The sequence below is a fragment of the Polypterus senegalus genome, chromosome 17, assembly GCF_016835505.1.
Source record: "Polypterus senegalus isolate Bchr_013 chromosome 17, ASM1683550v1, whole genome shotgun sequence".
Classification (NCBI taxonomy): domain Eukaryota; kingdom Metazoa; phylum Chordata; class Cladistia; order Polypteriformes; family Polypteridae; genus Polypterus; species Polypterus senegalus.
Window position 1 is genome coordinate 91,180,907 of NC_053170.1, and position 123,369 is coordinate 91,304,275.

Below are 123,369 nucleotides of genomic sequence, written 5' to 3' on the forward strand. Positions count from 1 at the left end.
CTTGAATCTGTGCAGGGTACAATGAAATCTCAAGACTATCAAGGGATTCTAGAGAGAAATGTGCTGGCCAGTGTCAGAAAGCTTGGTCTCAGTCGCAGGTCATGGGTCTTGCAACAGGACAATGACCCAAAACACACAGCTAAAACACCCAAGAATGGCTAAGAGGAAAACATTGGACTATTCTAAAGTGGCCTTCTATGAGCCCTGACCTCAATCCTATTGAGCATCTTTGGAAAGAGCTGAAACATGCCGTCTGGAAAAGGCACCCTTCAAACCTGAGACAACTGGAGCAGTTTGCTCATGAGGAGTGGGCCAAAATACCTGCTGAGAAGTGCAGAAGTCTCATTGACAGTTACAGGAATCGTTTGATTGCAGTGATTGCCTCAAAAGGTTGTGCAACAAAATATTAAGTTAGGGGTACCATCATTTTTGTCCAGGCCTGTTTCATGAGTTTATTTTTTTAAATAATTCTGTTGAAGCATGGTTGAAAATCAATGTCTGACTTTCATTGGTTAAATTTCATAGAATTTTTATTTATTATTACTTTTGTCAGATTAAAGTTATTTCTGTGACCATTTTGAGTTTTTCTTTCATTGACTGAAGGGTACCAACAATTTTGTCCACGTGTGTATATAATAGATAGGAAAGACACTACATATTAGATATATAGATAAAATATCTTTCTGTCTGTCTTGTCCTGCCTACTATGCTAAAATACATAGGTTTTAATTTTAGAATTGTAGGCAGGATAAAATAGATAGGAAAGACACTACATACTAGATAGATATTTATTTTATCTATCTATCTATCTATCTATCTATCATAGTGTCTGTCTGTCTGTCTTGTCCTGTCTACAATGCTAAAATTAAAACCTATCTATGCATATTAGGCAGGTCAAGACAGACAGACAGAAAGATATTTTATCTATATATCTAATATGTAGTGTCTTTCCTATCTATTGTATCCTGCCTACAATGCTAAAACAAAAACCAATGTATTTTAGCATAGTAGGCAGGACAAGACAGACAGACATTATGATGAAAGACACTATAAACTGTAATAGATAGTTAACCTCCATAAATCAGGCACCATGCTTGTATTCCTCCAGTCTTGGAAGGAGCGGGTCTTTCGATGGCATCCTCTGGCAATGGACCGATGCTGTGCTAGAAACCAGAGATATGGGTGGTGTCAGCGCCTCCCTCTGTTTGGTGTCGATATTGTTCAGCCTGCCCGAGTCCTCTGGAGGGTCTCAAAGTATACATTCCCGACGATGAATCAATCGATCGAGAGAACTTTATTTGTGCCATGAGGAAAACTCGGCTTTAAGTGATGGATTTTAGACCACAAAAAAGTTAAGAACCTCAGAGCCAGAGGTTGGCAAACAAAACAGTGCCACCTGTCAATGCTAAGGGTCTGTGCAGCACGGAGAAGAAAACGATGGCGTCCCACAGCACATTGCGAACACAAGGACGGTCATCATAAGTAAGTTATGTGCTGCAAAGTGACAGCCTAGCAAGAGTAAGAGGCAACCCAGTGACAAGTCCCAGAATGGCAGCTGGTAATACCCCCAAAGGAACAAGCACGGCTCCAGGCACATCATCTAGAAAAAGGGCCCAAATAGAGCACAACATTTTCAGATGCCAGAAGCAGTAAGCGTCCGCGTCTAGGACAGAGCTCAGGTCCGGTGCCTCTTTGATACTGCGACAATAGGAATTAAGAGCTTTGGCTAGTTAGAGTTTGCCAGTCACTATCGTGGCATTAAAAAGGTGCAAAGCTGGAAACTGGCCAACAGGATCTAAAAAGGAACAGCAAATTAGCCTCTCTCTACGGAGGAAACTTTTTATGGGGCACTAAATCAAATGCCACCTGTAAGCTTGAGGGCAAACAGTACTTCCAGGTGCCAGTGACTCAGGTTGTGAGAAATGGCTGCCCAGATGCTTATCCCGGGCACATGCCTAGAGTCCAACCCCACTCAGTAGAGGTAGGTAATTAAAGGTAGGAAAGCGCAATTTTAAAGCGTCTTTCACAGACAACACCATTACAAGGCACTAAAGTACAGAGTAAGAAATAAAAAGGTGATGTACTCACAAAAACGCAACGCTAGGGGCAGATGGTATAATCTGAGCAAAATGTCGGAGATCTGGAAGGCGAGGTTTTTATTTCTTTTTTTTTTTTTTTAAAGAAAGTTCCAGAACGGTCTAAAACTGCAACGCCCTGAAAAACAGCTTACGCTGTCCTAGATGGTCCGATGCAGTGGGGTCACATCATATTTTGGAATGTCCACCTTCCTTCAGAGTACTTTGATCAGATGAAAGAACCATTTATAAGAACACATTTCATCTTATTCTCACCACAACTGAAAAGGATCCATGTCAATGGCTTCCATTTTTACAGTTAACCGAGTTGAAAGATTAACAGAATTGTTCAAAAAGTCAGACGAGGAAGGACTGAGCGAAGGATGGGGACGGTAAAGAGGATGGGGGAGTTTATGACAGCTGCCATTTAAAAAAAGTTTCCCTCCTGCTACAGAGACTGCCAACCTGACATATTCCCAGAACTCCAGAGAATGGCGTGCATGCTGAACGTACAAATGAACTGGCTGCTCTGCTATCTGTGACGCTTCAGGTCATTTGAGCAATGCCAGCAGCAGTTTCGTCCTTACTTATTTAGTAGCCAGAAAAACATCAGGGTTTGCAAAAATGATCAAATATTTGGCAGTATGTGGCCATCATGGCCGAGGGCCTAATGTGCACAAACCTCATGCAAATCTCCAGCTTGTCAAAAGTGAGCTGCAGTGAAGTGGAAATTAGCCACTGGACGATTACGCAAGACAACACAAGAGGACAACGTGGGGGCTTCCCCTAAGAGCAGCCGGAAAATGTTAACATGCACTCTCCCAAGAATCACAGCAGAAGGAATGTTCCGTGTCACACTAAATCATCCAAGTGACAAAAAGTTAGCAGAACGAGTCTCCCTGCCACAAATTCACTGTACTGTAATGGGACTCACTGCTATTTAATTTATCAAATTAGGAAGGCCATGTGGTCTTCAGTTTAAGAAGTTCTACTGTAAGGTAGGAGGTCTTTGGTTCAATCCCCACCTCATTGTACGATCTCGAGTGCAATACAGAGCAATGAGAATCCCGACAGCATTAACAAATTAATGAAAGGACGACGGTTGTTTCATAGCTCTCGTTAAAATGAGTCGAGACGACCGTTAAAATGAGTCGAGACGACCTAGGAGACTATTTTTAAATTAGAAGCTGTAGTGGCGACTGTGAGGGCCACCAGAAGCAGAAAAAGTGCTTTGTGGCTGACAGCACTGTGGACTGGCGAGAGAGACACAGACAGACAGAGATCAGCCGACGTCACCAGGAAGCCCACCCACAGCTCACAGAGTTCATAAACAGTCTGTGCATGGCTGACAAATGGAGCTCCATCAATTCACTCAAGCTGTGAGGAGAACGCTTCCGAGCCGGACATCACAGGTTTCCTGAGGGCCACCAGAAGCTACCATAGCACCAATCTTCAAACTGAAATGCTTTGTGATGCGAGTCCACGGCAATTCACATGGTGATGAGGATGGGTTTTACACTGTGGACTGGCGATTCTGCACAGAAAAAGGTGGGGGCTGACATAGAAAGAGATCAGCTGATATCACCAGGAAGCTTACGGCTTACATGGTCCTGAAATGGTCTCTGGGCAGCTGACAGAGAGTTTCTCTTATTAGCCCACACTGCGAGGAGACCACTTTCAAGCCAGAGGTCATGGGTTCGCAGAAACTGCTTCATGGAACAAGTCCATGGCAATTCACACTGCAACATATCTGGGGTTTACACTGTGGACGGGTGGAGTGTAGTGGCAATATGGGGAAGAAAAGCCGGGAGGGGGCCGACACAGAAAAATCAGCCGACATCACCAGGAAGCCCACCCACAGCTCACAGAGTTCATAAACAGTCTGTGCATGGCTGACAAATGGAGTTCCATCTATTCACTCGCGCTGTGAGGAGAACGCTTCTGAGCCGGACATCACAGGTTTCCTAAGGGCCACCAGAAGCTACCACAGCGCCAATCTTCAAACTGAAATGCTTTGTGATGCGAGTCCACGGCAGATCACATGGTGATGAGGATGGGTTTTACACTGTGGACTGGCGATTCTGCACAGAAAAACGTGGGGGCTGACATAGAAAGAGAACGGATATCACCAGGAAGCTTATGGCTTGCATGGTCTCTGAGAAGATGACTGACAGATCAGATCGGATTGGCTGGCCCAGCGCCATTTAATCTGTGGAATGGCCAAATGGGGGAGGCAGCTTGATGGCTGAGGTCTCCAGCACTCTAAACAAATCCAAATTATGTTAACTCTCTCAGGGCAGATGTCAACTTTTGTCGAAATTCACGGGTAGAGGGCGGTAATCACCTGTCAACGGTGACAAAACTCGCCGTTCTGTTTTAGTTTGACTCTCTTTAAAGTTAGCTTTGTTGATTTGACCGAGACTTCCAGCACATGAATGAGTAGAGAACAGCAAACGACCCCTCAAATGGCATCGACATCTGGCGAAAGCCCCAAGCGAATGCACAAAACGAAATGCTCTGCGGACAACGTTTAGCGTATCGTGTCGCCGAGTCGGACTCTGGAGCTGTCGGATTTTGATGTAAGTGATCTGGAGATCGAAAACTGAAGTGAGGGGCCAGCGTCAGCCGATCGTGGTGCTCAACATGTCCGTGTAGCTAATGCACCTATGCCAACGTTCACCTGGGAGGACTGCCTCTTACAATGACAAGAGGTACAAACCAGATTGCGTCACACTGCGACTGCTGTCCATATTCCTGCTGATCGTCGAGCTGCCCCTGCGCTGCCACTGTCACCAGAGACACCAAACGGAGGCCGACAGCAGCCATTGCATGTGGCAAAAGACCTTTTATGCTGATTTATGTGTAAAACCATTGCTGTGCCAATCAGAAAACTGGAAAAAAATATTCAGCCCTCAAAGAGTTAAGTGATATCATCTACTGTTAAATTCTGCTCCATACTCGTACATTTTTTATTTTTATACTGTATTGAGGATTTGTTCTGTGTGTTGTATTGTATTGACCCCCACTGCATGCCCATCCTACCTGGACAGGGGTCTCTCTTTCCCAAGGTTTCTTCCATTTCAAGGGTTTTTCGAGAGTTGTTCCTTGTCTTCTTAGAGAGAGCGTCAAGGCTGGGGGGCTGTCAACAGGCAGGGCCTGTTAAAGCCCATTGCAGCACTTCCCGGTGATTTTGGGCTACACAAAAATAAATTGTATTGAGTTTCTCTTATTGGCTCACACTGTGAGTAGACCGCTTCCGAGCCGGATCTCACAGGTGGCCACCCCACAGTGCAGAAACTGCTTCATGGCGCAAGTCCACAGCAATTCCCGCTGCAACGACTATGGGATTAACACGGTGGGCGGGTGGAGTGTAGTGGTGATTCGGGGAAGAAAAAGGCTGGGGGGGGCTGTTACAAAGAAAAATCAGCCGAGGTCACCAGGAAGCACTCTGCTCGCAGCGCTCAGAAACGGTCTCAGCATGGCCGACTAAAGGAGCTCTCCAGTTCGCTCACGCTGCTAGGAGATGGCAGATTCATAGGTGGCCACTTACCACACTTTGAAGTGAGAAGCTTCATGATGCAATTCAGAAACTAATTTTTGTTGTTCACACGAGTTATTTAATTCTTTGGCTTTGATTTACCCACTTTGGACGATTCTTTAATGGTAGATTTTTGGGTAACACGGTAGTTGAGGAATCCATTATAAGCAGTTATTCCCAGTCTGTGTGGCATCAACCTTTTTGACAATTTCACAAACTTTTACACATACACAGTCATCGGCCTAATGTAAAAGATCAGCTATAATATGTATACGGGGAAAGGGGGCTGTGATAAACAAAGGCAACCCAAAAAGCATGGCTGGTAGTCAATTGTGATGTTTGCAAGTTCCACCCCGTGTCCCCTTGTGGATTTTCACCCATCTAGGCCAGTTCACCATCTTTTGGCCCTGTATGAGCGAGGGTGGGTATGGCTGTGGGAATGCGCTCTGCGATGGATTTGTGCCCCTGCCCGATGGAGTTAAGTTACCAGATCCATGTGATCCTGTAAACTTGGGAATTGGAAAATGGATCTGAAGAAAAAGAAAAAAAAATGGGATGGACAGATATGGCGATGCTGTTCGCTTGTTCCGATTTTCACAGTCCACCCTCAAAACGAACTTTGACATAAATTAAAAGACAAGCAAGTCTAAATAAGTACAGAGTTTGGAAACAACCAAATGAACGCTCAAAAGACAATGAACCTCAACAATAGCAGCCAAGCCTTGTGCTTCTCACACATATTCTGGCTCACCAGATTAACTGGTTTTTCGAGCTGCTTCACATCCCGGGCAGATCAGAGTTAACTGACCCTACGATAGCTAATAACAACAGCCACAAGACTTGTTTATATTGCACATTGTCTTTCAAAAGGGCTTTACAAAGAGTTTTAAAAGTGAAGCTCAAAAGGGCTTTACAAAGAGTAGAAACAAATAACAAGGTAGAAATGGAAGCATCCCTAACAGAAATTAAATTACAATTGAACGAATTTCTTATTTCAAGCTATAACGCTGGAAGTGCAAAATCATCTATTCTTAATTGTTCCGACAAGCTATGCAGTTTCTTTCAGAAAAAATATATAATATTGCATATTGTGATATTTGTGAAAGGCATACAGCACTTAAAAAATATCCATCCCCTTGGAAGTTTCCACGTGTTACTGTTACACAACATTCAGTGTGTTTACATGCACACAGAAAACCGGGATAAGGCGTGTAACCCGACCTCTGTTTACATTGAGGAGTTTGCATCAGGAGTTCTCCTTTATCATAAAAGAGTTAGGGTTGGGATATGCTTAAAGCCACAAGACTTGAGGGCGCTGCTCCTACGCAAGCATTGTGCGGACTATACTTGTGCACATACTTTATGTAAATCTGAAGGATTCCACCAGGAGGCAGTGCGAGACATCATCACGGTGAGAAAACGACATCTGGTTTCACTGTGTTGTAAGCTGTGGGGAAAAAAGTGCAAAGTAAGATGGCAACAGCTACACAGAAGATAGTATGCGAGGCCTTAAAATGTGTCGCGTCATTACGATGGGGAACGTGCAACGTTTGTATTGCCTATGCGACAAACGAATGAAGAAAAGCACCACAAACACTTTCATATGTTAACATTTATGTGCAACGATTTGCTTCACGGCATCCAACCATTCATCAAACATAGAAGCACGCAGATTGATCCTACAGTTCGCCGTCACACTGCGTAATCATGCAACGACCGAATCCCCACTTTTCTCTGACAATTTCCGCTTTGCATGGACCCAACTGTCTCGAACCGTTTCCATTTTGACTTGCACATTTCCACGTCCACTTTCAAAGAGCTGGCAATTTGATATCAGCTCTTCTGACAGACACAACTGTCACCATGTAGATGTTGATAGTAAACAACAATGCGGACGTCACATAACTTGAACACACCGCGCTGCCCCCCAAATTTATGCTCTGTCTGCAACTCGTGCATGCGTGGCGTTAATTTCTGACAATGTGCTCGGAGGATGTGCCAAATGAGCACCGGGAACACAGGGCAGCCAAGACGCGTGCGCATAAGCGTTCTGAGAGTGAAGTGCAAACCCGGCCATAGACTTCATCGTCGCCCACCACAAATCTGAAAACGAGCATGAAGCTTGTTATTTTCTTGTCATATATATATATATATATATATATATATATATATATATATATATATATATATATAGTAATCCTCTCTATATCACGCTTCGACTTTTCGGCTTCACTCTATCGCGGATTTTAAATGTAAGCACATCCTAAATATATATCACGGATTTTTCGCTGATTCGCGGATTTCTGCGGACAATGGGTCTTTTAATTTATGCTACACGCTTCCTCAGTTTGATTGCCCAGTTGATTTCATACAAGGGACGCTATTGGCGGATGGCTTAGAAGCTACCCAATCAGAGCATGTATTACATATTAACTAAAACTCCCCAATGCTATAAGATATGCTTCAGCGTGGGCTTGTTTTGTTTGCTTCTCTCTGTCTCTCTCTCTCTCTGCCTGATGGAGGGGGTGTGAGCAGAGGGGGCTGTTTACACAGTGGCTGTTTGCCTAGAAGATAGGACGCTCCTCTACAAAATGCCGCTTTATCGCGGTGCTTCTGTATACTTAAAAGCACGTATTGATTTTTTGATTGTTTGCTTTTCTTAGCGAGTGCTCTCTCTCTGACATTCTCTGCTCCTGACGGCGCTCCTTTAAAGACAAGATATGTTTGCATTCTTTTAATTGTGAGAAAGAACTGCCATCTCTGTCTTGTAATGAAGCACAGTTTAAACATTTGACTAAAGGGTGTTATTTCATGTCTAGAGGGCTCTAATAATGTTAACAGTGTGGGAGAGTTTATAAGGGCTTAAAATATATAAAAATAACTATACAAACATATGGTTTCTACTTGAGATTTTCACCTATCGCGGGGGTCTGGAACGCAACCCCCGCGATCGAGGAGGGATTACTGTATTTAGAAGGTCGTAAACGGGTTTTCTATGCTCTAACTGCGAAAATATTCGATTTATAAATAAAGAATCCTACTTCGCGGAAATTCATTTATCGCGGCAGAGTCTGGAACGGATTAACCACGATAAACGAGGGTTGACTGTATGTATGTATTATATATATATATACATATACATACATACATACATACATATACATATACATATACATACATACACACATACACACATACACACATATACACATATACATATATATATATATATATACATATATATATACATATACATATACATATACATATACATACATACATACATACATACATACATACACATATATACATATATATATGTATGTATGTATATATATATATACACGTCTACACATGGAAGTGTGTGTGTCTGTCTGGCCTGGAAGTGAGAGGTGGAGTCAGGTTAACGGCTCCACCTCCAAGGAAACAAAAAACTCGCTCAGCCGCTAATACACAAGCGATGCAAGCACATCGGCAAAACGAAACCTCCTAGGAGAGGGTTGCCCAGAGTAGCTCCTTTCAATTATCCGACATCTCTACATTTCAATTTCCGTTTCTAGGACCCCAGGCTTTCACAGCTAGTGTTTTATAAATCATGCTTAGTCCTTGATGTGCTCTGAAGCAAAGAACGCTGCAACCCTTTTTAAATTCTCGACCTGGAACGCTGATGATTTACGAGTGGAACACTGGCCGCTGCGTCACCTGATCACACCGTTTCAACACATCAATAGCAAATAGCTGGATGAAAACCAGACGGACTCTTCATTCGTAGAAATTGATTACCGGATTGCATGCAGCACACTCTTTTCTGCTTGGCTGTGCGAGTGACCCCCGACAAAGGAGCAGCATATTGGTAAATGTGCTTCTCGACTTACACCCAGTGCTACCGGCATAATAACGACGCATGTATTTTGACTTCAGTAAGATATGCATTAGGTTACATGTTACTTTAAAAAGTAATCAAACTATGCAAGACGCTTTACTTTTAATGTGTTACCCTACCATACCAGAGACTGAGCTGCCGTGTTTTGCTCTGTACATTCATCTCATCAATTTACCAATTTCTGAAATACTCAAATTGATTGAACCAGGAGAAGGACTAAGCGTTTACATCAGGAAATGTATGCTGTAACTGCTTCTACCTGTGGTTGCTGAAAAACAGAATGAAGTTAAACAGGTGAACAGAGCACAGCAGACATGTGCAGACTACAAAATCCTTAAGTGTAACCCAGTTAAGGGTTTAAATGGCCAAATATCCGGGTTATTTGTGGAGGAATCTACATCTGTTAACTGGGTTTCTCCAACCAGAATAAGGGTTAACATGGCATTTTAGAAACTGTGATTCTGTGAATAACCATTTTGTTAATGTACATGTAAAACACACCGATTTATCCTGGTGGATTTCATTTGACTTTTCTGACACTGGGCAACTGAAAGAGACTCTTTAATGTCAAAGGGAACACAGATCTCCGCGGAAGTGGTCCAAATTAATTACAAATATAAAACAAAAATACATATTCACCCGCTTTAATATCCATCCATCCATTATCCAACCCGCTATATCCCAACGACAGGGTCACGGGGGTCTGCTGGAGCCAATCCCAGCCAACCCAGGGTGCAAGGCAGGAAACAAACCCCCGGGCAGGGCACACACACACCAAGCACACACTACGGAAAATTTAGAACCATCAATGCACCTCACCTGCATGTCTTTGGACTGTGGGAGGTAACCCACGCAGACACGGGAAGAACATGCAAACTCCACACGGGGTGGACCCGGGAAGCAAACCCAGATCTCCTTACTGCGAGGCAGCAGCACTACCCACTGTGCCACCGTGCTGACACTCCTAAATCATCACTGGTGCCACCAACTGGTTTCAGAAGTCACAAAACTAGTTCAATGGCGGTCACCTGTCTGGGATTTCAATTGATGGTATCTAAATGCACTAAAATGTGGCAAGGCTGACTTGGTGGTGGTGCAAGTCTGTATGGTGGGCTAAGCTACACAGTAAAGACAAAAGAACAGGCCAAGCAATAAGCACAAGTCTGGAGATGGCGGTAAAAAAAAAAATTCCAAGTCAATGAATATCCAGATAAATCGGTCATTAAGAAATGGAAAAAAAAGAGTATGGCAGAGCTGGAAATCTGCCTTAAGCGGGCCATCCACTAATGAGGGAGGCCACCAAGAGAACTTGGAGGAAGTAACAAGCTAGAGGGACTGTACAGACAGCAACCTTTGCCCGGGTACTTCATCAGTCACAGCTTTATGGGAGTGCGGCACAGAGAGCAGTAAGAATGAAGAAAAATGGCAGAGCCGAGAGAGACACAGAGACCTGAGCACAAATACTCAAGTCTGTCATCTACTACATGCTGACTCGAGGGGGGGTGAAGATTTACGTGATCAACCATTTTGTGATTTGTACTCTTAATTTAGACCACTTTGCAGAGATCTGTTTTCACTTTGACATTAAAGAGTCTTTACCTGTTGATCAGTGTCAAAAAGAAATGAAATTTAAATCCATCTGAATTCAATGCTGTATAAAAATAAAATGGAAAAAACTCCCAAGGTGGTGAATAATGTTTATGGACACTATATTGTACATCGGTAAATTTTCCCCAAAAAGGTTTACTGCCAATATAATATGTTGCTTACCGCACATCCATAAAGGCCCGATTACAGGCCCGTCTGATTGAAGCAGTAGCCTTAGGCAGTCAAACCCGAGGCTGTGTGCAGCCAAGCAAGGCCTAAGGTGTCCCTTACTATGCATTCAATTAGCCCCACGGGGCATGTTTTCATGCCATCATTACATAAAAGGTCCACCTGCAGAGAAAGATGAGAGAAAACCCTAAATTGAGGTAGCCAGTGCTATGGTCTTCAGTGGTTGAAGCATGGTCTTCACAAGGTGGTAGTGAGGATTTAGCAATGTGACACCCAACCGCTTCTCAATGTCAGGTCTTATAGGCACAGCCCAGCATGCTTACAAAACTTACGAGTCACTCTGCTGCCTTCACTCAAATGAAAATCTAAAAAGAGTTAGAAATGTCTGGGCAACAAGTCACCAAGAGTGGCAATGGGTACCGGTTTTCATAAGAACAAAGTAATCCACTATTCTCACTAACACAGTTGACGAAGGCGTAGTGTCCTACAAGTCCATCAATGGCGTGTGGAGTCCAAGCTGTTCATTGGCGCTTCCATCTGGGGCTTCACCAAGCATCTCTTTGGAGTACAATTTCAGTTGTTCCTCCATGTCTCCTGGTGACATTTCCCCAAATGTCTCTTTCTTCTGCTGCAGCAGTCGGAAGATGGCGGCAAGCTGCTCCCGTTGCACTCTAAAACAAAAAAAAAACACAACAAAAGAGTAACAAAAGGGGCTGTCAGGTTACCAACACAGACATCAATCACTATCTCTTAACTGGCACCACAGCGAAGTGGCCGACTTGCACAGTAGTGCTTACCTTTGAGTAGCTGGGGAAGATGACAGACATGCGTGACACAATAAGACAAAACCACACCGTGGTAGTCCGCGTTCACTATTGGATCAGCGGCTAATGACTAACCCTGCACTTCAGAAGTGACTTAAGTTCTGTCGTACAAAGACGATCTTTAGTTTTGTTTCCATCGTTATCGAAGCAGAAGAGGGCTTTGTGACGAGACCACAAATGAAACAGCGTTCCTCTCATTCCTTTTCAAAAAAAATCTTTCATTAAAACCTGTGGGTGAGCACAATTTCAAGAACTTTTCACTCAAGTTGCAAAACCTGTGACCAGGCTTAATCATGACACTTGGGTGTCTCGCTCCTTTCTCAAGAGAAAGACGTCGGGGTCCCAGATAGGGGACAGAGGTTTGCCACAGCCCTTACTTCACGACGCATGGCGGCAGCAGCGTCAGACTTTCACTATGTAAAGTGGCAGATTAAAATTTCTCGAGACCCCTGGATCGATGAACACGGAGACAGTCACCCAGTCATAAAAAGAGGTCAGCACCAGCACAAAAGGTGCAGCAACAAAAAGAGGAAGCGGCTGAGTTGAAAGGACCTCTCCGCGGGTAAATCTGGAACATTAAAGTAGCCTCAATTGCGAGTACTTTTTGAAATTTCCCAAAAAAAAAAAAAAAAAAGTGTACTGCAGGCTCTACTCAGGATAACCCAATAAAATCTGAACTTCAGCAAAATTGTTCCACAGGGAGCCATGGTGTTTCATGTGGTCTAACTGAGGTGTCATCAACATTTCTGGCCATCCAAGGTAATTTTGCATTTTACATGAATGGAACTGAAAAAAAAAAAAATGAATTTGCTGGGCAGAGTTGTCGTCAAACTCCCCAGTCTCTGTGCCGTCACTACTCCCCATGGGGACGCTGCTGCTTCTCATGTAATTACCAAATCACTGTGTCATACCCAGAAAGTCACATTTGTATGTCTACTTATATTAGACATGGATGAGGAACGATGCTCAGGCTAAATGGGCTTCATTCTGTAGCACAACATAAACTTCAGTCATGGGGGCCTGAGCCTTGGGTGCAATGCAGACCTGGATTTGACACCATTTCCAACACAGGGCTCACTCTTTTATGCGTACAGTAGTGTTGGGCGGTATGACCAAAATTCTATATCACGGTATTTTTCAAAATTATCCCGGTTTCACACTATTGACGGTATTTTATTCCCATGCATGTGTGGATGTTAACCACATTTTCCACTGCAATTACTGCAGTAGATTGGCTAAGAATAATTACACTGTCATGAGAATTGTACAATAAAACAATTTAATGTGCACACAAGTATTAATACAGGTTCACATGACCCCATAAAGTGATAGTTTTCAAGGGGGGTGGCACTAATGAAGAGAAGGAATCATATTGCATGGCAGTTGCAGTCAAAATATAGAACCTTTTAATTGAACAAAATTTGGAAACAACTTAAACTAAAATTTTGACAACATATTTTCAACCATCCAAAGTGGCATTGAGACTTAGTAAAATATCCAGAGGTGCTTGTCAAAAGTTGCATTGCACTGAACATGTCTTAGAAAAGAAATAAATAGTAAATATTTTTTGTAAACCAACTACACTTTCTGTTAATGTTAAACAATCTCTGTCCACTTACACTTTAGCTAGAAGGATTTTAATGGCGTCGGTTATCTCGATCCACCGCTTGCTTTTTTTGTAACTCTAGCAAATGCGTCTACAAGTGACGTCTGGCTTTTTCAGTTTTACCTGAGGACGTGGAGGGTGCCAATCTTGGTTGCATACATTCATGGTACACCAAAGCAAGTTTGTTGGCTTGAAAACAATGAAAAATGTCCCGCAGGCTCTAGCATAGTAGATGCCACGAAGTCTGTACAATACCCTTGACAACCCAGTAAGATGGCAGCAATTAGTAAGAATGTCAAATTATATGTTCAGCGCCCCCTGTTATGCAACTTTCTCAAAAGAAAACAGAAATATGCAGAGGCAGTCAGCCATTTTCTAACCTACTTGGTCCTGAACAGGGTCACAGGGTCTGTATAAAGTACAGTACAGTATTTTACTTTTCAAAGAAAAGGGTGGAGTAAGCAGCTCCTCCTGGAAAAAGCAAGTCTAACTTGTTGTAGTTAAGTAGCTGAAAATATGTTTAAATAGAACAGGTTTGTACTTTAAACACTTGAACGAGTCACTTAAAGTAACCAAGTGCTCGATTTGTAAAAATATCTTCAAAAAGTAGCAACATATCTTGATTTCTGAAAGTCAGCCCAGACAAAGGCATCAACAAAATTGGAAAAAAAAAAGTTTTTTTATAGCACGTTGATCACTGCTCGATGCGCTTTCATGGAGTGGGGAGCCACTTCAACCACCACTAATGTGTAGCATTCACCTGGATGATGGGATGGCAGCCATTTATGTGCCAGTCCACTCGCCACACATTAGCTGTTAGGCGGTGGCAGAGACAGGGGTCATTAGGGGGGTGCAGAATGATTACACGGTGGTGGGCAGTTTATCCTGGACATTGTTACAAAGGATGCCCAAGAATCTTTAAATGACCACAGAGAGTCATGACCTCGGTTTTATGTCTCATCCTAAGGACAGCATCTTAGTGTCTCCCCATCACTGCACTGGGGCATTAGATTCCACATTCAGACCATAGGGTAAGTTCTCCTTAACGTTACCTCTTTCAGCAGCAACCCAAGCTCTTCCTAGATGGTCTCCTACCCAAGTTCTGGCTGGGCCCAAACACTAGGGCTGCAGCAATCGATTATTTAAGTAATTGAGTATTCTACTAATTATTCCATTGATTAAAGCGTGTAACTGGATAAGAAATCCATTTTCTTTATTGAAGAGCAATATGTGCAAAAAAGAAAATACATCCCTTTTAAAATTAACAGTTGATTGATTTCCTTTTTAGAAAAAAAAAATTGTACTGCTTAAATTGCATACAATAAAATTGTGTGTCACAACTATATCCATTTAGTGCATTTTAAAGCCATATTACATTCTGGGTTTTAAAGAATACATTGTCTGAAGCGCAAAAACAGATACAAAAATAATATATTAATTACATAGTACTTTAAAAAGCTATACATACCGCCTAAAACAAAGGCTTCTCCTTCTGGCTGCTCCCGTTAGGGGCTGCCACAGCACATCATCTTGATCCATATCCTCCTGTCCTCTCCATCTTGCTCTGTCACACCCATCACCTGCATGTCCTTTCTCACCACATCCATAAACCTCCTCTTAGGCCTTCCTCTTCTCCTCTTCCCTGGCAGCTCTATCCTTAGCACCCTTCTCCCAATATACCCCTCATCTCTCCTCTGCACATGTCCACACCAACGCCATCTCGCCTCTCTGCCTTTGTCTCCAAACTGTCCAACTTGAGCCAACCCTCTAATGTCCTCATTCCTAATCCTGTTCATCCTCGTCACACCCAATGCAGACCTTAGCATCTTTCACTCTGCCACCTCCAGCTCTGTCTCCTGTGCCACCGTCACCAGCACATATAACACAGCTGGTCTCACTACTGTCCTGCAGACCTTCCCTTTCCCTCTAGCCGATATCCGTCTGTCACAAATCACTCCTGACACTCTTCTCCACCCACTCCACCCTGCCTGCACTCTCTTCTTCACTTCTCTTCCACAATCCCCGTTACTCTGTACTGTTGATCCCAATTATTTAAACTCAACCACCTTCGCCAACTCTACTCCTTGAATCCTCACCACTCCACTGACCTCCCTCTCATTCACACACATGTATTCTGTCTTTCTACAATTGATCGCCTACTTTTTCTATAATTGATCGCCTACTTTTTCTACAATTGATCGCCTACTAAACCCAGGTAGCTCAAAGGAATGCCTCCTAAGTGCTTCCAGTGAAACCTGTGAGGCTGTCGCTGTATTTTTCAATCAAAAAATTAATGATATTAGAAATAACATAGTATATCTCCCCAACACTAAGGATCCTCCTAAACCCCAGCATCCTGTTATAAACAAATTAAACTCTTTCACTAGGATAGATTTACCTGATTTACAAAAAATAAATATCTCAATTAAAACCCTCCACCTGTGTCCTTGACCCGATACCAACAAATTATTTCAAAGAAGTATCGGGCGTGCTAATTGATAACGTTCTTGACATAGTAAATTCGTCATTAGATACGGGGGTCTTCCCAGACTGTCTTAAGACTGCTGTAGTTAAACCCCTACTTAAGAAACATAATCTTGACCCCTCAGCTCTTGAAAATTTTAGACCCATCTCTAACCTGCCTTTCTTAAGTAAAGTTCTGAGAAGGCAGCCATTATGCAGTTAAATGACCACCTCAATAAACATGCTATTCTTGATAAATTTCAGTCAGGTTTTAGAACAAATCACAGCACAGAAACTGCACTCGTTAAAGTAGTAAATGATTTGCGGGTAAATGCAGACAGAGGCCATTTATCTGTTCTCATCCTCTTAGATCTGAGTGCTGCATTTGACACCATTGATCACAATATTCTTAGAAATCGCCTTAGTCAATGGGTGGGCCTCTCTGGCAGTGTCTTAAATTGGTTTGAATCCTACCTGACAGGGAGAAAATATTTTGTTAGTTGTGGGAATTACAACTCAAGACACATGATATCCGATATGGTGTTCCACAAGGCTCTATCCTGGGTCCGCTGCTCTTCTCAATCTACATGCTTCCGTTAGGTCAGATTATCTCAGGGCACAACGTGAGCTACCACAGCTATGCTGATGACACACAGCTGTACTTATCAATAGCACCTGATGACCCCGATTCTATTGATTCACTAACACAATGTCTGACTTGTATCTCAGAATGGATGAATAGTAATTTTCTCAAGTTAAATAAAGAGAAAACTGAAATTTTAGTGATTAGCAATAATGGATACAATGAGGCTATTAGAAATAAACTGGATACATTAGGATTAAAAGTCAAGACGGAGGTAAAAAGCTTAGGGGTAATTGTTGACTGTAATCTGAATTTTAAATCACATATTAATCAGATCATTAGGACAGCATTTTTTCACTTAAGAAACATAAGTAAAGTTAGACCTCTTATATCACTGAAAGATGCTGAGAAATTAGTTCACGCGCTTGTTTTCAGTCGACTAGATTACTGTAACGCACTCCTCTCAGGACTACCCAGAAAGATATAAATCACTTGCAACTAGTGCAGAATGCAGCTGCTAGAATCCTAACTAGAAAAGAAAATCGAACACATTTCTCCAGTTTTGATGTCACTACACTGGTTACCTGCGTCATTCAGGATTGACTTTAAAATACTGCTTATGGTTTATAAAGCCTTAAATAATCTCGCTCCATCTTATATATGGGAATGTCTGACACTTTATATTCCAAATCGTAACCTCAGATCCTCAAATGAGTGTCTCCTTAGAATTCCAAGAGCAAAACTTAAAAGAAGTGGTGAGGCGGTTGGCCTTCTGCTGCTATGCACCTAAAATCAGGAATAGCCTGCCAGTAGGAATTCACCAGGCTGATACAGTAGAGCACTTTAAAACACTGCTGAAAACACATTACTTTAACATGGCCTTTTTATAACTTCATTTTAATCTTAATTTAACTTAATCCTGATACTCTATATGTTCAATTTCCTCAAAATAACTATTCATGGTGGCTCTAAAATCGGTACTGACCCCTACTCTCTTTTCTGTTTCTTTTTCCGGTTTCTTTGATCTTTCCGGCTTCATTATGCTCCAACAATGATGGACAGATTAAAAGGCAGAAGTCTACGTGACCATCATCATCATCAAGCCCTTCCGTGAGAATCCTAAATCCAAAGAGGACTGTTTCATTTATGTTAGGTAGAATGCCCAGAGGGGACTGGGCGGTCTCATGGTCTGGAATCCCTACAGATTTTATTTTTCTCCAGCCGTCTGGAGTTTTTTTGTTTTTTCTGTCCCCCCTGGCCATTGAACCTTACTCTTATCCCAAACGTTTGACACTTTCAGTCATTTTCGCTGGCCTGGCTCTTCACTGTGGCCCTTACTATTTTCTCCCTTTCCCCATTCTGCACAATCAAATTGCGTCTTCACATCACGCATCCACAGTGTGATACGAAACACACCGAGCAGGCTGAGGTGTAGTTATATAGATTAAGCCAAGTTTCAATGCAAAGAATTTTATGAGTCAAATTTCTCCAGTTTTAGCCCTACGAGACATGCTTAGCAGCAGGTGGATGACTTGTTCTGAAGTGCATGTGGGAAGGTTGCTGGCAATAATAAATTATCCCTCCCTCACCCCAATAAAAAAATGTGAAGAGCACTTTTTCACTAGAAGAAAATGGCTTCATTTGCCACAGGGCTCATATGAATGGCCACAACAAAAATGCGGAGGCAGTAATTAACATAGTCGTGCTCAACATAGCTGTAAATCATGCCTAGCCCTCACAGATCTACCCAACCTGTCATGCAATGGAAAACAAACCCCTCAAGCACCAGTATGAGCCTCAGAGCTATGAAAGAATTAAGATAGGCAAGGTGTGCCGACCTTCTCCATTACTGACCTCCCATTTGCTGAGTAACAAGCAAGACTGAGCTTAACATAAGAGCAGACATATGGATTGTAAACTGCATTATAAAATATTTTCATATTGATGGTGATCCCGATGAGCCCATTTATCTTAAAAAGTACTAACATCAACTTATGTGGCTATGGAACTTGAATGGCTGTCAAATATTACTTTTATGTTCCTAATGGTATATTTATTATGAGGGACTCTTCAAAGCTACTTTTTGGGCAACAGTGCCACCCAGTGGTTGCAAAAGGCCTACAGCTATAAATTACTACGTGAGCATCTATTTAAAAGTGTGCCCTCTAGTGTCCACACGCACACTCACAATTACACTACATGCCACATTTATTATAAAGCTGTACTAAATGCATACTTTCATTGGTCCATGGGAAAGCCTTTTTAAATTCAAATCAAAACGCAAGACAAACATCCCACTTTACACTCTACATGTATAAAAACCTTGAACAATTGTATACGGCAGGGCCAGACTTGCGGCATAGAGCTTGCAGGGTGGCCTTTGGCCACATGTTTGTGTACACCTGACCGTCACACCTCTCTCAATCCAAAACCATGGGGAATTTATATGGAGTTGACCTCCCCACTGTGGCTACAACCGCCTCCATTCTTCTGAAAAGGCTTTGCACAAGATGTTGGAGTGTGTCTGTGGGAATACGTGCCCATTCATCCAAAAGAGCATTTGTGAAGTCAGGTACTGATGTTGGACGAGAAGACCTTGATATTCCAATTCCCCCCCAAAGGTGTTCGATAGGGTTGAGGTCAGGGTCACTTGAGTTCCTCGATGTCTTTGTGCAAGTGTGGTGTGTGGCAGTTAAGGCTTTGGACTTCAAACCCTGAGGTTGTGGGTTCAAATTCTGCTACTCTGTGGCCATGAGCAAGTCACGTGACCGGTCTGTGCCCCAATTGGAAAACCAAAAAGAAATGTAACCTTGGATAAAGGTGTCAGCCAAATAAAGTAAATGGAAACCTGGCTTTGTGCACAGGGGCACACACACTCATGCTGGAACAGAGAACGGCCTTCTATAAACTGTCGCCCACAAATGTCTTTGTAGGGTGTTGTACCATGTTAGCCATTATGAATGTAGAGAAAGGCCAAGCAAAATGACACCTTTTATTGGCTATATGCAAGCTTTTGAGGCAACTCAGTGCCCTACATCTTGCCTGAAGGGGCCCCGAGTTACCTTGAAAGCTTGCATATTGTAATCTTTAGTTAGCCAATAAAAGGTGTCATTTTGCTTGGCTTTCCTCTGCCATAGCATTAATAGCAGCCTTCACTGGAACCAAGAGGCCCAAACTCTGCCGTTATTACTCTTAGAGTAGGCACCACGCAGTCCAGATGGTCGAGTTCTCCTGGCATCTGTTAAACACAGATTCGTCCAACAGACTGCCAGATCGTGAAGTGCGATACATCACTCCAGTGAACACGTTTGTACTGTGCCAGGGTACACATGTACAGAGTCCAGTTAAATTCGGACAAGCATGTGCTAAGCGACGTACAAAATGACAACACGCTACATCAGTGTGGCAGAAAAGCGGAAACAGAAGATACACGGAGGAACGCTTTCTAAAGCACCTTGTGATGGTGTTCACTAAATACAATTAAAAACTGGCTGAAACAAGCATCTGTTGATCGGTCACGGCCCTCTTTAATAAGCATCAAGGTGAACAAGGAGTCTTCAGTTATGGTAAAATGTCACTAAAGTGCACTGGGGTGTAGTTAGCTCATTCTGTGAGGGTTGCACAATTTCCCTTGACTACCATTGACAATAAGAAATATCCCCGCCATCCCAGCAGCCATACCAGTCTGACGAGGCAATAAGGGACACTTCATTCTTAAATAAATGAACAAAGCGTCATAATGCAGCAGGACTAGTTTCTCACTCCCAGATGTCTGTGATTTGCCAACTTCAAAAGGCTTCTGTACACTCCATAAAAGCAACAGCAAATTGACAGCTATAAATAAAGACACTGTACACATTTTTGGGTGGGTTGCCTAACAATGTACTTTAAAAGTATTTACCAATGCTGTTTAACATTTCAAGACGCAGCCTGGATCACACCCTGATTCATCATGACAAAAAGGTTAAGGTGAAGGTTCAGTACAAAAGCCAGAGAGAAAAAAAAAAAAAAAAGCGCAGACACATCGCGCCTACACGCCAGAGGGGCTACCCCCCATAAAATGGATCCTCTTTGGGTACTATTGAGGCAGAAAGAGACAAATCAGGGAGAACTGTTAAGGGAAGAATTCATTCTTCCTCCAGTGCACCATAACATGGCAGGGTCTGACCTTTAAAGTGGTTCCCAACATGCAAGGGTGCACTGTGCCCAGGGACCACCAGGAGGTCCAAAAGTACATTTGGCAGCAAGGGGTCGAATCAGCTTAGATTTGGGAGGATTTCTGATGAGGAAGAGGAAGGAGTTGAAGAAGGAGAGATGGGCAGTGAAAGGGGGTGGCATATACAGAAGTCTCCTCTATATATATATATGGGCAGAAAAAAAAAATGATAATGCAGACACACCAGGGTTGAAAGACTTCATTTTTGTTTTCATTGACATTTTGTGCTCGCACTCATCTTATTTAGAACCAAATAATCTTAAATCCAAACCTTCAATCTCCGGAACCCTGAATTAGATTAGACAGGTTTGAGAATGTCATGTATGGTGCTGCTTCATGCCACTTCATGCCATGCTGTGTTATACTACGCTACATGATGCTATTTTCTGCCATGTTATATTATGCTATTTTACACTATGCTCTGCTATGTTATGAGGTGACAGTGGCGACACTGCTGCCTTACAGTAAGGACATCAGGGTAAATCCTGGGTGTTCCATGCATGGAGTTTGTATGTTCTCCCCGTGTCTCTGCTAGTTTCCTGCCGCTGTCTGAAGACATGCAGGTTAGTTGAATTAACCATGCTAAACTGGCCTCGATATACAAGAACGTGTGTTCACCCTGCTATAGACTAGGGCCCTGTGTGATTGTTAGGATTGACTCCAGTTGAACCTGCAACCTTGTCCTGGATAGACAGACGGATGTCATGTGATGCTATGTTATCTTATGTTATGCTACACCAGGGGCCGGCAACCTGTGGCATGCAGAACGATTTTCAATGGCACTCTGACTGAATTGAAATATAGTAAAAGAAAATAATATTAGAATTACAGCGAACGTGTTTGCGCTGTCACCTACGTTTTGTGTATGCGACTCACATATAAATGGAAACCATTTGTTCACTGCAGGCCATGGTAAGTTAAAACAAGCCTCTTATTATTTTTATTTAATTATTTTTTAAATTACAGCACATGCGTTCATGCTCCGCATCCCTATGTTTTGAGCATGCGACTCAAATATAAAGGGAAACCTTCAAAAGTATGCAACTTTGAAGCTCTATATTTATAACAAAATTAGTAGAATTGTGTCGACACATGGGTTCAGTGCAGGCTGTGGTACATTAAAACAAACCTCGTCATTATTATCTAATATACTGCCCTAAAATAAACTCATAAAAGACAAAAAAAACTTGATGTTCGCTTCCCCCCACGCCCACCCTGCACTCTTGGATGAATGAATATGGATTTGTAAAACAAAACAAGGGTGGCACAGTGAGTAGTGCTGCTGCCTCGCAGTAAAAAGACCTGGGTTCTCTTCCCGGGTCCTCCCTGCATGGAGTTTGCATGTTCTCCCTGTGTACTCCGGTTTCCTCCCACAGTCCAAAGACATGCAGGTTAGGTGCACTGGCGATCTGAAATTGTCCCTAGTGTGTGCCCTGCCTGGTGTTTATTTCTGCCTTGCGCCCTGTGCTGGCTGGGATTGGCTCCAGTAGACCCCTGTGACCCTGTAGTTAGTACACAGCAGGTTGGATAATGACGGACTGACAACAAAAGGATGGTGCTTTGTGTTATGCTGTGAAAGTGTCGCACGTCAAGTGTACACACACATTATCACTCTAAACATCAGTCCACGTTTAAAAGCTCTGATGAGAAAAGTGAAGCTATAAAAAAAGGCTTTAAGAAGCAAAACTACTTATTTTAGTCAAATAATTGGAACCAAAATTAAAGCCACCGACTGCAGTTATACTATTGCTTTGGATTCATTGATTAATGGCTGTGATTAATAATAAAGAATGATTACAGTAATCAAATTCTTGATAATTTTTTTTATTTAAACTATGTATTTTTTATTGCAAAAACTTGTAATTTATCATTTGTAATACAATTTTTAATAAATCTGTTGAAAAATTTAAATTTTACAAAACATTCTTTTCTTTATGACCCTATGTATTTCAAACTATGGAATGACCAATAATATAAGATGCGGTTAAAATGGGCTTCAAAACAGTATGCCCACTATAACCGGACCAATTTTGATACCATATATGACAAAATTAGTAGAATTATGTCAGCATGCGGAATAACATTGTAACATGGATTCGGCACGACACCGCGGAAAGGTTGCTGACCCCTGTGTTACGCTATGTAATGTTATTCTACTTTATGCTATGCCATTTAGTTTTGCCACATACAGGTGCATCTCAAAAATTAGAATATCATCGAAAAGTTAATTTCAGTAATGCAATTCAAAAAGCGAAACTCATATTATATAGATTCATTATACACAGAGTGATATATTTGAAGGGTTTATTTCTTTTCATTTTGCTGACTATGGTCTACAGGTAATGAAAACTCAAATATCAGTCTTCTTTCGGCTGCTCCAGTTAAGGATTGCCAGAGTGGAACATCATCTTCCTCATCTTTCGGTCCTCTGCATCTTATTCCGTTATACCCATCACCTGCAGGTCTTCGCTCACCACATCCATAACCCTCCTCTAAGGCCTTCACCTTTTCCTCTTACCTGACAGCTCTCTCTTTAACATCCTTCTCCCAATATACTCAAGAAAAGTATATGTCCATGTACGCACTCAATACTTGGTCTGCGCTCCTTTTGCATGAATTACTGCATCAATGCCGCGTGGCATGGAGGCGATCAGCCTGTGGCACTGCTGAGGTGTTATGGAAGACCAGGATGCTTTGATCACAGCCTCCTGCTTTCTGCATTGTTGGGTCTGGTGTCTCATCTTCTTCTTCATACATTCTCTATGGGGTTTAGGTCAGGCAAGTTTGCCTGCCAAACACACACAGTGATACCATGGTCATTAAACCAGGTATTGGTGTCAATTCCTGCTGGAGAATGAAATCAGCATCTCCGTAAAGCTTGTCAGCAGAGGGAAGCATGAAGTGCCCTAAAATTTACTGGTAGACAGCTGCATCGACTTTGGACTTGATAAAACACAGCGGACCAACACCAGCAGATGACAAGGCTCCCCAAATCATCACCGAATATGGAAACTTCACACTGGACCCTCAACCAACTTGGATGATGTGCCTCTCCATTATTCCTCCAGACTCTGGGACCTTGATGAAATGCAAATTCACTTTAATCTGAAAACAGGACTTTGGACCATCGAGCAACAGTCCAGTCCGTTTTCTCCTTAGCCCAAGTAAGATGCTTCTGATGTTGTCTCTGAAGTTCAGAAGTGCCTTGACACAAGGTATGCTGTGACAGTTGTAGCCCATGTCCCGGATACGTCTGTGTGTGGTGGCTCTTAAAGCACCGATTCCAGCCGCAGTCCATTCCTTGTGAATCTTCCCCAAATTCCACTCAACTTTCCATTAATTTGCTTGGACACAGCACTCTGTGAACAGCCAGCTTCTTTAGTAATGACATTGTGTGGACAATGATGGTCTTCTGGACAACTGTCAAGTCAGCAGTCTTCCCCATGATACTGAACCAGACGGAGAGACCATTTAAAGGCTCAGGACACCTTTGCAGGCGCTTTGGGTTAATTAGCCAAGTGGAGTGGGGCACCATGAGTCTACAATATGGAACTTTTTCATCCTAATTTTCTGAAATACTGAATTTTGAGATTTCATTAGCTATAAGCCATAATCAGCAAAATGAAAAGAAATAAATGCTTGAAATACTGTATATCACTGTGTAGTGAATCTAATATACGAGTTTCACTTTTTGAACTGAATTACTGAAATAAATTAACTTTGATGATATTCTAATATGCGGTGGGTTGGCGCCCTGCCCAGGATTGGTTCCTGCCTTGTGCCCTGTGTTGGCTGGGATTGGCTCCAGCAGACCCCCCGTGACCCAGTATTCAGATTCAGCGGGTTAGAAAAATGGATGGATGGATATTCTAATATATTGAGATGCACCTGTAATGTTAAGCTATGCTGCATTACATTAAACCATTGTTATGTTGTTACTAATTCTACTACAGAGGCTATCCTTCGAGCACCAGTGCACGGCACAAATTAACCTACCGATGGGTTGCTAGTCTCTCACAGGGCACATTCATCAGTAGCACTAAACGGTTAAATTAACAAGCATATCTCTGGCCCTTGTTAAAAGACCACCGAATCCAAAAACAAGCAGAACATGGAAATATTCACAGACACACTGCCAAGGCTGCCATTTGCACCCAGGACTCTAGGGCCGAGACCCTGCAGTACTCACTTCTGGTTTGCTTTTGCTATCTGTGAAGATCTTTCACTTTCTTACTGCAGGCTGGAGAGACACCAGAGTGCAACTGCAATATGTACCCAATTTTCTTTTATAGATTAAGACTATTGACATTTTCACATGGGTTGTGAACTCTTAGACAACTCCCGCACCCCACCTGTTTGTCTTATAGATAGTGAAGTGATGTGTCTATTTGCAATTCTGAGTGAAACGCTCAAATATGGAACTGTGGAAATGCTGGGAAGAGGCACGCAGAACAAGCAAGCTTTGTTCAGTGCCTCCTCAGGGCATTCATGACCGTAACAACTTCAATTTACTCCCTAATTGCCTAGTTACCTATAATTTTATTTAAACATTGCTATACGCCCAGTTGTATACACATGTAAGCACTAATTACCATTATGGTGAACAGCTGAACAAACTTTACTTGTACGTTGCGTGTCAAGCTGAATCCGGGAAGCATGTGGTCAAATATATTAGATTGCACCCACCAACAAAAAAAAACAAAAACCTAAGACCCTGACCAAGACAAGCAGTTTGAAGAATGGAAGTGTAGATGAACTCATGTCCCAGAAAGTTAGGGTAAAGACAGACTGACTGCCTGCCTGAAGTGCTTCCGATGAAGGAGTTTCAAGTCAAAAAGTTCCCAGAAGCCATCTGCAATGGAGTCATAGATGGTGTTCTGCACTACAAAGCTCTTCATTTCATGCAATTGGTCCTCCCGATTTATTTGTGTGTGTAAATTTAATGGCCCCACCAAGCTTCTGTGCTAAATCCAAATGTAAAGAATGGCGACAGCTAAATAGAAAAAGAAAATTCTGAAAATGTGTACCCATATGGAATTAAAAAGGACAAGGCCACACTCTACTGGCTCTAGTTGAAGGTGCCAATTATAACAGGCGCTTTATAAAATTACTTTATTTGTTCATCTGATCGGTCACTGGATTGGTAAATTATCCCTGGAGGGCGACTTACTCTGATAACTATAAAATTCTGCATTGAAGGAATCCAATGGAGTGAATGCGGATTTCATCTTCATGCTGCGGTGCTCTCCTTCACTTGACTTCTTTCATACATTAATAGGAATTGTCTGATAAAGGAGTTTGGTACGGAGAGGATTTAAAGGACAAACTTGACCCAGCAATTTTTATTTTGCAGGCCAAGGCTGGCACAGCTCCTTCTACACATGCAGGCAGGCTATCCCAGGAATGTATTGGTCAAGTCAAAAATCCCAAGGAAATCAAACAGACCATTTCCCAGAACAAGACCTATAATTCCTAAGAATTTACTGGATTGGTATACAGTAGACCCCCGCGAAGTCGCAGTTCAGAGTTCACAGCCTCAGTCATTCGCGGATTTTTCCTTAGTGTCTAACTAATTGTTAGCGGAAACCACAAATATCCTCTGCAATTTTTTTACGGCTTTTTTCGCAGCAATACCGTACTGTAGAGAGAACGCAAAGCAACCGTAGAGGAAAACGCGGCTTGGGATGGTGAAAGTAGCAAATCCGAGAGCGCTATTCATTTCTCCTTGCTGCCGATTGGCTGCTGCCCTGTGACGCATCTCTGGCAGATGCAGCCCAGCATTCCCGCATCATAACAGTTTACCATGTGTAGCTCTCTCAAGTGTTTCGCTGAATGTTCTCGCGTTTTTTGTTTTGTTCTTCTTAAAGCCCTAAGATGCCACCCAAACGCCCTGCACCTTCTAAGGCTTCTGGCAATGAAGCCAGGCGCCAGAAGAGACGCCACCCGAAGAGCTGTAAATCTTCTCCTTTGCTGTGCAGTCATTATTTTCTTTGAATACTTTCATCGTACTGCACATCTAATTCATCATCATCTTCATTCAATATCATTCATTATTGGCGAGTATCCGTACATATTACTGTATTTTATTAAATTACATAGTTACCCTACTTATACCAAAGAAAATGTGCTTGCATGAATTACAGTACATATAGCGGTAACATCAGTAATTTACATTCTAGCACTGCGGGAGACACAGCAGTACAGTACTCAACAGTAGACGGGTTTACCTTTACTTTTTTTTTTTTTAGGGTAAAATATTAAGCTGAAGAGTGCTGGTTCATCAGGGGTGTGTTTGGCTCCTACTCTATTCAATGCTTGTATGGGCTGGGTGTTGGGCAGGGTCGTGGGGTCCTGCGTCTGTGGGGCATCTGTTGGTGAAGAAAGGTTCACGGATCTTGACTTTGCTGACGATGCTGTGATCTTCACAGAGTCAATGAAGGCTCTGATCAGAGCACTCGAGAAACTGAGTGAGGAGTCCAAGTGTTTGGACTTGTAAGTGTCCTGGACAAAAACCAGACCTTTAAAGACCTCTTGGGCAAAATCAAAACCATCAGCAGTGTGTCTGTATGTGGAGAGAGTGTTGACCTCATCGAGAGGTTTACTTACCTCGGCAGTGACATTCATGTCTCTGATGACTCTTCCTATGAATTCAGTAGACGGATTGTAGATGGGGGTCATGAGGTCGCTGGAAAGGGGTGTGTGGCACTCCTGATATCTACAAAAGGACGGAGGTCCAAGTCTTTAGAGTCCTGGTGCTTCCTGTCTTGCTATACGATTGTGAGACATGGACGCTATGAAATGAAGACTGGACTCCTTCACTACTGTGTCTCTCCGGAAAATCCTTGGGTACCGTTGGTTTGACTTTGTGCTGCTCATGGAGTCCCGAATGGGGCACATTACCTGCATTGTGAGGGAGCGGCAGTTACGGCATTACAGCCAGGTGGCACGTTTCCCAGAGGGTGATCTGGCTCGTGAGATCGTCATTGGGGTCGCCCATGTAACACCTGGCTGCGGCAGATAGAGGGTAATTTCCGGAGCGTGGGACTGGACCCCGTGTGTCTGCCATTGGTGCCAAACCAGGATCCTGATTTGTTTCATCGTGTAATGGGTGCGGCAATGCACTGTACCAGTGCATGTACCCCAACTTGACTTGTATTAAGCAGAGTTTCAAATGACATGAAAGTGTTTTGGGGGCATATTTAAGGTTTAAACCATAAAAAATAGGCATTTTTTGACCACATCCAAAATTAACGGTTTTTCACAATTCGTGGGTGCTCGAGGAATGTAATCCCCGTGAATTTCTGGGGTCATCTGTATATGTGAACAATGCCAGAAAAAAGTGCAACATAATTGACCGATGATGGATAGCTAGATTTTATTTCTTCCAAAAGGGGAAATTGAGCTATGTAGAGATGCTCAAGAAATATTATAAACACAATTGTTCTCATCTCCAATGTATCGTTTTGGACACAACATTCTTAGAAGCGTTTAACCCAGTTCTGCGTCACACCTTATAGCGCTTGAAAAAAAGATTTGAATGCGGTGCCTGTCCATCTCAGTATCAACTCAGGTATAAAATGACCAGCTCAGTTAAGACACATCTTTGGGAGTGTGAGAGGAAAACCCATGCAGACACAAGGAAGACATGCAGAGTCCACAGTCCACACAGACCATTACCAGGAGAAAGATTTAATCCTACAACCCTGGATCAGCACTTCGCAAATCATCATCCTCATGACAATGGAGTAGACTCTTTACCTTCATGTGACTGTGTAAGTGTTTCAATAACATGAACCTTGATACTTTTTCACCATCCTATTCTCTTATTGGAGTGACACTCATTTCAATAAACCCACATCCACACTCTTCAATCAGACATTTTAATCAAGTCAAAGATACTGGCCAGTTGTTGGAATTGAAGAAATTAATTGCAATTTTCGCCACTTGAGATTCACTTACATATAAATTGCAAGCAGTCAAATGGAAATTACATTTGCATATGAGCAAAAAAAGATGCTCGTCACTCCACAAAACACAAAAATGGAATATGTGATCAAGAGACATGCGAGGTACCTTTGCTCTTCTTCTCGCTCTTCCTTGGTCATCATCATTTCTAATCGGCTTCCCCTAAGTTTGCCTGGCCTGTATTTCAGGTGGTCCTCCCCTTCTTCACCCTCATTCACTTCTTTCTCCGTCTCTCTTTCGGCTGTCATTTGGAGACACACAAACAGAAGTGTGTGAGCCAACCTGCGCCAGTCACCTGAAACATCTCAAAAGCAAATGAGTAGCAGCAGCAATTTTCAGGCACACAACACGACTTTAACCCCAATAGTCCCGTCACACTCAACTTTTTTAGCAGCATCACAATGACCGTTGATGAGAGCACAAGCACCAATATGGACATTTAAAATTCATTCCGACGTAATCATTGGGTCAACTTTTTTTTTTTTTTTTGGTTTTTTAACTATACAGTGATCCCTCGCTATATCGCGCTTCAACTTTCGCGGCTTCACTCTATCGCGGATTTTAAATGTAAGCATATCTAAATATATATCACAGATTTTTCACTGCTTCGTGAGTTTCTGTGGACAATGGGTCTTTTCATTTATGGTACATGCTTCCTCAGTTTGTTTGCCCAGTTGATTTCATACAAGGGACGCTATTGGCGGATGGCTTAGAAGCTACCCAATCAGAGCTCGTATTACATATTAAATAAAACTCCTCAATGATATATATGCTATGCTTCCCGAGCGGTGCTTGATTGTTTGCTTTTCTCGGTCTCTCTCACGCTATCTGACATTCTCTGCGCCTGACGGAGGGGGTGTGAGCAGAGGGGCTGTTTGCCTAGAGGATACGGACGCTCCTCTAAAAAATGCTGGAAGACTACCTTCACATTGCTCTCTTGTTTGCGGCTGCTTTATCACAGTGTGCATACTTAAAAGCCCAACAGCGCGTATTGATTTTTTGATTGTTTGCTTTTCTCTCTCTCTGATATTCTCTGCTCCTGACGGCGCTCCTTTGAAGAGAAGATCTGTTTGCATTCTTTTAAATGTGAGAAAGAACTGTCATCTCTGTCTTGTCATGGAGGACAGTTTAAACTTTTGACTAAAGGGTGTTATTTCATGTCTAGAGGGCTCTAATAATGTTATCAGTGTGGGAGAGTTTATAAGGGCTTAAAATATATAAAAATAACTATACAAACATATGGTTTTTACTTCACGGATTTTCATCTATCGCGGGGGGGGGTTCTGGAATGCAACCCCCGCGATCGAGGAGGGATTACTGTAGTGCGAGAGGACACATCTAAATCGCTGTCCTCATTACTTGACAACAGCCAGTGAGAGAGGAAGAGGAAACCAGGTAGGGAGAACAGCAAAAGGCCTCATCATGGTCTGTATGAGTGCTGACTGCACAAGGTGGCAGCAGTTTTTAAGTCGAGGTGGAATCAGGATATTTAAATAAATAAAACATGTATTTATATAGCACATTTTCATACAAAAAAGTAGCTCAAAGTGCTTTACATAATGAAGAAAAATAAAAAGACAAAATAAGAAATTAAAATAAGACAACATTAGTTAACATAGTAAAAGAGTAAGGTCCGATGGCCAGGGAGGACAGAAAAAACAAAACACCAGACGGCTGGAGAAAAAAATAAAATCTGCAGGGGTCCCAAGGCCACGAGACCGCCCAGTCCCCTCTGGACATTCCACCTAACATAAATTAAATATTCCTCTTTGTATTTAGGGTTCTCATGGACGCTCTTGACGATGGTCATGCAGACTTCTGGCTTTTAGAAACGGCATAATAGCAAATCAATAAAAATTCTCAAAATGGTGGTCCTATATGAAAAACAGAATGGGTGTCATGGGAGAGACACTTATTAACGTTCAAAACAACAGGCACAAAAATCAAATGTGACCACAAGGTTTCTTGACCTTTAAAATCCCCAAAATGAAGCCTTAATGATTTTTATCAGCCAAAAAAAAAGAAAAAAGATAAAAACTTAAAACACCTAATCACGACAATGTGGATGCAAAGAAATGAAGGAGAAGCTAGTGGAAATGTGCAAGTGTATTGGCACACCAAGAAAGGAAGATTTTTGAAAAGGACCGGAAGAGACAAATGTAGTTAGAGACATGCAAAGGTCGTTACCCAGAAGGCAATGGAGCATGGACTTTTAAAATTACTACCAAAAAACAGCAGACATACATAAGATAGCCTCATAAAACAACTCAACAGAGCTTGCAAATTTCATAAGCATGGCCGTCCATTTACAGGTAGGCCAATTTGTGTCCCTTCACCTAAGGACGCGTATGTTGTGAGCTCTCCTGGTCAGATTCACTTCATTACTAAAATCTCACTTTTTTTTTTTCTTGCAAAGCTGATGTAAATTTATGTAGTGAGAAGTCAAGCAAAATGACAACTTTTATTGGCTAACTAAAAAGATTATAATATGCAGACTTTCAAAGCAACTCAGGCCAAGATGTACACACCTCAGGGTAAAGAAGGGGACAATTGACATAAGGGGTTAATAACCACTGATTAACCTCAGGGTTGCCACCCGTGCCATTCTAGGAGATATTAAATTGAGCCCCTACCACACAGATATTAAGTTCAGCGTTGAGTGGATTACAACTTGCCTGAAGACAGGGGAGTTGCCTCGAAAGCCTGCATATTGCAATCTTTCAGTTAGCTAATAAAAGAGGTCATTTTGCTTGACGTCTCACTACATTCACAACGGCTAACACGGTACAACACCCAAGTACTGTAAATGTATGTAAACCAGTAACGGCGCACTGCACGGGAACGTGCGGTGAATCCACTTGACCTCAGCATTCCTAGTTTTCATCCTCTTTCTCTGTATGTTTACCATTCGTCTGCCGATTCCTGAGCAGCTCTTTTTTTTCCTCCACCCTAGCGGCCTGCTTCTTCTCTTCTTTCGTTGGCATCTTTTCGCATTAAAACGGATTACATCAGTGTTTGTGTACTTAGTACGTTTTCCTTAATTTTTTCACTTAAGATGGCACTTCATTCTTGAGGCATATTGAAGACTTATTTAAGATATGAAGAGGTCGGGGAAGTGACAGCGAAGGTGGTAGGGATGAGAACGGCGCCAGTACGCATGTGCCACACAGCCGCTGCCGAGAGCGGATTCTACAATAAAGTAAAATAAATATAAAAAGAGGAATAACCTTGGAGGTCAATCACCACCCCGAAAGCAGATAGTAGTTGTCACGTAGTATATGTGTGCCAAATTTCAGGTCAATAGTTCAAACAGTTTGCGAGCTACAGGTGATTTAAAATCCTGGACAGACAAACGGTAGTGTATTATATAAGAATATAGGTTATTAATCGCCAAATGCAATAATTAAAATCAAAAAACTTCGCCTGAGCAACTCCCTTTTGCTTGTTGGCCATCTTCAAAATAAGATTACAGATTAATTTACAGTTTCAGATTTAGTGTTTAGAGTTGGTCTCGTCCGTTGCGCGAGATGGACGTCTCAAGCGGAGCTCCGCTAGCAGCGGTGTCATTTCTCATATTATCTGCTTATTATCCTGAGATATCCTGTATTTATCCAACCTGAGGGGCACTACTACAGTATATGCACGCATATATAAACATGGCCAACAAGAAAGGGGTTCAGAAAGAAACGAAAACTAAAGCTACATCCAAGCTCAGATCGGCAAGCCCAAGTTCAAGGTACGGCCTTTTAGAGACGGACCTGGATCAGATGGGCGAAAGCCCAGACTCCTCGGGACCACGGTCCGCTACATCGTCTCTGGCTGACAGCAAAATGGAGAGCGAATGTACGAGCGTGAGTGACGCAGGTCACGATAGCTCGCCGATTGGAGAAAATCACCTGAAAGTGGAAAAGGCCTCGCAGTCCGCAATTTTTCAACTACTCCACGCGAGCCGGGAACACCGGCTACAATAGAGCCTGCCGCCTCACCTACGGTGCACGAAAGCAGAATTGATCTGTCTGAACTGAAGGTGATGATCGCTGAGCTCATGCAAGAGATAAAGAAAGATAAAGAAAAGCGAGAAGGAAAATGAGAACGCCATGGAAAAGGCAAATGAGAAGCTGCGACAGGAGCTGGGTAAATTTGAAGAGCACATTCAGAAAACCTTGTTTAAACTGAGCACACTTGCTGATCAACTTTAGGATGTGAAGGAGACATTCACGACTCGGATTGAAACAGCTGAAAATCTACCAGCCAGTGCTGAAGAAAAAGCAACAACTGTCAACTGCGAATGCAAAAAACTCGGAGACAATCTTGCTGCTTTGGAAGATGGAAGCATAAGGAATAATGTTAGAATTGAAGGTCTGCCTGAAAATCGAGAAAGTCGAAACCCAGTGAAATTCGCAGCTGAACTATCTCTATATATAATCTTCATTTGGATCTTGATCTTTGTTTGTCCACGAATGAATTAGAAGAAGCACTAGATGGCAGTAGAGAGACAGCTAACACATAGGCATTGCATTAAGAATCTCCTCCAGGCTTATACTACTAAAGACTGCAGTATGCCAGTCACACGTCAAAACACAGACATTCAAACTAAACAAATTGTTGTGCTTTAAATTAACTAAAGAGATCTTCATTTAGATCTTGATCTTTCTTTGTCCGCGAATTCCATGCACGCGTAGACCACCTTCCAGTTTAGTACGTCGTTGTTACTCACGGATGTCAACAATGTGCGGGAATAACGAAAGGGGTGGTGGACAGTGTTACGCTGGTTAGCTCCTGAGGCCTGGTTAGAGAATGAGATTGGCGAAGATAAAAGGTACGTGCCTACGTAACATATGAATGAAAGACAGACAGTGGCTAAAATGAATGACAACGTAACAGCACGTTCTGGAAATTATTATTGTTACGTTGTAGCCGGCGAGTGCTGCGTGTCTCACAGTTGTACCGTGGCTTGCTCACATGTCAGTGAAGTGATCCCTATTTATGCTTTAAAGAGCCTGGATACCTATGTGTCCTCCTTTTATAACCATTGCTCCGTGTATATTGCCTTACTCTTTGGATTGCCACAAAGCAACCTGCGAGATTAGAGAAAGGTTGAGAAGACATCGAGAGAGGAAATGATAGCGTCGTGAAAACGGACTTTGAACGGACAGAAGCAGAAATGCTCCTACACCACCACATAATTATGATTCGGACAGTGATTCCAAGTAGGCCGTTCCTATCGAATCAATATCCAAGGGTTTTCTTTTGTAATTTTGTTTCCTTTATAAAAAATCATAATGCTGTGCGACGAAAGGCCCAGTTCACGACTGGCAGCCGCGTTTAAACAGGAAGCCCTTCACATAAAACTAACACGCGTAACGTAGTTGGGCGCACATGGCTAGTTTTCTAAAGATAATTGGAGAGGACTTTAAAGCAGATTTAGCTCGAGAGGTCGGCTGGTGTATTTTGTATATAGCATCATCTTCTATCACACGTCTGACAGCCACACCAGCGGTCATCACAAACAGTGGTCTGAGCAAATCTTTATCACATGTCGCCCACATTTCATGACAAAATATTTAATAAATGCCTCTTTGATGAGGTTGTTCTGGCTCGGCAGGAACAGATAACTAATTTTTTTGAGATGTGTGGAAAAGGTTAAAAAAAAATGTAAATGAAGCAATTAAAACACTGAGAAAAGGCAAGAACTGCACTTAAAAAAAAAAAAAAAATCAGGCAAGACACGAAGATCAATTAGCAAAAAAAGGAGTGCCCCCCCCAATTTAAAGGATTTATTCACAGGTGGGATACAGCTTGGTGCAAAACGCAGACCTTTCATCTTGTCATGCTGATGAACTTGAGGTCACAACCCTGGACACCACACCTCTAGAAATGCTGGACGCAACCTCAACGATGGTTACACAAAATGGCCTCTAATACAGAAAAAAAAAAAAAAACAGCAAGACCCCAAAATTCAGCCCTGATCATGATGGAGGTAAACAAAAAAAATAAATAAATAAATTAAAAACACTCCAACTTTCAAAGCAGCAAACCCAATTCCTGAACACGCCCAGATGTTACACCGGGTCTATATTTTCTAACAAAGTACTTATTCTGCCACAATTACTATAAATATACAAGTGAAAAAAGGAACTTTTTTTTCCCTTGTTGAAATATCATTAACAGAGTACTTTTTCCATAATTTCCAAGTTTTAAACATTTAATGCAAGTGAGAATGACTCTATATTGTAACTTTATATTACAATTTACTATACAGTAGAGTCTCGCTTATCCAACATTCCGTATTATCCGACGTCCCACCGCAAAAAAAAAAAAAGAAAAAATCATGTATCAATCGGCAACAAGAACTGCAAGTTGCGAGCGTGAGCGTAGTCTATTTTTTGTTGCTCCCGACTCTGCCGCACCTAATTACAGTGGAACTTCGGTTTGCAAGCATAATTTGTTCTGGAAATGTGCTCACAGTCCACAGCACTCGTACAGTATATCAATGTGAATTTCCCAATAAGAAATAATGGAAACTCAGATGATTCGTTCCACAACCCAAAACTATTCATACAGAATATAAAGTAAATATAAAGAAAGCAAATTAACCTGCACTTTACCTTTGAAAAGAATCATGGCTGGTGTGAGTGAGTTTCTAAACTCTTGTGGGATTCCACCCAACTGCACAACACACAGAGGAGCGTCCCAAAGCAATCGCATTTTCCGAGCGTGGTAGCAGTTCGCCATAAAGACCAATCTGAAAAGATCGGGGACATGCTATAAGCACCTGCCATCGATGGGTGATACAAGGAACATTATAAATGCGCAGGGCTCAGTGTTACTTTCTCCCCAGCCCTGCCTGACTGCTGTGTCTGTGTATAGGAGAATGGCAGATCCCGCTACAATAAATAACCGCGCTGTTGCTGTTTCAAGCTGAATAAAGCTGGAGTTGCTAAAAGTACTGAGACTCGGCTTCGAGTTTTCGGGTGCAAGACGGGGACTCGCACGTCACAGCACAAACACACACGCGCAGTCACAATGCTGTAGTAAACAGTATACGCTCGTACGGATGTTGACTATATGAGTGGCGGAGTTAAGGCTCTAGAAACTGCAATTAAATACATTGAGCAACAAGAAGAAGCTACAGGAATCGACAAAATGATGCTGCAGAGACTTGACAGCGAAGAAACGACACTCGTCAGGAAAGCAGACTACGATCAAAAATGTCTTTAAATCACCACAGGACTGAACTTTTTAAGCACAGTACATACTGTATTTAACTCCAGACAATTCTGTAACTGTAAGTTAATTTTTTCAGTTCATTTATTTTGTTGTAAAACCTGATTATTAGGTTCATAATGTGTAAAATTATAACATAGTTTGACGTTTAATAGGCTTTTTCTTAACACCTGCCATTATCCAACATTTTTGCTTCTCCGACGTTTGGCCGGCCTGTTTATGTCGGATAAGCGAGAATCTACTGTATGTGATGCGAACATGCATCACATGTTCAGCTGTGATTCTTTTTATGGTTAGTCTGCCCATTCATGCTGCCTATGCCCTTGATGCAAGTAACTTTCATTCACAGCAGAAATTCACAATTTAATATGATTAGAGTGCACTGGCACTTTTTATTTATTTATTTTTTTCCCCAGTTTAAGTACTGCAAAATTTGAAAGTGTCAGTGCAGCACACTTGGCCATCCGTTTGGAAGCTTAAGTGGCTAAAACCAGCAAATACAGCTAGGGCAGAGTGCCCTCTAGTGACAGAACGTGCCATGCCACTTTAGAAAACATCTGACAAGCACAAACCATTAAGGCCAATAATGCTCACTAACCTTATCCACCTAATTCCTTCAGAAAAACATCAAGTACAGGGGTGGGGATCAATCTGTTTTTAACATAATTCTTTTTTTTGTAAAAACTTGATTGCTATGTATTGATTGTAATAAAATTAATAAATAAAAAAAAAACACATCAAGTAGAGTTTGGACGGTAGGAATGAATGTTACGGTCTCCTTGTTCTCACTCTAATCCATCCAGCTGCAAAGAAAGAATCAGCTCTGGGAAACTCGGGTGTCCATTGCCGAGTACACTCACTCGATTTTTACAGGCCCATCTTAAGAGTATCCAATCAATGTAACCTGCATGTTTATGGAATACTCAAGGATCTTATGGCACCTGAAGGAAAACTCACAAGTACATTGGAAGGTCCACCCCACATGTTTGAGTCTTTATTGTACATTGTTATTTATGAAGGCTACTCCATATTTGACCTGTCAGTTTAATAAACGTGCAGCCTGCAGCAACAGCAAAATCTTATTAAATCGTCTATTTAAAATTTTATAAGTTCCTGAAATAAACTGACTCATGCAAAACTTAATGAAATCCAAATACAGTAGTAATCACCTAATAACAATCGCGACTCGTGATTATTGTGTGCGCGCCAGCACGTAGAGAGCACAATGTCAGCCTCTGCTCGGCACACGACAGCAGCTTTTGTCAATCAAGAAGCTGAAAAGAGAACATTTTAGCAAGCCTGGAGTATTATCAATCAGCTCATAGACCAGAGGTGCCCAGCTCCAGTCTTGGAGGGCCCCAGTGGCTGCAGGTTTTCATTCTAACCCTTTTCTTAATTGGTGATCGGTTTTTGCTGCTAATTAACTTCTTTTGAATTCATTTTAATTGACTTGGTTTTTAAGAAATCTTTCCCTGAATTGTTTCATTGTTCCTCTGAATTGCTTCATTTCTTTCCTTAAATGGCACCCAAACAGAAGTGAAATGTGAAGTGAGTGAGCCAACAGAACAACCACCAAGTCAGGGGCTCCAACTCCAACCAATTTCACTCCAACCAGTTGCTTAATGAGGCACCGAGTCTTGTCGTTCATGAAACCCGTTCATTAGTTGCTGCTCTCATTGTGCAATAGCAGACATTTCTGAAATTGTGGATTTTCTCTTTTCAAGGAGCAGACCAGCATTCTAGAGACCTTCGTCTTTTTGTTTTCAGATATTGTATGATTGTCACTGTTTGCTGGTCCTGTTTTGGCTCATTTTGTAGCTCATTATTGGTTTGGCTGCTAATTAAGAAAAATAAAAAACAATTGAGGTGTCTGAGTCTTCAAAAGCAGGTCAGATAAAATGAATTCAAAAGAAGTTAATTAGCAGCAAAAACAGGTCACTAATTAAGAAAAGGGTTAGAATGAAAACCAGCAGCCACTGCAGCCCTCCAGGACTGGAGTTGGGCACCCGGGTCATAGAGGATAGTGAACGACGCAACTTTTAAAGCCATTCCATTTATGAGGCATTTATATCTTGTCCGTCTTCACCAATGCTTTTAAAGTCTGGTTTTACCGTCATGTCCTATTGATAGTTTCGTTTTATTTTCTTGTGCCCGTGTTTCCTGTGCTACACTAGCTTCAGAATTACGATTACTATTAATCATTGCAGCATTCTTAGTGTTATCAGAAGAGGCGGGGCTATCAGGAGAACGAGATAGTTCTGCACTTCACCGTTTTCCGATTGGAGAGTACAGAATACCGACGCATATCTAGTTTGTATGGAGCTCTTACTTTTGTTTTCAATTCCAGCTGCACTTTCCGACATTAGAATGCGAGGTATTCCCATACAATTATTCGTAAAAAGACTATTGTGAGCATTTTAAATTTTTTTTAATGTATTGAATAAATAACATCCATATCGACGGTGGAAGCATTCAATAAGGGCGCTCACAAAAAGGCGACCTCAATTGGGCGCGGCGAATAAAGGTGTTCGTAGATCATTTAGTTCAAATGGCTAATCTAATAAATTTTCTGTAATAATTTTGTTGCGTTTGCCCAATTGAGGTCGCCCTTTTGAAGCTCGCCTTTATTTACGCGCCCTTATTGAAGGATACCATCGAGGGCATTCTATTGTTTGCTAAACTTTGCTTCTACTTGTTAGTATTTAGTAAGTTAATTTTCCCCCAATACTTCATATCTGTTATACTTTAATGCCATTTTCAACTTGTGAGATAGTTCGAGCATTTCCATTTACAGGCAGGAATTACAATTGTGGATTACGTTCATACACCTCCTGGTAAAAGAAAAATGTGATGAGCCAAAGATTTACCATATTCTACATTTTGTACTTGTATTTTTCACATTTGGGGTTTTCTCCGTTGTGATTTTTTTTGCATTTGTAGGTTTTACAAAAATTATATGTAACAGAAATACGTGATTACAGGATATGTGATTACTCGTTTTGACATGAGCAATTGTCATTTCCTTTTCCTCAAGAGTGTAGTTTTCTTGTGCTAATAACGAAATTGCTGGAATATTTACAGTAATAATGTGACAAATGTGCTTTACATGGATAGCATCCAGGATGTTACTTGAAAGTCTTGCATTGCTTGTCATTTAATTTTAAGTTTGCTTTGTGCTATTTGGGTTATTACAATTAATTCTGATGTGTACAAAATTTATATGTATTTCAAGATAAAGGAGAAGATCAGTATTTTTTTTAATCAAAGTTATTTCTTTACAATCATAGTGTGTATGAATTTGCCATACGAAATGGTGTTCTAAAGTGAGGCGTATTTTATCTATAAAAAAAAAAAAAAGGGCTACTAGTATTAAACTAGGAGCCTTCGCCCCCTGCTCGCTTTGCTCTCCAACCCCTAGGCCTGCGCTACACGCTAGTCACTTTGCATCTCTGCCGCTCACGTATGTGGATTTCACTTTCACCAAATTCTCGTGGATAGGCCTCTTCATTGGGAAGAAACACTGCTTTTCCCTGATGGCAACACGAATTAGACGATCTACAAGTCTCCGACTTAAACTTCAAAGCCGGAAAATATCTTCACACTTCTACCATATCACCTATGTGCATATATTCAATCTCTTTTCGCTGTTCCATTATTTCACCAAGTAATAATTTCCGTTTGTTAGCGCTAATGCGATCTTTACTATCAGTTTTTCAAGACTTTTGAATTTTAGTACTTTCATCGTCTCTAGCCTGCTCTGCACGTGTATCGCGCCGTCGTTTCTGAACTTCTTTACAACGTTCTACTTTGTCTTCTACTCTTTGGCTTTTATTTCCGACCCTGCTTGGAGCTGAGAGTGCAGTAATTCTGTCTGACAATAGCATTCACACGATTGAGAAGTGATTGGACCGTGGGCGTGGTTGTCAAAGTCTCGTCTCGCGGGACCTGAAATTCTCTCTCGCGGGAATTGAAATTATCTCCGAGAAAGTCTCGTCCCCAGGATTTCCGTTTGTAATAGAGAGATAAGCTGGGGAACCGTTTTTGGCTCTCAAAAAGAGCCGTCCACACAGCGGTTCCAGAAATAACTTTCCTTTACTGTATTTAGATCTATAACAATTTCCATAAAATCGCCATAAACGGAGAACACGTTTGTGAAACTTCAATGGCTTCATGATGTTAAAAGAGCTCTTGACGTATACAACAGCGTGGCTCCGTTCAGGTTCTCGCGTCCCGTTAGGTAGCCTAACTAGGCATTAAAAATATTAATATTAGGGACCGTTACAAAGCCCACAGAACACATGTCCTGTACAAAGAACAATTCAGAAAGAAATGCTTCTTAGACAAGCAAAGGTTCCATAAGGAATCACACAACCCAGTAAGCGGAAATTAAAAAACGATATTTAAGAGTGTAGTGGGAGTTATCACCACGGAGACAAAGACAAACTACCATTAACCACTGAGGGGCTCCTTAACAGAGTATCAGGCACAGCTTGGAGGAGCAAGGGATGAGCAATGTGCATCAAGCAGTCACACTTCACACTACTGATGATGAATGAGGCACATTTGGAATGCTGAACGTCCGCCTACTCTGCTGCCATAAACACTAAATTTCCAGTGTGCTCTCTCTTTTTTTTTTTTTAAACAAATTTCAATCTATTAGGCATTCTGATGGCACCAAGTGATCACCTTACCAAGTTACCCATGAATCCAAGATCACATGGCATGCGATCCTCCTGCTCCTCCAAATAAACGGCATGTAATTGACGCGACGTCCATCTAGCCTACTGATTAACAGACAGTCACACTTCACTGACGAATTTGTTGTGCGCGAGGCTTACGCACCAGGCTCCGCTTCAGCAAAACTTCCAGAAATCTCCACATCCAAATTGTCGCCTTCTCCTCCCTGAATAAAATAAAAGCAGACATTTTAAAAAGTGGAAAAATTTCTAGCATTCAGCAGGCAAATATAAAAACAGGAATTTGAATTATATAACACCTGTCACAACCACAATAGGATGTCACTAGGATTTGGTCTCATCATTCAGACACTGTTAAAAGTTAATTTCTCAATGCAAAGTCCCTTTTAATACACAAATTCCCACACGAGCAGCATGCCTCGGCCCGACTACACATACAATGAAGGACCAGCAAGCAGCGCACGTGAACCACTAGGCTACAAGGGTGCCCATCCGCTGTGTAGCAGACCAATTGTATCCCTCTGCTTCTGATTTTATTACGCCCATCCTATTTGTTCATTTGACTTTCTCAAAAGTGATGCGCACACTGCCATCAGAAAGTATTTAGACCCCTTAACTTCTTTACACATATGTTATAAACCTGTGCCAAAATCATTTTAAATTCATTTTTTCCTCTCATCAAGTGACAAAATAGCAGAATGAGGGAGCGAAAGCGAGGCTTTCAAATAATATTTGCAAACCTATTAAAAAAAATAAAAGCATGAAATACCAGATTGACAAAAGTATTCAGAGCCTTGCCTCAGTGCTTAGTTGAAGACCCACTGGGCAGCGTTTCCAGCCTTTGAGGTGTCAAGCTTCACAACACCTGGATTTGGGGATTTTCTGCCATTCCTCTCAAGCTCTGTTAGCAGACAGATATCTTAGGTGTGTCCAGAGATGTTCAAGTCCAGGCACTGGCTGGAGTATGGCGTTATTTCAGTGCCACTATTCTGAGCGCACGTAAAAAAATATTGCAAGTGCAAGTGTTGCATTTTGAGGAGAAATTTATTTTGAGCGTACAAAAGCTGAATTTGAGTGAACAAAATTCATTGCTGCGTGCAAAAAATGTATTTCAGTGTTTGCACTTATCCATATACACACACACACACACACACACACAATAGCACCCCCTCTCGCTCAGTTTTTTCATTTGCGCTTGCTCGCAATGTTGCTTGCGCTTTCAACATTCTCTGCTGCGAGCGCTCAACTCTCTGTACACCGTTATAAGTGTGCCACAAAACCAACCAATCACAGACTTGGTTTCAAAAATTCTGATTGGCTCTTACGGTCTCCAATCAGCTCGCTAGCTGCTGCATTCGGAAACAGTCCAAATGTAGCTAAATCCAGCTAAACTCAATTAAACCCCAATTTGGATAATATCTTTAATTATTTTATTTTAAAATATATTATTTGTTAAGACTATCGTTGGTGTAGTATAATGTAGTTGCATTATACAACCATGCCAACTGACTGTTTCCGGAATGCAGCAGCTAGCGAGCTGATTGGAGACCGTAAGAGCCAATCAGAATTTTTGAAACCAAGTCTGTGATTGGTTGGTTTTGTGGCACACTTATAACGGTGTACAGAGAGTTGAGCGCTCGCAGCAGAGAATGTTGAAAGCGCAAGCAACACATTGCGAGCAAGCGCAAATGAAAAAACTGAGCGAGAGGGGGTGCTATTGTGTGTGTGTGTATATGGATAAGTGCAAACACTGAAATACATTTTTTGCACGCAGCAATGAATTTTGTTCACTCAAATTCAGCTTTTGTACGCTCAAAATAAATTTCTCCTCAAAATGCAACACTTGCAATCTTTTTTTACGTGTGCTCAATATTTTTTTACGTGTGCTCAGAATAGTGGCACTGAAATAACGCCATACTGGAGAACCCAAAGACAAACCCGTGGTTGTCCCTAAGCCACTCCTGTGCTGTCATTGTCTTGTTGGAAGGTGCACTCAGGAGCAGGTTTTCATACAGGATAGCTCTGGATTTTGATTTGTTCAGCTTTCTCTGCATCCTGTCTGGTGTTTCCAGTGCCTGCCGCTGAAAAACAACCCCGCAGAGTGACGACGCTTCACGATTGGAATAGGATTGCTCAGGTGATGAGCGGTGCTTGGTGTCCTACAGACAAGATGCTTAAAATTGAGGCCATAAGAGTTCAGTCTTGGTTTTAACTGACCAGAGAAGTCCGTTGCTCATAGACTGGGAGTCTATAGGTGCCTTTTTGCATTGTCTGAACAAATCCGAATCCTATCATGGGATATCATCTACTGTTAAATTCTACTCTGTACTTGTAATAATTTTATTTTGCTATTATTATATTGTATTGAGGATTACTTGTGTTCTGTTCCGTGTATTGTCTCACCTTGCATGCCCATCCTACCTGGAAAGGGGTCTCTCTTTGAGCTGCATTTCCCAGGGTTTCTTCCATTTTTTCTTTTGGAGATTTTCCTTGTCTTAGAGCACAGGTGTCAAACTCCAGTCCTGGAGGGCCGCAGTGGCTGCAGGTTTTCATTCTAACCATCTTCATTAGTGACCAGTTTTTGCTGCTAATTAACTTCTTTTGCTTTCATTTTAAAATCGACTTGACTCAGGCCCCTTGTTTGTCTCTTTTTCCTTAATTAGCAGTCAAAATAATAATGAGGCACAAAACGAGGCGCCACATGACCAGCTAACCTGTGCCCATCACACAATATCTTAAAATAAAGAAAAGTGATGGTCTTGGTAAGTGTGATCTCTCCGGTCACCAAAACATCTTGACAGTGTTCTTAGAAAAAACAGAAAAATCAACAGTTTGGGAAGTCTGCTGTGGCAGAATGAGAGCAAAAACAAGTCATGGAATTAAATAACGAATGTAATTAACAGCAAGAATCACCTTCTCATTAAGAGATTGGTTGGAGTGAAATTGGTTGGCTTGTTTCACATCTCATTTCTGTTTGGCTGACATTTAATGAAGAAAGGAATAAATTCAGGGGACTTAATCCTTAAAAACAGGGCTATTAAAATGAATGGAAAAGAAGTTAATCAGCAGTGAAAACTGGTTACTGATTAGGAAAAGGGTTAGAATGAAAACCTGCAGGTTTTTGTCCTAACCCGGTTGCTTAATTAGAAAGCAATTCTTACCAATAATTCAATTTCATGGCTTGCTAGGCTTTAACTCTGCTATGTCAGCTCATTCTCATATCCTCGATTTTCTTCCCCTTTCTAAGGATATTATCCAAAATGATCTGAAGGCTAAAATGGAGGAGTAATTCTCAGTCCTTCACTTTTCTTCCAAGTATTTAATTAAACCCAATAGTGCACAATAAATACACACGGGTGTAAATGGTAACAAGCTAAATGGAGAAATGCTGCTCTCTTTTGTCAACTGCATCTTATTGCTAAACTAGACATTAAGCCTGTTAAATTAACGGGCGCTAGAACAGTAGTGCATAAACATTAGGAAGACCGGTCTATATTAAATGGCAAGGGGCCTTGACCTCGTTCTGTTTCTTGTCATAATTTTTATTTTTTGTCAAAAATATTTTTGCAAGAAGCCTAAAGTAAAATAATAAAAATAAAATAGAAACGTATATGACAATACAGTAAGTATAATTAATATTGCCTTAGTGTAAAACTTTATAACGATCTGTAAGACACGATATTTAGGTACATTTTTTTACCTCATGAAATTTCATTATAGACAACATTTCTTGTAAATATTCTGTCCGAGTGTAGCAACAGTTTGCCTTGTTCAGGAATCTTGACAACAACATCTGGAAAACTTCTAACTCTTGATAATGCAACATATAACTGACTGTGGCTGAATGTTGGTTCTGGAAAGTAAATGCCAAGCTTTTCTAAGGTCTTTCTCTTTTAGCGTTTTTCTGACGGCCATTTTCTTTTTCTTCAATCGATCCATTTGCTCGTATTTTTCTTTGTCTTTCAGCCTTTCTTTTGTTGAGGCTTACTTGTTGAGCTGACCGTTCTTCCAGGAGATGTTGCTTATATAGGATTTGATTGTCCGTGTTTTTTGTCCTACTTGACGTGTCATTTTTTTTTTGGGTGGCATGTTGTTAGTAGATACGTCCGTAATATTTTCTCTTACAGTAATACTGGCTTGTATGTGGCTGTAATATGCGTCACTGTATTGTGTGTCATTAATTTTCTCTCGCAGTAATACTGGTTTGTATTTCCGTAAAATGCCTGTAATTTTCTCTGACAGCAATACTGGCTTTGATGTCCATAATATGACTTTAATTTTCTGTCACAACGGTGGGCAATCAGCAGAGTGTCCCCAGCACCTGATGTAATGAGTGGCGTGTAGCTGATAACCGTGCCCGTGGCGTCTCCCCAGCAAGTACTGTTTAGTTCCCCAGCAACTATTTTAATCTGTGCCAGCGTGCAGCCGATTATTGTATGTGTGGCGTCTCCCCAGCAACGGATTTTATGTGTGCAGCCGCGACTATCCAATCAGCACTCTCCCCAGCAATGGTGTCCTTTATATCTTATCATGCGCGGCACTGGCTAGGCCATTCACTGTGTGCCCAGCTTCCAGTGTGTGTGCGTCCACGGTGTCGTGCACATTGGCAGGGCACGGTGCGATGCGTGGCGCGCACATGCGCACTTCACCAGAAGACACACACGGACACCTGGACGCACACAGGAGTTTATTAAAGAGGATCAGAATCAATTAAAAACCAAGAATACAGTCGTTTAAGACTAAAATGAGCAATAAGGATTCAAAATCTTAACGAGTGAGACAACTAAGGTGAAGCAGAAGTGTCACTTGAGCAATAAGTGCTTCTTATTAAGCAGCTAGATTGAAGCAAAAACCTGAAGCCACTGCGGCCCTCCAGAACCGTGATTGAGGACCCCTGGGTTAGGGGATCCTCCTAGGACAGGAGTTTTCAAGCTCGGCCCTGGGGACCCACTGTGGATGCAAGTTTTTGTTCCAGCCAGATTTATAATCCGTGCCAACAACTGATAACACTAATCTCATTTAATTAGCTGGTGTTTTTTTTTCCCCGTTCTCTTATTCTACACTAGTCATGTGTGCCCAACTAAGTTGCGCGTGTTAAAGTTGTCTGTGAAGGGCTCCCTGTTTAAACGCGGCAGGCAGTCGTGAACTGGGCCCTTCGTCGCACAGCATTATGATTTTTTATAAAGGAAAAAAAATTACAAAAGAAAACCCTTGGACATTGATTGGATAGGAATGGCCTACTCGGAATCACTGTCCGAATCGTAATTATGTGGTGGTGTAGGAGCATTTATGCTTCTGTCTGTTCACAGTCCGTCTCGTTTTCACAACGCTGTCGTTTCCTCTCACGATGTCTTCTCAACCTTTCTCTAATCTCGAAGGTTGCTTTGTGGCAATCCAAAGAGTAAGGCAATATACACGGAGCAATGGTTATAAAAGAGGGACACATAGGTATCCAGGCTCTTTAAAGCATAAAAAGGGATCACTTCACTGACATGTGAGCAAGCCACAGTACAACTGTGAGACACGCAGCACTCGCCGGCTACAACGTAACAATAATCATTTCCAGACCGTGCTGTTACGTTGTCATTCATTTTTACCCACTGTCTTTCTTTCATTCACATGTTACGTAGGCACGTACCTTTTATCTTCGGCAATCTCATTCTCTAACCAGGCCTCAGGAGCTAACCAGCGTAACACTGCCCACCACCCCTTTCGTTATTCCCGCACATTGTTGACATCCGTGGTACAACAATGTACTAAACTGGAAGGTGGTCTACGCATGCGTGGAATTCATGGACAAACAAAGATCAAGATCTAAATGAAGATATATAAAGATTAGTTAAATTAAAGCACAACAATTTGTTTAGTTTGAATGTCTGTGTTTTGAGGTGTGACTGGAGTACTACAGTCTTCAGTAGTATAAGCCTGGAGGAGATTCTTAATGCAATGCCTATGTTTTAGCTGTCTCTCTACTGCCATCTAGTGCTTCTTCTTCTAATTCATTCGCGGACAAACAAAGATCAAGACCCAAATGAAGATTATATATAGAGATTCAGAAAAGCACAGCAGCATGATTTTAAGTTTATAAGACATTTAGAAATATTTCTATTTTTGCTCTAAATTGTAATGCTTAACTCTTTGGTTGATTTCATTATATTTTGCCCTTTCTCTGTGCAGCTTGAGCCTGTTATTGCATCTTAATAATGTAAATTAAAAAACTAGCAGAGCAGACACGATGGCAAAGAACACTGAATTGTGAAAGTCAGACACTAATTAGTAAATAACAGATTAATTAAACTGGAAAACTAGAATGAAATCAAGATGAAAATATTGTTAAATAAAAAAAGCATTATTCCCCCAAACTGCTTAGTAGATTTTATTTTTTTAACCAAACTTAGTTTTTTGTATCAGTATACTGCTGCTGGATTATGTGAATTTCCCCTTGGGATTAATAAAGTATCTATCGTATAGTGCCTTTCATATCTATCAATCTATCTAGTTTCCTAATTTCTATATTGTTCCCAAAACACAGAATCTAGGAAATAACACATCAGTCAATTAGCCCAGGTGCCCAATTAAAAACAAACTGGTTGGAACAAAAACCTGCAGCCACAGGGGGTCCCCAGGATTGAGTTTGAAACGCCCCATTCTTAGTACAGGGGTTCTCAACGTCGGTCCTGGAGACCCCCTGTGGCTGCAGGTTTTTGTTCCAACCAGCATCCTAATCAGTGACAACACCTTATAGCACTGATCTCATTTAATTAGCTGGTATTTTTTTTTCTTTTATTCGACATTCAGAAAAGCATAGCAGCATGATTTTTACATTTATAAGACATTTATAAATATTTCTGCTTTCGCTATTGATTTAAATGCTTACCTCTCTTTTGATGATTTCATTCTAAGTTGCCCTTTCTCTGTGCAGTTTTTCCCCTTTATTGTATCTTAATAATGACAATTTAAAACGAGCAGAGCAGACACCCAGGCAAACAACACTAAATAATCAAAGGCTGCAACTACTTTAGAGTCTGACCCACTAATTAGTAAATAATGGATTAATTCAACAATTAGAACACCTAGAAAAGTAGAATGAAAATCAAGATGAAAATACTGTTAAAAAGAAAAAAATACATTATTCTCATAACTGCTTGGTACATTTTAATACATATATATTTTTTAGCAAACTTAGTTTTCTAATTAATATATTGTTCCTTAAAAACAAAATTTGAGAAATATCAGTTCACTCAATTAGCCCAGTTCAATTAAAAACAGAAGCTGGTTGGAGCAAAAACCTGCAGCGACAGGGGGTCCCCAGGACCGACGTTGAGAACCCCTGGTCTTAGGAGGATCGCCAACGCATGTCATAGCAGGGCAATAACGTTTGCTTAAACCACGGGGTGTCCAACTCTGGTCCTGGATGGCCGCAGGTTTTCATTCTAACCATCTTCTTAATTAGTGACCAGTTTTGGCTGCTAACAAACTTCTGTTGACTTGACTCGGGCCCCTTAGTTGTTTTTTTTCTTTTTCCATAATTAGCAGCCAAACGATAATGAGACCCAAAATAAGCCACCACATGACCAGCTCACCTGTGCCCATCACACAATATCTTAAAATAAAGCAGTGTTTCTCAAATTCGGTCCTGGGGACCCCCTGTCGCTGCAGGTTTTTGTTCCAACCAGCTTCTGTTTTTAATTGAACTCCTGGGCTAATTAAGTGAACTGATATTTCCCAAGTTCTGTGTTTAGGGAACAATATATTAATTAGAAAACTAAATTTGCTTAAAAAATATACATATATTAAAATGTACCAAGCAATTATATAGGAATAATGTAGTTTTCTTCTTTTTAACAGTATTTTCATCCTACTTTTCAAGGTGTTCTAATTGTTTAATTAATCCAGTATTTACTAATTAGTGGGTTTGATGCTAAAGTCATTGCAGCCTTTGATTATTCCGTGTTGTTTGCCTGGGTGTCAAGATCTGCTCGTTTTAAGTTGTCATTATTAAGATACAATGAAGGGGGAAAAACTGCACAGAGAAAGGGCAAAGTATAATGAAATCAACAAAAGAAAATTAAGCATTTAAATCTATAGTAAAAGCAGAAATATTTATAAATGTAAAAATCATGCTGCTATGCTTTTCTGAATGTCGAATAAAAGAAAAAAAACTACCAGCTAATTAAATGAGATCAGTGCTATAAGGTGTTGTCACTGATTAGGAATCTGGTTGGAACAAAAACCTGCAGCCACAGGGGGTCCCCAGGACCGAATTTGAGAAACACTGAAATAAAGAAAGATGGAGGTCTCAGTAAGGTTGATCTCCGAGGTCACTAAAACATTGACGATGTTCTTAGAAAAAACAGAAAAAAATCAACAGTTTTGGAAATGTCTGCTGTAGCAGAACGAGAGCAGCAACAAGCTGTGGAATTAAATAACGGGTTTAATTAACAGCAAGAATTGGCTTCTCATTAAAAGATTTGTTGGAGTTTGAAATCCCAGTTTAGCTGGTCATCTGTGTCTCATTTCTGTTTGGCTGACATTTAATAAAAGAAAGGAATACATTCAGAGGACTCAATCCTTAAAAATAGGGCTATTAAAATGAAGAAGAAATTAAGTTAATTAGCAGTGAAAACAGGGCAATTAGGAAAAGGGCTAGAATGAAAACCTGCAGCCACTGTGGCCCTCCAGGACCGGAGATGGACATCCGTGACTTAAACTGTCTGCGACCCTTTACCACCAAGTACTACTGTGATTCATGACTCTGCTCAACTCAAAAAAAAAAAAAATAAAAGATAAAATAAAAATCAGACAACACGTGACCCATGGTTTAAGAAACTATGCCCTACAACAGTGGTTCCCAAACTCGGTCCTGGGGACCCACTCTGGCTGCAGGTTTTTGTTCCAACAAACTTCCATTTTTCATTGGACTCTTAGCCTAATTAAGTGAGTCATTATTTCCCAGTTTGTGTGCTTTGGAGTCAATGTAGAAATTACAAATTAATTTTGGTAGATTTTTATTAAAATGTAATAAGCAGTTATATGGGGAATATGTAGTTTAAGTCGTTAACAGGATTTTCAACCTAATTTTCTTTCTGCTTTTCTAGGTGTTCTGGTTATTTAATTGATTATTTACTATTTAGTGGGTCTGACACTGAAGTCGCTGCTGCTTTCATCATCCTGGGTGTCTGCTGTGCTGGCTGTTAATTTTCACTATTAGGGATAAATGATGGGAGCAAACTACACAGGAAATGGGGAAAATTGGAAACGGTTATGCATTTATAGTTTTAGAACAATACAAGCATTTCTAAATTTCTTATAAACGTAAAAAGCATACTGTTGTGTTTTTTTCTGAATGCAGAATAACAGACGAGTGAAAATGACCAGCTAATTAAATGAGACGAGTTGTTATCGATTGCTATCATCGATTGAGAATCTGGCTGAGACATAAACTTGCAGTCACACTGGGTCCCCAGGACTGAGTTTGGGAACCACTGCCATGAGGCGTTCCTTATTTTTGTTTAGGAAAGATGGCAGCCTAAACAGAATGTCTTACCCTATCCAGCTATTAATGAATAGAAACCGCCGTTTCCTTTTACTTCCGAAATAAGGGTGCTGCTTTAACTGTACGAGTCCCGCCATCAAGTCGTGCTCCTCATTCACAGCTCAATGCTGCCGGGACGTTCTCAACCTTAGAGCGCAGCGACACAAAGTGATTTAATAAATGGACAGTGGGCTACTAAAGCTCCACGAACGTAACGTCAAAGGTAATCATTAAAGACAATTGAACACATCAGACAAGGGGGAAGGTAAAGCGACGGAGGGTCGAGACCAGACACCTGAGGTAAGGCCTACCTTGTCTTCCGCGGTGCTGGGCGCGGCGTCGTCCCTAGAAGTCGCATCCTCGTGCTCCTCCATCACTCCTGGTTTCTCCTCGCCGGTGGGCTCTGCTTTGTCTACTCCAGTTCCTGCTCCTTCCACAGTTACCGACGCCAGCGATTCCCATCTTTTCCAGATAAGAGCAGCAAGCAGGAGAGCTACGATTGTAAAGAAGACCGCGGGCGCTGCAAACTCGAAGCTGTCCAGTATGCCGTCCATGGTCTGTAACGGACTGCTCGTTTTCGCCCTGCAGAGGCGCTAAACCGTCACAACAAGTGCGTCACTTCCTGTCAAACTGCAGAGTTCGGTACCTAACGGACAGAACTGCCAGGAGCTAAGGACTAATCCCGTTAAGGCAGCTTAGTTATCCTCTCGTCCCATACAAAGCCCCTTCCTTCCCCTGCGAAACCAGGTAGGCTGGACTGATTGCCCAATAGGGGATCATTTTACTTTGGGGCGTGGATTACTAATACAAAAAAAAAAGAAAACAAACGCCCCTTTCATCCAGAAAACCCTTTTTCCAGGTTTTTCGTTCCCATCCACAAACCACGGTGTTCCTCCACGCCATGGGTCAGCCCTGCCCGGGATGGGCACACTGTCTTTCACTTATTCTTAATTCACGATTCTATCCTTCCAGGGCTGCATTAACCGTTAAGCAAAATATGCACGTGCTTAGGGCATCGAGAGAAGGGGGGCACCAAAGAAATATTCTATTGCCGGTGTTCTAACGAAACATCCTACCCATCGAAATGATCTACTCACTGATACTACGCATGCGCAGACCAAAATTACGCAACTTTTATCGAAGCTTACCAACACTGTATTTCAGTAATATGTATGCTTTTCTTAGCCTTACTACATTAATGCATTTATTACAGTTTACTGCATAGGTATTTACTGTCAACAATTTATAAGTTGTATATTTTGCATGTGTGACTTTTAATCTTGTACAGGCCATTGTATCCATGCACAAGTAATGACCGTCTTGTGAAATCTATGTTAACATTTCCATAAATTTGATAGACGACTTCTAAATACAACATGTTAAATGATGACATGGTATAACGTTATAAGTTTAATGTTACAATAAACGGATGGGTGTAACATATACGGTAGGATACTTCGACAAAGTAGGACAAAACGTCAGAACACCGGATTCTCCGTGGACCATATGGTGCAAAACTGCAAATGATGTAGCTCCACCCCACAAAAAGAGGCCCCATTAAATGAAAAAAGCACACTATTATGTTTTATTCTATATAAGTTAAAGATGTATTAATCTTGGGAATACATTATTAGAATCTGGAAGCTGTCACACGATCTACCGAGACTCCCTTGATCGTTCTTGTCTTGGTCACGTCGGATGTCTCGTTCAATCGTCCACTGAGAGTGACTGCACCTCCTATATATGGGGGGGCACCAAAATCTTTTAAGTGCTCAGGGCCTCTAAAAATCTTAATTAGGCCACGGGTCCTTTCCTCAACCTTAAACGGACTCGAAGGTAATTTCTTAAATGTACATTAGGAACACATTTGGTCATCTCGGCTCTCCTACCCGTGAGCGCACTTCACAGGTACGTTGTTAAGAATTTTACATAACGGTGCGTAAAGTTTTTGCAAAGCGTTCACGGCATCAGCATTGGAATCGGTCATTATAGAGCGACTTTTGAGACCTGAAGTCAGTGTATATCTCGGTGAGGTATGCACCGTCTATCCCGTTAGTGATGGGCTTTCCGATTCACTACCCATTCATGTTAACCGTTTCCTTTGATTAATTTATAATCTAACGTGTATGGGAAGTCTGGCGACCCACTGGTCACATCACAAATATATAATTTAATAATTCAGAGATTATCTTGATATATACGTGTGTAAATATATATTATAAATATACATTAAATGATATGCTATATTCCTATACCTGTACACATCTAAGAAGCGGACAACAATTTTGGATGATCCGCTGTGGCAACCCCTAACGGGAGCAGCCGAAAGAAGATGAAGAAGAATGCAAATAAAATTATTCGTTACTGAATCACAAGTGAATGAGAACAGTGCAACTCGTAATGATTCATTTATGAAGAAAATTAACGAGAATCACGACTGGTTCTCAAGTGGTGATTTGTTCAGGAATCAAATACGTAGAGACTCGTGACCGAGGCAGCTCCAGCGCATGCGCTTTAAACATCTACCAGAGTCAACAAAACGACCACACAATGTCCATGCACGCGCTTTAGAACTCACGTAGAGCTCCACGAATCAGTTCATATCATTTACTGAAATGGGTCCGTTTGGGTTTTTTTTCCCCTCTGGTGCTCTACATGGTGGTCCAGATCTAATTATGCAGATCCAGATCGTCTGGATGACTTAGATTTATGCGCGGACCATTCCAGTTCGGCGCGAAGACGATTCTTCATGTTGTCAGTTCGCACACTTCTCAATGGTCCGGGATTTTTCGGGTGATTGTCTATGTAATAAACTTAATAAGTTATAGCGTAATGAAAATTGCATAATTAAATCTGGACCACCCTATAGTTATCCTCCCACACCCCAAAAGTCGTCCAGTCTAAGGCCATGTCACGTTACGCAACTCATGCAGTGATTTTGTCCCCATCCACACTATTAAAAAAAAGGCGTAACAAACCACAGACATTAGTTTTCAACTTTTGCCTTTCGACCACATTGCCCCAGGCGTTTTCAAAACCCGAAAATGGTGACTTTTGAATGCACTCTTCCATTTTGCATCTTCTTTTCAGGCTGCCCAAGTCATTTGTACTTTCACAAGTGTTCAATTCCATTATTTTCATGTGGCTTCTGAACTGTCCCCAGTCTGGCCTGCAATGGATCTGCACCCTTTGCTCTGTGAACTGAGGGTAGAGAAGAACCAGAGAAGAAATTCACAGAGCTGCTCTGAAAATGTGAACCAGTAAGGGCATCTTGGTCCACAAATCAGGCAGTCATGTGGAATTTTGCAGGCTTGGCCACATAAATAAATAAGGATCTGGGACCGTGGCCACTGCACAGGCAGCATCCGGATTACATCTAATAAATTCATTGCCGTTTCATTTGTAATCTGAAATAAATTTAGAAAAACAGCATCCAGAATACAATTAACACAGCATACACATCATTGACAAATTAACTTTATTGAAGGACATTTTCTTGAAAACAGATATGGCTCAATACAGGAGGCTACCTCAGTGCTTCAGCAGAGTCAGACAAATAAAGGTAAAAATGTGAGAGAGAAAAATAACAGGAAATCCCAAACAGTCTGCAAATGGTAAAGGCAGACCCTTCAAATAACCAGCAAGAAGGAGAACACCACAACCGTTACACTGCAGTCATTCTGAACGCCTGGGAAGATTCAAGCTGCTTGTGCTTTCCTATTTCTGTTGACTGCCGGGACACGAACACAACCGTATACTGCTGCCCACCAGAAAGAGAGAACTCTGTAATGCATCTCTTGGCATTTCCTGTGCCATCCTGACCATTCTAACATTTCCCCAGAGACCACAGAGAGTCTTGCCTTCCCAGAGGATGTGAATGCACAGCCATTTCTTTCAGTTTGTTTCTGCATGGAAGTACAACTGGCATTTTTTTTTTGCAGAAATTAAAAAAGTAACGGCTGCAGTGAGGAGAAAAAAAAAAAAGAAACTCCATACTTCTGGGAGTATCTAATTGTGTTTTTCAGAGAGAAGAGGAGGCAAAGATGGTGAACCTGTACTGGTGCTCGGTGTGACTAAACTGTTGTGTTTCTGCAGAGGACAGCACAGGACAGGAAATGGAGCTCAGCTTTCAGCCACTGCACCACACAACTGCCCACCTCTTGCTTTCTGACTTGTGATGAAGGCTTGAACCGTTACTTGTACTGTGAAGAAATACAAATTCGACTTTCTAAACTTTCAGCTCGGCCTGGTGTCTCAATGGGGACACACAGAAAACAGACAAATATAAAACGTAACTAGCGGACCTCCCACACATACTGTAACAGTGAGGGGGCAAACAAGTAGATCATGTCGGGAACAAAACAGTTTTGTGGTCAGGGAGACACAATTTAAAAGTATTAACACAAAAGGCATATCTCTTAATATTACTTTAAAAGACAAAAGTGCAAATTTTATTCCCTGTAATGAAAAACACAAAATTGAACTTACTGACAACTGGTGTTTTATAAACAAACATTCACCACACATAGCATTGAGGACCACATGTATAAAAATCCACGTTATTCCCACTTACCGGACAGCTGAACACAAGAATGTAAAGGCAATTTTTTTTTTTTTTTTAAATTTGAAATTACATTTTCCTGCACAATGGAACTTTTTTTTTTTTGTTGTTGAAATGCAGGCACATATAAAATCTTACTAAAATAAAACAGTCTTGATCTTTTGAGTAAGTTACCTTTCTAACACCAAGTTAGAGAAGTAAAATCTAAGTCTTATTAAACAGCCTGAGCAGCATCCCTGGGGTGGGTGTCCTCTTGCTATGCTTCTGTGAACTTTAACCGTGGCGCTGTGGCTTGTGTTCTGTCGGGTGGCGTCACCTCGAAGAGCTGCGTTCTTTGTTCACACAGTCGTCCTGGGTTGTGGAATCTCCATTTCCCATCATGTTACAGGTTCTTCTTTTTTTCCTGCGGTGGGTCATTGCATCTCCTTCAGAGCCAGATTCACCCTTCAGATGACAAAAAAAAAAAAAACACAATTAGGTGACGCGACTCATGCTCCAGCGGACACTCTGGCTACACAACCGTTGTACTGTTTATACTTACACGCGTACTTTAAGTAAATCTGGTGGCAGTGCCAGATATCATCACGGTGAGAAAACGTTCGGCTTCACTGTGTTGTGAATTGCTTGAAACATCCATTAACAATAGAATTACTAGAGCCTACGAAAAAACTCATAGATCTGGCCCACATTAAATCCGTTTGCACCTCTCTGCCAGCTTCTTTTGTCCTCTATAATGTGCCGATAAAGATAAGCTGCAAGCAGCCGGCTATTCCAACCGACTTAGAATGTGCACGAACCTCCCCCAGCTCATGCCAAGATTGACTATCTGGGAGTGAAGTGGAGTTTTAGAGTGGAAATAATAGATCATTATTTGGAACACACGCATTTCATGTGTGTTCCGTTTGTACAGTAATCTGTGTAAACGCATTTTTAAAACAAACGTTTTTTATATTTTAGTAGTAAACGACAAAACGTAGGCATAAACTATATAATGTATGAAGCCTGAAGTCCAAAGCCAAATAAACACTTTCACTAAAGGTTCAAGGAAAAAGACAACAGCTTCCGTGGCGTAGCGGTAAGAAAAAAAGCCGTGTTAGCATGTGACATTGACACGCATTTATTTTGACTGCCTCCGTGGTGCAACGGTATCAACTGTTGACTAGTAATCAAAAGGTCACGAGTTCGATCCCGCACGACTACGTTTTGAGAAGTGAACTGCTCTTATTCTTACTACTTTAGAATTATAAAACATACATTTGATTTCAGTCTGTAACAGCCGGTGTAAATTTATGATACTTGTAAAGGTTATCTTTGCTTTTTTTTTTTTTTTATTCAGTTTCATTCTCTGCTGTTTTCACATAAAGACGCGGTATAGCTCTGCAGTCTAATTGTGACTGCATTCTCGAACCAATGCTTGCAAACTGAAGTGTCTGCGTGCACTTGACAATCAAACAGAGGAAGCTCTGCAGTATACTTGTGACTTTATGGTGTAGAAAGATAAGTAAATAAAGTAAAACTAAAAAAAAAAGACGCTAACTTTGACAAGTACTATACATTTACAGTGGCTGTTACAGACGCAAATCAAATGTATGCTTTTAGTGTATAATATTAACAATAAGAACAGCTCACTACTGAAAACGTTTATTTTGGGAGATGACTCGAACCCACAACCTTCTGAATTGGAGTCAGCAGCTCTAACCAGTATACTACCCAAGAAGTCAGGACAACAAGCAAACACTAACCTGATTTCTTTTTGTTCGGTTATAGTCTTGGAAAAAAGTGCATTTGTTCTGCTAGTACTTGTATAAAGTGTTTCTTTGATATTTGGAATTCAGGCTTCACACATTATGGTTCACCGACAAAAGCACGATAGACATATGAGCCCTGACAAAACCGCGATGGACAAATGAGTGCCGACAAACCTGCGCCGACAAAATCGCCACAACAAAATCGCAAGAGAGACCAAGAGAGTGGGACGCGTACGTGCGCATTATGTACACATTATGTGCTAGGTTATAACTGCTGATGGCATGCCACGAACAAATAACTCAGTCGAGGGTTGGCATAACGCGTCGTATACAAAGCACAATTACCAGCAGTCAGGCAGCCAGCAAGTCTAAATACGCTCAACTATCGAGAGGTCTTGCTGCAATTCTTCCTACATATGCAGGGCGGGATCTTAAGGACTATCTGCGTGCCGTGCTGATGGCATGCCGCGTCTCATAATATTGACTTCTAAAATAAACATTATTATATATGCTTTAAACTAGTAATTCATATTTAATGAAACTTTCGAAATTTTGTCGCCGCGTTTTAATCTGCGCTATTTTGTCAGCGCTCATATGTCTATCGCGCAAATGTCGGGTCACACACATTATACACTTCATGTCTATATTTTGTCAATTATTCCTAAAACATGAAAAACGTTTCTGTTTTAACAATGGGTTTACTGTGCAAAGATTTTTGTAGACACGGAACACACATGAAATGCATGTGTTCCAAATAACGATATAGTATTCATAAAAGGTGTCATTTTGCTTGACTTCTCACTCTTTACAACTCTAAGCAACTGACACGCAGGTAAACAGACTTGAGCTGAGAAAACTGTGCAGGGTGGGAGGACATGATAGCAGGCTGCTTGCTCTTTGCTGCTTATCCACACATTTACAGGACAAAGGGATGCTGACTGAGAGGTGAGAAGCGATTTAAGGTGGGACGGATTTTTGAGTTTTTTTGTGGGCTCTAGTAATTCTAGTGTTAAATTCTGAGGACAACTTGCCGCAATATCTCAGAAAAAGGATGTTTAGTGATTAAATCCATCAATCCAGGGATGCGCCCATTCCAGCTAGAATCGGGCATGAGGAAGAAACAATCCATGGAATAGGGCATCAGCTCATCGCAAGGTGAATACAAGCACACACATACACTGGCGTCACTTTAGCGTCACCAAATCTGCATAACTTTGGAAGGAAACTGGAGCACATTGTGGAAACCCAGAAGGAAAACATGAGAACTCCAGGCAGGGAATACCAGCGACGTGACTCGCGGGAAAACAGCAGCGCTACTGCTCTGCCAGCGTGCCGCCCCCATGTGTGTAATTATTAACAGTATTCATTATTTAAACAAAATTAATTCAAATTCAATTCAAGCACTTTATTGTCATTGTGTAACACAACAAAATTACTTTTTGCAACAGCCCCAAGGTGCATTTAAAGATAAGTCAAATAATTCAAATATGTTGTATACAGTGATTAAGTAACCAGAGCAAATTATTATTGCTCAAAGTACAGCAGCATAAATTGTAATTGCACCTGTTAACGCATAGTGCATTAGTATATTGCATATTACCAATATAGCGTATTGCACATATTCAATTAAAAATGATCTGTGAATTTCCCCTTGGGATTAATAAAGTATCTATCTATCTATCCATCCATCCATCCATCCATATCTATCCATCCATCTCAGACCGAGGACATTCAGAGTTCAGAAAGTTTATGGCAGATGGGAAAAGCTATTTTTTAATCTGTTTGTGCCTACATGGATTGACCGAAAGTGTCTGCCTGACGGGAGGAGCTCAAACAAAGAATTTCCAGGATGAGTTTTGTCCTTGAGAATGTTTCTGGCCCTTCTCACACGGCGAGTCTTATACAAGAGATCGAGTGATGGCAGTTCAGTCCCAATAATGGCCTCTGCTGTTATTACGACCCGCTGCAGGGCTTCTTTAGCAGCCTTGGTGCAGCTGTTGTAGATAATTTTCATTAGAACATTAGAACACTCGAGACGAGAACAGGCCATTCAGTCCAACAAAGCCCGCCAGTCCTATCCACTTATTTCTTCCAAGAAAACATCTAGTCGAGTTTTGAAAGTTCCCTAACGTCTTACTGTCTACCACACTACTTGGTCGCTTATTCCAAGTGTCTATCGTTCTTTGGGTAAAGAAAAACTTCCTAATGTTTGTGCGAAATTTACCCTTAACAAGTTTCCAGCTGTGTCCTTTTGTTCTTGATGAACTCATTTTAAAATAACAGTCTCGATCCACTGGACTAATTCCCTTCATAATTTTAAACACTTCAATCAGGTCTCCTCTTAATCTTCTTTTGTTTAAACTGTAAAGGCTCAGCTCTTTTAATCTTTCCTCATAATTCAACCCCTGTAGCCCTGTACCAGGCCATCATGCAGTTAGTTAAGATGCTCTCTATAGTGCATCTATTGAAATTAACCAGCAGCTTTTGGGGGAGGTCTGTAAAATGTAACATACATACTTTAATACATTTCATCATGACAGTGATATCAAGTATAAACCTAAGAATTCTAAATGTGCAGAGAGTTGGAATATGGTAAATTTAATGTGTTCTGTGTGATGATCTATTGCGGCTTGCATGTGCTGTCAGGTCAGGAGGAAGCCCCAGAAACACGTAGCGATTAACAGCTGGGTCGGTTTTAAGGTGATGTTTACGACGGTCTACTTTAACGATAAAGTAAACTATGAGATTAAAGTGGACATTTTGAGATTAATGCCAAAACTTCCACTTTAATCACAAAATACATCTTTTCACCGTGCCTTAATTTTTTTTTCTCTGTGGCTCAAATACAGCGCCGTACATTCTGTTGCTGTTGTGAAGTTGCCACAAAAAAGACGGCACAGAAGATGGTTATGAGAGACCTTTAAAATGTATCGCATCGTTACAATGGGGAATATGTGACACTTGAATATAAAAGCAGCACAAATGCATTTGTATGTCAGCATTTTGCTTTACCACATCGAACCATTCGTCAAACATCAAAGCGCATACATCGATCTCGTAGGATCTGCAGAGCGACTTTCTGTCACATGTGGACAGTAGCAGCTGCTTTATTGGCTAACACGGTCCTTCAAAAAGCACACGGGAGAGCCACGTAAAGCTAAAGATTAGGAGTTAATTAAAAGCTAGTAAAACCATTAACAGGAACTCCTACTTGTGAATATCCGACATGCTTTGACAAGAAGGTCAATTCACTTGTGCGATTTCACAAACTGCCTCTAAATAATCCTGAAGTACGGCAGTTCCAAATCTGAATATAAATGCACTTACACGAATACAATGCTAGTTCATGTGTGAGCGCATTCTATTTTCAATCACGAGTGTTTACTTGGCGATATTTTAGCAAAAATGTGTGTTTGGGATGTTGTGTGCTTGCCATGTGGATTATGTGACACGAGTAATTTGAGATTTTATTTCCCCATGGATGTCTTCAATACCATTTTGCTGTTGTTCAGCCTTAGACATCATAAAAACATTGGTATTTTTTTTTTCCAAAAGACAAGATTAAAAAATTTTCAAGACCATCACTGCAAATTGCGAGAATGTCAGAGAGGGTGAGAGAGAGAGAGAAAAGCAAACAATCAAGCACCATGCGGGAAGCATATTATTGAGGAGTTTTAGTTAATATGTAATACATGCTCTGATTATTAAAATTAAAACACCCATTGTCCGCAGAACTCCGCGAACCAGCGAAAAATCCGTGATATATATTTAGATATGCTTACATCTAAAATCTGTGATAGAGTGAAGCCGCGAAAGTCGAAGCACGATATAGCGAGGGATTACTGTATTGTTCAAAAGCCTAGAGGTCCGTGTCGCACTACAGCTCAGATAATTGGAGTAACATTGTTACATCAGAATTGTCCCACTGAGAGCTACCATTCCAAAGAATATTCACTCATTTCTCTTCTGCCCCAGAGCATGCGAGTTAAGCATAAAAATGTTTGGAAAACAGTGGGATGCTAATTAGGCGAATTTCTCATATTCCAGAGTCTGCCAGCATGGGCAAATATGTGGCAAATGATGTTTAATGTAAATGTGAAGATTTACAATAGAAAAAGAAGTATAAATAATAGCTCAGAGCTTAAAAGAAGACCTGGGATTCATAGTTTGCTTGATGATATCTACAACCAGATAGTCAGTGATTTTCTAACCCACTTAGTCCTGAAGAGGGACGTGGGGTCCTGCAACCCTGTTCAGAACTAAGGGCACAGGACATTGAACAAACCCTGGACTGGGCGATAGTCCATCGCAGGGCAAACACACCCACCCACACAGCATACACAAGGGCCCATTTAGAAACGCCAATTCACCTAACTGTGGGAGGAAACACGGGGAGAACATGCAAACTCCACACAGTGAGGACCCAGGACCCTGGTCTCCTTTACTGTGAAGCAGCAGGACTACCACTGCGCCACTCACAACCAGATAGTGCAGTGACATAAAGAAAACAGAATGCCAAATTATAGCTTTTATAGCACAAACGTTGCTGGTTTAGTATTTTGTGGTTGAAAGAATCAACAGGATGATGTGAAATCGCGTTCATGATCAATCCCCCTCTTCAAACAACATGACAGCAAGCTTGCATGTATGCAATCAGAGCTGGCTTTCGTCAGATTGTTGAATGTTTCTTAAAAACACGTCCGAGTCCATGACTTTCTTACGAGTCCTGATTTTTAGACACAAAGGTAATGATTACTATTGGTAGCCATGTATCAGATTCCCTCGCTAGCCTGTCCTTGCCGTGCCACATGTACACGTTTAAATTTAGCATTATTAATTTACCTGTATTAACATGGGGATAGGTCATATTTTTTGTTGCTCACTGACACTTTAACACTTTAAACAAATGTCAAACTACAGTAAAGTCAGAGTTACCTCAGAGGCTGAATCAGAGGAACTGGAGCTAGAAGAGCTGGAGGAGTCACTGGAACTATCTGATGCAATTCCTGTTGACTCTTGGAGATCAACGGCATCTGCTAATGCTGCCAACTCCGGCCGTTCCTGCTTCAGTATCCTGACATAAACAAAAAGATCATGTGAATAATATAAATATGTTGGTATTCATTTCATTTAAAGTATGTTAATAAATACAAAATCATCAACAGGATAGGATATGAAGGTACAGAAAAGGTTTGGGGCCTATTCAGTTTGGGAACCTAGGGTTGGATCTCTGCTGTTTCCAGATGTTGTCCTCTTGGCCCGATAGGATTGTAATCTCTGATTGGCACAGAAACACTGAAATATCCAAAGGAATAAAAAAAATCTTTGTCAGAATTACAACACAACTAATTCAGAGCACACATTTTGAGGGCCAACCTACAGATGGCATGATATAATTTTTTGTTTTAATTGCTTACTCAATGTTTGTAGTGATAGCTGGGAAAATTTTATAATCTCACATTTTCATGAAGAATGGAGATAAAAAAAACTTTGACAGAATGGACATCTATGAAGACCAACAGAGGACCAGATCAAATAATATTAACAACATCCATTAAAAAAACAACTCCACCTGTCAAGTTACCATGTGATGTGCTTACAACATGCAGAAAGCATGCATTTGCATGTTAGAATACTGTTAAATAAATATTTCCTGACAATCAGAGCAGTCCACACAGAGGAAATAAAGTAATACAGGAAAGAGCTTTGAACTTGAAGACCTGCACAACACAGAGTGATGAACACACGACTCTTATTCAATAGTCCACCCTCAAAATGATTGTTTTAAATGTTGTTTTTCATCTTCATTTCAGAAAAATGAACAACAACATTTATTTATATAGCACATTTTCATACAAACAGTAGCTCAAAGTGCTTTACATATTAAAGAATAGAAAAATGAAAGACACAATTATAAAACAAAATAAATCAACATTAATTAACATTGAATAAGAGTAAGGTTCAATGGCCAGGGGGGACAGAAAAAACAAAAAAACTCCAGACGGCTGGAGAAAAATGAAGACAGTAGTTTCAAAACAACCATATGCATTTCCTTTCTCACCCTAGGAATACACTACATTTAACACTGATTACAACATATGGGACACTTTACATAACACAAAGAGAATTTGCATCGTGTCAGAACAAATTACCGCCTAATTATTTTACGGCTGATTTGACACCCACTCATTTCACGTGGAATTTTAGCTACCTAATTAAAGAGCAGATTTGTGTAAAGCCGAAGGGCACTGGAAACAGGAGTCCCTAAGGACATGCGCTTATATGCTTACTCTTGTTATCTCCACAGACACAAGTAATGAACCAACATGTGGGTGGATTAGAACATCACTTAAATTGGAATGTGTTGGCTTGTGATCCAATATCCGGCCAATCGTCTTTTTACACAGCAGTGACTAAAAAAAACAGCAGCAGGGACGGAATTGATAGCTGAGCCTTTACAGCGGCGATTCCCAACATGGGGCGCACGCCCCACTGGGGGGAAATTCAAGAATTTAGGTACGTTAAACAATGTATAAAATGAAAAAAACAGAAACTCACTGTTAAAAATGATAAAAAAAAAAAATAATAATTTTATTTTTTTACACAGACATTTCTATATTTATATAAACATAGAAGGGATGGTGAAGAACCCTTTAATTTATGATTTTACAACCGGTTTGGCTACTTAGAAATCGTTTTTACCATTTAAATAATATGAATTGTAACAATGATTATAAAATTTTGCAATATTACAAAAATATAAAATATCAAAATATTACAGAGCAGTGGTTCCCAAACGTTTTTTGGTCATGCCCCATCTAGGCCTCTCTAAAATCATGATGCCCCACTGTAACCTATACCTTATTCTTATTATTACCTGTTCAAAAAGTGAACTCCTACTCACATGGAGGAAGCCCATAATGTCATTAATTTGATCTAAACAAGCTTCCAAAGAACATGGAAACAAAACAGGGAAAGGAGAGTTGAAGTACTGACAAAGAAATCACTAAGAAATCAATTTTTTTATATATATATATATATATATATATATATATATATATATATATATATATATATATATATATATATATATATATATATATATATATATATATATATATATATATATAAACTGCTCAAAAAATTAAAGGAACACTTTGAAAACACATCAGATCTCAATGGGAAAAAGAAATCCTCCTGGATATCTATACTGATATAGACTGGGTAATGTGTTAGGAACAAAAGGATGCCACATCGTTTGATGGAAATGAAAATGATCAACCTACAGAGCCCTGAATTCAAAGACGCCCCAAAAATCAGAGTGAAAAATTATGTGGCAGGCTAGTCCATTTTGCCAAAATTTAATTGCAGCAACTCAAAATTGTACGCAGCACTTTGTATGGCCCCTGTGTTCTTGTATACATGCCTGACAACATCGGATGAGATGGCAGATGGTGTTGTGGGGGATCTCCTCCCAGATCTGGACCAGGGCATCACTGAGCTCCTGGACAGTCTGAGGTGCAACCTGGTGGCATTGGATGGACCAAAACATAATGTCCCAGAGGTGTTCTATTGGATTTAGGTCAGGAAAGTGTGGTGGCCAGTCAATGGTATCAATTCCTTCATCCTCCAGGAACTGCCTGCATACTCTCACCACATGAGGCCAGGAATTGTCGTGCACCAGGAGCCACTGTACCAGCATAGGGTCTGACAATGGGTCCAAGGATTTCATCCTGATACCTAATGGCAGCCAAGGTGCCTTTGTCAAGCCTGTAGCGGTCTGTGTGACCCTCCATGGATATGCCTCCCCAGACAATCATTAACCCACCACCAAACTGCTCATGCTGAATGATGTTACAGGCAGCATAATGTTCTCCATGGCTTCTCCAGACCCTTTCACTTCTGTCACGTGCTCAGGGTGAACCTGCTCTCATCTGTAAAAAGCACAGGGCACCAGTGGTGCATCTGCCAATTCTGGTATTCTATGGCGAATGCCAATCGAGCTGCATGCTGCTGGGCAGTGAGCTCAGGGCCCATTAGAGGACATGGGGCCCTTGGGTCACCCTCATGAAGTCTTTCTGGTTGTTTGGTCAGAGACATTCACACCAGTGGCCTGCTGAAGGTCATTTTGTAGGGCTCTGGCAGTGCTCATCCTGTTCCTCCTTGCCCAAAGGAGCAGATACTGGTCCTGCTGATGGGTTATGGACCTTCTATGGCCCTCTCCAGCTCTCCTAGAGTAACTGCTTGTCTCCTAGAATCTCCTCCATGCCCTTGAGACTGTGCAGGAGACACAGCAAACCTTCTGGCAATGACACGTATTGATGTGCCATCCTGGAGAAGTTGGACTACCTGTGCAACCTCTGTAGGGTCCAGGTATCGCCTCATGCTACTAGTAGTGACACTGACTGTAGCCAAATGCAAAACTAGTGAAGAAACAGTCAGAAAGATGAGGAGGGAAAATGTCAGTGGCCTCCACCTGTTAAACCAGTCCTGTTTTGGGGTCATCTCATTGTTGCCCCTCTAGTGCATCTGTTGTTAATTTCATTAACACCACAGCAGCTGAAACTGATTAACAACCCCTCTGCTACTTAACTGACCAGATTAATATCCCATAAGTTTCATTGACTTTATGCTATACTCTGATTAAAAAGTGTTCCTTTAATTCTTTTGAGCAGTATATATATATATATATATATATATATATATATATATATATATATATATATATATATATATATATAAAAAAGTTAATGTGTGTGTATGTATGTTCCAGCATCACGTCCGAATGGCTGGAGCGATTTTCATGATACTTGGTACACATGTTTCTCAATGGTCAACTAAAAATACTGTAGAGTCAAATTGGCACTAACCCACCCCCTTCTGTGTAGGGTAGGAGGTGATCTTACGGTCTTGTACGCATGTTATCATTCAGTTGACACTCAGAGCGACCACCAGAAGGTGAACTGGAGGTGACTGCCAGCATTCTTCAAGTTTGAGCATCACCACCGCGCGCCCCTGTTGGCTTTGAAATTAAACAGAGTTCCATTCGTGCAAGTGTGTGTGCGTCTGGCCCGGAAGTGAGATGTAGAGTCGGGGTGAGAGCTCCAGCTCCGAGGATACGCAAGCGAGGCCAGCACACCGGCAAAAGGAAACCTTCTAAGAAAGACGGTCGCTTAGCTGCTAACGCACAAACGATGCAAGCACGTCGGCAACTTCAATCCTTCTAGCAGAGAGATGCCCAAAGTAGTTCTGACAATTTCAATACTTTCTACGATCCCAATGCTGCTTACACAGTTAGTATATAGCAGGGGACTTCCAGCATTCTTAATGTTTGAGCGCAACGGCGCCCGCCTGTTGCTTTTCAAATTAAATAGAGTTGGCTGGTTCCGAGCGTCAACTGGATGATAACATACACACAAGACCGCAAGACGAGCACATTAGTGAGTCTTTATTGTTTTTTAATGTATTTTTAAAGTTGTGTTTTCTTTTGTTTTTTTTTTTCTCAAACATTTAAATAAAATAAAAAAAAAACACTTTATTTTCCACCCGGGCAAAGCTGGGTATTATACGTACATACATACATAAATATATTATATATAATATGAAGTAATATGAAATACAGCAAATACAGTTTTGAAAACGTAAGAGACGTGATCTTCATAAATATAAAATATCATTTTATATTTTTGTTATATTGCAAAATTTTACAAAATAACATTAATGACCACTTTTTCTGTAATATTTTGATCATTTTGTATTTTTGTTATATTGCTAAATTTTATAAAACAACTTTAATGACCACTTTTTCTGTAATATTTTGATCATTTAATATTTTGTTATATTGCAAAATTTTATAATCATTGTTACAATTCATATTATTTTAATGGTAAAAATGATTTCTAAGTAGAAAAACCCAAACCAGTTGTAAAATCATAAATTAAAGGGTTCTTCACCATCCCTTCTCTATAAAAAATAAAAACAAAATTTATTTGTTTTTTCTATCATTTTTAACGGTGAATTTCTGTTTTTTCATTTCATAAATTGTTTAACGTACCTAAATTCTCGAATTGCCCCCCTAAAAAATCAAATTGTGCCCCACGATGGGAATCACCACTCTAGAGGCTATGCTGCCTGTCTGAATAATAATAAAAAATAAAATAAAATACATAAATCAATAGTTTGAGGCAGCCATTTACCTGTACCATTTCCGAGAGAGCTTGGGTCTACCTCTGACAGTCTTGTGCCACACAATTGGAAAGTTGGCAGTGCTGGCAAAGTTCTGCGTCACAGCAATAGTCACATCCAAATTGAGAACAACGTGCCACCAGCCCCCTGTAGATGCAGAGCAATACATTTGGTTATAAACATAAGTGGACCTTTATTATCACCATAGTATTCACGAAGCAGCTGTTTCAATAGAACACATCATTATTTCCCCCACACACAGAAATTATATAAATGATGAAAATCCATAGCCATTTCTCATGCTGCCCTTAACATTTTTCGAAACTCATGCCGTGAAAACTGTGCATGGAGATGGCTATCTTTGTATTTATTTCACTTGCTAACGCTTTTGAAAAGCTGTACTTTAAAGGTAACACTTATTGCTTACTTTGGGTGTTTGAGCAATGTGCGTAAAATCAACTTAATACCATTTGCTATTTAAGTGTTTCTATTATTTATATATTGTCTTGTGCACTGTGCGATTACATAGACATTAACAGGATGAGCACATTTCCTTGCAATTCCTCTGCACTGATAAACCAGTCAGGCTATTTCTTCACTAAGATTCACTACCCCGTTGCAGCCGTCTGTGATCCTGGAATTAAGGCAGGTGCCCCAGCTGACTGCGAGACCGACAGCACTGACTCCTTGAGGACAAAGCCTAGAAACAATGACGAATGACTTAAGCATGTTTATGTGACGTAGAACGCCCAGAGGTGGCTGGGAAGTCTTTTGGCCTTGGAACCCCTGCAGATTTTGTTCTTCCTTCAGCCTAACTGGAGTTTTGTTTTGTTTTTTCTGTCCTCATGGCTATCTAACCTTATTACTGTCCTCATCTTTTACAATATTATATTGTATATAAGGACACTGCTCTTCTACAGATTATATATTTAAGCTTAAGATTTTATTATTTTTTTCTTTACTTATTCATGATTCTTATCTAATGTTATTTGTTTTTTCTTTTCTAGTAATTTCCTCTTTGATATCTTGTAAAGCAGTACATTCTTTGTAAGAAAATGTGCTGTAGAAATAAATATCATTGCTGCTGCTGTTGTTGTTGTTGTATTGTGCAGATCCTCACACATTTGTTCAGCTAAATACCATGAATGTCTTTTGGACAATAAGAGAATAATGGAGTCTTGGCACACAATTTTCATACCCAGCGCATCTCGTATTTTTCAAACAAGCCTTATCCATTACTAGCCGTCCCCCACGGCTCTGCCCGCATAGTAGTGAAACAGGACAAACTTCAAAAATCAACAAACAAACAGGTATCGCTAACTAAGCAGAGGCAGGATACACTCCAAAACGTGGCCAGAGGTACAGCGATTCGAACGGAGGCTGGCGTGTGAGTGAGGAGAGCCACCGCCCAGCTCCCCACTCCTGACGTCACACTTCGCCCTCCTCTCTGTGTCTCTCTCAGATTCGCGCAAATAAATCGGTTCTGCAAGCGATTGAGAGAAGTCACAAAATCAACCGGAATGTTCAAGCAAATTATAGGAAAAAAACAGACTGAAATCCATTAAGTAGTTCTCTCGTGAAAAGCAGACAGACAGACATTGGATTTTATATATAAAATATATATAATACAGTGGTGTGAAAAACGATTTGCCCCCTTCCTGATTTCTTATTCTTTTGCATGTTTGTCACACAAAATGTTTCTGATCATCAAACACATTTAACCATTAGTCAAATATAACACAAGTAAACACAAAATGCAGTTTTTAAATGATGGTTTTATTATTTAGGGAGAAAAAAATCCAAACCTACATGGCCCTGTGTGAAAAAGTAATTGTCCCCTGAACCTAATAACTGGTTGGGACACCCTTAGCAGCAATAACTGCAATCAAGCGCTTATGCGATAACTTGCAATGAGTCTTTTACAGCGCTCTGGAGGAATTTTGGCCCACTCATCTTTGCAGAATTGTTGTAATTCAGCTTTATTTGAGGGTTTTCTAGCATGAACCGCCTTTTTAAGGTCATGCCATGGCATCTCAATTGGATTCAGGTCAGGAATTTGACTAGGCCACTCCAAAGTCTTCATTTTGTTTTTCTTCAGCCATTCAGAGGTGGATTTGCTGGTGTGTTTTGGGTCATTGTCCTGTTGCAGCACCCAAGATCGCTTCAGCTTGAGTTGACGAACAGATGGCGGACATTCTCCTTCAGGATTTTTTGGTAGACAGTAGAATTCATGGTTCCATCTATCACAGCAAGCCTTCCAGGTCCTGAAGCAGCAAAACCACCCCAGACCATCACACTACCACCACCATATTTTACTGTTGGTATGATGTTCTTTTTCTGAAATGCTGTGTTCCTTTTACGCCAGATGTAACGGACATTTGCCTTCCAAAAGTTCAACTTTTGTCTCATCAGTCCACAAGGTATTTTCCCAAAAGTCTTGGCAATCATTGAGATGTTTCTTAGCAAAATTGAGACGAGCCCTAATGTTCTTTTGCTTAACAGTGGTTTTGCCTTGAAATCTGCCATGCAGGCCGTTTTGCCCAGTCTCTTTCTTATGGTGGAGTCGTGAACACTGACCTTAATTGAGGCAAGTGAGGCCTGCAGTTCTTAGACGCTGTCCTGGGGTCTTTGTGACCTCTCGGATGAGTCGCCTCTGCGCTCTTGGGGTAATTTTGGTCGGCCGCCACTCCTGGGAAGGTTCACCACTGTTCCATGTTTTTGCCATTTGTGGATAATGGCTCTCACTGTGGTTTGCTGGAGTCCCAAAGCTTTAGAAATGGCTTTATAACCTTTACCAGAATGATAGATCTCAATTACTTCTGTTCTCATTTGTTCCTGAATTTCTTTGGATCTTGGCATGATGTCTAGCTTTTGAGGTGCTTTTGGTCTACTTCTCTGTGTCAGGCAGCTCCTATTTAAGTGATTTTTGATTGAAACAGGTGTGGCAGTAATCAGGCCTGGGGGTGGCTACGGAAATTGAACTCAGGTGTGATACACCACAGTTAGGTTATTTTTTGAACAAGGGGGCAATTACTTTTTCACACGGGGCCATGTAGGTTTGGATTTTTTTTTCTCCCTAAATAATAAAAACCATCATTTAAAAACTGCATTTTGTGTTTACTTGTGTTATATTTGACTAATGGTTAAATGTGTTTGATGATCAGAAACATTTTGTGTGACAAACATGCAAAAGAATAAGAAATCAGGAAGGGGGCAAATAGTTTTTCACACCACTGTATATATATATCTGAGTCTCTCTATGTGTAAAAGAGAGCCCCTTTACTGTCTGAATCCCCTTTGATTTATGAGTGACCGGTGGCGGCATCTTTAGAACTGATCTTCCCTACGACAGATCGTCTGCTAAACCCAGGTAGCTCAAAGGAATGCCTCCTAAGTACTTCCAGTGAAACCTGTGAGGCTGTCGCTGTATTTTTCAATCAAAAAATTAATGATATTAGAAATAACATAGTATATCTCCCCAACACTAAGGATCCTCCTAAACCCCAGCATTCCTGTTATAAACAAATTAAACTCTTTCACTAGGATAGATTTAACTGAATTACATAAAATAATTTCTCAACTAAAACCCTCCACCTGCGTCCTTGACCCGATACCAACAAATTATTTCAAAGAAGTATCGGGTGCTAATTGATAATGTTCTTGACATAGTAAATTCGTCATTAGATACGGGGGTCTTCCCAGACTGTCTTAAGACTGCTGTAGTTAAACCCCTTCTTAAGAAACATAATCTTGACCCCTCAGCTCTTGAAAATTTTAGACCCATCTCTAACCTGCCTTTCTTAAGTAAAGTTCTGGAGAAGGCAGTCATTATGCAGTTAAATGACCACCTCAATAAACCTGCTATTCTTGATAAATTTCAGTCGGGTTTTAGAACAAATCACAGCACAGAAACTGCACTCGTTAAAGTAGTAAATGATTTGCGGGTGAATGCAGACAGAGGCCATTTATCTGTTCTCATCCTCTTAGATCTGAGTGCTGCATTTGACACCATTGATCATAATATTCTTAGAAATCGCCTTAGTCAATGGGTGGGCCTCTCTGGCAGTGTCTTAAATTGGTTTGAATCCTACCTGACAGGGAGAAAATTTTTGTTAGTTGTGGTAATCACAACTCAAAGACACATGATATCCAATATGGTGTTCCACAAGGCTCTATCCTGGGTCCGCTGCTCTTCTCAATCTACATGCTTCCGTTAGGTCAGATTATCTCAGGGCACAACGTGAGCTACCACAGCTATGCTGATGACACACAGCTGTACTTATCAATAGCACCTGATGACCCGATTCTCTTGATTCACTAACACAATGTCTGACTTGTATCTCAGAATGGATGAATAGTAACTTTCTCAAGTTAAATAAAGAGAAAACTGAAATCTTAGTGATTGGCAATAATGGATACAATGAGGCTATTAGAAATAAACTGGATACATTAGGATTAAAAGTCAAGACGGAGGTAAAAAGCTTAGGGGTAATTGTTGACTGTAATCTGAATTTTAAATCATATTAATCAGATCACTAGGACAGCATTTTTCACTTAAGAAACATAGCTAAAGTTAGACCTCTTATATCACTAAAAGATGCTGAGAAATTAGTTCACGCTTTGTAATCAGACACTAGATTACTGTAACGCACTCCTCTCAGGACTACCCAAAAAGACATAAATCGCTTGCAACGAGTGCAGAATGCAGCTGCTAGAATCCTAACTAGGAAAAGAAAATCTGAGCACATTTCTCCAGTTTTGATGTCACTACACTGGTTACCTGTGTCATTCAGGATTGACTTTAAAATTCTGCTTATGGTTTATAAAGCCTTAAATAATCTCGCCCCATCTTATATATCGGAATGTCTGACACCTTATATTCCAAATCGTAACCTTAGATCCTCAAATGAGTGTCTCCTTAGAATTCCAAGAACAAAACTTAAAAGAAGTGGTGAGGCGGTTGGCCTTCTGCTGCTATGCACCTAAAATCAGGAATAGCCTGCCAATAGGAATTCGTCTAATACGGTGGAGCACTTTAAAAAACTGCTGAAAACACATTATTTTAACATGGCCTTTTTATAACTTCACTTTAACTTAATCCTGATACTCTGTATGTTCAATTCATCACAATAACTATTTATGGTGGCTCTAAAATCCATACTGACCCCTACTCTCTCTTCTGTTTCTTTTTCCGGTTTCTCTTCACCTACTCAAAGCATCATGATGCTCCAGCAATGATGGATCGATCAAAATCCAGAAGTCTACGTGACCATCATCATCATCAAGTCCTTCCGTGAGAACCCTAAATCCAAAGAGGACTGTTTCATTTATGTTAGGTAGAATGCCCAGAGAGGACTGGGCAGTCTAATGGTCTGGAATCCCTACAGATTTTATTTTTTTCTCCAGCCGTCTGGAGTTTTTTTTGTTTTTTCTGTCCACCCTGGCCATTGGACCTTACTCTTATTCTATGTTAATTAATGTTGACTTATTTTATTTTCTTACTGTGTCATTTATTTTTCTGTTCTTCATTATGTAAAGCACTTTGAGCTACTTTTTGTATGAAAATGTGCTATATAAATAAATGTTGTTGTTGTTGTATCGCTCCGAGAGACAGCACTATTCAGCTGCTCCGGCTCAATCGGTCCTTCCCTCGCCCACTCGGTCAAAGTACCCGATTCCCTTGTAGGGCTTGCACAGAACTGGCACCCACTACTAATCACTCGCAGGCCCGATTAACTCTGCGTCCCTCTATTATGTACGGTACGGGTCTCGCTTACCTATATACCTATATATATATACACACACACACACACACACTTTGGGGTGTGAGCAGCTGTTGCTGGGGGTGCCAGAATCCATCGAGAAAGAAAAACTAAAAACATTATTTGTACAAAATCTTAATTTATCTATCTATCTATTCCTAAATAATTAAATGGGCAGGCTATTTCGTATCAGTGCAATACGCTGCTTGTTAAAACGGATGACTCCTGCTCTTACGTGCACTTAGTGCTGCGTGGGTATTATGAACTCTCTTATCTATTCAAGTCCTATTTAAATTTTAAATATAAGTAATTTTTATTTAGTCGACAGAAATATGTTTAGTAGGAATGTAAGTTAAACTTAGTCATCATTGCATAAATTTTTCTTCACCATAGAAATTTAAAGACTAAATTCAACTTCCATTCCTACCAAAGATATTTCTGGCGACTAAATAGAACCTACTTATATCCAAAATCGAGCTATTGAGCTGTCGCCTGCCTGCCTGAATAAGTCACCCTCGCTTCGCTCTTACTTTTTTATCGTTCATTTAATCATGGCTAGTCGCGGAAAAATTATAAAATGGAACGAGGATTACAGTGAGTATGGCTTTACCAAAACAATTATTGATGGCGAATAAAGTATCCATTATTCATAAAGCTTCAATTGGTGATCTGTTTTTCTGTGTTAACCTCATATTTTTTCATACTTCTTCTCAAACCAAGGGGGTGGGAGGGTAAAATGAATCAGAAAGCGCTGATCAATGTAATCGGTGTACCAGGAAATCATGCATTGACAGAAGTTCCCCTTTGCTTGGAATGCAAAGTGTGATTAAATGCGTTATTTTTTAACACGTTATGCAGCACATGCATCGAAACTTCTCAGCTGTACTTGTGCTAAGAAAAGGAAACATTTTAAAAATAACGTAACACGATTGTCAATGTAACCTTTTGTAAGTAGTGCCTGGAGGATTCAGAGTGTGGAGAAACTCTAGAGACAGCGTGTGTATTAACTTGTGCATTTTTCTGCGAGTATTTGGTGGCAGCGTGACAAAGTTGCTTCCGCAAGACCGCGTTAGCTGCGGAGCTCAGCTCAGAGCGAAATGAGGTGAATGGGAGGGGAGATGATGACGTGACTCCCCCACCCGCCTCAACTGTCAATCTCCCCACAGACACAGGCTCTCGGAATTTGCATAAGCACAACCCGTCACCAGCAATTTTAACTTAGTTACAAAGTGATCAAAACTCTCGTTTATACCTTGCATCCTCTCATTAAACTTGTATCCCGCATTAGTCGTGGGCATGACAAACGCCAGCGACAGCCTGTCTATGAACTTAATTTAAACTTTAGGTTTACACCGTGCTTTGTTTCCGAAGTAGCTGCAGTCATGAATATGCTTGTATGGGTCACTGTGCATGACAAACGGCAGTGGGAGCGTGTCTATAAACTTAATTTAAACTTACGGTTTACACCGTGCTTTGTTTCCACAGTAGCTGCACTTACGAATATGCTTGTATGTGTCACTCACTCTCTTCTTATTGTTTTGCTGCCTTCTCAATTGTATAATGCATGCTTTCTTCAGCGCTTTTTGGAGCTTTTCCTTGTTTTCTACGTACTGCACTCACAGTCAGTTCACGTGATTACGTGGGAGGCGTGATGATGTCACACGAAACTCCGCCCCCCCACAGCCATCGAGCTGAACTCCATTACAGTATATGGAGAAAAATAGGTTCCAGTTATGACCATTACGCGTAGAATTTCAAAATGAAACCTGCCCAAGTAAGTAAGTAAGCTGTAAGGAATAAGCCTGCCAAATTTCAGCCTTCCACCTACAGGGGAAGTTGGAGAATTAGTGATGAGTGAGGGCTTTGCCTTTTATTAGTGTATACATACACACACACAATTTTTAACTTTATATGATTTGTTGGAGGCATTTAAATTACATGATAGCATCCTGTTCTGCAAAACAAAGGAAACTTTGACATGGTGTGCAGTTTCACGCACAACACGTACAACACGCAACCTCCAATTAACAGGATACTAGTGTCTTTTTAAGGAGAATCCCACTGCACCTTTATTTGACTGTTTCATCTTAACCCTGCTCCCATTACACCCTGGGATGCAGTTATTTTAAAATTTGTTTGAAACTAGAAAGATTCTTTTTTTTTTTTCCGTAGACCCATTTGCACAAGGTGACTTACAACATTTGAGGTACAATAAGTTCCATTTCTTTTGTTTTTCCAGTTGGAGCCCAGGCAGGTGAAGTGACTTGCTTATTGTCATTAAGTGTCAGTAGCCGGATTTGAACCCACAACCTCTGGGTTTACAGTCCAAAGCCATTGCCACTCTGCCACACTGCACTATTAATTATTTACCCAACATCTTTATCCAAGGAAACTTACAACCATTTGAGAAACAATCGGTTACTTTAGTTTTGTTTTTCCAGATGGAACGCTGGCAGGTGAAGTGACACAATTGTGGTCACACAGTGTCAGTAGCAGGATCTGACCCCACAACCACGGCCTGCTACTGTGTGAAGAAGACAATGAGAAGAACAAATGTTTTTTGAATATACAGCTCCATTTAGCGCGGTTACCCAGTTTATTTATTCATACTATTTTTTAAATTGAAAATGGCTTTTTGTGTTTATTTACTGTTATTTGTTATCTCTTATTTTCTATATTTGTTATTATTCATGTTATTAAAAATTGGTAAAGTTTAATTCTCTCTTTTTTTTAAAATTACCTAGATTAGCACTGTGCAAAACAGTAATATTCTTCATAGCCAATACACAACTGATTTAAAAAATGTATGCAACTATAAATGCTAAAACATAATAGAATTAGTCATATGACCAAGACAGGGGTGCCCTTACTTCTGTGTATACAGCGCACATTCAATTAGTGGGTCAAGTTAGCAACATCCCTCTTACCTAAAGTTTGTGATCATTTACCCAGAAAGCCTACAGAATGCACACTGGTAAGGTAGTAACAGAGGGGCGGTGAGGTACACATTGTGCCTGCATATGGCAAGGAAACACAGATTAATGTGACCAGTTCTCATGTGCATTAAAGGTCTTTTGCTTATAAAATATTTTATAAGAAACATCAGCTTCAGTTACTGGAACAAAGTATCAAAGAATCAAAGTCAATAATGGAAGGACATAACCAGCACTGCACTGTAGTCAGTACTTTTTTTCACCTTCACTCCAGCTCACCTGGTACAAAGACAGTGTCCCCTGGCTTTTGAAGAATCTCCAAGGGCCTGAACTCGGGCGGCCAAGTTGGCAGCTGAGTTCTTGGATAAATAACACTGAACCAGGTAATGGCTTCGTCCTGCTGATTGCCTCCATCATCCCGGGTTACCTTGATGAGCTCGCGGGGGGTGTTTGTTGGAAAAAGGCACCAGCGTTTGTGTCCTTGAACGAGTGAATTCCATGCACTGGTGCCAAGAGGATCGATGTGAATTCCTGTCCCCGAGCGTGCAGGTCCCATAACAAACCACCTAAAAAAGTAAACAACATTCGCTCAATTACTGGACTTTTAAAATCAAACTAGGCTTCCCAGGTAGGAACAAAAAAAAAATTATAAATGTTATATTATAGTTAGGGGCGGCACGGTGGCGCAGTGTTAGCGATGCTGCCTCGCACTAAGAAGACCTGGGTTCGCTTCCCGGGCCCTCCCTGCTTGGAGTTTGCATGTTCTCCCCGTGTCTGCGTGGGTTTCCTCCCACAGCCCAAAGACATGCAGGTTAGGCGCACTGGCGATCCTAAATTGTCACTAGAGTGTGCCCTGGCGCCCTGCCTGGGATTTGTTCGTGCCTTGCACCCTGTGCTGGCTGGGATTGGCTCCAGAAGACCCCCCATGACCCTCTGTTAGGATATAGCAGGTTGGACAATGGATATTATAGTTAAGGGTTAAAAAGTCTGTGTGTTTCATTTTGAGAAATGTACCTAATAGCTAACAAGAGAATGGAATAACAGTCTGTCGCCTTTAACCCTTTGCTTGATCTGTAAGAAATGGGAAACATCTGTTGTTCTCAATGTGACTCTCTTAACAAGAAGATTCTTCCATCACAGTGCAGATCCTGTGCATGGCAATCCTTGACACTCTTTTTCTATAATAAAAAGCCTGACGGTTTTTAAGAGCTGTGAGAGAAGAAGCCTCCAGGATACGGACAGGACAGTGACACCTCCTTCATTCTCACTGCCTCACTATATACAATGGAACGTGAACAAGCAAGTAATTAAAAACATAAAAACTCTTTCCATAGATCTTTATTATTCTTTCATTACTACTTTTAACTGAATATATTATTTAAAAAATTAAAAAAAAAAAAAAAGGAACTCTGATATTTAAACAGAAAGAAGAAAATGTGGTCAGTTCAGCAACTCTCAGAATCGACCATACAGATAAAAAAAAAAATCGTCAGATCTAAACCCACAGAAGGCCCGAAAATACACAAACTATCACAAGATGGAATTCCGTTCTAAAGAATTAGATTGAAATTCATCCAAAATACTCTGCATCCAGCCACCCCTCCTTTAAGAATGAATCTTTTCCTCAAAACCCCTAAGGGTGAAGTTTCAGAATGTGAACACGTTACAATTAATTTAAACTAAAACAAAACAGCCACAGTGGAAAGATGAGCCCAGATCACAGACAGACACGCGCAGACACAAGTCCCAAAACACACACGGTTTTATTTTCTTCTCTTCCTTTCAGTGTACAGATCACCTACGATACTGCTCAGTCCCTTCTTTTCTCTTCTGCCGCCTCCACTCCTCTCCTAGCAAGCTCTGTCCTCTGCCTCCCGACTCCGGCTCACCGAGTAATGGAGTGAGGCGGCCCCTTTTACAATGTACCCAGATTGTGCTCCAGGTGCTCGTTGATGAGTCTTCCTGCAGCACTTCCTGGTGTGGGCACCCGGAAGCACTCCGGGTGTATCTGGTTCCTATTCCGGCAGCACTTTCTGGTGTGGCGGAAGTGTTACAGTCCATGGATCCGGAACCATAACATGGGGCCCAACAGGGTTGAGCTTCCAAGCTCTGTTCCCGTGGTCCCAACACCCACCAAGGCAGCTGCCCTCTTGTGTTCTGGAGGAGATATGGCTCCTCTCCCAGTTCTTCTACTCTCAGAGCGTGAGCCCCAGCCATCCGCCACACCACATACAATGACCTCGTTTTGCTCAAACTAACACCACAATACATTAAAATTCAGCAAAATTAGTTTAGCTAGCTGTAACAATGATGGATGGATTAAAAGGCAGAACTCTACGTGACCATCTTCTTCAAGCACTTCCGCGAAAACCCTAAATCCAAAGAGGACTGTTTCATTGATGTTAGGTAGAATGCCCAGAGGGGACTGGGTGGTCTCATGGTCTGGAATCCCTACAGATTTTATTTTTTCTCCAGCCATCTGGAGTTTTTTTGTTTTTTCTGTCCCCCCTGGCCATTGAACCTTACTCTTATTCGATGTTAATTAATGTTGATTTATTTTGTTTTCTTATTGTGTCTTTTATTTTTCTATTCTTTATTATGTAAAGCACTTTGACCTACTGTTTGTATGAAAATGTACTATATAAATAAATGTTGTTGTTGTTGTTGTTGTTGTAACAGCAAATCCTGCAGTCTGTGCAAAGGGGGATATTGGATGTGAGCCCACCAAGCTGTGCACGATACCCACATGGCTTTTGCACACACATGCTTCAATGTACAGTATACGTGAAACTTGTACACCGAAATACTTCCGTAACTCCTTACTGGAAAAAAATTTAATTCAAGCACAAAATACTTCCTTATGCACAATATTTTGAGTAATCCATCCATCATCCAACCCGCTATATCCTTACTACAGGGTCACGGGGGTCTGCTGGAGCCAATCCCAGCCAACACCGGGCACAAGGCAGGAAAAAAACCCCAGCCAGGGTGCCAGCCCACCGCAGGGCACACACACCCACACACCAAGCACACACTAGGGACAATTTAGAATCGCCAATGCACTTAACCTGCATGTCTTTGGACTGTGGAAAGAAACCAACGCAGACACGGGGAGAACATGCAAACTCCACGCAGGGAGGACCCAGGAAGCGAACCCACAGGTCTCCTAACTGCGAGGCAGCAGCGCTACCCACTCCGTCACCGTGCCGCCCTATTTTGAGTAATTTAACTGTAAATGTCCCTTTTGGGTTCATTAAAGTTCATTTGATCTAACTAAGAATGAAAGAAAGTAATGTTAGCTTTTGCTCTAAACCAGGGGTCTCCAACTCCAGTCCTGGAGAGCTACTGTGGCTGCAGGTTTTCATTCTAACCTGTTTCTTAATTAGTGGCCAGATTTTGCGCTAATTAACTCTTTGCCTTAATTTTAATTGATGCACAACTTAAGACTCAGGCCCCTTAATTATTTCTTTTTTTTTCCTTAATTAGCCACCAAACAATAATTAAGACACAAAATGTACCAACACATAAACCACTGAAAAAAACTGAAAATAAAGAACGGTGAAGGCCTCAGTAATGTCGATCTGCTCAGGTCCACAAAACATTTTGACCGACCGTGCTCTTAAAAAAGAAACAGTTTTGGAAATGTCTGCCATGGCAGAATGAGCGCCACGGAATTAAATAACAGGTTTAACTTGCAAAGAAAACTGAGAGGAGAACCTTCCAGAAGAACAACCATCTCTGCAGCAATCCACCAATCAGGCCTGTATGGTAGAGTGGCCAGACGGAAGCCACTCCTTAGTAAAAGACACATGGCAGCTAATGTTCCCTCTAAGGAGTAGCATATAGTGAGCAAAAAACATTGTTTATGAGCGACATTTTGTTTAAGCCAAAAATTTATGAGCACCAATTTTCGCGATAAGTACGAGCAACGGCGTCAGAATGGGCGATCGTGCGGGAAGTATGAGCGACGCTCTGAATTCGTGTGAGCGATCGCTCACGCGCTCAGCTTAGAGGGAACATTGATGGCAGCCTGCCTGGAGTTTGCCAAAAGGCACCTGAAGGACTCTCAGACCATGAGAAACAAAATTCTCTGGTCTGATGAGACAAAGATTGAACTCTTTGGTGTGAATGCCAGGCGTCACGTTTGGAGGAAACAAGACGCCGCTCATCACCAGGCCAATACCATCCCTACCGTGAAGCATGGTGGTGGCAGCATCATGCTGTGGGGATGAAACTGAAAGACTAGTCAGGATAAAGGGAAAGATGACTGCAGCAATGTACAGAGACATCCTGGATGAAAACCTGCTCCAGAGCGCTCTTGACCTCAGACTGGAGCGACGGTTCATCTTTCAGCAGGACAACGACCCTAAGCACACAGCCAAGATATCAAAGGAGTGGCTTCATGACAACTCTGTGAATGTCCTTGAGTGGCCCAGCCAGAGCCCAGACTTGAATCCGATTGAACATCTCTGGAGAGATCTTAAAATGGCTGTGCACCGACACCTCCCATCCAACCTGATGGAGCTCAAGAGGTGCTGCAAAGAGGAATGGGCGAAACTGGCCAAGGATAGGTGTGCCAAGCTTGTGGCATCATATTCAAAAAGTCTTGAGGCTGTAATTGCTGACAAAGGTGCATCGACAAAGTATTGAGCAAAGGCTGTGAATACTTATGGACATGTGATTTCTCAGTTTTTTTATTTTTAATAAATTTGCAAAAACCTCAAGTAAACTTTTTTCACGTTGTCATTATGGGGTGTTGTGTGTAGAATTCTGAGGAAAAAAGTGAATTTAATCCATTTTGGAATAAGGCTGTGACAAAATGTGGAAAAAGTGATGCGCTGTGAATACTTTCCGGATGCACTGTATATATGTACAAAGCTGTGTTTTCATTCATCTACATATGCAGTATGTCACTTTTTTCTTTTTTATGTCTTACAGGAACCACAGAATAGAAATGTCATTGGCATGCGGTGGATAAGCTGTGTTATGCAGCTGCAGAAATGACACAGAAAAAAAACAAAGGTATGAAAGTGTCTGTAGTTTAACATTTGAATCTGTTGTTGATACTAAAGTTTAGGAAGGGAGTAACATAATGGGGTTTATTTTATTCATTTACAGTGCTGTTTAAATATATATAGTGCTGTAACTTCTACATGGTTAGCCTGAAATGTATGCAAAAACTCTTCAGTTAAATTCTGCAATATGTCCTTTAATCATGTCTGAATCATTTGATTTGTAATTTTAAATGTGGAGCAGAAGGGTAAATCAAGGAAAAATGTGTCTTTCTCCCCAACATTACGGAGGGCACTTTACCTATACATTTATTTTTGATTATTTCATTTTAATTCTATGGAAAAAAATTTGGATGCGAGCGTCAGTTGGCTTTACACCATCGGAACCAAGTTACCCAAACTATTCTCTAACATTTTAGTAATTATTTACCACTTTGATGCTGATCTTTCTGATCATAAAATTGGTCATTACGATAGCAATTGACCAGAAGAATTCCTAGTTAATTGCAGAATTACGGTATTCAGAAGAATTCCTAGTTAATTGCAGAATTACGGTATTCGAAGGTTCCTCTAGACTGCCTCTTTCTCTTGCACGATTTCACACAAAAAAATGAATCAGCACATCGTCATCTCATAACAGGCTTACATTTAGAGTTTGATATTTTATGGCACACAGACACGCACTCATCTTTAAGATATCGATGTTTTCGGTATCAGGGGATCCTAAAACGTCAAGATCCGTCGAAAACAGGAGATCAAAATTTTTGACTAGTCTGAAGCTTTTGTTCCTCCCCCATAGACAAAAAGTTAAGGTGGGAGAAGGCGCAAAGCAAAAAATCGGGAGTGGTCTCCCCTCGACTTTCTCGTATACTCAGATATTGGGATGGATATTTGAGGAGTAAACCACAAGACAAGGATTATAATTTTTCAATTATGTACATTAAAGAACCAACAACAACAAATCAAATTTATAATAATTGTTCAATATATTATTAAAGTAAAGTTGAATAAATCAGACTGTGCAGCTGAATAAAAGGTAAAATAGCACTTCCGGTTAACGAAAATCACCCAAAAGTTGATAGAAATCTACACTTTGTACCTAATACTTGTATGCATACGTACTCAAGTTATCGTGTTTACACACAAACACACACAGACAGAATTCCAAAAATGGTATTTTCAGACTCGGGGAGTCAAAATCTCAAAAAGGACTTTTTTGTAGGATTACAATACTATCCGTACACGAGAAAGTCAGAGAGGTCTAAAACGTTGAGATTCATCAAAATCTCGACATCGAATCTTTGTACGATTACAATACTTTCGCTATACTTCGTATATGAGAAAGTAAAAAAGCTGATCACAAAACACACAAAAAAAAATCATTCGACTCCGACTCCTTAGTTTCTTGTACTTCTGACTCCGACTCCCCAACTCTGACTCATCTGTATTTAATATACTAATATATTTTCCATGTTGATTGAAGGAAGGCAACACACACGTCATCCTTTAACCACAGAACTACTGGCTAGGAAGCGGACTCTCTACCATATTGGCCAGTTTAAACAAAACACGAGAACCCCTGAACACGCATCAGGCCATAGCACACCCCTCCACCTACATCATTACACTTGTTTACACTCACATGAACTTCTTAAACACATTATATTTGAAATAAAATATAAACACTTTTTGTAATGTACCATAATCCAGATTACAATATGTGAATGTCCGGTTGTATAATAACTCCGTTGAACTTCACACTAGTAGTAACACAACTATGCTCTGGGCTTTATTCTTACATCAGAGAAGTACTTAATTAGGACTATTGTTTATGACATGGGACATGTGAACTTGCTTTATTTTTTTTTTCATTATAATTTAAAATTATTAGGAGTCGGAGTTGGTACATTTTAGCTGACTCCGACCCCTGACTCCAGGTACCCAAAATTGTCTCCGACTCGGACTCCACAGCCCTGCTGAAAACTACACAAAGACGATGTTTTAAAAATGCCAGCAACCATAACAAAAAATGAATTTCTTAAAACCATACAAAAAAAACCATCAAGCAGCCCCGACTCCCCAGTACTGTACCTGTATGGCGGTCTGCGCTTCTCACCAGCAAACTGAAAGAGGTCATCCCTGAAGAAAATGGGCACCTCATAATCCTCCAGCAGTTTCCTGCGCTTGGCGTGCTCACCGTAACTACTGTCAAAGATGTAGAGGGGGCTGTCGTCATGAGTCGTCTCCATGTACTCTACATAGTACTTCATTTTCATCTTTACAGAGTACCCATCGTTGTCCTCCCCACACTTGAATTTCTGGTTGCGATACTTGCGCTTGAGTCTCTCCAGTGTCCACTTCTCCAGAGCTGGCCAGTTATCCTGACAGTTAAGCAGCACCACGGGTTTATACGGTTTTTCAAAGCGCTCAACAAACTCTTCTATGGTGAGCTGAAGGCCATCCACTCGCTCCACATTATCCTGAATCAATAAACACAATAATAATTAATTTTTTCTTATATTACATCCACCTCTACCCTAAACCATCCAAAGCATTTCACAAATATTCAAAAGGGTACAGCAGGAAAAGACCAGTGTTAAAAAAGTCAAACTTGTCTACAGTTAGCGGAAAGCCATCAACCTGCTCCGTATTATCATGAATCAATAAACACAATAATAAATAATACATTTCGCTTCTATAGAATTCTCCCCAAATGGAAGGCTCTTCAGAAATGTTTAGAAGCACTAAGCTAGCGCACTGAACATCCCTGCTTGGCAAGTAGCAACAAAACTGTCAGTCGATCATTCTGAAGCCCACTTAATTCAAAACAGGGTCATTATGCTAGACATTATATGTCCTACAATGGGCATAAGGCAAAAAACTGCACTGGACAGGGTGCCAGGTGTGGACATTAGAGGGCACCAGAGATTACCCAACCCCACAGACGCAAGTCCAGTTAAAATAAAGAGGATTTACTTTCACACAACCTCCCACTGGTCCAGTGTGGTGCCGAGATGTCACCTGCTGCACCAGGGTCCCATCCCAGGTAGTCTGTTGTGTTGTGGGTGCAGCAGCGCTTTATCGGCGCATGCTCCCAATTGCTCTCTCTTCCACAAAAGGTTCCAAAAATGCAATAAACACAAATCTTTCCACTTTCTCTTTCTTTCATTTCTCCTCCTCTACACCTCCCAGGCAAGCTTTGTCACCTGTCTCGGATTTTCAGAGTTGTGGCCGGCAGCTCCTTTTAAATAATCCCCGTGCGTACTTCTTGTGTCCCAAAGGTTTGGCCTAGAAGCAACGCTGGGTAAGGCTGGAACCCCACAAAGTTGGGCTCCCCAGTCACCGCAGCACCCCCTGGAGGCTCCCAACAAGGCAGAGTCAAAGAACTCCATTTCCCATGATGCCTTGCTGTGGTGCTGCCATCTAGCAATCCGCAGGAGATAATGCCCCGTACTTGCTTGCTTGCTTGCTCTCCCTCTCTTTCTCCCAGTCCTTTCAAATACGGAGGCAGCCCGGCCATAACTCACACAGGTTTATCACGTTCATGCTAGGGCCCAAATTGTAACTGGCAATCAAATTAAACTGCACGTCTTTGGGGATTTGATTTTGATTTGACATACTTTATTAATCCCAGAGTGGAAAACATCTTTACGCATGACCTTTTGAGAGTCAGAGTGCAGGATCACAGCCATTGTACAGCATCCCTAGAGAAATTTTCAGGTTAAAGGCCAAAATATGGGAAGTGGGAAAAAGTTCAAGAGCACGAAAAGAACATGAACAGTCCACATGGACAACTTCCAGACGCTGGACTCAAATAAAGGACGCCATGACCCTGACTCAGCAGCACTAGCCGCCGCACTATCAAGCCGACCGGTATCAACATTTTCAAAGCTCAAATAAAAGATGAAATAAACAGTAATTAAATATACAGTTCTAGAAAAGAGGGAGTGGTTAGAAGCACGCGCAGATACAGCGCATTGCCGCACCCACCACACGACAATCCAACTCAGGATCCCAGATTAGGACCCGAGTGCAGCTATACAATGGGTGACACCTCAGCACCACACAAGTTCAGATGGAGTGGAACCAGTGGGAGGTTTTTTATGGTGACTGGAGTGCCAATTCTGCCACCAACCCCCACAGGACCCTTGGTGACTTAATGAATATAGCTCCTTAGCTACACATACAGGGTGGTCCAGATCTAATTATGCAGATCCAGATTGTCTGGATGACTTTGATTTATGCGGGGCCAATTCCAGTTCGGCACGAAGACGATTCTTCATGTTGTCAGTTCGCACACTTCTCGATGGCCCGGGATTTTTCTGGTGATTTTTTTTAAGTAATAAACTTAATAAGTTATAGCGTAATGAAAACTGCATAATTAGATCTGGACCACCCTACACTTTAGACAATGCAGCAAATGAACACCTTGACGGTGACTCTACTCCAGCAGAGACTTAAGCATCTCAAGTTTTTCTCTGCAGGCTGGAGGGCCTACATGCAGGGCTGGATGGAGATTAACGTCATACCCACGATGGAGCAATTGCAGTTTAAAGGCCTCGCTCAAGGGCCCAACGGAGCAGAATCCCTTTTGGCGTTTATGAGATTCGAACCAGCAACCTTCCAATTGCCAGTGTAGATCCCTAGCCTCAGAGCAACCACTCCGTTCTAGAAGACAATGAAAAAATAAAATAAATACAGTTTGTGATATAGAATACCATAAAATGGACTTGAACATCAGGAGGAGAACTGAGAGAAAGGGTAAGAAGACCAGCGTTCACTAACGGTCATGCTGAACAGATGTGTTTCAAGTTTCATTTTTCACCTCAGTAGAACTAATTAGTTTACGGAGGCCATTTCAAAGTCTGGGAGCAATAGAGCTGAAAACGGCCCATTGGTTACTATGGGGCACAACAAGACAGCCACCATCAATGGACCGAGTGGGCAGTCAGGACTGTAGTGGCATGGGTAGTTACAACTGTGGTTAAACAAAAAGCCATTTAAAGGGCTAGCAACATGATTTTAAACTCATTCCTGGAAAACACAGAAAGCCAGTGAAGGCTGAAGAGAACAGGCATTATGTGTGGAAGAGGACTCTAGCAGCAACGTAACACAGCTTGGGTGGTACTGAAGTCACTATGGGATGTGATAAAAGTATGGACATGTAAAAGATAGTAACAAGTGGACATGGAAAATGCTGCCGGACGGAAGTAGGAAACTTCTGTCTTACAAACCAAATGTCCCAAATGCCTCTGAATATTGGGAGGAATCAAAAAACAGTGTTGCCAGGATTCCTCACAGCATCTGAAGTTGTGATGGTAGGATCACCTACACTGGAATAAATGACCAGTTTGTGCAGTAGAGAGCAGGACCTTAAGGACCTTTAAAAGTTTGCTTCGTGTCAATTTGGACAACCGAGGAGAATTGAATTGGCAAGCTGGCCCGTTCTCCTCAAAGCTGATCTAAGTCAAGTCATCCCGCATGTCCTTCTCCCATAGACAATCCACATAAACAGCTTATTTTAATACTGGGCGGCAGGAGATGAAAGCCTAGCCCACCTTTCACAGGATTACATAATGTACTGCCAGTAATGCTAATGAATAGATAGATAGATAGATAGATAGATAGATAGATAGATAGATAGATAGATAGATAGATAGATAGATAGATAGATACTATCTATCTATTCTGTATATGGGAAGCTACTGATAGGAAATATGGTTTCAGTCATTGTTTTGTGTTTCAAAGCAATTAACCATTACAGGACAGCAAAATGCCCATTTCTGGTGATGAAACATAGATGCTAACTGAAAAGTGTTTAGATTCTCACACTTATTAACAATTATAAATAGATAAAAAAAAAAAAAACTGGTGCAACTAAAGACCCATGAAGTAGCGTGGCAGATTATAGTTCTTCAGATATAACAATGAAGCATGTATTACTTAAACAAATATGCTTTGAGCAATTCCAGTTTAAGACCATCACAGGACCCTTGGTGACTTAATGAATACAGCTCCTTAGCTACACATACAGGGTGGTCCAGATCTAATTATGCAGATCCAGATTGTCGGGATGACTTTGATTTATGCGGGGACAATTCCAGTTCGGCGCGAATTCAGATTCTTCATGTTGTCAGCTCGCACACTTCTCGATGGCCCGAGATTTTTCGGGTGATTTTTTAAGTAATAAACTTAATAAGTTAAAGCGTAATGAAAATTGCATAATTAGATCTGGACCACCCTATACTTTAGACAATGCAGTAAATGAACACCTTGACGGAGACTCTACTCCAGCAGAGACTTAAGTGTCATTCTCTCTTGGTGGTTTAGCCACATTGGGCACCAGATCCTTTCATTCAGCGGGCGGCTGTTTCACACCCTCTGTGATTTCGGACTCCAGATAATTTAATCGAGTTCCCACTTGGTGATTTTTGTCATACAGATCACCCAAGCCATTTAATTTCATTGAGCGGGGTTGGGTGTGTCCCCCTTGGTGATTTCATTGCAAAGGTTGAGGACTGCGAGGCCCCTGTGCACAAACCCACAATACTCTGATGGTAGGTTGGTCCATGGCTTTACACAACTTCTAAAAAAATTATACCTGAAACTTTGTTTAGTTTTATTTTTTAAATATATGCTTGAGAAATTTTCAGTGTATCTACTGTATCTATAATATTAAACGGGTGTAACCACAAAAAGTACAACTTTCTAAATGCCCTAAAATTTAAAACAAATCTCTTAACAAAGAGGTCCTGGTAGCTTCACTCTTTAAAATTTTAAAAATAAAACAGGTTTATGGTCCTGATGGAAACGACACGATCTGAAAGGTTCTCTTGAAGCTCTACCTCGCAAAGCATCCATCCATCTTTAGTAGATACTTTGTTATTTCAATAGCGAGCTTGAACAAAACGGACATACTAAGAATAAAAATTGTGTAAGTACAGAAGACAGCGGCCTCTAGCGGAGCTCCGCGGAGGTGCAGCGCTACAGCTCTCTACGTGCAGGACGTGATGCACAAACCTATGGAGGGGTGCGCAGCAGCAAAGCTGGGGCACGAGTCCACTGTGTCGAACGAGGCACATAATAAACCTTGAATCGAGTTTGTCCTATTCTTCTGCTTATAATGAAATAATTAGGAAAAATATCGATTTTATAGAAAATCCTGCAGTTATGCATAATTCTCTTTTGAGCAATCCTGAAATATACAGTTAGCGTTTTCACGTGACAAAAATCCCAACAATAAAGCCCACAGGTGATCATTGTATTCGAACTTAAATGATCCTAATTTTTATTTAAAAATCAAAATGAAGGTGATTAGAGGTGCTTTGCTGCCCCACGTCTCTTGCTCTCCCTTATTAGATTTGTTCCTAGGGTTCTCCCATCCAGACACAAATCTACAGCTTTTGCTAACTACGTGAAAAACTTTTAAACATTTCCAAATATTCTTTGAGATAATGAGACAGTAACAACGCCATATTGTCCTAAAGTGCTAGCTTTGAAAGCTTTAACCCAAAATGACCAAATAAGCTTCCTTCCATATACATTCTAACCCACTTATGCTGCACTGTTATTTTTGTATTTATTTTCTAATACAGTATAGCAGTTTTGTATTAACAGTGCTTGATCTGTAAAGTTAATTTTTTTTATACTTGCAGTAAAAACCTTTCAAGTGTAGATTCAAGCTATTCAAGTTACGTGTTAAACTTAATTCACTTGGGCATTGTTCATTTTATTGTACTTCTCAATTTGCATGATCATGCGATGTACACTTTCTTCTTGAAATCAGCCTGATACGGTAAATGAAACTGGAATAATATTTCTTTAACTGAGTATATTGTGCATACACTGCAGGGTCTGGAACTTATCTAACAGTTTGCACTTTGTGTTAATTGGATTATTTTACATTCTGTATTACTGTTTAAATAAGTAAGTTTCCTCTGGTGGACTATGGTTTCTATAAATTGTTTCATATCATCACTATGTAGAAGCCAGAAAGGCTGACTGCTCGAATGGTTGTTTTCAAAGAACTTCATGAAAATGGAGGAGCCAGTTGCTTTCATATTAGTATCAGCAGGTAACATCTTCCAAAATGCTTCATCCCATATCCATCTCCAACTGAACAACTCCACATTAATGCATTCATTGTTGCGGTGTGGAATAATCCACATAATATAAAATTAAGATAACTCATAAGACAGCTCCTGGTCCAGGCTTCGGACTTGTCATGTCTGGACTACTTCAACGTTTTTCTGGCAGAGGCACCGGTGTGTGTCACAAAGCCACAGCAGACGATTCAAAATGCAGCAGCACATCTGGCGTTGAATTGGCCAAGGCGGGCGCATGTCCACATGTGTCTCCTCTTCTTAGATCACTGCATTGGCTCCCTGTAGCTGCACATATTAAGTTCAAATACTCAATGCTTGCCTACTGAGTAAACAAGTCAGCACCTACACGTATGGAGACACTCTGGAAGCCCTCTGCTCCTTTTAGGCAACTCCACTCTGCTGATGAAGATGCCACCTCTATGGGACAGCAAATATCAATGAGGATTCTTTCCATGGGTACCTCTTGGTGGGACGAGCTGCCTACCTCAATCTAACCTACTGACTCCCTCAGTGTGTTCAAGAAGCAATTGCAGACTCTCCTGTTCAGTAAACGTCTGACTGATATTAGCCGTTAGGTTTTTGTAACCGAGGAACTGCAACTCACTTGTATTTGGTTCTGAGGTCTTCATCTGTGATCAAGTTTGTAACTCTGCCCTGTAACAATTGCTCCCAAAATAGACCCCCAGACTGATGTTTACTCAATCATGTTGACCTCTTTTGTATATCGCTCTGGAGAAAAGCATCTGTTAAGCAATTCAATGTACATGTAACGGTAAAATTGTCCAGTTCGGCAGTTCCTGAACTGGAAACAAACTAGTGTCGGTACTCTCAGTTTTTGTCGGCTTCTCTGGTTCTCCTCTAGATGTGTTGCAAATGTTACCTGATTTCTTATGATAAAATTTATCGGAGAGAAAGGGCTTCAAATCGAGATGATATTCTAACATTACACTGACCTTGAAGGTCTGGAGGAGAGGCAAGCTCTGCTGTTCAAAATGACCTAACATTTCCATTAAAACACGCCTTGTATATTACTTGAGTTATTCAATCACATTCCAGTAAACTATTCAACATAGCTTTAAAATGGATGGTATTCATTTCTTAGCATTTCAAATCAAAATACTAACTTTATAATTTTACATACGTGAAAATATCAGATCTCATGTGCAGTCACTGCTCACTGAAAACAAACCCAGTATTTATCTGAGGAGCTCCGTGAACGGCAACCTGTTGATGCCTAAAAGTCCTGGAATTAAACTTCTACAACATAATAATGACTGCATAGCTATGTATATCAATAAAAGATTATTTTAGAAAATGCCATAACGACAAATTTAAAACGATGAAATGTAAAGACCGTTCTTAACAAGTTCCCTATCATCAATTAGAACGAAAGGTGCTATGCAAAATATTCTTTACTACTCATCTCCCAGAACAAGTAAAACACCAGCCTACCGCTTTTCACATGAATTAAGTTTATATAACGGAAAATGTTAAAGGGCTCATGCAAGTCGCATCTCCCGAATTACGCGCCGCCTGTAAGTGTAATATGCTCCCGTCCTTAATCGATTTCAGGACAAGCTACGCATTTACAAGAGTAAACAACTTATTTAAAGCATTGGCTTAAATTACCGACTGCCCATACGAAGATGAAACCTAAGTAACCATGTCTCATCAACACGATGCACCTCCGCGGTTTTAATTCTACTGCACCGCCTCTAGTGGAACACGGAAAAGTGCAAAATCGGTCCAAGCGTAGTGTCGTTCACGTTCTTCCAAAGGCGGTTCAGACTCGTCGCCCTGCCACATCAAATCGGAATCCACTCCGTAACTTTGCTTGTTTTGTAATGCCCGGCCAGCTCCGCAGAAACTCGCATGTGGTTTAATGTGCAACTCTGGGGGTCCAGCTTATTGAGACCTTCTAACCTGCCCTGCTGTGTGATAAAACTGCGCTTGGGTTACCTTTACGGTCCGATGCGATAGGTCGAAGTTGCTGTAGTACTCGTGTCTGGTCCAGTCCACGGAATCCTTAAGTTCGGGTCTGGCACTACGTTTTGCTTCTTTAATCCGCTTCTTACTCTTATGGTTCATTTCTCCGTCACTTCGCAGATAGGGCAATCACAACTGTTTGTAAACGTGAAGGCGAACAAAACACGGAGTCATTAAATGCTTACAAACTACCGGATGTATAAAAAACTGGCGTTTGTGGCTAAAACATAAGCTGCATAGGTTAAGAAATGCAGTGAAACAATATTTTTTTTACTCAAAAATTCACACGCTTTCACAAACGCCTCAACATGCGACCTCAACCAACCTACAAAACGCCTTCTTTGACTACAAGGAGGGCGATTTGCTGAAAATGTAGGAATGGTGTTCTTTTCCGGCGTCTGATTGGTAAAACTTGTGCGTGTGCGACGTAGCTGCTTTGTGATTCGCTGCATGTCGTCGAGATCCCGCCTTCCTCATGATAAAATCCACCCCTTGGAGCCATGTTAAGACTAGCGGAAGCACTTGGAAAGTAGTGAGGGGCATTTAGATTAACTTTACTGATTTTATTTGTTCAAACTACACGTTTAAATGGCTTGATTCTTTTTACTTGTTTTATTCATTAGTCTGGCGTATATGAGAAGTCTCCTGAGGATGAGGGGGAGTCGCATCAAAAACATACACTCCAATACTTAGTACATTATTTTGTATTTGTGTATATAAATACTTTTTTATTAATTTATATATATTCTGATTGTATTGTAGCAGCCTCACTGTAACACTTTAGAAAAGGAAAACACTGCAGGGCAAAGATGTGGTTGCAGAACAGTTTACCCGTAGCAGTTTATGAGGAATACACGAATGTAAAACAAAAACGAAGGAAACTGAACTCTTAACTATTTACATTTAGCTATAAAAGCTCACATCGTTATGGGCCTGTGAGACGCAGTAAAAGAAAACTCTCTCCCTATGCTGCGCTTGTACCTAATCTTTATATCCCACACCTTCCCGGTCTCCACCGAACCGTCCAGAAATCCCCGCCTACATTTCCAGCTAATTCTGTTCAGGGTACCACCTCTTTTCTAGTCAATCATATCTACGACGTATTCCTATTTGTGTCCCACCAAACCCCCCTAACCCAACACATTCATCCCCCGTTAGACACCAGGTTTCATCCAAGCCGGAATGCTACAGGGATGCGACAGGATTCAATATTCCATTATCATACTTTGTGCACGGAAACAGGGCAACGCACTTAAGATACATGATTAAAACAAGATTTTTCATTACAGACTTACAAATGAACGAGAACCTTTATTCTAGTTCTCGAGTAGTGACTCGTTCGCGAATCAAATGAGTCCAGACAGGATTTAGGATGTTCTTGCGCATGCGCAATTAAAACACACACACCCCCGGCGAAAAGAAACGTGCTTATGACAACTCAAAGTATGCGCATGCACTCTGGCACTCTCGTTGCGCGCCACTGAATATGATTCACTGAAAAGATTTGATAATTTCCTCTCTATGCGCACGCCGGCACTACGTTTAAAAAGTGATGGCAACACGTGTTTTTAACATTTGCACATGGGTCTGCGTCTTCATTAACCTGTTGAGCCCCTTGTGAACGCCATCACAAGGTGTTTGAGAGGGATATTACATTTAAAACCAGAGAATCTGTGAAATGTATTCGTTCTAGACTTAATTTTAATTAAATTCAGTTATTTTTATATAGCTTTATATTCAAAAAGCAGAACCTTAAAATGGCTCAAAAAATGTATTTTTAAACCGTTTACTTCAAAATGAATACAAAGGAGAAAAAAAAACAGCTCCCATCCAAAAGAACTAGAAAGAGAGACGCAAGCAAAAAGTAGAACTTACTTTTTTGAATATAATGAAATAATTCATAAAATGAGAGAGCCAATCACAGGCTCAGCATGTTTATTCTAAAATATGATTGCTGCAAGCAAATGGGATGACATTAACGCGACACGCACACAAACTTTGATAAATTCGAATCGGACATCTTTATTTCAAACAAGACAATACCTCGAAGTACTCGCTAAACTTTCCTGTTGTTTAGACCACAGGAAACGTCTGCTAAACTAACAAATTTACCGTAGACTGTAAAAATGTAGTATCTCACTCCTTTATACCCCGACTCCCTCAGAGGAAAACCGTTACTTTTCCACACTGTCTCCAAATAATTTCCCCTTGGCTTCGGAGTCTGCCCACTTCCCTTCATCTTCCCAAAGGTTCTTCAAAAAGCACTCGCTTCACTTGCCTGTCTTACCGCTATCAGTTCACTCCTTGGACCCGCCTACCCCTGCTCCCCAGTCCTTTGCTTTCAAGTTAGTACAAAATCTTCATAGCGGACAGGCAGACCAGACTGTCATGTTGCTCTTCTGGGAACTGAAACACATGGGGACAAGGATCTGGACTTCGCAATAGTAAGAAGGTCAGCTAAGGTCTGAGGACGTACAGTATCAGGACGAGACGTTAGAAAGCCCATAGGTGTTTCTTCAATTGATTTGCCTGATTATGTCTCCCCACCCAGGTAAGGAGCTAGGCGGTCCTGATGGAGATAAACCCTCCTCCCACGGTAAGGCTGCTACACCCAGTATACATTCTCACAGGCACTCTCTCAAAAACCTCGCAAGGGCCCACCCATGCAGGATCTATCCAATTTAAGGGATTTGCCTTTCCTCCTTTTAGGGCTATAAACCCCACACATGATCCCGACTCTCAAAAGGCCACCCCCATACTCAAATATTATAATATCTGTTATGTGTCAAGCTGGCTTCTTGCAAACATTCACAAGCAAAATTGTGTGCAACTTCCAATCCCTCCTGCAGCTCTCTGGAATGCTCAAGGTTGAAAGGTGTTTCTGCAAGATCCATTTGTCAGGATTCACGTCTGTTTATTTTGCCAAATTAATCCAAAAGTGTATAGTTTATTGTGGGGGGCGATCATTAAAGATACAATGAATTGTCAGAAAGCTTGTTTAATTGCTAAGAATTATCATATGTTACCAAAGGGTTTGTGTTTGTGAAATCCAGCATAACATTCTTCATAAACTGTCCCCTGGTAATACCCTTATAAGTAAAATGTTGATATAATGCAAACATTAAATGTAATTCACTACAAGACGTTGTTTTTTTCCCCGATTATCCCGTCTCCAAAAACCTATGATAAGAAATGTCTACGTGGACTGTCCAGAAATTCGGTTATTTATTTATTTTGAGTTAAGGGAGATTATTTTCATTAATGAGAATAAACCTATTAATTATACCACTTCACTTCTGGTCATTTTTTTAAATATTGTTTGGGAAATAATTCATACGGATCGCATGTAGTCCTCTAATAAACTTTTCCTCCCTGAATGTTTGCAATTCGTAAAGTCTCTTCAGATAATTAAGAGCCATAAAGCTAAGAGGTTGGTCAAAGCCTTCCAGTCTGTTACTGCATGATTTCTGCCCTTATGAGAGTACTGTTGTTAATGTCTTTTTTTGTTTGTTTGTTTTATTTATTCTACTTTAATATTGTAATATTTAATATTCTGCGGTGGGTTGGCGCCCTGCCCAGGATTGGTTCCTGCCTTGCGCCCTGTGTTGGCTGGGATTGGCTCCAGCAGACCCCCGTGACCCTGTGTTCGGATTCAACGGGTTGGAAAATGGATGGATGGATATTTAACATTGTATTATTTGTATTGTTACATATATGTTCAAATGTTTTGTATACATATTGTATGTAAACTTTACTATTAAGTAAGGAATTTTAAAATATACTCAAACCTGAACTTGACGACTTTTTACAGCAGCATTGACCACTGAGGACTCCGATGCTTGCTTTGGTCGCCTCCGCCCTCCAGCTTCCTCGCGACCCCGCTTATACAAGTAATGGGCGGGTTTAATAAATGGCTGGATGGATGACGGACGACTTTCTCTGCCGTACTCAACAGGGCGGAAGCGGTGTAGCGCGGCAAGGCAGAGGACGCGCCCCCTCCTAACGATTCCAGCCAATAAGATCCTCGAAGAAAGTCACTTTCCTGCAGAATGTGCGATACTCGGGCGTTTCGTCGGCATTGCAAAGATTTTTATTTCGAGGATGACGACAAGACAACGGATAGTCCTGGGCATCTGTATGTCCGAATTCCAGAGGTTGTTGTTTTCCTTAGAAAGTGAATATTTTAGACATTTAGTCGGGCACGTTTTGGAAATGTAACACTTAATGTAACGATGAAACATTACGGGCGCCGGTTTGTATTGCTATACGGTATTAAAAAATAAGATACGTCAATAAGAGGCTGTCGCCGTTAGCGCTTAGGTGCCAGATATTAATGTTGCGTTTATGTGTTTCTTCCTACTTTGTTAGGCTCACGTGAATTTCCTGTCGACTTTTTGGTTAAACTGTAGTTAGCAGTCTAATGGGACTGCGCCAAGGGAAATTAAGGATACTTTTTTGTGAAAGTAAAAAATGTAACAAAAAACTATATGAAATAAATGTGTATCATACACTTCTTTATACTATGCGACTATAAGAATTACATTTCAGACTGATTTGCTTATTATTATTTAAACTGCCATTGACATTGTGCGACCATAAGTAGTTCACTTCACCTGCCTGTCCACCAAGTGTAAAAATCGGAAGTGGTCTCCCCTTGGCTTTCTCGTATACTCAGATATGGGGATGGATATTTGAGGAGTAAACCGCAAGACAATGATTATATTTTTATATTATGCACATTAAAGAACCATGAACAACAAATCAAATTAATAATCTATTGAACGATTATTATAAAAGTAAAGTTGAATAAATCGTACTCTGCAGCTGCATGAATAAAAGCTCAAGTGCAACTTCCGGTTAACGGAAATAACCCAAAAGTTGATAGAAATCTACGTTTTGTACCTAATACTTGTATGCAAAATTTGGTTGACCTAAGTGAAAGCGTACACACAGACATGATTCCAAAAATTGTCTTTTCGGACTCCGGGAAGTCTAAAACGTCAAGATCAACTAAAAACACGACTACTTAAAAGAGGTGAAATGTCCATCCATCTATCCATTATCCAACCCGCTATATCCTAACTACAGGGTCATGGGGGTCTGCTGGAGCCAATCCCTGCCAGCACAGGGTGCAAGGCAGGAAACAAACCCCGGGCAGGGCACCAGCCCACCGCAGGGCGAGGTGAAATGTAAACGTTATTTTACTATCCGTGTTTTCTTCCAATCCACCAACTAAAAGTTCTCCCAGTCTAGAAAGTATTTTTGATTGCCTTCAAAAGAATTAAGGAAACAAGTTATGGAAGTTGATATCTAATCATAAAATCTTTTAATAAATTAGCAAACATAAGACATTTTAATTATTGGAAATTGAAGATGAAGTTACAGAGAATTAATAATTTAAGAGCAATGCTAAACTTATTACCACGATTTGTTATACCATAAGGTCAAAATTGTACAACAAAATAATTAAAATGTATAATTGGGAGTCAAACAATAACAAAAAAAAAACAAAAAACAGCAAGGGCCATGAGTGAAAAAATGGAAAACATCAATTTTCTAAACCCACTTTATGCTAAGTGGGGAAGCGTATCCCAGCAAACATATGGCACAAGAGAGGAGCAACTCATGGACGGAGCACCAGATCATGGCATGCTGAACACACACGTCCCACTTTAGTATCGCCAATCCACCTAAACTGCACATCTTTGCATTGTAGGAGGGGACTCATGCAGACATGGGGAGAACATGCAAACTCCACACAAGGAGGACCCGTGAACCCCAGTCTCCTTACTGTGCAGCACCATTACCAATGTGCCACCCAAGGAAACCATAATTTAGAACCATCTGGTAAAGCAAAACTTTCAGGCTGATAAGGGTATAAAACTAAAGGAATATAGAAATACATGATGGACATTTGTGAAAGAGAAAAAAGGGATAACTATTATTAATCTGGAGAATAAAACAATTAGTCATCATTAAAGAAGTCAGATATTAGTGGTGAAGTTGTATGACATTTTCCACTGGGAACCTGAAGTTTCCTATTTGTACCATAACACAGGAGCACAGTATAAGAAAGCAGGTCAGTATAGCAGCTGTTGTGCACAAATGAAATGGCGTAATTTTGTTTAGACAAACTTTTGGTTCAGCTTAGCTTCAAGTGCACAGCGTCAAGTGTGTGTGTTAGGAGATATCATTGGCTGTTTTGGTAGAAATTCTGTGTATTTATGTCCTTTCTCAAGTACAAGCAGAGGAATGTTTCACCATAGCATGTAGAAACTGAATTTGTAGGTTATCAAATAGGAAAATACAAATGACAATTGTATATAACTAATAAAATAAATCCAACAAATAAAATGCCCTGATTTAGCGATGGGTGATTCACTGTGCCTTAATAGGCATTCTAAAAGTACCACACTTAATTGGAGTACAACTTTCTTCTAAGAGGAATCCCATTATGTATATTTCCAAACACCATGCTGTGTATCAGGTGCTGTTCTGGAATGTTCCATAAGTGTTCATCTGAGTAGAATGTGAGACAACTGGGATTACCATAATATACAGTTTACAACACTGATACACTTCAAAATATTCATTAAGTACTTGTATCCTGAGAAGGGAGCATTGTCATCATGAAACATTTTTAAAGCCATCTGGACAGAACTTCTTTACAAAGGGATAATAGTGATTACTCAGAATTGTATTTGTTAACATCCATCTATCCATTATCCAACCCGTTATATCCTAACTAAAGGGTCATGGGGGGGGTCTGCTGGAGGTAATCCCAGTCAACACAGGGCGCAAGGCAGGAAACAAACCCCAGGCAGGGTGCCAACCCACCGCAGGGCACACACACCAAGCACACAGTAGGGACAATTTAGAATCGCCAATGCACCTAACCTGCATGTCTTTGGACTGTGGGAGGATTTGTTAACATAAATCTTGGAAATAAAGTAAATTATTCCATTTTCGGCTACAAGAGCCAGTAGAACCCTCCACTGCAGAGCACTGGCGTTAAGTTTAATAGAAAATGATTTTGTATGCCACACATGTTGAGGTCACAGGGAAAGATGTCCCCTCTGATCAGTTGACTTTTTGTCCAAGCTCAGTAGGTCTCTGCATTACGTTATCCACCGAGGTCCATTTTCTGGAGTAATAAATGGCCCTTGTACTGTACCTTGACCTGAATGCACAGAGTCAGGTAGGAAACATCTTAGTTCACAGTTGTTGCTGTTACCCGATTTTTTATTTTTCTCTATGGCAGAAACACATTAGTCACTGGTCTTCCTGAAACATCCACAAATTAAACCATTTTCATCACTGAACCTTTTAACAAATGCATCTGAATAACCAGCTCCTCACTCCAAGTAAGGATTGTTTCCTGCCTTATGTCCCGTTCAGTCAGAGTAGGCTAAAACGCACAAACCTGAGGTAAAAACCAAAAAACACGCAAGCTAAAGTTGTAAAGGTCTTGTTGCAGTAATGACTAATTCTGACCTTGGTGTAACAGTTGAGCGTTTCTATCCATGAGCCAACACAGTAGCATGATGATTGCTAAATTATACCGTTGATTACACCAGTGTGCAGCACCTGCTTTATTTGACTTGTATGTTTCATTTATTGCCAGTTACATGTGTAATGTTTATGCTTCAAACCATTTCTTATATTATTAGTGTATTATGTATTTTATTTGTGAACTTGTTTCAGCACTCTGATGCTGCAGTCAGTGTCATTTCACCTGCTTGTACTTCAGCTGAAAAAAAAAAATCAACTGTATCATGGATGTTGTAAGTCACCTTCGATAAAGGCAACAATCATGTAAGTAGATGTGATGTGAAATGTTGCATCTATCGCTGCCGAGATTGTCTCGGGCCCCTGCCAAATTAAGAAGTTTTGAAAATGATATATGATGCTGTGTTAAAACATTAGGAAACTGCATCTAGCCTTCACACCTATAGCTACTCCCCTACAGCGCAGTATTATCAGGCATGTGAATTAAAACAATGCAGAAGTGAATTGTGAAGTGCAGCAACATGTGTTCTTGAGGCCTAAAGCTGAGGAGCTCTGTCATAGAAGGGAAAAGCGCCTGGGAGGAAGAGGAACTTTACAGATGTGCATTGTTAGGGGTATAAGCTAACACTTTTATGTCTTACTGCGTTTCAGGTTCTCGATCCCCACTACGGCATGTATGTCTGGCCCTGTGCAGTGGTCCTGGCTCAGTATGTTTGGCATCACAAGGAGCACGTGATTGGAAAAAGCATGTTGGAGGTAAAGCAGTAATCTGCCAGTGAATTTGACTAATAGTTGGCTTGCCTGGGAAAAATCCCGTTGCATTTGGGTGCAGGGATCAACTTGCCATGTGTTCATTCATGTAGAGAATACACGTCCCCAAAATGGGCATTGGAAGAGGATTTTACAAGTGAAAGTGTTTAGCTCTAAATCAGACCTTTCAAAACCTTTAGTACTAATTACTATCATCAGAATGCCACGGTGACTATTGATTGAGCATGAAAGAAATAATTTGTAGACAACCATAAGACAGAGAAGACAGAAAAAAAGATGACCGGATGGTTGTCGTCTAATAGGTTGCCTTCATCTTATCATTTAAGAAAGAAAGTTTAATAGCCTTGTTCTGAATGGCCTTAGGAGCTACACCCGATGCTGTCAGATTGTTCATGGTGACACTCTGAACAATCAGCTTCTAGTTCTTATCTCTACATAAAGTGTCTTATGGTGTTTCCACCACGGTAGGGTGTGGCATACAGTACCAGTTATCTAGTAAGTAGGCAACTGGGATGAAAACACAAGAAAATAATTGTAGAGGAAAAAACCCCAAGTGGCTGTGTGATAGTGTTTTACCATGGTAGTGTCATAGGGTCACCCTGTTCTCCCCTTTTATGCTCTTTTTTTAACTGTAGACCAGAACAAAATGTCCCAAATCCTTGTTATACTTCTCATATGTTACACTAGCTTTTATATCTATAACCTCGTGGAACAAGATAGAGCACTAAAACAGGCAGGATGGTTAGACTGATTAAACAAATTCATGGACACCTACCTGTCCCCATGAGGAAATATGGCTTTTTACATAAGCTCAATAAACTATTTATGTATAAATTAACTTTAAGATTTCTATTTATGTCCAAAATGTAAATATGCAAAGTAAAATAAGTGTAGGTCAAATAATACAACCTAAATAGTTCATTTTGCTTCCATACGGTTACTTACTCTGTCTTAGTATGTTGATTCGTTTCTGATCCATCTTGGTCTTTACTACCACCTGGCCTCCTCCATGGATGGCACAGTGGAGAAACACAGAAGGAGAGAGCCACTACTCTGGATGAAAAATGGCAGAGAGACTAGAACTCTGTATAAGCCTCAACTTAAAGAAATCCTACAGGGTCTTGATAGTTGGAAGTGTGGAGAGACTGGAGTCTCTTGAAGCAGTGGCTGCCAAGTTTCCAATGACTCTTCACCACAACTCAGTCCCCATTCCTGCCTGTTTAGCTGCGGCTTATTCATGTCCTTTCATCTCAGCCACCTGTATTTCCATAGACTAGCTGGTCAGTCAGTTCCTGCATTGGAAATTTCAGCTAGGGGCTACCTGTATACAGAACTCTTACCTGATAAATGGACTGGCTAGTCACACTATTAGGTTAAAGACAATTTTACAAAGACAGTCCACAAAATATTTATTATACTAGACATTACCATTTGTTTTCTCTCCACTACAAATATTACAATTTTGAACACAAGCTTTTTATTTCCTTTATAGATTGGAGCTGGTGTTGGTTTGCCAGGAGTGGTGGCTGCAAAGTGTGGGGCCAAAGTCATTTTATCTGACAGTGCCAGGTTTCCTGCTTGTCTGGAGAATAGCCAAAGAAGCTGTGAGGCCAATGGTCTCTCAGATGTTGTTGTGTTGGGGATTACTTGGGGCCAGGTGTCCCCCGAGCTTCTTGACCTTCCACAACTGGACATTGTACTCGGATCGGATGTCTTCTTTGAACCCGAAGGTCTGTAATTCTTGCTTGGAAACCATTTGTACAAAGTTCAGTGAAGACGCCATCTTTAAAATATTAGTGTCAAATTTAGGAAACACTTAGCTTTGCTCCCTTACAGTGTTACCTAATATCTTGAATTTGAATCTCTCTCTCCCTGTCATTGTCAGTGTGGACTTTGCATATTTGTCCTGTGCCTGTGTTGGTTTTTTTTCCAAGTACTCTAGTTTACTTCCCACAACTCCAAAGATATGCCAGTTGCATCAACTGATGACTCCAACAGTAGCATCCTCCCACATTTACAATCACACAGGGTTAATTAAGGCTGATGTCACATGGGACTTTTAGTCGTGGAGGATGTCAGACTTGTTGACTGCTGTTGGTTATCTAATTGGAAGACCATGTCAGTTTAAATGACTGAAAATTGGTGCCTATGTCACAATTACCACTTGCAAGCCAAATTTTCAGTACAGCTGTTCTAATCCCTTTCTGTCACAACCACTAGCTTGGAGTCGGCTCTGTATGAAGAGTTAACAGCTATGGTGAACTCACCCACAATGGCAGTTCTTTTTTTTCTTTTTTCCATTCTTTTGTGGTACATAAAACATGAGACATCAGATAGACAAACTTGTTTATGAGGTCCAAAACAACAGTGTTTGTTACTCCTTGCATCCCTTGATTGACAGCTCTCCTGCACATACAGCCCACCCCATGACTAAAGACAAAATCAAACCTGTCATGAACTAGTTGGGTAGTCAGACTAGACAACCGGCTTCCTGGTAGCGTGCCACCAATTGCCTTCGACTCACTCGCTACCAATTATGTAAATGAAGGCTACGACAGAAAATTGCTGGAAATGTTGTGTAATGTGACATAGCCTTGACCTAACATAGACGAGGACGGAATACCTTGATATCCACTAAATTTATTTCCAGAATTTGTTCTAAAATAGTTCAGTAATGCAAACTATTCAGATATGGATCCATTGTGCACCGTTTCATATATATCCTGTGAAATATGTCTCCAATTACACCCTTATAAATGAATGTCCTTGTTTTCTTCATAATGTACTGTATAATTAATACACAGGGTGGCCCATAGTTATGTATATGACGTTTCACAGGCTGTAGCATTTAAACTACTGTGCGACACGTATCGAAAATGGCATCACTGTGTAGCCTGAGAATGGGAGTGAGAATGTGCTGGACGGGGTAACCCCTGCTGTGTTCGAATACAGAATGGCGTCAAATTGATTGTCGCTAGGGCAGTGCATATGTTGTGTGCGTTCAGACTCCGCAGCAAACAACTAAGCGGTGGTGAAATGGAGGATGGCAGTTGAGTTTGGAGGCAGTGGCCTGAATGTGCTATCCATCGCAAGAATAAACACAAAATTCGGCATCAGCGGTACTGTTTTGCAAGTGAAGGGAGCAGGTAGGCCCAAGAGTGTGCATACTGATGCCAACACAGCTCTTGTGGTGAATGCCTTTCAAAGTTGGGTTCTTCTTCAGGCGTTTATCAATCTGGATGGCGCATTGATGGACCATGCCTTGGAGAACGGGATGAATAAACATTTAAGGTTCTTGATGTTCCATTACGTTACATGATAGTAACATTGGTAGTTTCCTGACAATAACGCCTTTTCAATCATATACATAACTATGGGCCACCCTTTATATGCGACTAGTACTTACTTTGATATTATCATTGGCCAATAAAGTTTGCATATTTCTTTTTGATTGCTGTACAGATTTTGAAGATGTTATGATGACGATTTATTTTCTTCTGAAGAAAAACCCAAAGGCTCAGTTCTGGACGTCATACCAAGAAAGAAGGTGATCTCTTCCTTCCTTATTCTGATTTTCATATCTAGTATTCATTTTGTGGCATTTGACAAGATAACATTTTGCCTAACGATAATAAAAATACAACAGTAATTTCTAGATAAATGTTTTACAGCTGGCCACAAATAGAGCAGTGCCAGTTTTCATTACAAGATAGCAATTCCTAAATGTTTAAAGTGTTACTTTTAGGCTGGAATACTTTATTTTTTTAATATATTGCTTACCCCATGTAATCTGTAGTAATTATAAAAATTTATACTCTATTTTTTCATGTACAGTAGAACATACACAACTAAGTTTTTGACAAGGTAAGGGTCAATGGTGACCAATTCCAGACAACAACAAACTATCAAAAGGTCCATGAAACATATCATATTAGTCGTCCAGTCAAGTCATCCAATCATAAGCTCACAACATCCCAACACATGTATGTCTCTATTATAAAAGAAATCCTGGGAGAGAAAGACTAGGGAGATGAGATGTGATCTTCATGTGAAGATCACGGAAGACACTTAAAAGACCCGCAAGACGAAAGAGACTGGCCACAGAGCGTCTCACGGGGACCTTAAATATGAAACTTTGTGCCAAGAGATTGACCCAGGACCATCAAATGGGATGAAACATGAGATTCTTGCAAGACACGCACTACTTACAACCAACAGGCAGCAAAACACTCAGTCATGTAAAGGCTTTGAGCACACACAGATCCCTTGCTCTCAGAGCATATAAAACATATAAGGACACTAGGTTATAGATGAAAAGTCGGCGACTAAGCGAAGAAGAAAGAGCAGTGCGAAGAAAAGAGACTCGAGCGTTGGAGAGAAAAAAAATGTAAAAAAAAAAAGAATAATCTAGGTGCAAATTCAGAAAATAAGGTAATCAGCCTGGAAGAAGTGGAATTGAAAAAAAGCATGTCCAATCAGGCTCAGAATTAAAAGACAAAGCAGAACTTCATAAAAATGTTCAAAAATGTTGGCGCTATACACATGCAGAGCAGGTAAGAGATTATGAAAGCAGTGGAATTCGAAATGCTCAAAAAAAAGTTGGCGTGACACAAATGCAGAGAAAATGATAAGAATATGAAAGGAAAATTAGAAAGTATCAAAAAAAAAGAAAGTAAAGATCATAGTAGTACAAATAAACGGAAATTATTACTCGAAAAAGGCAAAATAATCTCCACGGACCAGGTGTCATTGGAAAAAAAAAGCAAGACAAAGCAAGGTCAGAAATAAAAGACAAAGTAGAAAACAAAGTAAAACGTCATAAAGAGGTTAAAAAACAAGGGGGCCAAACACATGCAGAGCAGGTTAGAGATAATGAAAACTGGAATTCAAAAGACTCAAAAAAAAAAAAAAATAGGCGTGATACACATGCAGAAAAAGAGAAATTATTACTTGGAGAAAAATGGAAAAGGCGAATAGAGATCGAATATATGGACATAAGTGATATGTCAGAAGTATGTAAATATAGTAAGGCTTTGAAGTTTAAGTCGGAGAATTTCAAAAACGGGGTTTACCTCACATGCATTTATTGGTTACTTTGATGTGGATTGCTTTGTCTGTGCTGAAATTCCAAACAGAGAAACCTATCCTGAGTTATGGTACAAAGTCATTAAACACGTCTCAGTGACCTCATTAAAAAGATTCAGCATGTTGGGACTCAAAAGATTCCAAATATTGTTTTTACAGAAGTTCTGAAATAAAAGTGAAACTAATGAAATAGCAACAATTCAAAGAAAAAAAAATCTTAAAAGTGTATCCAGAAAACCAAGCATGGGGGATGTCGAGCGAAGCGAGCAGGGGGCAAAGCCCCCTAGTTTTTAATAAATTATTAAGGAAACCACTTCTGGAAATTGTTCCGGTGAAAGAAAATGGAATGAAATTAGATGCGAATAAGCATTTTAATTGAAGAGCTGTCTCTCTGACTCATTCCTTGGTCACGTGTCCGGCCCAGTAACAGCTTATTCATTGGCTAACATTGCGCTTCACGTGACACCAACAAAAAGTACTCACTGAGACATGTTAAACTAAAGCTGAAAAATTAGAAAAGTATGTGGAAACATCATCAGGAAGAGAATATGCTTAATACTTGTGAATATCTGAGGGGCTAGAACCAAGCAAAAGGTCGACTCACCCATGCAGTTTTACAGACCTTTGCTAAATAAGCCTGACGTACTCTAGTTGTGGCTCTGAACGCAAGTGTAATGGCAGGGGGCTAGCCTACAATTCAGACGCTCAAATGCATCAGAAAGTATTCTGTTTTTCTTCAAAAGAGCATTTTTCAGAAAGGGTTCATTTAACAATATTTTAGTAAAAATCCACTTGTTTGGGACGTTTTCTGCATACGGCTGGACAACTAATGTGGATGAGACAAGAGTAAAATGAGATTTTCGCTTTTCCATGGACATTTTTAACATTGTATGCCATTGTACAACATTGTTTTTTATTATATCACAAACTATTTTACCTGCAAAAAAACATTAGAAAAATTGTCAGGACCATCACTACAAACTACGTGGAGTAATGTGGCATATTCCTTTAAATTGAAAGCAACAAAACCAAAAAGACAGAAATAGTTACTTATCAGCAAGTCTGCACCTGGGATCGAGTAGAAGTCACCTAGTGTAGGTAAGAGATGTGAATGCTACTGTACTTGTCTCTGATAAAAAGCACTGCACTTTACCTAAAGCAGCACAGACCCAGTGTGCAGGTTCAAAACCTTCATCTCATTCTGTTGCCACCTGTAGAGTCTACATGTTCACACTGTGTATTTTTTCTAGCCTTCCAGTACACCTTGAGAGACAGACAGTCTCTCTAGTACAGTCATTAGGCAGGGACAGATTTAAAAGCACATTAATATGTAAAGAAGGTTGACTGGCAATAAGCATCACTTGTTAGTTTCAGACCCTGTGATAGATTGGCACCCCATCCAGATGTATGTAGTTCCTGCTTTGTACCTGGTGATTGCTGCTGTAGATGCCAGCTGGCCAAGATAAGTGAGTTAGAAGGATGGATGGAACAATCAGAACTTAATTCATGCAAACATGGGCGGAAAGTGTAAACTCCAGATACAGCAGATAGTGCCCAGGCTGGTATTTAAGCCCACATATATGGAGCTGCAAGGGTTAGTTGCCAATGATATCTTATCTTACAGCATTACTACATCCTCTACCAGTAAGCATGTGACTGCTGCATGTTGTGAAATAACTTTTTTTTTTTTTTTAGTAGTGACTGGTCCATTGAAGCAATCCTGCAGAAGTGGGATTTACAGTGTGTTCACGTCCCTTTGGAGCTGTTCAATGCAAACAAGGAATGCTTAGCACAATCTAATTTACCTGGCAGACACAGTGTGCAGATGATCATCATCACATTGAAAGACACACACATTTGATTTGGGTTGATGGTGAACAATGGCCATAGCTGCTATGCAATGCAATTTAAATTCCAACTTGCAAAATCAATAAGGACAGTAAGAGAGAAAAAAGACGGTTCAGCAGTGGACACCAAGTGTTCAAGCTGTAAAAATAAAAATGAACAGAGCTTGTCACCTGGAGCAAAATCAAATGAGATTTCTGTGAAGTTTCTCTACCACTGAGGAATGGCTCAGGTCATTTTTTGAATCGTAACTGTACAAAACAATTGGAGAAAGTAGGGGTTTTAGGCCTAATTTCATAGAAGCCACTACAAAAAAGTTGGATCATATTTAATGGGAAATATTATAAAAAGTCAGAGGTAACTTTACCATCAGAGTTACAGGTTTTTAGCCATAGCATTCTTTTACTTCAAGACCAAACCATGCTACTGGGTGTCTAGTGAGGGCTGTTCATTTTGTCACAGACCCCACTAACTAGCTGTTTAATGCATAAAACACATTTTGGTGCAGCAAGCAGGCTCACCAACACCTCTACTTCAACAGATGATGAATTTCATATTTTTGGCTCTGCGTGCCACCACAATGGATTTGAAATAAAGCAATCATTATGTGATTGAAGCTTTCAGCTTTAATAATTAATAATTCTTTGCATTTATATAGCACTTTTCTCACTACTCAAAGTGCTCAGCAATTGCAGGTTAAGGGCCTTACCCGAGGGCCCAACAGAGCAGAGTCCCTACTGACATCTAAGGGATTTGAACCAGCAACCTTCTGATTGCCAGTGCAGATCCCTAGCCTCAGAGCCACCACTCAGCTTTAATTTAAAGGGGTTTAACCAAAAATATCATTTAGGAATGACAGCTATTTTTATACATGGTCCCGCCAATTTCAGGTATTCAAAAGTATTTGGACAATGGACTGACAAGTTGTTCCACAGCCAGGTGGGAGCAGTTCTCCCATTATTTCATTAACTATTAAGCAGGTAAAGGTCTGGAGTTGATTCCAAGTGTGGAATTTGCATTTGGAAGCTGTCACTGTGAACTCTCGATATGAGGTCCAAAGAGCTGTCCATGCAAATAAAAATAGACCATCATTAGGTTGAGAAAACAAAACCATCAGAAAGTGAGCAAAAACACAAGGAGTAGGCAGTCAGTTGGTTAATTCTTAAAGAGAAGGAACACACTAGTGAACTCGGCAGCCGGAGAAGGTCTGGAAAACCACAGAAAACAACTCTGCTCGACGATCACAGAATTCTACTTTGGCGAAATAGAACCCCTTCATAACATTTAGCCAAACCAAGAACACACTCTGGGAGGGTAAGACCTATCATCGCCAGATTCTACAATCCAGAGAAGATTTCACAAGGTGCAAACCACTGGAAAACCTCAAGCACAGGAAGGACAAATTAGACTTTGTCAGAAGACACTTTTAAAAAGCCGGTCCAGTTCTGGAATAAATTTCTTTGGACAAAGGAAGTTAAGATCAGTATGTACCATAATGGTGGGAAGAGAAGAAATGGCTCATGGTCTGTACCATATCACATCATCTGTAAAACATGGTCATGGCATTGACAAGTGTAACTAATGGAGGTCAGTCATTGGTGTTTACTAATGACAGGACTGCAGGATGAATTCTGCAGTGTACAGGGCTATATACTATCTGCTCAAATTCAGCCACATGCTGCAAAACTGGTTAGAATGCTTCACAGTACAAATGGACAATGAGCTAAAACACAGTAGAATATTCTTCAATGGCCAAGTCAATTAACTTACCTCAACCCAATTGGACATGCATTTCACTTGAAGACAAAACTGATGGCAGAAAACCCAACAAACCAGCAACAACTGACGATGGCTGAAGTAAAGACCTGGCAACGTATCACTAGGGTGGAAACCCTGCACTTGGATATGATTCAGGAGTTCAGACTTCAGGCAGTCATGGACTCTAAAAGGATTTTCAACCAAATAGTGAACATGATCATTTATGATTGTTAGTATGTCCAGATACTTTAGAGTTCCTGAAGACGGGAGAACACTGTATAAAAATTGCTGTCTTTTCCAAACAGCTCATACATCATTTTTGTTAAACCCCTTTAATTAATGCTTATACTTCATATCTTGATTGCTTTGTTTCAAATCTATTGTGGTGGTGTACAGATTCAAAATTATGAAAAATATGTCACTGTCCAAATACTTATGGTAGTATAAATCGTGTATACTATGTATATCTTTTGTTGGCACCATACTTTTATGTTCTGAGAAATGCTAGAATGGATTTTATTGTACTGTGTACAAACAGTAAACTTGACATTTCTGTATGCATTAATTGTTGAAACCCCAAACTGATACGTAGCCAGATGTGTTGCCTAGTGCACTATCTTCTTTAAACAGCTAGAACTGAGGGAAACATGCCAACTCCAACTGCAATTCAGGTCAGCTCAGTCTTAAAGGAACCAGACGTATTAGAATGATGGTTGAACTGTTCAAGTCCTGTTCAAATGATTAGCAATAGGTGTGTTACTGGCATGAGGTGTAGTTTGACTTCAATCATGTACTTCGTAGCAAGCCAAAAACTCGACACAGCCCTAAACTAGTGAAATATTCTACGCATTTAATGGACCATCTTTGTCATCTCCATTTTGGGACAAGCTGTCGGCCACTCTGATTTTATGTGTGGTTTCCTTCACTTCAAAGCCCGACAGTATTAATTACCCAACTCCCTGAAAAACAATTTGTAGATTAACTTTCAGTACTATTATTTAGTAACATGCTTAAAATTTGGGCATACTGTTTTCAAGTCATAGTTACCTTTAAAATGTTTTTTTTTTTATTACACTCCATACAAAGCAATCAAGTTTTTACAAAAAGAAAAATAGAGTTAAGAATCGATCTGTTCTAAACTCTACCTTTAAAATGTTTAATGTGAAATAGGAAGGGCACTTTGAAATGTATAGTGTGTTAAATACTTGAGCCGTAAAACAATCATTTTTGCCTATTGTTGGGAACTACAGCTACTGGCTGCTTTAAACATCCATTTTTTCTAAACATGAACATCTCAAAATAGAAATAAAAAATGCATAAGCATCTCCTATATGCACAATAAAAAACATCTGGCACCTACCTGTGGCCAGGGAAACCGTTCACTGCAGTCTATGTTCCTGGTACAGTACTATGGCTACAGATATTCATTCTAACCCTATTAATTAGTGACCAGTTTTTGCTGCTAATAAGCATTTCCTTTTTTTTTTTTTTTTTAAATCTACTTAAGATTTAGTCCTCCAAATTGTCTCCCCTCCTAAACAGTCAGATGTGAAATAAACCAACAGATGACCAGCTAAGCTACATCAGGGCCCTCAAAGTCCGACTAACTTCACTCAAACCACATCTTATTTAATCCCATGTATTGTTAGTGCTCTCATTCCGTCACAGATGACATCTATGCTACTGTTGATTTTCATTCCCTACACATCAAAATGTGTGGATCAAAGCAGATTAACATTTACTTTCACCTTTAAATTTTCCAGGTATTGTATTTACACTGGTTGCTGGTTATTCATTGGCTTATTTTCTCTCATTGATTAGCTGCTAATTAAAAGAAATAAACAGTCGGAGTTTATTAGCAGCAAAAACTGGTCACTAAGAAAAGGTTTAAAATGAAAAGCTGTAGCCCAAACAAGACTTGGATACCCTGTACTACAAGCCATCTGGCATCTTTTCCTGGTTGGGGGCAAGTGTTTATTCTTAAGGTATTAAATACAGTATTCTTAGTAACTGAACAAATTAAGAATTTAACATTTTCTTTGCATATTCAACTTAACAGTTTACTCAGTGGCACCAAAAGGTATACATTTCCACAAACATATGGGCTTGTGTTGCTTCACACACACACAATACATTCATCTCTACACACAAAACAATGTTCACTGTTCACCTGTGGCCTGATGTTGCCTACAGGGCATAACATTGCCATCTATCCCACTGTTCACAACAATCTTTTAAAAAGTTCATTCTTTAGAGGACAAGCTAGAGCAGTAACTGAAATTTTGCTTTTGATAAGACATTTTAACCCCCTTAATGACTGGACTCCATTTTCTATACATGTTTTGAATGTTAATTATCTATGGGTGCCAGGACCTCATCTTTACCATGATTTGGCCTTTATTTTGTAGGAGTTACTTGTAACATTTATCATGCCAGCTCTTAACAGCCAACAAATGGAGAAGGTTTACCAAAAACATTGTGTACAAAGAAATTGTGTTAAAGATTTAGTGTCATAACCCTAGTATGTAAAAATTCAATAAAAATTAAACTTCTGACTTGACACATCTATCATCAGTGCTCTGCTGAGCAATTCTACCTTTAATAAAAACCGCATATAACACTAGATTCCCCTTTAAAAAAAAAAAAAAAAAAACCTTTATTTTACCTTATACAATTTCTTGTATTCAGAATTTGTTAGTTTTCACCTACCCCTTGGGGTCAGAGCGCGCGCCCCTGGAGCAACTGATGGTCAAGGGCCTTGCTCAAGGGCCCAGCAGAGTAGGATCTCTTGGCAGCGACAGGGATTCGAACCGGCAACCTTTGGGATACCAGTGCAGATCCTTGGCCTCAGAGCACTGTACCTATATTTAACTAAATGGGTTATTTTCTAGCATAATAAACAGGTGAAATGTTTTTTTCAAAAACAACCAGAGTGCAGTTTTATGAAACAGTTATAGGCAAGCCAACTCTTACCTTTTCTCCTTCTATAAACAGTAAATGATAGTACATTAGACATTTGTAAAAGCTCATTCAAAAATTGATCAGTTTGTCTGAAGACTTAAGTCTTCATTCAATGTTTAGGAAAGCATGAACTTAAATAGCCCCGTGACCCCGTAGTTAGGATATAGGTGGTTAGATAATGGATGAATAGCTTAGTGGTTCCAGTTTAAACGCTGTGCAAAATATGATCATGTGTTGGTCACCAACTGTTCAGCTGTGTCTGATATTGCATATCAAAGATACATCATTCAAGCACCTTTCATCAATGGCAAAATGATCAAGAGGACATTTTTTCCTACAGTACTGTGAAGGGGCCAAGTACAAACCTTGCTGACTTGACTGCAGCAGCTCAAAATGTAGTTTGTGTAACTAAACTTGCCATTCTTGTACACTAAGCTAATTTAAAAACCACAAAAGTCAGTAACCTTTTTGCAACTTTTCCCTGTAGAAGCACTATTTAGATCTGAATTATGTCAATTCATGTTCCCTGGTATAAGGGGGTGGGAAAAAAAAAAATCACAAAATTACCCCCCCCCCACCCCCCCCCAAACATTTCCCACAATTTTTTCAAAATGCAGAGGAAACAGACACAGGCAAGTTAAGAAAGACTGACTTTTAATAGCATTCACAGAACAGTGGTTACAAGTACAGAACTGTCTTAACATTACAAAAGGAATGCAGTAAGAGCAGTAATGTTAACTGTAAAACTTTCCAAGATAAACATTAACAATTCTTAAAAATTAGAAGTAATGGCTAGATGTGCTCACTGTATGCTCCAAACTAGGGGAAAAAAATTAAAATGGCCCTGGTATCAAAGAGCAGGACATTGAATGAAGGAAAAAAAAAATTTTTTTACTGCGGCAGCCATTGTGTACCTGCACGCCAAGGCATCATTCATTACACAGGAGCAATCAGGTGAAAACTGGAAACAGCCAAGCACTCTGCACTGCAACACGCCACCTTAACAGCTAACCAGCAATACTGAACTGCTACACAACTGCGCCTAGTGCACAAAAAATACACAAGAAAAGAGATTAGAATGGCAATTATACTTTAAAAGGAAAAAAATACACAAAAAGGTTTACTCTTCAGCACTTGAATCAAATCTAAACCCTCCACAGCTACCTATAAAAATGATCTGAGCCAGCTAATTCTAGTTCTGCAACATTTGCTCTGTACATTATTGTGTAACATCTTAAAAAGCTACAATACGGACACCCATCAACAATTTCGGTTCAATAAAGCACAAGTGTAATAGCCTTTGTTCAGCTTCTGAAAGTCAATGTTATCTAGCTTTCTAACAAAAACTATGCCACATGTGCCTCTTTCCTCCCGTTTGGAAAGAACAAACAGGAATCACCAATGGTATTCTTGAGAACATAAACCTCATTAGTTCAGAATCAACACCAAATTAAGCAGTTGCAGAACATTTGCATTACCTTTTCATTACAATTGACAGAATGGCACAAAAAGGTATCGGCCATTTATTAACAAGCAGCCTAAAAAAAAAAAAAAAAAAGAAACAAAGCAATCTGAAGCCATAAACTATTACAATAATAACCTTTTCAAGTCAGCCGAAATTACAAGGTGGCTTAGACTTTGAGGTCTTTTACTTTCGTAGTGATGTCCTCAATCGATCCCGCTGTTCTCCTGAAAAGTCTAAAGCAAGAGAAATAAATTGTTAACAAGCAAGCAAGCATATACATTTCAACCTACACTAAATATGCTGCTCACTTATCCTCCATTTTTGACCTGAAAGAGGGGTAGGGGTCAACGTGTTACTTGGAACACTTAGTACTAAAAAGGACACTGCACACTGACAGGGTATTTATACAAGGGAAAGTGTCCCTTTTATGTTTAAGGTCAAGTGAAGACCACCACAGAAGTGCTCCCCCTTCAGGGCTTCCTAGGCAGTTAACTGCTTAATTCAAGCAAAACTGCAAGGAGACTAGCACTGCTGGTTTAAATTGCTAAATTGCATCTTCAGTTACAAATTGAATGCTGTCAAGTTTGCTACAGTGAATGGATTTATTAAAATGTACATTTTCTAGAAGACTTTACAATAACTGAGGAATGGCAGCATTTTCAAAAAAGAAAATGAGAAAGCAACAAACCTTTTCTCCAGATTAAGAATGTCAGCCCAATGCCATGGCCGTTAAAAGGACAATGCAAGGCTTCTTCATTGTCCAGAAGACGTACCTCAAAACACCAACTCAATACTGATTCTGACCAACCTGCTCCAAAGCATACCCCAACAGCTGGAGGCGGCCCCAGGGCGGATCACACAATCTCTAACTCTGCACAAACTGCCCCCAACTCCTTTTTTTGCAAACAGGAAACAGCAGCTTGGAGGAGAAAATTCCAAATTTTGGTGAATATCTTTTCTGAACCAGACTCATCACTGCAAAATTCACTCCTTTATAACAAGACAGTGTTCCTAAATATTCAAATTAATGAATAGCTCTAAACATTAAAAACATGACAAACTATATAAATTTAAAAAGGGAAAACATACATGTCTGTTCTCCAGGAAAATTACACTTACATTTAGTTTTTCTGTGGGAATACAGAGAGTCCTTGCTTAGCATCACACAGGTTTTTAAGAAATACAAGATCAAATTTCATGCTGTACAGCTCTCCCACGGGCTCTTCTGGGACAGAACTGAGCTGACAATTTTACAATTAAAACTGGTAAGGTTCGAACACAAGCATGGCACTATTTTTGTGAGAAATTAAGACACTAATTTTTACAAAGTCAAGTACCTTGCTATACTTTTATATACCATGTCAGGATCTAAAAAGGCTTCACTCAATAGGAGGAGGCTTAGCTACTAGAGTATTTTTCATCAAATTGCAAAAGCACTCAAATCTTCAAAGCATACTTTGCTATTAAATTACATTACTAAAAAGAAATGAGGGCTACAAGTTGGCCCCTGCTTTAGCAAATTAAAGTGGGTAATCCTTCCCACACTATAATTCATATTTCAAGTAACACTGAATGACATCAAGAAAGGACTTGCTGTATGTGGATCTTCAGAACCTACAGCACAAGTAGAAAATTAAAGTACAAAATCATATTTGCTTCTCTTGTAATGAAAAGCATTTCATTTTCAAATACACATAGAAAATTAAAAGCCAATCATTTTAATGTTTATACAAATTCACATCCACAGAATAGGTAAATACAAAAGTATTAACGATCCTGAAACATGTCAAAATTTGCCTGTATTAGTTTTAGAACTAGACTAGCTATACCTCAATAAATTTAAACCCAATAATATTAAGCCTTCCTCAAGGCTTTATATGCTGGAGATCACACTGGAAAATGACCACTATTTTAGTAAACCAGAAAAATCCACTACGAGATTATTAATCCTAGAGCAGCAAGACTGAAAAGTAAAAAGCACTAGACATCTCAAATGTAAAACAGTTTATAAAAACTCAGCATTACAACACAAGCCAAGATAAGCCACATTTACCATTTATGAGGACACTGCTCCTTCTTCTTCTGGGGACTTGGGCAAACTCTTGGACCTGGACCGGGACTTGGACTCTCTGACTGATGCTGGTGTTCTACTGCGGGATCTGGAACGGGACTTCGATCTGGAGCGAGACCTGGATGGAGACTTGGACTTGGACTTTGACTTGGTTCTGCGTGGGGTCCGGGATTTGGAGCGTGACCGAGAGCGAGAGTAGGAGCGAGACCTGGATCTGCTGTATCGTGACCGACTACGGGACCTAGATCTGCTCCTGCTTCTGGACCGACTTCTCCGACGACGTCGAGGGCTGTTAAGGAAAAAGTCGTAATAAAGCAAAAGTGATGCAAAAAAAAAACACACCACAAGTAGCTTCAAAAAGGCAAACTTTAATCCTGTACAGCTGAACACAAACATTTCCAGTAGCTGCATTCATGCAAATGCCTCTGTAGCCAAACTGTCAGGACTCAGAGTTGGTTAAGTTTCTCCCCCCTCAAGCCACACAAAATTTATCATCAATTATGCTTAAGCATGTTATTCTTCATCCATGCCACTCAAGCTACACAGGCTTCAAAACTGTCACATTGTGTTGCATCTGCACTTTACTATACTATGACTAAAGGTTTTTTGTATATTACATATATAGTTACTTGTTTCATGCTTCATAATGGAGCAGTTGTGTCACATTAACATTCTTTCCATTGTATATATGTGACAAATTTTGAAACCACATCTCTATAACTGTTTACGATTCCATTGTATATGTGACAAATTTTGAAACCACATCTCTATAACTGTTCATTTATATAAAGTTCATCACCATAAGATTGTGCCCGTTACAATGCCAACAGTTGACTGAGAAGCTGAAGTGAAATCAGAAATGTTAGACGGATTGGGTACTGTAATAGGAGAGAAGTGTCAGGAACTGAAGGGGACAACCAAGGAAAAGGTGGACAGATAAAGAAATACTGGAAATAACTCGTGTAGCCAGATTAGAAGAGGAAAAAGTAGGGGTCAGTCAAGAATGGGCAGCAATCACAAAAAAGCAAAGGTTTTTCTGGGACTGCACGTCTATAATGCATTTATCTACATACACCAGATTTTCTCAGTCAGTTTGTTCTTTAAGACCTTACACTGATTCAACACCAGTCAGTTAAACCACTCACACCGAGCAAATACGGAAATTTTGAATCGACATAAACCTTGGGATATATTTATATAGGTAAAATATCCGATAGCAGTTTCCCCTTCTTAAGGACTATTAGTGTTGGGGATAATCTGAAATTCAGTCCTGGGTGCACCCCTCTGGCTGTAAGATTTTGTTTCAGCCTATTTCTCTTAATTAGACTCCCATCTTAAATCGAGCAAGACGTTATTTACCAGTCTTGATGCTTTTACCTCAATCCATAAATTAAGTTAGTCAGTCTATAATTTTTACTGAATGGAATTTACATGTGAATTTCCCCTTGGGATTAATAAAGTATCTATCCTACATGGGAAGAACTCCTTCCCTCCCCCTTTAAATAACCAAACCATTTTTTTTTTTACTAATAAGCACACCACTGGATAACTCTCAAGTAGCTGCTCCATTCGCCCCGGTGCCTGCTTCTGCTCATCCATTATTGGCAGTCTGATACAATTGAGAGCAAGCGACGCTGAAACAGTGAACTAAAAGACAAAGCAAGGACTTTAAAAAATATATATACAAAAAGTTCCTACAAAGGATAAAAACCATACACTAATCTATGTAAAAAATAAGAAAACGTGCATTAAACAATTACTACTTGGAACAAAAACCTGCAGCCACATGGGGATCCGAAGACTGAACTTGAGAACGGCTGTTTTAGGCCTCGCTTAAGCTAAAGGCCTCGAGTAATGGCGTCTGCCGACAAGAACTATGGGGGATCACGACATCACGAGCCATTCTGTCCCTTCTGCACCCTATACGCCGCCATAACAAACAGCACTTGAAACGCAAATTAACCGCTTCCTAAAGCCACAAAGACAAAGCATCAAAACACTTAACATACTGCCATCTCGTTAAGACTATTCACAATCGGTTACGATATAAAATTACTGTTAGCGTTTTTCCCCCTCCCCATTTGCCTCCTAGATTTTGATCTTAATAGCACATGTTTATACATACCTTCTACTAGTTCTTCTTCCCCCGTAGCTTCCATATCGCCGGGGTGGGCCCCCGCGTCTGCCATGGTGGGATTCGGGTGGTCTTCCGTATCGAGCCATCTGAACTCGCAACTCTCTGCCGTCTAAAACTGCACCGTCCATTCCATCCATTGCGTCTTCTGCGTCGCGTTTATCGTGAAAACGCACGAATGCGAAGCCTCGGCTCTCTTTAGTGTAGCGGTCGCGGGGTATGTACACATCTCCCACACGGCCATATTTCTCAAAGACACGGCGCAGCGTCTCCGGAGAGGTGCGGTAAGTAAGATTATCCACTTTGAGTGAAGTCATACCCTCTACATCAGGCGGCGGCCTGCCGTAACTCATGCTTCACCACAAAATTAACTGTCAGAGCTCGCAAGAATATTATATTTTAAGCGGCCGACTAATTTAATTTTGTTTCAAAAAGGGGGAACCCTTTCAAAACCAAAGTTCGTGCCCCCACGTCTGCCTCAGCGCTGAGCCACTCGCACGCTGTACTTCTCTACCTTTGTCGCCTCAAAATGGCGCTTCTTCCCGCCGACTGCACGGTTTTATACGCCGCAGGCACCGCACACAAGATTATAAAGAAAGGCTATCGCTTTCAACTACACTCCAACCATCCACTCTAATTTAAATAAAAATAGTATATTTAACAGATTTTTTTAATAAAAAGTTTTTGTGTCGATCGGCGGAGAAACGTGTGACTGTTTGACCCGGAAATGGATCAGCGAGTTTAAACCCCAGCTCAAAAGAAAGACATGGCGGCTGACATTTGACAAGTGATATGATGTAATGTAATGTGATGTGATGTGACGCGAAGTGATGCTTTGAAAGCCCGAGGAAAAACTAGTGTGGGTCGAAACGGAGTCCTCGACCTTTATATGCTTTGGCTTTTTGATCGAGAATCTCGGATCTTGAACTTTGCCTCGGTATTAACGGGTTTGAGGAAGACCCACGGGAACGGGGTGGATGCGACCGCACGTATAAATTTGAAACTCCCGTCTGAAAAAAACTGCACTTCTCACTGATTAGCGTAACATGAGAAAGATGCGTAGAATGGAATGGAATTGTTTGTTAATTCCACAGTCTGACAGGGTGGCTCGCTACAATGTCCAGTTCAATCAAGAGTCTTTATTTCGCTGCGTTTGTCCGATGGCTTAACATATTTATTTCGCAAAAGCCAAACTGAGACACTCTGAAGGAGCTCCGTCCAACCTGATTATCCCGTTCCGGGTCGGTGCTAATCGTAGCGCCATTGAGCATAAGGGACAGAGTCGCCAATTAAGAAATCACCGGGGCTTCAATTAAGACAGAATTGTTAAATGTGTTTTGTAGAATCTCTTATATTTTAATTTACTCCTTTACCTGATTCATTGTGATTACTGAAATATAAATAAAAAATATAATTACTATCATGGTACTGATGCTGTTTAAACAGACTCTAAACCAGGAGTTGTTACACGTTTTAATCCGAGGACCCAATTTTGGAAAATCGGTACCATAATGGAACCTAAGAAGAGGATTAATAACGTAATGACAACGGAGTCATAAAGGGACAAACAACAATGGCTGTATAATAACAAAAACTTTTTTTTTGTTTCCTTTTAAGCGTATTTCCCACGTGAGTATTGCCAAAAGAGAAACAAGAGTAATAAACGTATTGTTAAACTTTATTATCCGGGGATCTGAATTAGAAAATCGGTACCACATTTGGTCCCAAGAGAAGGATTATTAGCATAATGCCAGCGGCATCATAAAGAGACAAATAAAAATAGCCACATAATAAAAAAGAAAATGTTTTTGTTTCCTTTTAAGGGTATTTCTCACATGAATATTACCAAATGAGAAACAAGGGTAATAAACGTATTGTTAACCTTTATCATCCGGGGATCGAGTTTTGTTTGTAAGTTCTCGTATACATTTTCCAAATGTGTGACATGATGCGTCCACTCTGTTGTTTCGCACACTTCCTCAATAAAAAAGTATACTAAACAGCAGTTGGTACAGTTAGGATATAGCGGGTTGGATAATGGATGGTATATCACTCAACACAGAGTTCACGCTAAACATGGACGAATTCGGCTAGTTTTACTACACAATCGTGGCGTCCCACATTTTAATACAGCGAATCTCGAGAGGACGGATGGGATAACCTTCCAAAACCTAGGTATGTAAAGCTTGTGGAGACTTGCTCTGGACAAATGTTACGCAGCTTTATGTACCTTAGAGGCTAAAAGCTGGTAGGAAGCTGGCAGAATTTTAAAACGAGTTTAAAATTTCCTCAGATTTAGGGGTTGGTTGTTTTCTAGAGATTTACGTTAAAAGGTTATAAAACTTGCAGAACGAGCTAATAACCGTTCCTTTGCATTAGGGGTTAAGTTTAATAAACTATCCAAAATTCAAACAAATAATGTAGTAATTGAGACTTTTTTTCTTTTTTAAAGATGAGCATATAAGATTCCTCTTGTTGTAATCATAAAATATCATCAGATATGAATATTTTCATTAAATAACATTAACTGAAAAGAGTAGTAAAGAAAAAAAAAAGCTCAGAATTATGTAATGTATTTCAATCTTTCCTGTAAGTTAGATCTATGAATTTTTTATTATTCATTCCCCTTTTGCTCCTTTAACTGTTATCTGTGGCCTGTAGGGGGCATAACTAAGCACCAAACCCCTGACACAACTACTGTACAATAATTTCTTTTATACCTGGTTACAGACTTCCCCTTCCAACACTTCTCCTTCTTTATCAATTCTTTCTCTTTCTCCTTCTCCTCCACTCCTCCCAGGTGAACTTTGGCAGACTCCACTCCTGAATCGATTATTTAACCCCCCAACCCCGGCAGTACTTCCAGGGCGACATCCTTGCCTCCACAAAGCAGTTCTGGATCAAGCAGAACCACCCAAAAACAGCAAATTCGCCTCCTGACAACTCCCTTCTGGTGGCATCCACTAAACCCAACAAGGCAGCCCTATAAAACTACAATTCCCATGCTGCCCTGCGTGCATCCAGACTGGGGCTCGCCAAGAGGGTTGCTGCCAACCAGTGTATGAGGGAACAACATGAGCATCGGAGCCAATCTCCCACACTCCGTCCTTTCTTGTGTCTTCCCAGTCTGGTAAGGAACTTCCATTCCTTGCTGCCGGGATGCTAGTCCTAGCATTCCCCTGTGTGCCAGTGGCCCTCCATACCAGTTTCTTGGTTGAGGCAAGGAATGCCATTCCTTTTTTGTTTGTCACTATCCATTACAATGGCCTCTTGTCCAGGTAAGGGAATAATGTCCTTCCCGGCCAGTCTATCCATGACACTTCATGTAATGAAAAAATGCGTACGTTACATTTGAAAACTGCAATGTCCTTCCATTAATACAAATGAAATTGAAATGTAATAACAACAACAACATTTATTTATATAGCACATTTTTATACAAAAAGTAGCTCAAAGTGCTTTACATAATGAAGAATAGAAAAATAAAAGACACAGTAAGAAAATAAAATAAGTCAACATTAATTAACATAGAATGAGAGTAATGTCCAATGGCCAGGGTGGACAGAAAAATCAGAAAAAAAAAAAACTTCAGACGGCTGGAGAAAAAAATAAAATCTGTAGGGATTGCAGACCTTCAGACTGCCCAGTCCCCTCTAAGACAAGAATCAAGACATTCATTGCCATTCTCTCTTGTCTGCCCTTACCAGTTTATTCATAAACCTGTGAATCTAGCAAATAAAAAAATGTACTTAATGAAAGGTCAATTGTGATTGATTACACAGCATCACTCTTTATCTGTCCTTTAAAGTGCATTTAATAGAATACCGTACAGAACACGTCATCGTGCCTGTAATTTGACGACTAATTTCCCAATGTCACGTGCAAACCAGTAACTTGTTCAATGTTCACAGCAAGATTAAATATTCTTTGACATATGCATCAATTTGCATAATTAAAATTCATCCATTATGTAAAAAAGGGCACTGTAAAGGCTTAAATGGCATTGGACCACCATAACTCTCGCAGTTTTGAGAATAGACAGATGTCTTTGTTAAGATGCAATTCAGATTTCTTAGCCCATTGTGTGGGGTACCTGGGTGAAACTGACTGGAAAAGTTGGCCCTCTCCCATATCTAATGGAATGGATTAACTAAAGGGTACTGCAAACGATTAAAGGGGATTGGACCATCCTAACGTTCACAATTTCGAGAAAGGCGTCTGTCAGTTTGATTCTTCAGTGTCAATGTGAAAACAGATTGACGCAAAGTGGTGTAAACTACAAATCTAAGAGACACAAAAAACTAACTGATTGCATGAAGCACTCACCTCCTTTGATATCCATCCATCCATCCATTATCCAACCTGCTATATCCTAACTACAGGGTCACGGGGGTCTGCTCGAGCCAATCCCAGCCAACACAGGGTGCAAGGCAGGAAACAAACCCTGGGCAGGGTGCCAGCCCCACCGCAGGGCACACACACCAAGCACACACTAGGGACAATTTAGGATCGCCAATGCACCTAACCTGCATGTCTTTGGACTATGGGAGGAAACCCACGCAGACACAGGGAGAACATGCAGACTCCACGCAGGGCTCCTTTGATATCACACCCCTAAATATCACTGATGCAGCCCATTGCTTTTAGAAGTCACAGGCTTGGTTCAGTTTATGTCACCTGTCTGGGATGTCACTTGAATGCAGCCCAAATGGCCCCGTAACTGTATGTGGAAGGGGCAACGTGTGTGTGTGTGTGTGTCAGTATGGTGACAAGCAACTCCATGAAAAGGGAATTGAAGAGCACAAGGCAGGTGATGGGAGACAAGAAAATCTCCCAAGTCAAACCAGTCATCAAGAAATGGAAAGAGCGTGGCAGCAATAGAAATCTGCTGTCCACGGAAACTGAAGAAGGCGAGCGAGGGGAGCCATCAATAGATATCTCTGAGAAGTCTAAAGGAGTAACAAGCTACAGTGGCTCAGACTGTGCCGACAATAACTGAGTTTCATTAGTCACAGCTTTACGGCAAGTAGAAAACACTTCAGGTTGAAGCAGACTGACGTGGGCACCCTTCGCCCCAATGAAGGCACTCATGCCAGACAGCAGAATCAGGCTTTATTGTACAGCGCACATACAGGCTCAATTCAGATGACTTGAGTCCTGAGCCATTGGCATCTCTTACATTTATTACAATTCTTAGACAAGATATTCGTCCTCATCTGACTCCGATTATTTCACTGCTCTAATCTGGCCTCTAATTAATTCTACTAGTATTTCTTAGCTATCTTGTTCCTCTGTCCATCATTTCTGTTTGACAAGGCCTGTCCTTACTCCCCATTAGCTCAACAGTTGCTACCATTATTTACAGCCAAGGAGTTCACATTCTCTCTCTCTAAGCGAGGGGACCATCTTTCTCCAGCTCTCCTGCACGTCTAAACTTTAGCTTAATAAACTATTGGTGGTTTCTAGCTCATACAGAATAATAAAAAATATGTAGGCATAAGCCTTTTCAGGGTGGCACGGAGGCGCAGTGGGTTGCACTGTTGCCTCGCAGTTCGGAGACCCGGGTTCACTGTTTGCATGTTCTCCCCGTGTCTGCGTGGGTTTCCTCCCACAGTCCAAAGACATGCAGGTTAGGGGCATTGGCGATCCGAAATTGTCCCTAGTGTGTGCCTGGTGTGTGGGTGTGTGTGCCCTGTGGTGGGCTGGCACTCTGCTCGGGGTTTGTTTCCTAACCCTTGCACCCTGTGTTGGCTGGGATTGGCCCCAGCAGACCTCCGTGACCCTGTAGTTAGGATATAGCGGGTTGGATACTGGATGGATGAATGTAGACATAAGCCTTTTCAGGGTGGCGCAGTGGGTACCACTGCTGCCTCGCAGTTAGGAAACCCGGGTTCACTTGCCGGGTCCTCCCTGTGTGGAGTTTTCTCCGGGTACTCCGGTTTCCTCCCACAGTCCAAAGACATGCAGGTTAGGTGCATTGGCAATCCAAAATTGTCCCTAGTGTGTGCTTGGTGTGTGGGTGTGTGTACCCTGCGGTGGGCTGGCACCCTGCCTGGGGTTTGTTTCCTGCCTTGCACCCTTTGTTGGCTGGGATTGGCTCCAGCAGACCCCCATGGCCCTGTAGTTAGGATATAGCGGGATGGATAATGGATGGATGGATGGAAGCCTTTTCAATCCTAATTCTTACATCTTAATACTTAGTAAAACATAGTGTCTACTTTTCTCATGTGCTTATAATGCTTTTCTAATACGTAGTGACTACCAATTTTATGAATACATTTTTCTATAAAGTCAGCTGGAAGAAGGGTCCAACATGGAGCTTTTTGGCCATCAGATTAAATGCCATGTTACACTGCACATCATCAAAAATACAATTATGGAGGTGGCACCATCAGGCTGTGGGGATGATTGTCTGCAGCAGGCCTTGAAAGGCTTCTGAGGGGAAAATGAATGCAAAATACGGAGAAATCCTGGAGGAAAACCTGACATGGTCCACAAGAAACACCTTGGATGAAGATTTGTTTTCAGCCAGACAAAAACGCAAAGCTTCAAAACAACAATGGGAATGTCCTGCAGTGGCCGAGTCAGAGTCCAGACCACAATCCAATTGACATTTTATGGCTGGGCTTGATAAAGGCTGCTCACTCAACAGGACACCAGGCAGTTTGAAATGAACAACTAAAGGAAGCTGACAGAAACACCTGAACACACAGACAGACACGACTGCCGACTACTATATATGACTGACTTGAAAAGGGATGAATATTGATGTGATCAGGGGTCAAGGAAGGAACGCGGGGCTACGTTATAAAATGCATACGTGACCAACATTATTTAGTTTGAATGGGCTCCCTATGTCCGTGTGGGTTTCTTATCCAACTCCAGCATCATTGTACAGTCCACGGACATTTATTTGCTTAATCAATATCAAGTAAACATCAGACTGGGCTACTGTATAGGAACCTGTGTTCCCAGAGAAGGTTTCCAAATCGATCATCACAATTGAAGAGCTCTGAACAAAATATAAAATACAGTTTTCTGCTTGACTGGTAACTGGAAACCAGTCCATTGTGAGAGATTAATGCGGCGT

At 40.7% G+C, this 123,369-nt stretch overlaps 4 protein-coding genes across 6 annotated transcripts; 1 reads left to right on the forward strand and 3 right to left on the reverse strand.

Annotated features, from left to right (window-relative positions):
- Positions 1-10,407: 10,407 nt before the first annotated feature.
- On the reverse strand, positions 10,408-51,111 carry si:ch73-366l1.5 (FILIA-N KH-like domain-containing protein). Its single transcript, XM_039740411.1, has 4 exons — positions 50,700-51,111; positions 40,999-41,059; positions 29,038-29,170; positions 10,408-11,943 (listed from the first exon to the last, which is right to left on the reverse strand). Exons 1-4 carry the CDS (start codon positions 50,940-50,942, stop codon positions 11,757-11,759), a joined length of 624 nt encoding a protein of 207 aa, XP_039596345.1. The 5' UTR covers positions 50,943-51,111; the 3' UTR covers positions 10,408-11,756.
- Positions 51,112-54,315: 3,204 nt separating this feature from the next.
- jmjd6 (jumonji domain containing 6, arginine demethylase and lysine hydroxylase) lies at positions 54,316-91,034 on the reverse strand. Its single transcript, XM_039739978.1, has 6 exons — positions 90,654-91,034; positions 82,681-83,069; positions 75,857-76,143; positions 66,894-67,029; positions 61,633-61,771; positions 54,316-55,393 (listed from the first exon to the last, which is right to left on the reverse strand). Exons 1-6 carry the CDS (start codon positions 90,780-90,782, stop codon positions 55,262-55,264), a joined length of 1,212 nt encoding a protein of 403 aa, XP_039595912.1. The 5' UTR covers positions 90,783-91,034; the 3' UTR covers positions 54,316-55,261.
- Positions 91,035-94,701: 3,667 nt separating this feature from the next.
- On the forward strand, positions 94,702-106,511 carry mettl23 (methyltransferase like 23). The gene is made up of 5 exons (XM_039740461.1): positions 94,702-94,834; positions 98,841-98,945; positions 100,453-100,690; positions 102,423-102,507; positions 105,741-106,511. The coding sequence occupies exons 1-5, from the start codon at positions 94,730-94,732 to the stop codon at positions 105,904-105,906; spliced, it is 699 nt and encodes a 232-aa protein (XP_039596395.1). The 5' UTR covers positions 94,702-94,729; the 3' UTR covers positions 105,907-106,511.
- Positions 106,512-111,246: 4,735 nt separating this feature from the next.
- Positions 111,247-116,855, reverse strand: srsf2b (serine and arginine rich splicing factor 2b). Of its 3 annotated transcripts, none has more exons than XR_005630993.1 (4): positions 116,271-116,855; positions 114,128-114,434; positions 112,763-112,993; positions 111,247-112,307 (listed from the first exon to the last, which is right to left on the reverse strand). XR_005630993.1 is itself a non-coding variant. In XM_039739219.1 (3 exons), the coding sequence occupies exons 1-2, from the start codon at positions 116,630-116,632 to the stop codon at positions 114,131-114,133; spliced, it is 666 nt and encodes a 221-aa protein (XP_039595153.1). In that variant the 5' UTR covers positions 116,633-116,850; the 3' UTR covers positions 111,247-112,307; positions 114,128-114,130. The 3 variants fall into 3 exon arrangements, 1 of the variants encoding a protein (XP_039595153.1); XR_005630992.1 differs by lacking the exon at positions 112,763-112,993 and having other exon boundaries at positions 111,247-111,651; positions 112,210-112,307; positions 116,271-116,850; XM_039739219.1 differs by lacking the exon at positions 112,763-112,993 and having other exon boundaries at positions 116,271-116,850.
- Positions 116,856-123,369: the final 6,514 nt, after the last annotated feature.

Coding starts and splice junctions, on each gene's coding strand:
- si:ch73-366l1.5 (XM_039740411.1), bottom strand. CDS start 50,942: ATGGACGGCATACTGGACAGCTTCGAGTTTGCAGCGCCCGCGGTCTTC. Junction 41,060..50,699: donor CCAGCACCGCGGAAGACAAG/GTAGGCCTTACC, acceptor TATTTTATTCAG/GGAGGAGAAGGCGACAATTT. Junction 29,171..40,998: donor TTTTGCTGAAGCGGAGCCTG/GTGCGTAAGCCT, acceptor TCCAAATGACAG/CCGAAAGAGAGACGGAGAAA.
- jmjd6 (XM_039739978.1), bottom strand. CDS start 90,782: ATGAACCATAAGAGTAAGAAGCGGATTAAAGAAGCAAAACGTAGTGCC. Junction 83,070..90,653: donor TATCGCATCGGACCGTAAAG/GTAACCCAAGCG, acceptor TTATTGATTCAG/GATAATGTGGAGCGAGTGGA. Junction 76,144..82,680: donor AAGCGCAGACCGCCATACAG/GTACAGTACTGG, acceptor TTACTTTTTTAG/GTGGTTTGTTATGGGACCTG.
- mettl23 (XM_039740461.1), top strand. CDS start 94,730: ATGTGCGATACTCGGGCGTTTCGTCGGCATTGCAAAGATTTTTATTTC. Junction 94,835..98,840: donor TGTATGTCCGAATTCCAGAG/GTTGTTGTTTTC, acceptor ACTGCGTTTCAG/GTTCTCGATCCCCACTACGG. Junction 100,691..102,422: donor TGTCTTCTTTGAACCCGAAG/GTCTGTAATTCT, acceptor ATTGCTGTACAG/ATTTTGAAGATGTTATGATG.
- srsf2b (XM_039739219.1), bottom strand. CDS start 116,632: ATGAGTTACGGCAGGCCGCCGCCTGATGTAGAGGGTATGACTTCACTC. Junction 114,435..116,270: donor GGAAGAAGAACTAGTAGAAG/GTATGTATAAAC, acceptor TTTCCTTAACAG/CCCTCGACGTCGTCGGAGAA.